The sequence below is a fragment of the Salmo trutta genome, chromosome 17 (assembly GCF_901001165.1).
Source record: "Salmo trutta chromosome 17, fSalTru1.1, whole genome shotgun sequence".
Lineage (NCBI taxonomy): Eukaryota > Metazoa > Chordata > Actinopteri > Salmoniformes > Salmonidae > Salmo > Salmo trutta.
Genome location: NC_042973.1, coordinates 52,295,346 through 52,412,714, shown reverse-complemented (window position 1 = coordinate 52,412,714; position 117,369 = coordinate 52,295,346). Strand labels below are relative to the sequence as shown.

General features: G+C 42.8%; 3 protein-coding genes across 4 annotated transcripts; 1 reads left to right on the top strand and 2 right to left on the bottom strand.

Annotated features, from left to right (window-relative positions):
- The first annotated feature begins 21,881 nt into the window (after positions 1 to 21,881).
- LOC115151328 (unique cartilage matrix-associated protein) lies at positions 21,882 to 27,217 on the top strand. The gene is made up of 5 exons (XM_029695256.1): positions 21,882 to 21,946; positions 22,194 to 22,262; positions 22,533 to 22,628; positions 25,231 to 25,329; positions 26,780 to 27,217. Exons 1-5 carry the CDS (start codon positions 21,895 to 21,897, stop codon positions 26,875 to 26,877), a joined length of 414 nt encoding a protein of 137 aa, XP_029551116.1. The 5' UTR covers positions 21,882 to 21,894; the 3' UTR covers positions 26,878 to 27,217.
- Positions 27,218 to 29,539: 2,322 nt separating this feature from the next.
- On the bottom strand, positions 29,540 to 77,996 carry LOC115152394 (calcium/calmodulin-dependent protein kinase type 1D). 2 transcript variants are annotated; one of them, XM_029697231.1, is made up of 11 exons: positions 77,359 to 77,901; positions 46,027 to 46,158; positions 39,052 to 39,126; positions 38,087 to 38,225; positions 37,886 to 38,012; positions 36,824 to 36,899; positions 35,621 to 35,733; positions 35,033 to 35,111; positions 33,337 to 33,424; positions 32,899 to 33,064; positions 29,540 to 32,685 (listed from the first exon to the last, which is right to left on the bottom strand). In XM_029697231.1, the coding sequence occupies exons 1-11, from the start codon at positions 77,454 to 77,456 to the stop codon at positions 32,513 to 32,515; spliced, it is 1,266 nt and encodes a 421-aa protein (XP_029553091.1). In that variant the 5' UTR covers positions 77,457 to 77,901; the 3' UTR covers positions 29,540 to 32,512. The 2 variants fall into 2 exon arrangements, with proteins under 2 accessions (XP_029553091.1, XP_029553093.1); XM_029697233.1 differs by lacking the exon at positions 46,027 to 46,158 and having other exon boundaries at positions 77,359 to 77,996.
- Positions 77,997 to 88,435: 10,439 nt separating this feature from the next.
- On the bottom strand, positions 88,436 to 115,674 carry LOC115152393 (probable 2-oxoglutarate dehydrogenase E1 component DHKTD1, mitochondrial). The gene is made up of 18 exons (XM_029697230.1): positions 115,381 to 115,674; positions 113,096 to 113,248; positions 98,021 to 98,232; positions 97,497 to 97,691; positions 96,914 to 97,183; positions 94,370 to 94,541; positions 94,046 to 94,244; positions 93,602 to 93,761; positions 93,191 to 93,343; positions 92,796 to 92,880; positions 92,351 to 92,490; positions 91,963 to 92,113; positions 91,461 to 91,567; positions 91,058 to 91,222; positions 90,673 to 90,755; positions 90,253 to 90,419; positions 89,693 to 89,778; positions 88,436 to 88,881 (listed from the first exon to the last, which is right to left on the bottom strand). Exons 1-18 carry the CDS (start codon positions 115,556 to 115,558, stop codon positions 88,777 to 88,779), a joined length of 2,781 nt encoding a protein of 926 aa, XP_029553090.1. The 5' UTR covers positions 115,559 to 115,674; the 3' UTR covers positions 88,436 to 88,776.
- Positions 115,675 to 117,369: the final 1,695 nt, after the last annotated feature.

Genomic DNA, 117,369 nt, shown 5'->3' with positions numbered 1-117,369 from the left:
TCTCCCCAGACCTGACTGCCCTTAACCAACACAAAAATATCCTGTGGGGTTCTGCATTAGCATCGAACTGCCCCCGTGATATGCAACTTTTTAGGGAAGTTAGAAACCAATACACACAGGCAGTTAGAAACGCCAAGGCTAGCTTTTTCAAACAAAAATTTGCTTCGTGCAACTCCAACTCTAAAAAGTTCTGGGACATTGTAAAGTCCATGGAGAATAAGAACACCTCCTCCCAACTGCCCACTGCACTGAGGATAGGAAACTCTGTCACCACCGATAAGCCCACTATAATTGAGAATTTCAATAAGCATTTTTCTACGGCTGGCCATGCTTTCCACCTAACTACCCCTACTGCATTCAACAGCACTGCACCCCCCACAGCTACTCGCCCAAACCTCCCCCATTTCTCCTTCTCCCAAATCCATTCAGCTGATGTTCTGAAAGAGCTGCAAAATCTGGACCCCTACAAATCAGCTGGGCTTGACAATCTGGACCCTTTCTTTCTAAAATTATCTGCCGAAATTATTGCAACCCCTATTACTAGCCTGTTCAACCTCTCTTTCGTGTCGTCTGAGATTCCCATAGATTGGAAAGCAGCTGCTGTCATCCCCCTCTTCAAAGGAGGTGACACTCTTGACCCAAATTGCTACAGACCTATATCCATCCTACCCTGCCTTTCTAAGGTCTTCGAAAGCCAAGTCAACAAACAGATTACCGACTATTTCGAATCCCACCGCACCCTCTCCGCTATGCAATCTGGTTTCAGAGCTGGTCATGGGTGCACCTCAGCCACGCTCAAGGTCCTAAACGACATCGTAACCGCCATCGATAAGAAACAATACTGGGCTGCCGTATTCATTGACCTGGCCAAAGCTTTTGACTCTGTTAATCACCACATCCTCATCGGCAGACTTAGTAGCCTTGGTTTCTCAAACAATTGCGTCGCCTGGTTCACCAACTACTTCTCTGACAGAGTTCAGTGTGTCAAATCGGAGGGCCTACTGTCTGGACCTCTGGCAGTCTCTATGGGGGTACCACAGGGTTCAATTCTTGGGCCAACTCTTTTCTCTGTATACATAAATGATGTCGCTCTTGCTGCTGGTGAATCTCTGATCCACCTCTACGCAGACGACACCATTCTGTATACTTCTGGCCCTTCTTTGGACACTGTGTTAACAACCCTCCAGACGAGCTTCAATGCCATTCAACTCTCCTTCCGTGGCCTCCAACTGCTCCTAAACACAAGTAAAACTAAATGCATACTCTTCAACCGATCGCTGCCTGCACCTGCCCGCCCATCCAGCATAACTTCTCTGGACGGTTCTAACTTAGAATTTGTGGACAACTACAAATACCTAGGTGTCTGGTTAGACTGTAAACTCTCCTTCCAGACTCACATCAATCATCTCCAATACAAAGTGAAATCTAGAATTGGCTTCCTATTTCGCAACAAAGCATCCTTCACTCATGCTGCCAAACATACCCTCGTAAAACTGACCATCCTACCAATCCTCGACTTCGGCGATGTCATTTACAAAATAGCCTCCAATACCCTACTCAACAAGCTGGATGCAGTCTATCACAGTGCCATCCGTTTTGTCACCAAAGCCCCATATACAACCCACCACTGCGATCTGTATGCTCTCGTTGGCTGGCCTTCACTTCATAATCGTCGCCAAACACATTGGCTCCAGGTCATCTACAAGACCCTGCTAGGTAAAGTCCCCCCTTATCTCCGCTCACTGGTCACCATAGCAGCACCCACCTGTAGCACGCGCTCCAGCAGGTATATCTCTCTGGTCACCCCTAAAGCCAACTCCTCCTTTGGTCGTCTCTCCTTCCAGTTCTCTGCTGCCAACGACTGGAACGAACTACAAAAATCTCTGAAATTGGAAACACTTATCTCCCTCACTAGCTTTAAGCACCAGCTGTCAGAGCAGCTCACAGATCACTGCACCTGTACATAGCCCATCTATAATTTAGCCCAAACTACTACCTCTTCCCCTACTGTATTTATTTATTTTGCTCCTTTGCACCATATTATTTATATTTGAACTTTGAACTTTCTTCAAACTACAAATCTACCATTCCATTGTTTTTCTTGCTATACTTTATTTATTTTGCCACCATGGCATTTTTTTTTTTTTTTGCTCTTACCTCCCTTATCTCACATCATTTGCTCACATTGTATATAGTCTTTTTTTTTTTTCTACTGTATTATTGACTGTATGTTGTTTACTCCATGTGTAACTCTGTGTTGTTGTATGTTGTCGAACTGCTTTGCTTTATCTTGGCCAGGTCGCAATTGTAAATGAGAACTTGTTCTCAACTTGCCTACCTGGTTAAATAAAGGTGAAATAAAAAAAAAATAAAAAAAAAATTGCCATCATACAAACTGAGGCAGCAGACTTTGTGAAAATTAATATTTGTGTCATTCTCAAAACTTTTGGCCACGACTGTACATTATGATTTGCCTCTGAACTAAACCCCTCCGCAATCTACTGCCACTAACCATTAAAAACTAGGACTTCATCTAGGCTGTCCCTATGCTATTTGCTCTCTTTTTCTCTTTTAAACTGCTAGCACAAAGCCTACGTGAAAATGTGTTTTTTTTTACAAAAGATGCTGAAAAAATATATAAACTGTCCCAAATCAGCTCTACATAATTCAGCAGGGAGGTGTGCAACTTCTACACATTATACCCACTATACCAGTGTAGAAACTACGTCACCTACATAGGTATTACCATATCCCTTTCAATTCACATTCCTTGCAAAAATAACTATTAGCAAATCTTTTAAAACATCCAGAAAGACAGTGGTCTTAGAAGGGTATTTATACTTTAAAATACCTATTTTATGTGAATGGGTGTGGATGAAAGAATTCTGCCAGTGTTTTAATGTCCTAGTTTCATGTTTTTTCTTTACCTCCAACTCTATATATCAAAGTGAGCATATGAGGACCTTGGGGATCAGATTTACCATTATACCCATTCATCAACTGCTCAAAAGGAGTTGTTTGTGATATCTACATTCAGTTGCCACTTTATTAGGTTCACCACCCTATTCACGAAAATAAATTGATTCTTCATATACCAAGTCCAGAGGTCTTGGCTTGCTAGACACTAAAGCATGCAAAGAAGTATTCAGGTATTCTGTTACAGTTTGTTTGAACTTTAGAATGTGCAAAATGACAGCACAGTCTGTGATGGTCTTTTGTAATTCAGAAAAGTTTCAAAACTGTTTTTTAATAATTCCAACACTCAGCTTGTACTGACAGTAATAAACTCCAACTTGACTTAAAAACTTGAACAGTCTATCTCCTTTCCCAGTTTCATCAACAGTTTTGAATTCACGCTGTTCCAGATGCAAAGGAGGTTGTACCTAATAAATAAATGTCTTTTGGCGAATGTCTGATGAATGTCTGATGAATGTCGGTTGAATGTCTGTTGAATGTTCGAATGTGTGAATATAAAACCAACTTTACCTCGGTCAGTTTTCTCACAAAAACTGTTGCGTTAAATAACAAATGTGCCTACTCTGGTCTTGGCACCTGCGCTCTAGTCTACATGATAAGATTATCATGGAAGATAATATTTTTATTTGTCAGCAAGTGGCTGATATTTATTGGAATGGAGCATCAAGTTCAACGTGCGCTTTCACCACCCTGTGAAGTTCATCATGTTATTTTATCTGTAGCCTAATAATCTGTATGGTTTCCTGAGTCGTAGTGGGAGGACCACACACCATATCATCTCATGACTCCAAGTTAACTTCAATAAATTGGTTATTGTTTTGTAGCAAATGCAGGGGATAGCCCCGACCGGGACTCAAACCCAGATCCAGCGACTGTCAAACCAACACCTTTAGCGTTATGCCAAGAAGTCCAAATCTTTTGACGAGGTCACTATGTGTTGGGTTAAGGTCGCAACGATATCAATATTTGCGCTTAAAGAAGTTTCCACCGCCATAATTCATTTTAGACACAAAAAGATTCCACCAACAAATTATCTGTAGGCATTTATAAAATGTGTCCCAAAACTTCCTATTTCCATCACAGCTGTGGTGATTTTTTGATATGGTATGACTACTTGCATAAAAACTGTGGATGGAAACAGGGTTATATAGGCAGTAGTTTATTATCTCTCTAGATCTACGAGTTGATGCTAATCCGTCATCAGTATTGTGGAGTAATGTTAAAGTGAGATTTGAATGTTGAAAGCTGATGTAACGATCACCTGAAAGAGGGGACCAAGATGCAGCGTGGTAAGTGCTCATATTAACTTTAATGAATCACTTTAAATTACACAAGAAAACAAAAGTCAACAGCTCTGCCAGGTGAACACACAAGACAGAAAACAACTACCCACAACACCCCAAAGGAAAACAAGCTGCCTAAGTATGGCTCCAATCAGCGACAACGATGTACAGCTGTCCCTGATTGAGAGTCATACCAGGCCAAAACAAAGAAAAACCAAAACATAGAAAAAAGGACATATAATGCCAACCCAAATCACACCCTGACCAAACCTAAATAGAGACATAAAAAGGCTCTCTCAGGCCAGGGCGTGACAGCTGATCCGAGAGCAGCGCTGCTTTTATTTCCAGCATATAAGTATCGACACTGACAGTGACAAACATATAAAAAAAACAATATTTTGTTTTTGGGGGGGGGGGGGGGGGGATCTCAGTAGGGATCTCAATTTGGGGTAATTTGGGGTTAAACGCCCCCTTCCTGTAATTCTCATAGAAACCCCTTTATGTCGAAAGCGTTATGTGGGGCTCCCGAGAAGCACAGCAGTCTAAGGCATTGCATCTCAGTGCAAGAGGTGTCACTACAGTCCCTGGTATGAATCCAGGCTGTATCACATCTGGCTGTGATTGGGAGTCCCATAGGGCGGTGCACAATTGGCCCAGAGTCGTCCAGGGTAGGCCGTACTTTGACTTGCCTAGTTAAATTACTTTTTTTTTATGATGCCAAGAGTGTCCAAAGCTGTCATCAAGGCAAAGGGTGGCTACTTTGAAGAATCTCAAATATAACATATATTTTGATTTGTTTAACACTTTTTTTTGGTTAATACATGATTTCTATTTCATCATTTTGATGTCTTCACTATTATTCTACAATACATTCTACAATGTAGTCAAAATCAAGAAAAAACCTTGAATGAGGAGGTGTGTCCAAACTTTTGACTGGTACTGTATGTATATAATCTAATGAAGTTAGCCCTATAAACTTGTTTATATATACCATTATACCAGAACATTTCAAACCACTTTTTAACAAAGTAGTACAATTTCAAGTGACTATGTTTACAGTTGTTTCTGATTAATAAACAATGACATGCTAGCTAGTGGGTGGTAACATTCAAATAAAACCCAGCCCTGAAACAAAACGTTTGACTGAAAAGAATATCATAAGAAAAAACACAATATTCACACAGATTTGCACGAAGTGGGCAGTTTGGATTTGTCACTTCAAGGCCAAATATATCATACTTTGACTAAATCTATGACTTACTGACTTAAATAGTTGTGGAAAATCATGGGTAAGCTCTAGCCATCGTCTTTCAGCTCGAAAATTTGGATTTCTACTAGTGTGGGCGTTTAATGTTACACAGAAATTATTTGATATTGAGATAAAAATGTCTGAATTGTACCTTAAAAACTGCAAAGATTTCTCTCCACCCAATGGAAAAACGGGTAGAATTGCAGGAAAGTAGCTGTAAAACTGAAAAAAACATGTATATTCCAAATGCTAAAATCAGAAATGAAATTTGTCGTAAAATTGCTCATTTCTCATTTGAAAGACTTTTGTCTTTTGCTTTTGAAAGACAGTAGAAATGCAGTTTGCCATTTACAGCAGCACGTCCCCTGAAGGAAAACGAAGAGGTAGGTGAGAAGCCTGACTGAGAAGGTGATGAAGCGCACTTCATGAGGTGTAACCGAAAAACAATGGTTCATGAGGTGTAACCGAAAAACAATGGTTCATGAGGTGTAACCGGAAAACAATGGTTCATGAGGTGTAACCGAAATGAAGTAACGTTATCTTGCTTGCTGGATCGAATTATCCGTTAGTTAGCCAGAGAAATGTTGAGCAACATTAGCAAACTTAACTGATCAAATAATTGAGTTCGTGGTGTGAAAACGAGTTGGCTAATAAAGTCAGACAGCTAACTTTAGCTAGCTAACGTTACAACATCAGATGAGCTAACATTAGTAACTTAACCAATTCGCTATAGTATTAACTGGTATAACGTTACTACTCATTGCCGTTCCTCAAGTTATAACACGTTAACGTTAGTTGCTTACTGGACCCTGGCAATCTGTGTGAAATGTTGACTAGTTAACTAGCTAACGAACTAACTATTATCAGTGAACTAATGTTTACCCTCTACAATATGTGGTTCATTTTCCGAATGAGAGAATTAGGTGAAAATGAGGCATTGCTTGTGGATTCTGGGATCAAGTGTCGCAGGAGTTGGGCCTGGCTTAAGATGGATGCCACAATATAGTTGAAAGGAACTCCACACACTTTCCCTCTTTCTCACTTTTTCAATACAGCGGATAAAAGGTGTTCTCTGCCTGAAAGAGATCAATTATGCCAACAAAGGGTCTCATACTATGCTGCTGGCACAATGTACAACTGATGTCAACAGGCAGAAATTGTACAATGTAATAACCTGCAGTGTAGCCCCAAAATATTACTTTTGCTGTATTGAACTTGACAGTACCACTTGTGTGTGAGTGAGGGGGGGGGGGGGGGGGGGGGGATTGTAATTGTTTTTACTTGGTGAACATTATTTTTGTGGACTTGATCGATGTCTACTATAGTGGCCACTATAATAGAGCAAAAATAGAAGGCCTGTTTGTTTCATTCTATTTCTACTTTAAGATGTTTTTTTCCCCAAGTGCAATATTTAGATGTGTGTGTGGTCACAAGCGTTCTATTATAACGGCTGTCATGGATAACTGAAATATTAGTGTATTGTTTTTTTCTCAAGACTTGAGTGTCATTTGCTGTAAAGTTTAGGCAACAAATAACATTGGTTTGCTTTCTTTCATTTTTTTTTACGTGAATTAGGTTCACATTAACCACTTTTTATTTTGCACACAGACTGTGCATGTAAACTCAGCAAAAAAAGAAACGTCCTCTCACTGTCAACAGCGTTTATTTTCAGCAAACTTAACATGTGTAAATATTTGTATGAACATAACAAGATTCAACAACTGAGACAAACTGAACAAGTTCCACAGACATGTGACTGACAGAAATTGAATAATGTGTCCCTGAACAAAGGGGGGGGGTCAAAATCAAAAGTAACAGTCAGTATTTGGTGTGGCCACCAGCAGCATTAAGTACTGCAGTGCATCTCCTCCTCATGGACTGCACCAAATTTGTCAGTTCTTGCTGTGAGATGTTACCCCATTCTTCCACCAAGGCACCTGTAAGTTCCCGGACATTTCTGGGGGTAATGGCCCTAGCCCTCACCCTTCGATCCAACAGGTCCCAAAGGTGCTCAATGGGATTGAGATCCGGGCTCTTCACTGGTCATGGCAGAACACTGACATTCCTGTCTTGCAGGAAATCACGCACAGAACGAGCAGTATGGCTGGTGGCATTGTCATGCTGGAGGGTCATGTCAGGATGAGCCTGCAGGAAGGGTACCACATGAGGGAGGGGGATGTCTTCCCTGTAACACAGTGTTGAGATTGCCTGCAATGACAAGCTCAGTCCGATGATGCTGTGACACACCGCCCCAGACCATGACGGACCCTCCACCTCCAAATCGATCCCGCTCCAGAGTACAAGCCTCGGTGTAACGCTCATTCCTTCGACTATAAAGGCGAATCTGACCATCACCTCTGGTGAGACAAAACCGCAACTCGTCAGTGAAGAGCACTTTTTGCCAGTCCAGTCTGGTCCAGCGACGGTGGGTTTGTGCCCATAAGTGACGTTGTTGCCGGTGATGTCTGGTGAGGACCTGCCTTACAACAGGCCTACCTCTTCGTTTTCCAACAGGCCGATCAGCTCTCCGTCCTGTCTCCCTGTAGCACTGTCTTAGGCGTCTCACAGTACGGACATTGCAATTTATTGCCCTGGCCACATCTGCAGTCCTCATGCCTCCTTGTAGCATGCCTAAGGCATGTTCACGCCTGATGAGCAGGGACCCTGGGCATCTTTCTTTTGGTGTTTTTCAGAGTCAGTAGAAAGGCCTTTTTAGTGTGCTAAGTTTTTATAACTGTGACCTTAATTGCCTACCGTCTGTAAGCTGTTAGTGTCTTAACGACTGTTCCACAGGTGCATGTTCATTAATTGTTTATGGTTCATTGAACAAGCATGGGAAACAGTGTTTAAACCCTTTACAATGAAGATCTGTGAAGTTATTTGGATTTTTACAAATTATCTTTGAAAGACAGGGTCCTGAAAAAGATTGTTTCTTTTTTGCTGAGTTTAGATCACTTTCTTTGTTATTTAATTAGTTAAAACCTGCATTTCCCCCTAGCAGGGATTTTTTTGCATGTTTCGGTGCAAACAAAAGTGTCACCTTTTGGGCCCTCACCAGTTTGCATCCCTTTACATGTCCCTTGTGAATTAGCTGTGAATCATAATCTCTGATTGGTTATGTTAAACTGTGTATTTACTGTTGGCTTCCATGATTGTATGGTGACAGTCTTTCTCTCCCACCCTCTCTTTCTCTGTGGTAGGAGCTGGGTTAGATCTGTAAGTCAGGCTCCTTCATGACCAGTATCTGTGATGAGAGGAGCCTGGAGCTGATCTACTGGCACTGGCAAACACCTCAGAAGGGACAAATGGGATTACTAATAAGAGAGGTCATCACAAGTGTTTAGTAATATCAGAATGATTTAGTAATATCTGAATCAGAATCACCTTTTTTTGCCAAATACATTTGCATATACAGGAAAACAGTGCTGCCACAATAAGCAGAATTTGCAGACGGACAAAAACTAAATATAAGGACAAGATAACACCACCCTTTCAATACATGTTTCACTCATCAACTCCTGAATTGGGAAAGACCTTCTACTCAGCATAAAAATGATAAGAAACACATTATTAATGTTTATTGTATTTTGTTATTATTAAATCGAATGGTACTATCAATGGGGGGGGGGACACATACCCTACAGGAAGGTATGACGACTGATATATTCGGCAAGGTAGCCCTAGCACCACCAGACAAAATGTTGATACAGCAGGTACAGTATCTGTATCGGCTGTTAATGACAATAGAAGATGAAAGACAAGAGTAATATTTGCACGTTGTTATATTAGCACACTGCTTCTACAGTAGTAGTATGTGAAGGATGGTTTATTCTTCATGGAACTGTTATACTTGAAAGTTATCAAAACACTTTGTTTAGACTATCTACGTATGTTCAGCAACTGCATTCTTCTGATATTACTCTGTAGGCTACTCAGTATGAGAATATTGCCATCCTACTGCATCTCACATCTGCCTGTAGTTATTGAACTCATGGACCCATGAGGCCCATGTTATGAGCTCCACCGAGTCCACCTCTCCTTGTGCCACCTGACTGCATGTGTCCATGACCAGTAATCAGAGTGCAAATGACAGGGGGGCCAGAGGGGTCTCAGACACAATGAATGAGACATGAGTCCCCCTAAATGCAACAAAGTCCAACTTTTGGGGGGGGGGTCTCTAAATAATGATATTTTCACCATTCTCCTATTTGTTTAAAATGCCATTTCAACTGCTACTGTGGTAAATATTACAATAATTTTATAAACACCTCCACCTCTGTGTCATGGGGCAGTCCCGTAACCATCACACTACCACCACCGTGTTTGACCGTTGGTATGAGGTTCTTACTGTGGAGTGCAGAGTTTGGTTTTCACCAGACATAATGGGACCATGTCATCCAAAAAGTTGACTCAAGTTTGCCAAAAAAGCACCTGGATGATCATCGAGACTCTTGGAAGAATGTTCTATGGACATGATTTGAAAGTATAACTTTTTGGACGACATGGATCCAATTATGCCTGGTGAAAATCAAACACTGCATTCCCCAGTAAGAACTTCATGCCAACAGTCAAGCACGGTGGTGGTAGTGGGATGGTTTTAGGATGCTTTGCTGCCTCAGGACCTGAACAACTTACCTTAATACAAGGAACCATGAATTCTGCTCTGTATCAGAGAATTCTACAGGAGAATGTCAGGCCAGTCCGTCGGTGAGCTGAAGCTGAAGTGCAGCTGGGTCATGCAGCAAGACAATGATCCAAAACACAGAATCAAGTCTACATGAAAATGGCTAAAAAGCAATACATTTCAAGTTTTGGCATGGTCTAGTCGAAGTCCAGACCTAATCCCTATTGAGATGTGCTTGTAACGAGCAGTTCATGCTTGAAAACCCACAAATGTTGCTGAGTTACAGCAGTTCTGCATAGAAGAGAGGGCCAAAATTCCTCCACAGCGACATGAGAGACTGATCAACAACTACAGGAAGTGTTTGGTTGGAGTCATTGCAGCTAAAGGTGGCACAACCAGTTATTGACTATAGGGGGCAATTACATTTCACACAGTAGCATTGAGTGTTGTATATCTTTGTTAATGAAACAAGTGTGTAATTGTTGTTATTTGTTCACTCAGGTTCCCTTTATCTAATATTAGGCTTTGGTTGAAGATCTGATCTGACATTCAGTATCAAAAATATGCAAAATTAGAAAGGGAGCAAATACTTTTTCACGGCACTGTATACAGTGCCTTCAGAAAGCATTCTCACCCCTTGACTTTTTCCACATTTTGTTGTGTTACAGCCTGAATTAAAATTGAGATTTTTGGTCTCTGGCCTACACACAATACCCCATAATGTTAAAGTGGAATTACACTACCGTTCAAAAGTTTGGGGTCACTTAGAAATGTCCTTGTTTTTTAAAAGCAAATGTTTTGTCCATTAAAATAACATCAAATTGATCAGAAATACAGTGTAGACATTGTTAATGTTGTAAATGACTATTGTAGCTGGAAACAGCTGACTTTTAATAGGGTATCTACATATGCGTACAGAGGCCCATTATCAGCAACCATCACTCCTGTGTTCCAATGGCACGTTGGGTTAGCTAATCCAAGTTTATTATTTTAAAAGGCTCATTGATCATTAGAAAACCCTTTTGCAATTATGTTAGAACAGCTGAAAACGGTTGTGCTGATTAAAGAAGCAATACAACTGGCCTTTAGACTAGTTGAGTATTTGGAGCATCAGCATTTGTGGGTTCGATTACAGGCTCAAAATGGCCAGAAACAAAGAACTTTGTTCTGAAACTCGTCAGTCTATTCTTGTTCTGAGAAATGAAGGCTATTCCATGCGACAAATTGCCAAGAAACTGAAGATCTCGTACAACACTGTGTACTACTCCCTTCACAGAACAGCGCAAACTAGCTCTAACCAGAATAGAAAGAGGAGTGGGAGGCCCCGGTGCACAACTGAGCAAGAGGACATGTACATTAGAGTGTCTAGTTTGAGAAACAGACACCTCACAAGTCCTCAAATGGCAGCTTCATTAAATAGTACCCACAAAACACCAGTCTCCACGTCAACAGTGAAGAGGCGACTCCGGGATGCTGGCCTTCTAGGCAGAGTTGCAAAGAAAAAGACATATCTCAGACTGGCTAATAAAAAGTAAAGTTTAAGATGGGCAAAAGCACACAGACACTGGACAGAGGAAGATTGGAAAAAGGTGCTATCAAATCTAAGTTTGAGGTGTTCGGATCACAAAGAAGAACATTCGTGAGACGCAGAAAAAATGAAAATATGCTGGAGGAGTGCTTGACGCAATCTGTCAAGCATGGTGGAGGCAATGTGATGGTCTGGGGGTGCTTTGGTGGTGGTAAAGTGGGAGATTTGTACAGGGTAAAAGGGATCTTGAAGAAGGAAGGCTATCACTCCATTTTTCAATGCCATGCCATACCCTGTGGACAGTGCTTAATTGGAGCCAATTTCCTCCTATAACAGGACAATGACCCAAAGCACAGCTCCAAACTATGCAATAACTATTTAGGGAAGAAGCAGTCAGCTGGTATTCTGTCTATAATGGAGTGGCCAGCACAGTCACCGGATCTCGACCCTATTGAGCTGTTGTGGGAGCAGCTTGACCGTATGGTACGTAAGAAGTGCCCATCAAGCCAATCCAATTTGTGGAAGGTGCTTCAGGAAGCATGGGGTGAAATCTCTTCAGATTACCTCAACAAATTGACAACTAGAATGCCAAAGGTCTTCAAGGCTGTAATTACTGCAAATGGAGGATTCTTTGACGAAGCAAAGTTTGAAGGACACAATTATTATTTCAATAAAAAAATCATTATTTATAACCTTGTCAACATCTTGACTGTATTTCCTATTCATTTTGCAACTCATTTCATGTATGTTTTCATGGAAAACAAGGACATTTCGAAGTGACCCCAAACTTTTGAACAGTAGTGCATTTTTTTGTTATTGTTACAAATTACAAAAATATGAAAAGCTGAAATGTCTTGAGTCAATAAGTATTCAACCCCTTTGTTATGGAAAGCCTAAATAAGTTCAGGAGTAAACATTTGCTTAAGTCACATAAGTTGCAGAGACTCGCTCTGTGTGGAATAATAGTGTTTAACATGACTTTTTAATGACTACCTCATCTCTGTACCCCACACATACAATTATCTGTGAGGTCCTTCAGTCAAGCAGTGAATTTCAAACACAGATTCAACCACAATGACCAGGGAGGTTTTCCAATGCCTTGCAAATAAGGGCACCTATTGGTAGAAAGGTAAAAATAAGACAATGATATTAATAATTGAATATCTCTTTGAGCATGGTAAAGTTATAAATTACACTTTGGTTGGTGTATCAATACACCTAGTCACTACAAAGATAAAGGCGTCCTTCCTAACTCAGTTGCCGGAGAGGACGGAAACCGCTCAGGGATTTCCCCATGAGGCCAATGGTGACTTTAAAACATTTACAAAGTTTAATGGCTGTGATAAGAGAAAACTGAGGATGTTTTTTTTTGTTCACCCTTATTTAACCAGGTAGGCCAGTTGAGAACATGTTCTCATTTACAACTGTGACCTGGCCAAGATAAAGCAAAGCAGTGCGACACAAACAACACAGAGTTACGCATGGGATAAGCAAACGTACAGTCAATAATACAATAGAAAAATATATATACAGTGTGTGCAAATGTAGTAAGATTAGGGAGGTAAGGCAGTAAATAGGCCATAGTGGCGAAATAATTACAATATAGCATTAACACTCGAGTGATAGATGTGCAGAAGACGAATGTGCAAGTAGAGATACTGGGGTGCAAATGAGCAAAAAAATAAATAACAATATGGGGATGAGGTAGTTAGGTGGGCTATTTACAGATGGGCTGTGTACAAGTGCAATGGTCGGTAAGCTGCTCTGACAGCTGATGCTTAAAGTTAGTGAGGGAGATATAAGACTCCAGCTTCAGTGATTTTTGCAATTCGTTCCAGTAATTGGCAGCAGAGAACTGGAAGGAAAGGCGGCCAAAGGCTTTAGGGATGACCAGTGAAATATACCTGCTGGAGCGTGTGCTACGGGTGGGTGCTGCTATGGTGACCAGTGAGCTGAGATAAGGCGAGGCTTTACCTAGCAAAGACTTACAGATGACCTGGAGCCAGTGGGTTTGGCAACAAAAAATTAAGTGAGGGCCAGCCATTGAGAGCATACAGGTCACAGTGGTGGGTAGTATATGGGGCTTTGGTGACAAAAAGGATAGCACTGTGATAGACTACATCCAATTTGCTGTGTAGAGTGTTGGAGGTTATTTTTTAATGACATCACTGAAGTCAAGGATCGGTAGGATAGTCAGTTTTACAAGGGTATGTTAGGCAGCATGAGTGAAGGATGCTTTGTTGCGAAATAGGAAGCCGATTCTAGATTTAATTTTGGATTGGAGATGCTTAATGTGAGTCTGGAAGGAGAGTTTACAGTCTAACCAGACACCTAGGTATTTGTAGTTGTCCACATATTCTAAGTCAGAACCGTCCAGAGTAGTGATGCTAGACGGGCGGGTGGGTGCGGGCAGCGATCGGTTGAAGAGCATGCATTTAGTTTTACTTGCATTTAAGAGCAGTTGGAGGCCACGGAAGGAGAGTTGTATGGCATTGAAGCTCGTCTGGAGGTTTGTTAACAAAGTGTCCAAGCAAGGGCCAGAAGTATACAGAATGGTGTCGTCTGCATAGAGGTGGATCAGCGAATCACCAGCAGCAAGAGCAACATCATTGATGTATACAGAGAAAAGAGTCAGCCCGAGAATTGAACCCTGTGTCACCCCCATAGAGACTGCCAGAGTTCCGGACAACAGGCCCTCCGATTTGACACACTGAACTCCGTCTGCGAAGTAGTTGGTGAACCAGGCAAGGCAGTCATTTGAGAAACCAAGGCTATTGAGTCGAAAGCCTTGGCCAGGTCGATGAAGACGGCTGCACAATATTGTCTTTTATCAATGACGGTTATGATATCGTTTAGGACCTTGAGCGTGGCTGAGGTGCACCCATGACCAGCTCGGAAACCAGATTGCATAGCGGAGAAGGTACGGTGGTATTCGAAATGGTTGGTGATCTGTTTGTTAACTTTGCTTTCGAAGACTTTAGAAAGGCAGGGTAGGATAGATATAGGTCTGTAACAGTTTGCATCTAAAGTGTCTCCCCCTTTGAAGAGGGGGATGACCGCGGCAGCTTTCCAATCTTTAGGGATCTCAGACGATACGAAAGAGAGGTTGAACAGGCTAGTAATAGGGGTTGCAACAATTGCGGTGAATAATTTTAGAAAGAGAGGGTCCAGGTTGTCTAGCTCAGCTGATTTGTAGAGGTCCAGATTTTTCAGATGTTTCCGAACATCAGCGGTCTGGATTTGGGTGATGGAGAAGTGGGGGAGGCTTGGGCAAGTTGCTGTGGGGGGAGCAGAGCTGTTGACCGGGGTAGGGGTAGCCAGGTGGAAAGCTTGGCCAGCCGTAGAAAAATGCTTATTGAAATTCTCGATTATAATGGATTTATCGGTGGTGACAGTGTTTCCTAGCCTCAGTCACGTAGACAGCTGGGAGGAGGTGCTCTTATTCTCCATGGACTTTACAATGTCCCAGAACTTTTTTGACTTTGTGCTACAGGATCCACATTTCTGTTAGGAAAGCAAAGGCTAGCTTTTTCAAACTGCCTGTGTATATTGGTTATTAACGTCCCTGAAAAGTTGCATATCGCGTGGGCTATATGATGCTAATGCAATACGCCACAGGATATTTTTGTGCTGGTCAAGGGCAGTCAGGTCTGGAGTGAACCAAGGGCTATATCTGTTCCTGGTTCTACATTTTTTGAATGGGGCATGCTTATTTTAGATGTTGAGGAAAGCACTTTTAAAGAATAACCAGGCATCTTATACTGATGGAATGAGGTCAATATCCTTCCAGGATACCCGGACCAGGTCGATTAGAAAGGCCTGCTCGCTGAAGTGGTTTAGGGAGAGTTTGACAGTGATGAGGGGTGGTTATTGGACCGCAAACCCATTACAGACGCAGGCAATGAGGCAGTGATCGCTGAGATCCTGGTTGAAGACATCAGAGGTGTATTTAGAGGGCAGGTTGGTCAGGATAATATCTATGAGAGTGCCCGTGTTTATGTATCAACAACATTGTAGTTACTCCAAAATACTAACCTAATTGACAGAGTAAGAAGCCTGTACAGAGTACAAAAACTGGGAGATGAATTCAACCCTTTTTGGGGCTATATAGGTCATTATCAATAAAACATCACGATAAGGTGCAGAGCCTTGGATTTGCCTGCTGTGGGGCAAGGAGACCCCCAGCTCCTCTAAAACCATTGACAACTATGTGCCATTTCCAATGGATTGTTAAATAAATGGTAACTATTTGGTTGTAATATCATCACCTCTTGATGAGCATAGTCAGAACTATAAATGTCCAATTATTCCATGCAAAACAATTGCGCATTTTTAACTCTATTATCAGAGTAACTGCATGTTTTTAATGATCAGTAAACATCAACTGATGATGTAATTTCAGATACGTGAGGATAGCCGACTGTCACGCCCTGACCATAGAGAGCCCTTGGTTCTCTGTGGTATAGTAGGTCAGGGCATGACTGGGGGTGTTCTATGTTGTTTATTTCTATGTTGGTGTGCTTGGTATGGTTCCCAATAAGAGGGAGCTGTTTAGTGTTGTCTCTGATTGGGGATCATATTTAGGCAGCCATTTCCCCACTGTGTTTTGTGGGATCTTGTTTTTGTGTAGGTGCCTATTTGCACTTCACTGTCTTCACGGTTCGTTTTATCATTTATAGTTTTTTTGTATTTTGCTGAAGTTTCACGTTATAATAAAGATGTGGAACACTACTCACGCTGCGGCTTGGTCCAATCATTACGTCGAACGTGACACCGACACACAATATATCTCAATATTGGCCAATATAAATTGGATATTTGAGTGATATAAAATAAAAGTGAACGATATCTCAGAAGTATGAGTGGTTTAGGTTAATTTCCCATCCTTTGTGGGCTATGCCTGTCAAGAAGCCAAAGGGCGCATTTGCTGATGTACAAGCTGATAATGTTTACTTAGCAAGATACCGGTAGAAACTTTATACAGTTGACTAAACATAGTGGTAAGCAGACCTAATGTACTTTTTTCTCCAACTAACGTAGGCATACCTTGCTAAGCTAGCTAATGTTATCCCCTTTTCAAAATTGTTTTAAGAGTCTTTAATCACGATTTCTGCTGTCAGACATGATAGGCTACATTGATTGATTGAGTAACAAGTTATGTCAAATTGGCTAGCTGGCTAATAACAGATCACGTCAATATGGCTAGTTAACAAGTTAACTTTCAGGGGATAAACAAATATTATTTGATCTGCTTGCCATCTATAGTGGTGATGACTAGTGCCTGTAATCTGTTTCAGGTTATTAAACTGCAGCTGGCCCAGAACAGAGCGGCACGTCTTCCTCGTCATTGTAACCAGAGGGCTAATGTAAATACTATGCATGCCAGTCTCTTTTGGCTCAGAGTTGAGGAGAGACTGACTTTATCACTTTTTCTTTTATAAGAAACATTCATTTGTTGAAAATTCCAAATTGTTTACATAGTCAATTTACACACAGCTCTGACACACACACTTACCCCACCAGACATGCCACCAGGGGTCTTTTCACAGTCCCCAAATCCATAAGAAATTTAAGAAAGCGTAAAGTATTATATAGAGACATTATTTCATGAAACTCCCTTCCAGCTGATATTGCTCAAGTGAACAGCAGACCTGGTTTCATAAAACAGATAAAGCAACATCTCATGGCACAACGCCTCTCACCTATTTGACCTAGATATGTTGTTTGTATGTATTGATATGTAAGCTAATTGTGCTGTTTTTATTTATGTAGTTCTGAGCTGTTCTTGTTTATTAAATGTCTGTATTATGTCAAGTTTTATGTTTTGCGTGGACCCCAGGAAGAGTAGCTCGTGCTTTCGCAACAGCTAATGCGTTCCTAATAAAATATCAAATACCAATGACAGTTGTCTGACTGAAAACTTTACCAGGATGAGGACTTGCCAATGTCAAACTCTTCCAAAAGCTAAATGACATATCGTTTGTTTAGCTAGCTTCATGCCATATACCAAATGGATAGGCTACTGTCGCTTATCTGAAAATAAATTATAAATTGATGTTTAATGATCATGAAAAGCATGCAGTTAGTTCCTGTATAACTCTGATAGGGATAAATATGTGCAAGTGTTTTGCATGTAATAATCAGACATTTGTAGTTCTGACTATACTCTTCAAGAGCTGATGATATAAGTATTCAGACCCCTTGTCTTTTTCCACATTTTGTTACATTACAGCCTTATTCTAAAATTTATTAAATAAAACATTTTCCTCATCAATCCACACACAATACCCATAATGACAATGTGAAAACAGGTTTAACATTTTTTGCAAATGTATTAAAAATAAAAAACAGATATCTTAACATCTGCTATCAGACTCAAAATTGAGCTCTGGTGCATCCTGTTTCCATTGATCATCCTTGAGATGTTTCTACAACTTGGAGTCCACCTGTGATAAATTCAATTGATTGGATATGATTTGGAAAGGCACACACCTGTCTATATAAGGTCCCACAGTTGAGAGTGCATGTCAGTGCATGTCAGAGCAACAACCAAGCAATGGGGTTGAAGGAATTGTCGGAATTCTCAGAGACAGGATAGTCTCAAAGCACAGATCTGGTGAAGGGTACCAAAACATTTCTGCAGCATTGAAGGTCCCCAAGAACACAATGGCCTCAATGAACACAAAACCAACAAGACTCTTCCTATAGCTGGCTTCCCGGACAAACTGAGCAATCGGAGGAGAAGGGCCTTGGTCAGGGAGATGACCAAGAATCCTCTGACAGAGCTCCAGAGTTCCTCTGTGGAGATGGGAGAACCTTCCAGAAGGGCAACCATCTCTGCAGCATTCCACCACGGTAGAGTGGCCAGACGGAAGCAACTCCTCAGTAAAAGGCACATGACAGCCTGCTTGGAGTTTGCCAAAAGGCACTTAAAGGATTCTCAGACCATGATAAACAAGATTCTCTGGTCTGAAGAAACCAAGATGGAACTCTTTGGCCTGAATGCCAAGTGTCAAGTCAGGAGGAATTCTGGCACCATCCCTACGGTGAAGCATGGTGGTGGCCGCATCATTAGTCCATAGAAATGCAATGAATAACAGATTCATACATGGAAAAACAGATGGTAAAAATAAATAAAAAATATGTTTGCTTTGAAGTGTCTGTCCTATATCTGAGAGATCTAAGAAAGATCAGAAAATTATTTATATATATTTTTTTACACATATTTAACCGCTCTTTTAAGGCACTAAACTACTTCCATACAGTATATACCATTTTTTTTTAATTGGTACCGGACTACCTTCAGACGAGTCTTGTGTGGCTTGTGGGCTTCCTAGAGCCAAACAACCGACATGTACAGTACGTGTTCGTGAGAGTCTTAGTGAGTAGCCCAAACTGTTTGGACGCTACAGACAAGTTGGCAGCTCGGTGGTACCGACATCGACGGATTCAGACAGAGCCCATGAAAAAAAATCCAGATATCTCTAGTTTAAACAGACAGATTTCTATGAAGATTTTTGTAGTACGCTAACTTGATTTCCACAGAGGCGCGGACATTGATTCTGGTTGGTTTATTAACACATTAAATCAGGTGTGCTAGCTCTGGAACGGCTGAAGGTCCCCTGAGGAGAGAATTAAAAACCACTGACTGATTTAGTCAAACATTCTCAAATGACTCAAGGCCATATGTGAGTCTTTCACAATACACCGTCACTGGCCACAGTCATATGTAACATGTAACAGCATAACACAACAGATTAGATCAACTGGAATGACTCTCTGACTCACGGTTGCAAAAAAAGAGCTGTGCGAAACCACGCCCCCAGAATATGCTCATGAGCCACTGCCCTTCCATTTTAATTATCACTAGAAGAGGAAAGAACCCTTTTTTGAACTGCAAAGAGCCGTTGAAGTGCTCAAATGGTTCTTTGGGTCAATATGGTTCACACATAGAAGCATCACCCTTCTCAAAGAACCCTTGAGGAACCTCATTCTTTTGTGTGCATAGAGACGATATGGAGTTGTGTTTACTCAGCTAATGTGATATAATCCTAGCCACTAACATAATACCCACTAGTTTGATTTACTGGTTTTTCATCTCTATTTATTTGGACAATATTTATTTATTCTATCTATTTGGCACAACGTCTATTTGGGGCTTTCTTGATAAGCTTTAGAGTATAAGCAGAGTATTGGGCACATGCTTTTCCTTATAAATCCCAACTTTGTAGGAAAATAGCAGTCCATCTGTGTGTGAGATAGAGAGGGATGTTTTTTGTGCTCTATGTTGATGTACAGTAAGTCTGTACACCAGAATCTCCTTACCACTAGGTTGCTGTTATTCTCACCCCAGAAAATACACACACACACACACACACACACACACACAGCTTTATTTTCATGACATTTCAGGACTTTTTAGGGAGTAAAAATGTTTGACCATTAAAAATGACTAACCCTGACCCCAAAACCTTTAAGATTCAAATTGCATTTGAACAAATTCAGGACATTAAAAAAGTCCAGACTTTTCCAAAAAGTTCTTGTTTCAAACCTTGTCAGGACATTTAGGTGAATTGTTAGGACACTGGAGTCCTGATATGGTAGGACAACAACTACACACACACACACACACACACACACACACACACACACACACACACACACACACACACACACACACACACACACACACACACACACACACACAATATCCTTCCTCCCTTTCCTCCAACTTACTTTGGACCCCTGGGAGATAATCCATAAAGTCCCTCCACCCTGCATTGCCTAGCATACTTCTCTCTCTCAAAAATGTACACATTCACTCCGACCTGTGTCGAGCCAGCTATTCCGTGGAAAAACTCAAGCAAACAAAAGTCTGCATACTTTCCTGATGGAGTTTCTGCTGAGCAAAGAGGGCGGCCTTGTTAAAGGGGCCAGCTCTGTTCCATCTGGATGGAGAGATCTGGCAGTGTGTTTGTGTGTCAAATCAGATTATTTGTCAAATGCTTCATAATCAACCGGTGTAGACTAACAGTGAAATGCTTACTTACGGGCCCTTTCAAACAATGCAGACAGAATTTCTTTTTTAAATAATAGAAAGATAACACGAGGAATAAATACACAATGAGGTACGATAACTTGGTTATGTACACAGGGTACCAGTACCAAGTCGATGTGCAGGGGTACGAGGTAATTGAGGTAGATATATATTGTACATATGGTTCTGTCTGGATGGAGAGATTTGGCAGGAGGCAACACAAGCAAGTCAGTGCCCTCAAAATCAGTTTTGTCATTGCTTTCCAGGACTGGGAATTGCCGTGTTGTAGTAGTTGCAAGTCATCCATTCCTTTCCTGTCTGATAGGCGTAAACATACAAAATATACTCTAAATGTCGGTAAATCTCTGGTGTACAGCTGTATCCTCCAGTCCTGCCCAGCAATGAGCCTCCACACATGGCAGTTATGACAAAATTACACATTTGTCAACGTCAAACCCAATCAAAGCTTTACAGCTCTCCCTTAAATATGTTATGGAGCATTATGTTGAGTGGAATGATGTACAGCACAACCTCGGGTAAGACTTTGCTGCAGGTATACATTATGAAGCTGTAATATTGCAACGTAATACCTGTGGCATGAATGACCTCTCATTGAGTCCTTCCCATTTGAAATCTCTAAATGATGTCACAGGCAACTAAAAGGAGCCCCCAGAGCATGTGCTCATGAGCCTGTGCCATCTGAGACAAGGTGAAAGGTCATCTGGACCATTACCATATATTGTGTAAGTCCAGCTCCAAAGGTTAAGGGTCGGGGGTATATTACTTTTGAGGGTTTTCAGATCAAACTGTTTAATTACTTGAAAAACTGAAATGATGTGGCTTATGTGAGGAAACCTTGATGTTTTTGTGGCGCTGCTTCGATGGTTGCCATGGATCCTCTTCCCCTCCCTGACCAACGGTTTGTCAAAGCCTCTGAAATTCCATCCAGCTGATCTTCTCCCAGGCCCCCAGCCCCCCATCCAGAGTGCCATCTGCTCTCTTTTAACCTCTGTTTCTTTCTCTCTCTCTTTCTCTCTGACTCACCTTCTTCCTCTCTCTCTCTCTCTCTCTCTTACTCACCTCCTTCGTCTCTCTCTCTCTATTTCTCTCTTACTCGCCTCCCCCCACCCTCTCTCTCTCTCTCTAACCTCACTCACCTCTCTCCTATCCCTCAACGGCTCAGACACAGCTCTCAAGATGTCCTGGTCGCATGCAACCTTCCTTGTCTCTGTGCTCCTGTCACTGTCCTGTGAGTGAGTCTGCCTGCAGGGGGACTGTATTGTCAGGAAATAACATATATTTACGAGATGTGAATGAATACTTGAGGAGGATGGTGCATGTCATATTTTCTGTGATATCGCTAGAGAAACTTAGAGTGCAGTCTGAGGGCAGAGTGACTCTGTTACTAGTGATAGTGGTATGGGAACACTGTGATAGAGAGCTCAACGCTGATCTGATGTTTTGTCCTATCATCATGTACCTCTGAACCCCTGCAGTATCTCAGGAGGTAGACAATGCAGCTGTCCCCGATGATAAGGGCACTACCAAGGCAACCGACCCGAGAGGTAAGCAGCACGACCTTCACTGAACCCTCTTAATCTTCTGCAGCACATACACCCTCATTTGTTGGCGCTGGCTGGGACTTCTAACCTTACTGAACTCCCTCTTTTTTTGCCTGCTGTTAAATCTACCCTCCTCTCATCTTTTATGCGATTGTAACAGAATGGAAATGTTTTGTTGTCTTTGTTTTCCCCGATCTGGGAGCAAACTCACCCCCCTCTGCATACCAACACAACGGCTCTCAACTCAGTCTTTTCTTTATCTTTTCTTCTCAGGTGCACTGAGGGAGATCTTCATACCCGAGGCCAATGCAGCAAACTTCTTCAGACGCCGCAGCAGAAGAGCTGCCAAGTCTCAGGACGAAATTGACGGTGATTGAAGCTTTCTCTGTTTGGATCTCTTCTAGGATCTCCTTTATGTTGCTTGAATGTTTTTGGGGTTGTTTTTCCACCAATGGTCAGTGGTGAACTGGCAATGGATGGTGTGGTGTTGCGTGCTTCTGTCTGTGGATGCCTGAACGAAGCATAGCTTGTGTGTGTAGCATAGATGGATGGTTTGGTCCCACATCTCTAGATCGATCAATACATTTTAAGGTCAGCTGAACGTTTTGGTTGCAGAGGTAGTCTACTACTGCATTATGCCAGAGTTTATATTACTGGATGGAGTTTATATTGCTGCAATTGAATACAGCAATGGCTTAAGTCCCAGTGTTTTATCTGTCTTTGCAATGATTCGGTCCGGCGTGGCTCAGTTGGTAGAGCAACACCAGGGTTGTGGGTTTGATTCCCATGTGGGACCAGTATGAACAAATATGAAAATGTATACACTCACTACTGTAAGTTGCTCTGGATAAAAATGTAAAATGATTCAGCTGAATAGGTAATGTTATGACACTGAGTGAATACTGTTATGGCTGGACTGAGCTGGAGAATAGTATTTTTACTGTGAGAAGGCTGGCCGGCGACTGGCAGCTGCAAAGCCTAGAGCCCTGGACACCTCAGGTGCTATACCCTTGCCAGACCGCCTCAGACCAGAGTTGTGTTCAGTAGGGCACACTGTAGCAAAATGTTTTGCAACAGAAAACCAACCCCAGTGTTCTCATTGGGCAAGTTTAGATATGGTACCTCTCCGTTTCAAAAGTTTTCTCCCCACTGAACATGACCCAGCTATAAACGGTAGCATATTGGAGGCTGCCGCAGGAGCCACAGGGTAGCATGGAGCATTTAGCTTCTCTCCCCCTTTTATCCTACTCAGCTAAAACTGAGGAGTAGACAAAAATCTCCACTTTCACAAAGTACATGTATTATGTAGGGAAAGGTGATACTTACTGTAGCCAGTTGCAAAACTGAATGCATTTTCCGCAACACCCTCAATCAGAGAGGTGCGGGAAACTGCCTTAATTGACATCATCAAGGTCGGGGGAGAAGTTGTTCAAGGGCAGAACGGCTAGGGATTTGAACAAGCAACCTTTCAGTTACGGTCCCAACGCTCTAACCATTACGACACGAGAGGAGACCTTGTGAAAGTTCCCATAAGTGAGACGTTTCCATAAGTGATTGTTCCAAAGTTCCCATAAGTGATTGTTCTCTTTAACTACTCAGTTGACGGCCAGGGGAGAGTTTGGCTGGAGAGAAAGAGAGAGCCGTTGAGAGGCGAGTTACTTAATACATAAACCCAAGACAAGTTGAAGTGTTAGCTGAAAAAAAAGTTTGAGCTAGAGAAGAGAAAGAGTGAGATGGAGTGATGTTTGTATCCAGTCTGGGTATGGAGAGAGCAGTTAGAAGTTAAGTGTGGAATGTGCCAACACACAGGCACAGTAGAGGGAGGGGGGGGTCAGAGAGATGGACAGAGTGAGAGGAAAATGTGTACTTTTTGAAAGCCACTTTGGCAGCCACATGTTGACATTACTAAGTCATATGAGAAAATGTGGATAAACCTATAGTGTGTGTGTGTGTGTGTGTGTACATCTACATTGCTTGCTGTTTGTGGTTTTAGGCTTGTGTTTCTGTATAAGCACATCTTTATACATTTATTTGATTGTATGTGTGTGTGTGTGTGTGTGTGTGTTTGGTTTTACTATCCTTGTGGGGATCAGAATTCCCCACAAGGATAGTAAAACTAGGAAAATACAGTCAAGCGCGGACATTTCATCGGTCCCCACAAGGAAAAAGGCTGTTTTAAGCTTCGGGGTTAGGGTTAGAGGTTAGGTTAGGAGTTAAGGTCAGGGAAATTAGGATTTGTAATGGGAATCAATTGTTTGGTCCCCACAAGGATAGTATAACAAATGTGTGTGTGTGTGAGTTTGTGTCACCTGTGTGACCACTGAGTGGTTACAGTGAGGTTAAGCTCTGTTTCCAGGTAGGTATAATCAACATCAGTGTGACCTTCACCTTTATTCAAATGGTTGAACCTGGTTGACTTTGGGCTTTTAGGTGGCGAGGTTATGCCAGGTAGAAGTGAGTGGGCGGGTCAAATACTTTATGACAGGAGTTAGGAGCATGTCACTCATGTGCCCTGTCACGTTATCCTCTCGATGTGTAAATAAGTGACTTGCATACAGTGCAGTATCCCAATGATTGACATAACCCTCGGTTGATGATATTGGTGGTCACCTTTTGAGTTTTATTTACACTGGGTCATTAGCTCGCTGACCACCGACCTGCGAAGGAACGCTGCAAGCTTTACCATTTCAACTCTCCATCTGATTGCTTTTCCATTTAGTTGTTATTTACCTGACTGACCTGAATTCCCAAAATAAAATTCCAAAGGGAGTCGTTATGCAGGCAAAGACCTGTCCCATGGAACAACAATGAAGAAAAGGTCAGAGGTTAGGTGTCAGGACTAGGAGAGGATTCCATGGCCCAAACCCAGCGTCTGCCTGTACTCTGCAGAGATCCAATCCTACGTAATGTTGTTGGTGCAGTTTGACCGCAAGTGATACAATTGAATTGACCTTTTTCTCCTCCCCTATAGCTGAACAGAGGCAGGTGCTGGCTGCAGATAAGCGGAAGAGAGAGAACCATGAGGAACAGAGGAATGAGTTTGAGAACTACGCTGAGGAGGAGCATGACGGTATAATAATACAGTGTTCAAAACATTAGGAACACCTGTCCTTTCCCATAATAATAATTTATTCAATTTCTGTATAGCGCTTTTCAAAATCTCAAAGCGCGTCATACAAAAACAAGCAATACATCATCATGAGTAGCCTAACTATAGTTAGGTTAACCCAATATAGGCCAGGTCTTTTGAGTTCATGCATCCTCCAAAGATAGAGAGGGACAGTTCATCATGGCTTGAGAAGAGGAATGTGGTCAGGGAGATGGTTGGTGAAGAAGGGTCTAGTGACGATCTTATAGAGGGTTGCTCTGGGAACCAGCATGATTCATGTAGCTACTGGACTTCTCCTCCTTCATAATGTATGTCACCCACTTGAGTGATGCCTCGGCAGCCAGAAAGCTCAGCACTCAGAGTAGTAGCCAGTTGTCCTCACTATGAGCCCTCTGCCTCAGCACTGCATTCCTCTACTGCATCTCCCATTCCTCTCAAGCTTTAGGTGACTCCTCAATTGATGCGTTCAAAAGATCAGGAACCAGCAGCCAAGTGAAACAAAAAAAGCTGATAGTGTCCAGATGCATCATTCGAACAATTAGCCAGCTAGTTAGCTAGCCAAGCCAAAAAGAGTTGACCTGCCAGTCCACCTGCAAATCTGTGGATCAAAACCACCACAAATATGCAATAAAAATCTGTTTTCAAAAACATAACAGCTGATAAAAAACCAGTACATATTTACAGGAACTCTTTGCTTAGGCTGCTACTAGGGTGCCATGGCAACTACCATGACATAGACTGACCAGGTGAATCCATGTGAAAGCTATGATCCCTTATTGTTGAATCCACTTCAATCAGTGTAGATGAGGGGGGGGAGGTTAAAGAAGGATTTTTAAGCCTTGAGACAGTTGAGACATGGATTGTGTATGTGTGCCATTCAGAGGGTGAATGGGAAAGACAAAATATTTAAGTGCCTTTGAACGGGGTATGGTAGTAGGTGCCAGGAGCACCGGTTTGACTATGTCAAGAACTGCGGCGCTGCTGGGTTTTTCCACGCTCAACAGTTTCCTGTGTACCAAGAATGGTCCACAACCCAAAGGACATCCAGCCAATTTGACACAACTGTGGGAAGCATTGGAGTCAACATCCTTGTGGAACGCAGTAGAGTCCATGCCCCGACGAACTGAGGCTATTCTGAGGGGGAAAGGGGGTGCAACTCAATATTAGGAAGATGTTCCTAATGTTTTGTACACAGTGTATAGTACCCTAATATACACTATAAACAATAACAGGTTATTTTGTATTCTACTCCTGTAAGAGTTTCTCTTTATTGTTGGTGTATAATCAGAGCACAGTATGGCAGTAGGAAGGTAGCCTATGTGTATCAGTGAATTGATCCAATAACACTTCTTCCAGTAGCATGATCTGTCTACCCTCTTCATCCCCTCCCATAACTTACCTCTGACCTTAGAGCAAGACGAGAGGACACGGGAGAGCACCGAGCAGTGGCGAGAGTTCCACTATGACGGCCTGCATCCCCCCCAGGAGTACAACCGCCAGTCTACCTGAGACATCACCACCCTACTGGAGAACAGTGGTATTACAGCAGGCAGGACACAGAGGGCTACGCCCCCTACTATAGACACACCTCTACCTGTAAAATGTAACTTTTTATAATGTAATGTACGCTTCCAAAAATACTTTGGAAAGACTTTAGGTAGGTGTTCTCTTTTAGATCTGCCTTATAAATAATATTTTTAAAGAAACAAATGAATGTTATTCTTCTGTACTGGTTTGAACGTTTGCATGCGTGTTGCATTTTCACATGCTGTGTGACTATACAATGATGTAGATTTGAACATGTTTATACTTATATACAGTTGAAGTCGGAAGTTTACATACACTTAGGTTGGAGTCATTAAAACTAGTTTTTCAACCACTCCACAAATTTCTTGTTAACAAACTATAGTTTTGGCAAGTTGGTTAGGATGTCTACTTTGAGCATGACACAAGTGATTTTTCCAACAATTGTTTACAGACAGATTATTTCACTTAATCACAATTCCAGTGGGTCAGAAGTTTACATACACTAAGTTGACTGTGCCTTTAACAGCTTGGAAAATTCCAGAAAATGATGTCATGGCTTTAGAAGCTTCTGATTGACTCAAATGATGTCAATTGGCCTATTGGAGGTGTACCTGTGGATGTATTTCAAGGCCTACCATCAAACTCATTGCCTCTTTGCTTGACATCATGGGAAAATCAAAATAAATCAGCCAAGACCTCAGAAAAAGAATTGTAGACCTCCACAAGTCTGGTTCATCCTTGGGAAAAATGTCCAAACGCCTGAAGGTACCACGTTCATCTGTACAAACAATAGTACGCAAGTATAAACACCATGGGACCACACAGCCGCCATACCGCTCAGAAAGGAGACGCCTTCTGTCTCCTAGAAATGAACGTACTTTGGTGCGAAAAGTGCAAATCATCCCAGAACAAAAGCCAAGGACCTTGTGAAGATGCTGGAGGAAACAGGAACAAAAGTATGTATATCCACAGTAAAACGAGTCCTATATCGACATAACCTGAAAGGCCACTCAGCAAGGAAGAAGCCACTGCTCCAAAACCACCATAAGAGGCAGACTACAGTTTGCAACTGCACATGGGGACAAAGATCATCTTTTTTTGAGAAATGTCCTCTGGTCTGATGAAAGAAAAATAGAACTGTTTGGCCATAATGACCATCGTTATGTTTGGAGGAAAAAGGGGGATGCTTGCAAGCCGAAGAACACCATCCCAACCGTGAAGCACGGGGGTGGCAGCATCATGTTGTGGGGTTGCTTTGCTGCAGGAGGGACTGGTGCACTTCACAAAATAGATGGCATCATGAAGAGGGAAATTATGTGGATATATTGAAGCAACATCTCCAGACATCAGTCAGGAAGTTAAAGCTTGATCGCAAATGAGTTTTCCAAATGGACAATGACCCCAAGCATACTTCCAAAGTTGTGGCAAAATGGCTTAAGGACAACAAAGTCAAGGTATTGGAGTGGCCATCACAAAGCCCTGACCTCAATCCTATAGAAAATTTGTGGGCAGACCTGAAAAAGTGTGTGCGAGCAAGGAGGCCTACAAACCTGACTCAGTTACACCAGCTCTGTCAGGAGGAATGGGCCAAAATTCACCCAACTTATTGTGAGAAGCTTGTGGAAGGCTACCCAAAACGTTTGACCCAAGTTAAACAATTTAAAGGCAATGCTACCAAATACTAATTGAGTGTATGTAAACTTCTGATCCACTGGGAATGTGATCAAAGAAATAAAAAACTGAAATAAATTATTCTCTCAACTATTATTCTGACATGTCACATTCTTTCAATAAAGTGATCCTAACTGACGTAAGACAGGGAATTTTTACTAGGATTAAATGTCAGGAATTGTGAAAAACTGAGTTTAAATGTATTTGGCTAAGGTGTATGTAAACTTCTGACTTCAACTGTGTTTGGCCTAAGCAAGTCGTCTTATTGGTGTCCATTAGTAGTGAGAATGCAAAGAGCGTGCAAAGCTGTCCTCAAGGCAAAGGGTGGCTACTTTGAAGAATCTCAAATATAAAATAAATGTTGATTTGTATAACACTTTTTTGGTTACTACATGATTCTATATGTGATTCATAGTTTTGATGTCTTCACTATTATTCTACAATGTAGAAAATAGTAAAAAAAAAAGAAAAACCCTTGAATGAGTAGGTGTCCAAACTTTGGACTGTACACACACACACACACACACACACACACACACACACACACACACACACACACACACACACACACACACACACACACACACACACACACACACACACACACACACACACACACACGTTGTAAAACACCAACACATTCAAGGGTTTTTCTTTATTTTCAACATTGTAGAATAGTGATGAGATCACTATGAAATAACACATATGGAATCATGTAGTAACCAAAAAAGTGTTAAACAAATCCAAATATATTTGGAATATAACACTTTTTTGGTTACTACATGATTCCATGTGTTATTTCATAGTGTTGATGTCTTCACTACTATTCTACAATGTAGAAAACAGTAAAAAAGAAAAGAAAAACCCTTGAATGAGTAGGTGTTCTAAAACGTTTGACTAGTAGTGTATATACAGGTGTAATATTTCTGTTTTATAGTCACTCCTTTGCAATAGCACTCCACAGTAAGCCTCCTGGAGTTAAGTATATTCTCAGTTTTTATTTTTATTTTATTCAAGAATTAGTCATTTTGTAGTCCAATTTGTCACAACCTATATACAGTATATCTCAAACAAAGTGCTTTTCATACATACTTTGTAAAGCTTTATATTTCGTGCTTTGTATCATGCTGTTTTTGAAGAGAACATACAGTATTTGGAACGTAGAAAATCAATAAACACTACAATCCAAGCAAATATGGTTACTGAGATTTATATCTAAAAAGGACAAGAGGATCTACATCTTCATGAACATATCTATACTCATAGTTTACTGCCCCTGAGAAGTAGTTTTTCAAGTCCTTTACATCAACATTGCACATTGAGATCTACAATCCAAAGTGACATTGTGCTCAACATCGAAACTGACTAATTTCAAGCTTTTAAATTGCATCCAGGGGTGGGGTCAATACCATTTAAATAAAGTCAATTCAGAAAGTAAACTGAAACTCTTATGGTCCTGAATTGAAATTGACATCAACCCTGGCTCCATCCATGTTGAACAGTGAAATATTAAGCAGTGGTATCACAGGTAAAACACTTGCTAGACAGATTTCCCTTCCTCCTTGCAGTGTGAACACCATTCGTTTTGGGAGAGAGGAGCGAAGACAGAGAGTGAGGACAGTGAGAGAGACAGCAACTGGATGCTAAATTCAAAGGACGGGTATGAAAGTACACTGACCAAACATTGTGTGAGCACTTCTGGGAACAGCCAGCGCCTGGGGGGGAAGCAAAGCAGCACAGCTAACTAAAGTTGGCTATACTACACAGGCTTCTACAAAATGATTCTGCAATGGCGCACTGATTATCAAATTACTTCAATCTTTATTTCTTAGTTTGTCATATGTGTTTAAATGTAACTCTATTGCAGTGGTCATTGTTATAATACGCATTATTTCAGTCTCATCCCAATTTGTCTTTAAACAACGCCCCAAAAATGGGATATATCAAACTGACCATTCCATGTAAGGTTCATCCCACAAAAAAAATTGAACTATGAGCTGAACTGTCCTGATGGCACGTAAGAATATGCAAAGCTTCCTTTAGTCAATACATGCATCATCATAAACTTGAACCTCAGCATCATAACTGGGGTTTCATTTCCTCAAATTGTCAAAGTATCTCCCTGAGAACAGGTCACAAAGCGATGTTATACACTGCATCCTTATGCTGAGGATGGCGTCACAGTTACGTCACAATTATTCATAAGTAACAACTATACATTTTAACCTATTATTGACAACATATTGTACCGTTTATACATTACAGCGTAAAAGTCTAGTGCACATTTACAATTTTTTTTGTAAGTAAAGTTCTTACAAGAGTCAGAATAAGAAAATAAATAATTCAATACCTTTCAAAACAGGAAAAGTGTACAATGAATGCATAACTGTCACAACCATCACAACTGAACGTCAAAACTGCTCTTGCCGGTTGTCTCACACGACTAAAGCACTTCATTCACAGGTGTGTGCATGATTCTGCAGATAGATGTGTTTCTCGGACATTTTATATCCAGAAAACATAAAGCAAATATACATAACCGCTATGTCCTACAGTTGGGAATAATGAACCAGTGATTTAATCAACCTTAAATGCAGCTAAAAATTAAAACTAGAAATTAGGATAATAAGTCATCACTATTTTAGCCTTGAATGCTGTTTCAGTTTCATAAAACTAACTCCACACAATGGTTTCCCACAGTTTCAGGGTGCAATTTTGAACACAAGGCATAGAGGGCGTGATGCCCCTGACACTCACAGTCTCAGAATTACAGCAGTCTCAATAACAAAGACTACTAAAAACATGGTGAGTTCCCATAGTGTCGAGGTCCCAAAAACAAAAAACGGAGGATAAGAAAACGTAATAATTCCATGCGGCAGCATTCAAAAATAAACACATTCATTGAACCAGCGCTGTTGCTGATTTTACAGGAGATAAGCATCGAAAACGTGATCAGCGGTTGGGAAATCAAGTAGTAAAGTGTCTGTAGCTCATTTTGAGAAAAAAACAACGTTTCAACGAATAGAATGACAGTAAAACAGTTAGGCTATTTGTTTGCTGAGTAGTTAACAGAAATTCTCTACGATTGTGTTTATTTTCCACTTTGATGGCAAACTTTCTGTACCGCTAACATTCACATCCAGTCATTTTCGCTCCAGCGCTGGTCCAATGAATTTGTTTATATTCGAACGCATCTGCATGGAATTATTACGTTGTCTTAACCTTCTCAATCTTCAACCTAGCATAGTGTGGCCTCATAACGCCACCAATGTCCCATACAAAACAGGTCTTCTTGTCTTCTGGAGGACAGTCTTACAACACGGCAGTGCTTGAAGTGGAATGACAAAGATGCCGGTATTCATTTCAGGAACCAGGCTCATTTTAATTTTACAGTACAATATTTTAATGTCCGTGTTCATATTTTAGAGTGAACATTCTATAAGCGGTGAACATTTTGTGTTGCAATTACGCCGTACCGAGTGCACCAACCCAATTTAAACACTGGGAAACTGGCCCGAAAAAAATGAAACCCTATGGTCAGTAGACAGAGAGAGAGAGAGAGAGAGAGAGAGAGACAGTGGTCCTCCTCATCTCTTCACCACCAGACCTGTGGTCCATTAGGAAGTAGAATGTTCAAATAGGAATGTATCATGTAGAACAGATATGATTGTCTGTTTGATAGAATAGGAACTTTGAGCCCTCTTCATTTTATTTCACATCTCTGAATACACTTACTGTGGCTGGGTACAGACAGAGTGCTACCCTGAGAATGCAGTAAGTGCTGAGCCATGGTAAATAGAAGGGGTCCTCAAGTCCTCTATCCCAACAGCTGATAATGGGCGGGATGGGCAGACTAGGAGAGAAATTCTGGAATTCTGAGGGGCTGAATTAGAATCCCAACTCAAAGCTCTGTGGTCTCCCAACTGACCTCCCGCGGAACCTGACGTCATTTAGTCCCCATGTGGATGGTGGTGACTGTGGAGGGGCGTGGCCGGGGTGGCTCCACTGCTGCAGCTGGAGCCACAACCTGTAGTTCTGCCTGTGGTTCCACTCTGATGCTGCCAGGGGCACTGCAGGCTGCAGTGGAGAGAGGCAGAGTGGGCAGAGGTTGTGGAGGACCTGAGGGGAGAAGAGCACTAGAATCACTGAAGCCTACAGTTTATAGAAAACAATTACTGAAACAGAATTGGGAGTAAATTAGCCTTCCTGAATATGGAATTGCACTACAATATAAGTCAATGGGAACCAATCGATTAAAAAGTTAGACAGGCTTGGTAGATCCAAAGTACCAGACTAAGCCGGTAAAGTAACGTAAAGGCATCATTCAGTCACCGTCTTTGCGTGAGAGGGTGGCACAGTCTACAGACATGCTCTTGGCCAGCATAGAGTTCGGTCCCTGTTGGTCAAAGCTCATACTGCTGCCAAAGCTACTGTTCAGACTACTGCCCAGCTGCAAGCGCCTCATATGACGAATCACTGCCGTGGCGTTAAACGCTTGCTGTGGAGGAAACGGAGAGAGAGAGAAGGAGGGAGAGGAGGCAGGTAAGGAGAGATAGCGAGAACAGGCATGCAAAATAGGAAGGATAACTCAATTACAGTAAACATGTTTATGTTGGACACAATTTAAAATGTGTAAATTGGTACTTTTTGCATGCTTGGGTGTTTAATATCAATGTGTTATTTAATACATTTCATGTGGGATGGGCCACAGGGGGTGACAGAACCCCCCCCCCCCCAAAAAAAAGAGAGAAGAGTAAATTGTGTACCCACCCTCCATTTGCTTTTGGCAAAATTTTTCCTCATCTGCCGACTGACTGATTCATGGATGTTCTTGCAGAGAGCCGTGTCCCCAGCAATCCTGAAATACAAAATCTGTTTATTGGTTAAAAAGTATTGATAATGAACATGTAGTGTGCAAATGTTTTTCTTTTAACATGGTTAAAATTCCTGGCCTGGGTACCTATCCAGCTTGGAGCTGGTGATAGGATGTATACTGACCAGTCTCACGTTACATAATACCCACCTGTTACAATCACCCTTTGTGAGTTTATATAAACTCTATCAAGCCACCTGCCCAAGCCACAATAGGCCCAAAGACGCAATGGCTCGATTGCAACGGACAGGCATAATTTAACCTGCTCCTGCAGGTTACCACTGCATTTCTTAAAATGCAACTAACATGAGATGACATGCACCTGCGGGCTAAACTAAGCTTGATTGCAACAAAAAACCCACAAGGATAAACCAGCAGATCAGTTGATCTCTCGTTGTTTACCGTATGAAGTGATTATGATACCAGACAGCTAGTCTAGATTCTCTATTTCAAATATCGACCTATCAGGAGCATTGGAATATGTAAGGCTGATGAATGTAAAAATACTTGTAGTAGGCCTATATTTCATTCAAACATTTCACCTTAAATGGCAAAACAATATAATATATGCCAATCGAATTAACTTTAGACTACATTTTCCTTTGAATTTTTTTATTTTTTTATTTACTTGATTTAGTTACACATTTCAAATAAGGACTGTCCAGGGATATTTTACCCCCAATCTTGATAGGAAATGACCATACCAGACAATTTTATTTTAAAGACAGTTGTACTTAAATGGACTATATAAATTGGAAACAAATAAAATAATGAGTAGGCTGCACCGTCAACATTCGTTTTCCGTTTCGTACACAGTGTCGGGTCAACTGCCATAGTAGATTTGCCGTGGTAAAGGAGGAAATGCTTTATTTCAGTTGTACCGAATGATTGTCAAATATAGAAATCATCCTTAGTCTGCTCATAAAGTAGGACTAAGTTGTTCCAATGATAATACCAAACAGAGGGCAAAATTGTCTTGGAAATGTAGTCATGACTAAAAGAGAACGTCGACATCCCCGTTAGGGAGAGGTAAATCGCCGGCCAATGTTGGTTGCAGTTGAGATCAGCTGTGTGCGCGATTTTAGCACGTATTGATGGGTTTAATGAGACATCTGCTGGTAATAAGCTGGTGGCTTTCGATGGTTGCAATTTTGGATATTTTGCATCCGTGGGTCTCTGCCCCCCCCCCCCCAGTCTCAGACCAGCAGAGGAGAGCGTTTAGGAGGCGGGGAGGGAGTCAGGGTGACGGATGACAGTGGGAGGACACGCATGGCACTGCTCTAAGTAACACCTGCATCATCCAGACATCCTCCATCTGCGTCAGCTTTCACCACGGTGCATTGTTCCCTTTGATTGTTCGGTCCCAATTCGCTTACCACCCCTTCCCATTTTTCCTGACACTTTGATGTTCACACATCGGTAAGGTGGAAGAGATACGAGGAGGCTTTATCACTACATGGACTCTACCTACCCAGACCCTTCAGATCTGCGAACATCAAAAGGGTTAGGGCCAAGAGAAGGGGGGATGGAGTAAATTGGGACCGGCAGCTGTATGACGGCGCTCAGTCAGTATGGTGGCAATCAGACGCTCACCAGGGGTGGACTAGAGCCTGGTCACAGGTGAATCTCTTCTCTGGATCTTTCTCCATCAGAGAGCTGATGAACTCTTTGGCTGTGTGTGGAAGAGAGGAAGATACAAACAATCTCACTCATGGGACTGTATACCATGTGCCATTAATTCAAGATAGCATTACACACAAACAATTGTATACGTGCACACATATACATATACAAGCCCGGCTATGTCTTACTAGACTTGTGTAGACTTTTTGGGGACCAACAATTGATTCCCATTCAAAATCTTATTTTCCCTAACCCCTTAACCTAGTCCTTACCCTAACCCCTAAACCTAACTGTAAAATCTCCATTTTACAAGTGTCCTCACTTCACTGAATTTGAGTTGGTTTACTATTCTTGTGAAGACGTTTGGTACTGGATCCCGTGTGGCTCAGTTGGTAGAGCGCGGTCCCTGCAATACCAATGTGGTGGGTTCAATTCCCACAGGGGACAAGTATGAAAACGTATGCACTCACTACTTTAAGTAGCTCTGGGTAAGAGCGTCGGCAAAATGACTAAAATGTAAAATGTGCACGCGTACGGATGCAAACACACACAGCTCACCTGAATCCGATATATCGTCCCAATAGGGGGCATCAAACTCATAGTCTGCCTTGAGTATCTGCTCAAACAACTTCGAGTCATTCTCGTCATAGAATGGAGGGTAACCACACAACCTTGGGGACAGATAACATATCAATATACATCGTCTACAGAAATTATTCATACCCTTGACTTATTCCACATTGTGTTGTGTTACAGCCCGAATTCAAAATTGATCAAATATTTATTTCTTTACATTTACATAAGTATTCACACCTTGTAGCCAATACATGTTAGAATCACCTTTGGCAACGAATACAGCTGTGAGTCTTTCTGGGTGAGTCTCTAAGAGCTTTGAACACCTGGATTGTACAATATTTGCACATTATTCTTAAAAAAATTCTTCAAGCTCTGTCAAGTTGATTGTTAATCATTGCTAGACAGCCATTTTGAAGTCATGCCATATATTTTCAAGCCGATTTAGGTCAAAACTGTAACTAAGCCACTCAGGAACATTCACTGTCTTCTTGGTAAGCAACTCCAGTGTAGGTTTGGTCTTGTGTTTTAGGTTATTGTCCTGTTGAAAGGTGAAGTTGACTCCCAGTGTCTGTTAAAGAGTGGTACTCAGTGATGTGTTTTGTTGGATTCACCCCAAACATAACGCTTTGTATTCAGGACATGAAGTTAATTTCTTTGCTGCAGTTTTACTTTAATGCTTTATTGCAAACAGGATGCATGTTTTGGACTATTTGTTATTCTGTACAGGCTTCCTTCTTTTTCACTGTAATTTAGGTTAGTATTGTGAAGTAACTTCAATGTTGTTGATCCATCCTCAGTTCTCTACTATCACAGCCATTCAACTCTGTAATTGTTTTACCTCTCTGGTCTTTGTGGTTGAATCAGTGTCTGAAATTCACTGCACGACCTTACAGATAATTGTATGTGTGGGGTACAGAGATGAGGTAGTCATTCATAAATCATGTTAAACACTATTATTGCATACAGAGTGAGTCCATGCAACTTATTATGTGACTTATTAAACACATTTTTACTCCTGAACATATTTAGGCTTGCCTTAACAAAGGGGTTAAAGACATTTCAGCTTTTCATTTTTTTAATTAATTTGTAAAAATATCTAAAAACACATCATTTCACTTTGACATTATGGGGTATTGTGTCTAAGCCAGTGACACAAAAGAAAATAAGTTTTTATGAGGTACTTACAGAATGTAAGCGATGACTCCGATAGACCAGCAGTCCACTGCTTTGCTGTAGGGCTTCTGAGCCAGAACCTCTGGGGCTGTGGAGAACATCATAAGGTTCAGAGGGAGATTTAGAACATTGAGGCCTCGCCTTTACAATCCCTGTGTTGAGCTTGAACTGACACTAGCATAGTGTGTTCCGAACATACTTGTGTGGATAGGAAATAAGGCTTCTTCCACATGAACCCCTAAGTAAACAAGGACACAGGGAGAACCAAAGCTCTGTTGCCGTATGTTCTTATGGAGTGTTTTCCAGAAACCATCCACTACTTCACCACTGTATATACTAAACTCATATTCATTTTGTTTGGGTGAGGTTTCCTCCGATCAAATTAGGCAAATTCTGTTTAGGTTAACTCAGAAGTCGAGATATGTTTAGATTATGTCACTACGGCAGACTTCCTTATGTCATGTCTTCCTTCCATTTTACCTAATGAAACCCATAGCAGGTTGTACTGTCACACGTTGCACTATATCTCAAGTAACCCGTTAAGGGCGATAAACTGTAACAAGGCTCAAGATTCAAGTCCTGGTCATTTCATGTTCATGAATGCTGCATTTTACCTAATGAAACCCATTGTGGGTGGTAACCGTAAAAAATAAAAAGTCTATACTTTACTCCAGCATACCCATTACGGGCGGTAACTATAGAAACAAGGTAGCTTTATTCTCATCAGGGGAATTCAGCAAAACACGGTTGCTATATTCACGTCAGGGGAATTTAGTGAAGTGTCATCCTATTTGCAACACACCTGTTATTGTTTTTGCATTTCCACTTCCTTTTGTGTGTGTTGCACTTGAATTCAGTAGTGTCTACGAATCACATGATTATGAAGGCATAAATGAAAGCATGTATACTTTCTGTTGCATTTCCGTAGTTTTGTCTTTGTGATGCACTTGTCTATTCACATGATGTATTAGGTCAAGTTTCATGTTTGGTGTGGACCCCAGGAAGAGTAGCTGCTGCTTTGGCAGTAGCTAATATGGATCCTAACAGCCCAGAGGGTAGAGAGAACAGCCTCACCCACATATCCTGGTGTCCCACAGGCAGTGGCCATCACGTCTCCTGTCCCCTCCATCTTAGACAGACCAAAGTCACTGATCATGATCTTGGCCTCATCACGGGGGTTGTAGTAAAGCAGGTTCTCTGGCTGAGAAAAGAAACAATCAGTATTGGGGGAATAAGAGATTTGAGCTCCGTGTATGTGTGCGTCTCACTCAGTACCTTGAGGTCTCTGTGTACGATGCCCATAGCGTGGAGGTAGTTGACAGCGTCAAGCACCTGTTTAATGAGCCTGCTGGCGTCCATCTCTGTGTAGAAACCCTTCTCTACGATGCGGTCAAACAACTCACCACCAGACACCCTGAGACAGAGACAGAGGTTTAGTCAATCTAACCCAAGCGTAACCCTAGCTTCATGTCTATATCCGGGTTCAACTTCAACCCTAACCTTAACCCTGGCTTCATGTCCAGCTCCTGGTTCAACCCTAGCCTCAACCACAACACTAACCCTTCACGATGCAGTCAAACACCTTCCGTCCAGATACTCGGAGGAGATTGAGGACTGAATTAACCTAACCCTCACTTAGGGCTGTTTTCCCCAGATACTTAAAACACATGTAACCCTAATGAAGCTTCGTGTCGAAATGTTGGGGAATAAATTATTGCGTCGGAGCTAGCGTGCAGCTTTATCTTTTCTTTCAAAGTTTTCAGAGACACTTCATCTTAGTCCTGAATTAAAAGGCTATTTCAATAGAGATTCTCCATTGATCATGCCTTTTTTAAAATCAGTCAAGGCTAAATCCATGTCTGGGAAAATGACCCTAGAGACTCTTTTTTTAATGAGTCTTTCGCCAGACTGTGTTCGCTACAGTGTTACAACCACGACACAAAAAGAAACATAGAAGCAACTCTTTGGGAATGCTTACATCCATACAGGTTGCTTTTGTATAGCCAAGGCCAAAAACGCACCTCGATAGCCCTTGAACGCTTTACATGATACGCTATCACAGTGATTGATTTGGACCAGTGGCTCACACGGATACAGAGTACCGGCACTTCCTGTTTTCTACTGCGCAAGTACAGACACCTCTTCTAGAAATATGAACTCCGGTCCTGCATTATCAGAAAGACAGACGGACATATACGAGATGCAGACAGACAAAATGGTGGTTGAGGTACTGTACTCACAACTGCATGATGAGGTATAGGTGGTTGGAGCTCTCGTAGATGTCCTCCAAAGCCACAATGTTCTCATGTTTTATCCTGAAGAGGGGAAACAGTATATTTAATTGACTTACCGTTCTGCTAACCTCTGACCATTTCAATGCACAGCACAATAATGCCCAATTTCCTCACCAAATAGTTTTATTCATTACAACAAAGCAATGTCAGTCCCAAACAGCACCATATTCCCTACAGTGCACTACTTTTAACCAGTCCCATTTGAAACGCAGCTCTTTTCATGTTAAATTGCTTTGAATCATCAAGTGTTTTCAATATTCTTTCTGTTCTCAATAGGCCATAGAAAAAAATCTGTGTGTGAGCGTGGGTGAAAAGTGTGTGTGTGTGTGTGTGTGTGTGTGTGTGTGTGTGTGTGGTTGTGTGTCTGGTGACAAGGCAGACAATGAACTTGTTGAAACCTCTACTTCAGTGTTTCACCAGCAGCAAGGAGAAATGTCTGAATCCCAAATTGCACCCTATTCCCCATATTGTGCCCTACTTTTGACCAGAGCCCATTGAGCTACATAGGGAATAGGGTGCTATTTGAGACACACAGAAAGAAAGTCCCTCTGCTCAGAGTTCTAACTAATCATAGGGTGTCCACCCGCTCTGCCCATAGTGGGTAAAAAATGGACTTGGCGATGAAATTTCACTTCCTTACGTTATAAAACACACTTTACCAAGACAAATATGATAATTCATGTTCTGAATCGTTGAGTGGGGTCTTTCTCTGACATATAATAAACATTTTATCCAAAAAGTCAGATTTCGTAACCTAATACATCCCATAATAAGCAACGAGCTCTGTTGATAGCGGTGCAGGTTTCTCGTAACAACTTCAGTCAATTTTACATTTTGTGGTCGTTGTCTTTAAATTTGTTTCCACGGGTCGCAAAAGGCAAAATCTGTGTGACACGAGCTGAAGTCAATGTAAAAGGCTTTGAAAATAGAAAGCTTAGTATGCGCTCAGAAATGTTAGAAAAACAGGAATTTTAAATCATTCTGAAAAGTGCATACAGTACTAAAATATGAAAACACTACATGTCATGTCTCAAAAATCGATATCCATCTTACCTCTAAATTGTTTTATGTCCTACAGATTCGAGAAGAAATATGAGAAGTTTATTTAAAATCACTCAAAATTATGGCAAAGCATATTCTGTAGGAGGGGTTAATATGAATTTCTAATATTTCACAAGATTTATATGAATCGAGTCATGAACATATAGACTTTGAAATTAACATTTGGTTGCTCCCTTCCTATAGGCAGAAACTCAAACAGGAAGTACCCGTGCTAAGACTATTCAACGCTGGTCTGACCAATCGGAATCCACTCTTCAAGAAAGTTTTGATCACGCGGACTGGGATATGTTCCGTGTAGCCTCCGAGAACAACATTGACAAATATACTGATATGGTGACTGAGTTGATCAGGAAGTGTATAGGAGATGTTGTACCCACTGTGACTATTAAAACCGTGACCATCCTAACCAGAAACCGTGGATATATGGCAGCATTCGCGAAAAACTGAAAGCGCGAACCACCGCATTTAACCATGGCAAGGTGACTGGGAATATGGCCGAATACAAACGGTGTAGTTATTCCCTCCGTAAGGCAATCAAACAGGCAAAATGTCAGTATAGAGACAAAGTAGTCGCAATTCAACGGCTCAGATATGAGACGTATATGGCAGAGTCTACAGATAGTAACGAAATACAAAAGGAAAACCAGCCACGTCACGGACACTGACGTCTTGCTTCCAGACAAGTTAAACACCTTCTTCGCCCACTGTAAGGATAACACAGTGCCACAGACGCGGCCTGCTACCAAGGACTGTGGGCTCTCCTCCTTCATGGCTGATGTGAGCAAGACATTTAAGTGTGTTAACCCTCGCAAGGCTGCCGGCCCAGACGGCATCCCTAGTCGCTTCCTCAGAGCATGCGCAGACCAGCTGGCAGGAGTGTTTACGGACATATTCAATCTCTCCCTATCCCAGTCTGCTGTCCCCACATGCTTCAAGATGTCCACCATTGTTCCTGTTCCCAAAAAAGCAAAGGCAACTGAACTAAATGACTATTGCCCCGTAGCATTCACTTCTGTCATCATGAAGTGCTTTGAGAGGCTTGTCAAGGATCATATCACCTCTACCTTACCTGACACCCTAGACCCATTTCAATTTGCTTACCACCCCAATAGATCCACAGATGATGCGATCACCATCACACTGCACAGTGCCCTATCCCATCTGTACAAGAGGAATACCTATGTAAGAATGCTGTTCATTGACAATAGCTCAGCATTCAACACCATAGTAAGTACCCTCCAAGCTCATTTAGCTTGAGGCCCTGGGTCTGAACTCCACCCTGTGCAACTGGGTCCTGGACTTCCTGACAGGCTACCCTCAGGAGGTGAAAGTAGGAAACAAACCTCCACTTCGCTGATTCTCAACACTGGGGCCCCACAAGGGTGCGTGCTCAGCCCCCTCCTGTACTCCTTGTTCACCCATGACTGCGTGGCCACGCAAGCCTTCAACTCATTTATCAAGTTTGCGGACGACAACAATAGGCCTTATTACCAACAATAACGAGACAGGCTACAGGGAGGAGGTGAGGGCTCTGGGAGTGTGGTGCCAGTAAAATAACCTTTCACTCAACATCACCAAAACAAAGGAGCTGATCGTGGACTTCAGGAAACAGCAGAGGGAACACCCCCTATTGCCATCGACGGGACCGCAGTGGAGAAGGTGGAAAGCTTCAGCGGCGTACACATCACTGACACATTGAAATGGTCCACTCACACAGACAGTGTAGTGAAGAAGGCGCAACTCAGGAGGCTGAAGAAATTTGTCATAGCACCTTAAACCCTCATAGATGTACAATTGAGAGCATCCTGTCAGGCTTTATCACCTCCTGGTACGGCAACTGCACTGCCCGCAACCGCAGTGCTCTCCAGACACATCACCGGGAGAAAACTACCTGCCCTCCAGGACACCTACAGCACCTGATGTCACAAGAAGGGCAAAAAAGATAATTAAGGACATTAACCACCCGAGCCACTGCCTGTTCACCCCACTATCATCCAGAAGGTGAGGTCAGTACAGGTTGGGACCGAGAGACTGAAAAACAGCTTCTATCTCAAGGCCATCAGACCGTTAAATAGCCATTACTAGCACAGAGGCTGCTGCCCTAAATACATACACTTGAAATCACTGGCCACTTTAATAATGGAACACTAGTCACTTTAATAATGTTTACATATTTTGCATTACTCATCTCATTTGTATATACTGTATCTTAGTCTATGCCGCTCTGACATTGCTTGTCCAAATATTTATATATTCTTAGTTCCATTCTTTTAGATTTGTGTGTATTGTTGTGTATTGTTAGATATTTCTTGTTAGATATTACTGCACTGTTGGAGCTAGACACACAAGCATTTCACTACACCCGCAATAACACCTGTTTAACACGTGTATGTGACCAATACAATTTGGATTTGATTTATAGGATATTCCCTCCATCGCGACACTGCTGCCCAGTTGAAGAGCTTGTGATCTCCATGCAGCACCACAGCACCATTCGCCTTCAGAAAAGCCCCCCTCAGCCTCAGAAGATGCCCTTCTGGAGGCATGCATTCATTGTCATTATACCCCAATATAGGCCTATTTGCCTACTAGCCAAATAAAGCGCAAAACATGCATGATGCGTGCAACTCGTCAATTCAACATCTAATTAATCCTTCATTCAGTTCAGTCAGTCAGTCAGTATGTCATTTGTTTGAGTTGCAATAGGAACTAAATCAAAGAGAATAGAACATTCTCACCAGTTTGTTTATTGAAAAGTTCTTTAGCCCATTACTTTAATAATTCAACGTTTGATTTAGGCATATCCAAATCAAAAAAATTGGCCTTCAACTTGTAGGCATTGCAATTTAGGCTATCATTTTGGGTACTGGTGTCTTGCAGAATAATTTTAGAACTCTATTTGTGTTTTCTAACCGTTTTTATTATATGGCTCGCGTTAAAAAAGAGACCCTAGCTCACAGGTTTCTAAATACATCCTCTAAATGTTAAACAAAATTGTTGAAGAAGCACATGCTGTGGCTGATCGGGAAAACAGATCTGGCAATAAGAATAAGCTATAGATGGTCTTGACCATTTGGGACCCCTTGGCTATTTCGCTCAGGACAGGTTACAGCCAAGACTTAATCAATATTTTGTTTTGTCTCATTTATTGAAATGGATACATGGCCTCTGCGCGATGGGGCTGTGCAATGAAAATGGCTATAACAAGCCTACATACAGAGTGGAATTCATTAAAAAAACAATCAAATGCCTAATACAAGGCCTAGAGTCCGTTCTCCCAAATACATGAAAAAGTGCGATTCATTAGGTCACATGATCACCATAATAGCTCCACGCGGCTATAAAAACAAATGATGCAATTATATGGCCATTAAATAACACAACAGCATGGTATATTTAGATAGTAAATATGATTTAGGCTTACTCTGCTATCTATTTTGCAGTGCAGGTGGTTATTCTAGACAAGGCTCTTCTGTGTCTTTACCATTCTCACACAAGTCATTTGCTGAAGGCCCAAGCCTATACTACGCCATCTACTGGTGTAACGTAGTTATTGAATGCAGTTCTAAAACAAGCTCTAGACTTTTCATTTGCAAATTAAACCGGAAGCTGCAAAGCAACTCTAATGTCTGGGCAAGAGTTGCTTGATTAACTAGTTAACTTCGACTAGCTACGTTCAGTTCATGTCCTTTGCAGATGGCACATTACTGAATAAAGTTTGTCCGCATAAAAAAGATCTGTCACCGAGTAAAGGGAGAAGTAAAGTAAGAATTGAACGTGTAAATATTCATTAATAGTTGTAACATAGATCTGTAAACGTACAAAACCCTATTTCAAAGTTTACGTTTTATGTTTCTTGCATGGTTTTTCTCACGATCCTAATGATATGTACGTTCAACCTTTTGACAGGTATTTCGCTCCATACCTACAGCTGAAGTCGGAAGTTTACATACACCTTAGTCAAATACATTTAACTCAGTTTTTCACAATTCCTGACATTTAATCCTAGTAAAAATTCCCTGTCTTAGGCCAGTTAGGATAACCACTTTATTTTAAGAATGTGAAATGTCAGAATAATAGTTGAGAGAATGATTTTTCAGCTTTTATTTCTTTCATCACATTCCTAGTAGGTCAGAAGTTTACATACACTCAATTAGTATTTGTTGGCATCGCCTTTAAATTGTTTAACTTGGGTCAAACGTTTTGGGTAGCCTTCCACAAGCTTCCCACAATAAGTTGGGTGAATTCTGGCCCATTCCTCCTGACAGAGCTGGTGTAACTGAGTCAGGTTTTTAGGCCTCCTTGCTCGCACACACTTTTTCAGTTCTGCCAATACATTTTCTGTAGGATTGAGGTCAGGGCTTTGTGATGGCCACTCCAATACCTTGACTTTGTTGTCCTTAAGCCATTTTGCCACAACTTTGGAAGTATGCTTGGGGTCATTGTCCATTTGGAAGACCCATTTGCGACCAAGCTTCAACTTCCTGACTGATGTCTTGAGATGTTGCTTCAATATATCCACATAATGTTCCTACCTCATGATGACATCTATTTTGTGAAGTGCACTAGTCCCTCCTGCAGCAAAGCACCCTCACAACATGATGCTGCCACCCGTGTGCTTCACGGTTGGGATGGTGTTCTTCGGCTTGCAAGCCTCCCCCTTTTTCCTCCAAACATAACGATGGTCATTATGGCCAAACAGTTCTATTTTTCTTTCATCAGACCAGAGGACATTTCTCCAAAAAGTACGATCTTTGTCTCCATGTGCAGTTGCAAACCGTAGTCTGGTGTTTTTATGGTGGTTTTGGAGCAGTGGCTTCTTCCTTGCTGAGAGGCCTTTCAGGTTATGTCGATATAGGACTCGTTTTACTGTGGATATAGATACTTTTGTACCCGTTTCCTCCAGCATCTTCACAAGGTCCTTTGCTGTTGTTCTGGGATTGATTTGCACTTTTCGTACCAAAGTACGTTAATCTCTAGGAAACAAAACGCGTCTCCTTCCTGTGAGGTATGACGGCTGCGTGGTCCCATGGTGTTTATACTTGCGTACTATTGTTTGTACAGATGAATGTGGTACATTCAGGCATTTGGAAAGTGTATGTAACCTTTCGACTTCAACTGTATACTATGTACCTGGTTTAGAGTAGCTAGTGAGGTAACTTTGGTCAACTCCGGATAACCGAGTGGGGAAAAAGGTGCTTATGCATTGATAAACACATTAAAGGTGGCATCAACAATAAGTAACACCATTGCCTGCTGAATTTGTATTTTGATGTTGGCACAAATGATAACTGAATCGCCCATGGATTGGTGTTTCAGTATTGTCTCAATGAAGAGTCCGGCATTCAACATGCACACGCAGTTACAAGCCTGCGAGAGAGTGGCAGGCGGATGAGCAATATCCACCGTCGTAATATGGATGAATCCTGAGCTAGAATGTGAAGCTAACTGAAGCTGGTTTGCTTAAGAAAACCCTGAGTAAATCTAGCTTGCATTGTAGTATACCACTCTGGTGTCCAAGCAACAAGGTGTGGGTCATCAGAACACTAAAACACCATGGAAAAGAGATAAAATGAGGGGCCTCCTTCAGAGAGACAGGTGGGTGAATGACGGGCCTCCTTCAGAGAGACAGGTGGGTGAATGACAAGCAGGAGGAGTGTATGTGTGCTGACGTCGGTGACCTGAACAGTGAAACCTGTTAAACTACACTGCTGCTTCAGGGTCATTAGATAAAGGACCAAGAGAAACAAGCACTGGCGAGAAGGAAGAGAGAAAGCCAGGATGGCAGAGTCGAAGGATGGCAACCGTAACCAAGCAACTACTCCCCCCTTGATCCCCCTCAGGGCGCCCGGTACCTACTTCCTAAGCACGGCGATTTCATTCTCAATGCTGGTCTCTTTTCCCTTCAGTGCTTTCTTTGGGATGCACTTCACTGCAACCATCTTCCCTGTGGCCTTCTCCCTGGCCATGATCACCTCAGAGAACGCACCACTGTGGAAACAAAGGGAAAGGGAGATAAAGATAGGGGGGGGGGGGAGAGAGAGGGGTAGTGTTAAAATGGCGCCGGAAGAAATGGCAGCAGTTTTACGGGCACCCAACCAATTGTGCTGTTATGCGTTTTTTTTCTCTTCACGCTATTTGTAACTTATTTTGTACATAACGTCTCTGCAACTGTATCTTACGGCAAAAAAAGAGCTTCTGGATATCAGGACAGCGATCACTCACCTCGGATTAGACAAAATATTTTTTCTTCAACAAGGAGGAAGCACAGGACATTCTCCAAACACCTGACAGGGCCAACATCCCCGTTATTTGCAATAGGAGGAGACGCAGGTATAGAGGACACGGAGCGGGACGCCTGGTGAGGTCCCGCAGGAGGCGAGTGGGAAAGCTGCCGTTACCGTCAATATTACTCGCCAACGCGCAATCATTGGACAATAAACTAGATGAGGTACGATCACGAATATCCTACCAACGGGACATCAAAAACTGTAATATCCTATGTTTCACAGAATCGTGGCTGAATGACGACATGGATATTCAGCTAGCGGGATATACGCTGCACCAGCAAGATAGAACAGCACACTCCGGTAAGACGAGGGGGGGCGGGGGGGGAGGGGGGGGGGGGTGGTGGTCTGTGCATATTTGTAAACAACAGCTGATGCACGAAATCTAAGGAAGTGTGTAGATTTTGCTCACCTCAAGTAGAGTATATTGTGATAAATTGCAGGCCACACTACTTGCCTAGAGAGTTCTCAGCTATACTTTTTGTGGCTGTTTATTTGCCACCACAATCAGATGCCGGCACTAAGACCGCACTCAGTCAGCATGTACTCTGTATAAGGAAATAAGCAAACAGGAAATCACTCACCCAGAGGCGGCGCTCCTAGTGGCCAGAGACTTTAATGCAGGGAAACAAATCAGTTCTACCAAATTTCTATCACCCTGTTAAATGTGCAACCAGAGGGGGAATAAAAATTCTAGATCACCTGTACTCCACACACAGAGATGCGTACAGGCAACATTCGCACTGAGCTAAAGGGTAGAGCTGCCGCTTTTAAGGTGCGGGACTCTAACCCGGAAGCTTACAAGAAATCCTGCTATGCCCTGCGACGAATCATCAAACAGGAAAAGCATCAATACAGGGATAAGATTGAATCATACTACACCGGCTCCGATGCTTGTCTTATGTGGCAGGGCTTGCAAACTATTAGAGATTATAAAGGGAAGCACAGCCGCGAGCTGCCCAGTGACACGAGCCTACCAGACGAGCTAAATCACTTCTATGCTCACTTCGAGGCAAGCAACACTGGGGCATGCATGAGAGCATCAGCTGTTCCGGACGACTGTGTGATCACGCTCTCCGTAGCTGACGTGAGTAAGATGTTTAAACAGGTCAACATACACAAGGCTGCGGGGCCAGACGGATTACAAGGACGTGTGCTCTGGGCATGTGCTGACCAACTGGCAGGTGTCTTCACTGACATTTCAACCTGTCCCTTATTGAGTCTGTAATCCCAACATGTTTCAAGCAGACCACCATAGTCCCTGTGCCCAAAAACACAAAGGCAACCTGCCTAAACGACTAGACCCACAGCACTCACGTCTGTAGCCACGAAGTGCTTTGAAAGGCGGGTAATGGCTCACATCAACACCATTATCCCAGAAACCCTAGACCCACTCCAATTTGAATACCGCCCAAACAGATCCACAGATGATGCAATCTCTATTGCACTCCACACTGCCCTTTCCCACCTGGACAAAAGGAACACTTACGTGAGAATGCTATTCATTGACTACAGCTCAGCGTTCAACACCATAGCTTAGTGATGAGCTTTGAGGGTACTAAGGATCCTGGGACTAAACACCTCCCTCTGCAACTGGATCCTGGACTTCCTGACGGGTGGTGAGGGTAGGTAGCAACACATCTGCCACGCTGATCCTCAACACTGGAGCCCCCCATGGGTGCGTGCTCAGTCCCCTGCTGTACTCCCTGTTCACCCACGACTGCATGGCCAGGTACGACTCCAACACCATCATTAAATTTGCAGATGACACAACAGTGGTAGGCCTGATCACCGACAACGACGAGACAGCCTAAAGGGAGGAGGTCAGAGACCTGTCCGGGAGGTGCCAGAATAACAACCTATCCCTCAACGTAACCAAGACTAAGGAGATGATTGTGGACTACAGGAAAAGAAGGACCATTCTCATCGACGGGTCTGGAGTGGAGCAGGTTGAGAGTGGAGCAGGTTGAGAGCTTCAAGTTCCTTGGCGTCCACATCACCAACAAATTAGAATGGTTCAAACACACCAAGACGGTCATGAAGAGGCCACGACAAAGCCTATTTCCCCTCAGGAAACTAAAAAGATTTGGCATGGGTCCTGAGATCCTCAAAAGGTTCTACAGCTGCAACATCGAGAGCATCCTGACTGTTTGCATCACTGCCTGGTACAGCAATTGCTCGGCCTCCGACCGCAAGGCACTACAGAGGGTAGTGCGTACGGCCCAGTACATCACTGGGGCTAAGCTGCCTGCCATCCAGGACCTCTACACCAGGCGGTGTCAGAGGAAGGCCCTAAATATTGTCAAAGACCCCAGCCATAGACTGTTCTCTCTACTACCGCATGGCAAGCGGTACCGGAGTGCCAAGTCTAGGACAAAAAGGCTTCTCAACAGTTTTTACCCCCAAGCCATAAGACTCCTGAACAGGTAATCAAATGGCTACCCGGACTATTTGCAAATTGTGCCCCCCCAACCCCTTTTTTACGCTGCTGCTACTCTCTATCATATATGAATAGTCACTTTAACCATACAACCATGTAGATACTACCTCAATTGGCCCGACCAACCAGTGCTCCGGCACATTAGCTAACCAGGCTATCTGCATTGTGTCCCGCCACCCACCACCCCCTCTTTTACGCTACTGCTACTCTCTGTTCATCATATATGCATAGTCACTTTAACCATATCTACATACTACCTCAATCAGCCTGACTAACCGGTGTCTGTATGTAGCCTCGCTACTTTTATAGCCTCGCTACTGTATATAGCCTCGCTACTGTTATTTTTCACTGTTGTTTTTATTTCTTTACTTACCTATTGTTCACCTAATACCTTTTTTTGCACTATTGGATAGAGCCTGTAAGTAAGCATTTCAGTGTAAGGTCTACACCTGTTGTATTCGGCACACGTGACAAATGAACTTTGATTTGATTTGAGAGAGACGGAGGCGGTAGAGAGAGGAAATGAAAGAGAGAGTACCTAGGTCAACTTGGACTGTTCTGAAGGATCATGCCATTGCCCCGACTCCCCAATTACCCTCTGGACATCCCACATCTCCTGCCAAGTCACCACACCTTAACTCCCTCTGATAATCACCGTTCCTCTGGTATAAAGTAGCTTGTGTTTCCGTAGTGTTTGTTCAGTGTGTGGTGGCATGGGGCGGCCCAAGTCCCTTGTTGGGCGTCCCTCACTCTTAGGTAAGTGCCCTTTATGTGTATGGAGAATTGTACAATGCTAACGTTCTAGCCTGTATGTTTATTGCCAATCAGACCGTTTATGATGCTATACTTTCCTTAGAATACTTCCTATGTTGTCTTGTATATCCTGTTCCATAGGTATTGCAAAATGTCCTTTGTTTGGTTAGCATGCAACCTCCTATCATAATTTGTATCACAAACTTACCTACCAGCCTTACAAGCCATGTCCTTGTGCTGTGCCTTCTAAAGCTAGTTAATAAAAACCCTGAATTGATCGTGTAGCCAGCTTCCTCCATTATCTCTCCTCCCCACTCTGGCTAGCCCTTTCTCCTGCCTATACTCGTGCTTACTCACTATATTCCCTTTACTTTTGTGTCATTTTCTTCTGTGTTCCCTGCTCTTTAACCACACAACACAAATAAGTGCCTGAATGGTTAGTCATTATCATACACAGATACACCCCTATCCACCACCATCCCTTCACACACACAGAGCAACCTCCGTGGCACTGCTGTTTTTAAAGCCTTGGCTCCTGTCGAGGGTCTATTATAGGGACGGACCACTGGCTGTAGGCCAGCGGCTCAATACCTCCCCACCCCACCGCAAAAAGACGGGGTCTCAGCTTATTGAGAGTAGAATTGTAGAATACACCAGGAGCAATGTGGAAATGTGCATCAGCAGTTTATTTTATGTCAGTCACTGAGTCACTCAATTAGCCCACGTCAGCATTTTTTACATTTTATTATTGGAAAGTCTAGCCAGCTATCTAAACTTGTAATCATGGTCGAATTAGCAACCGTGGGGCTCCCATTGATTTTGCTACTCACACTCACTAAGATATGTTTAAAAACGGCAAGCATTCCTCTCCACCCTGTGGAGAAATGTGTGTAGAATGGCAGGAAATTCGTTAGAAAAACAGCTATTTCTTTTCTCCGCCTCATGGCAAAATCAAATCAAATGTATTTATATAGCCCTTCTTACATCAGCTGATATCTCAAAGTGCTGTACAGAAACCCAGCCTAAAACAGCAAGCAATGTAGGTGTAGAAGCACGAGTATAATTGCATCAAACCTGCTTTAAAACTGCAACATTTTCTCTATGCCCCATGGCAAAATATGTAGAATTGCAGGAAAGTAATTAGAAAACTTTAACTGTCAAGAGGAGGGCTACTAAAATGTTTTGATCGCAAGGTGTGTGTGTGTGTGTGTGTGGGGGGGGGCACCCAAAAGGCAAGAGCTGACTCTGACATGTGTGGGTATGTGTGGGTATGAATGTGCGTATGCAGACCTGCGAGCCACTGTGTGTGTGTGTGTGTGTGTGTGTGTGTGTGTGTAAATCGGCTCCTTTCAGCAGGCTCTAAACTCAGCTGTAGTCGGCCTGCTAAACCTCCCCTGGTCATCAAATCCACGCTAATCCTGCTCTCCCCTACACACTCCATAGATCATAGATACAGTAACACCCACACACACACACACACTCCACAGCAACAGGCTGGCCTCTACAACCATCCAATAACCCTTCTATAACCCTCTACCATCTTCTCTCTGCTGCAGCACTGAGACTTTAGTGAGAAAGAACTTCTGACTCATACGCAGCTGAGTGAATGTAATGTGTGTGTGTGTGTGTGTGTAAGGTGTTTCGTGCATGTCTTTACCAGAGCATTGTATAGTTTGCACTATGCTACAGTCAGAGTGAAAGGAACACAATGATTAAAACCACAGGAAGCTTGGAGGGGATGTTACAACGCACAGAAGCAGGCGTTCACCACACACACACACACACACACACACACACAGTTAGAAAACGGTTGCTGCAGTGCATTCTACCTTCACCTCACACAGGGTGAGCCAGCATCATTTCCTGCTGGTAACTGCACGGCAGAACGCCGCAGAGACTTTTGTCTCTCTGCCACTACATGACACACACACACGGTACATGATACACAATAGGGGCTCCCACAGTATAGGCAACTCATTATGGGTGGAAGTTGGGACGCATCTTTTCTTGCGGTTAAAAGAAAACATTTGTGCGTACACACAGTCAGAGGAGAGAGCGACTACGTTTAAAAAAATAAATAAATTACTTGACACCTTATGTGACCTACTCTAACCCGTTAGACTATAATCCAAGGTGTGAGCTGGAACGTAAGCGCAGCATTAATTGAGGAGAAAAGCTTCATCTAAATTTGGCTTGAGTAAAACTCCTTTCAATCCATTAGTGGATTTAAAAATGACAGCGTGGCTCCACGAACTGGCTTTGACCCAGTGTCACAATCTCGTGTGTTATCAGTGTGTGTATGTCGTAGACTAGTTTGCTTTCACCTTGAGCGCTTTACTGCCATGAATACACTGACTCTCTTTAGCTCTGCTTTCGTGGAATAAGTAGCTGATTAGCTCCTAGTCGGTTACCTCAAAAAGGTCCTTCCTTTTGAATAGGCACTTCCCTCTGTGAGCCACACTTGCGGGATAAGAAATCCTGTCTGAGACCTGAAGACTTATGTTGGCTTCCCGAGCTAATGCCTAGGCTTTAGCGGAGTGGCCTAACCCAGTCTTGTGACACACGAGATCCCGTTTCAAACCCCAGTTGGGTCACATCGCTGTGTACGACTTGAGACCAGGCTAAGATGCTAGCTAAGCTGGCTAATGGGCATTCCTTCTCTGTGAAACCCATTCCACAGCTGCTGCTGTATGCAATAAGCCTGTAACAAGACACCCAACCCATCCAGTACTCTGAGGCTCAGGGCACTCAAAGATGAAAAGCACTTGCACTTTCTAAGGTTCTTTTAGCGAGGAAATGTTTAAAATGTAACTTTAGAGAAAGAAAAACCTGAGACGGGTGCAGTGTGATGGTTTTTATTTTCTCTAAAGAGCACGGGGGCACTAGCATAATAAACCATTGGCAATTATGTGAATATAGAGTGAGTTGATGTAAATGTTAAAAAGTGCGGAGTGGTTTTGGGGGTCACGGGGGTCGAGCTAGGCTAGAGTTGGTGTGTGTGTGTGTGTGTGTGTGTGTGAGTGAGAGAGCGCGTGCCCTCGTCATGGCCTGTGCCGCTGCTGTAGATTCTGAGTCAGAGTAAATCACAGAGAATCATGTTGTGTAAGACGCATTACTGCTCCGCTTATATCATCTATTGGATGGAAAGTCACTGCTAGCTAGGCTAGATAATCCAGACGGGGTAGAGCATGTACTGGTCTAATGGAATTAGAATTCCCTTTAGGGGTTGAGTTCATGGTCATCGTTCAGCTGCAGAACAGCCGACGGACCACAACCTTGCTTGAGTACCGTCACTGGCGTCCTTGTCCCGTCAGGACTATTCCGTTACCAATACACAGTGTCCTATGCCAACATTCACCAAAACAAGCGACGTCTAAGGCGCATAATATGTCATGTCTCTCCGGTAGAAAATGACAAACCGACTCAAAGCGGCTGTAATTTAGTCAGGATCACAAGGAGACGATAACGATATTATAAGCGGACATGCATGCTTATGACAGGTCTTACAATGTATTATAACTGAATCATAATAGCTGCAGGCTAAAGTGTTGCCAAAATTCCCTCAAAGTGGTGATTACTGCCATACCGTCTTGCAGCTACATCGATACTAGAGGAATGTCAAAGTTGGAATCCATTGCGGTGAAACTGCCATGTCCGTTTGCGATATTACATCAACAGACAATACTTCAAGCAACGAACACTTTTATTCCCTTGGACAGTACTGCGCGTGCGTCACAACAGCAGAGTATGTACTATGATTTGAACATTTTATTTTACTACGTCGCTAGATGCTCATCTCCTTCTCAAAAACAATAACAAAATGCGCCTGGGGCAACCAGTGGCACCTACGTGTTGGTGTACATGCTGTGATGAGCTCTCATGAATTGAACCCAACACCGTAGGCTACACTACAGTGTTATGCCAACATTCACCAAGACAAGCAAAAGGCCCCATCTGATCATAAGACAGCTGATTGACTTTGTATTTACAGAAAACAGAGAGTACTTGAGACTGGCAATGTGACATAGGTTTTCATAAGCGTGTCAATATACGACGTGAATCAGATTATGATCACTTTAAAACAGGCATTATACATACTGTACAGCAAATTCTGTTTCGCAAAATGTTGCCTCTATAAATCCTGAGAATAAAGTAACATTCTCTCATACTGATAATTACTAACACAACTTCTGTCCAGTGTCTGCTACTGCATCAACACGGACGTTAGGCCTGCATGTTGTTGTTATGAGCACTGGCTAGGGCCTGGGGTTGCTTTCCTGGAATGTAAGCTCTGTGCTCGGCTCGCCAGACTCTTGATTAAATGAGGGAAATAATCATTCTAATCTTTCTTTCCTGGAGGTTAGTTCGGGGGGGGGGGGGGGGGGGGAAGAGAGAGAGAGAGAGAGAGAGAGAGAGAGAGAGAGAGAGAGAGAGAGAAAGAGAGAGGGGGCGGGCGAGAGGGGGCGTGCGAGAGAGAGGGAGGGGCGGGCGAGAGATGAGGGACGGGAGGAGGGAGTGGAGAGAGAGGTAAGGAGGGCGGGTGTGCTAGGAGAGAGAGAGGGAGGGAGGGTGTGCGAAGAGAGAGAGGGAGGGAGGGTGTGCGAGAGAGAGAGGGAGGGGAGGTGAGTGACGACGAGAGAGAGGGAGGGAGGGAGGGTGTGCGAGAGAGAGAGGGAGGGAGGGAGGGTGTGCGAGAGAGAGAGGGAGGGAGGGAGGGGGTGCGAGAGAGAGAGAGAGGGAGGGAGGGTGTGCGCGGAGAGAGAGGAGACAGAGGGAGGGGAGGGGAGGGTGTGTGCGAGGAGAGATGAGGACGAGGAGAGAGGTAGTGAGAGAGAGCGAGAGAGATGATGCGAGGAGAGAGAGAGAGATGAGAGAGAGAGAGGGAGGACTTGCTGGCATAACTGGGGGCGGGTTGGCGAGAGAGAGAGAGAGAGGGAGGGGGGGTGGTGTGCGAGGAGAGAGAAGAGAAGGGAGGGAGGAGGCCGTGTGCGAGAGAGAGAGAGACGGAGGGGAGTGCGGAGAGGAGAGGAAGGGAGGGTGGGCGAGAGAGAGAGGAAGGGAGGGTGGGCGAGCGAGGGAGGGTGGGCGAGCGAGGAGAGAGGAGGGAGGGAGGGAGGGTGGGCGAGAGAGAGAGGAAGGGAGGGTGGGCGAACGGAGACTGAGGAAGGAGGCCCGTGGGCGAGAGGAGAGCGAGGACGCGAGGGTGGGCGAGGCTGGCGAGGGGCGAGGGGGGGGGGGGGAGCGAGGAGAGAGAGCGAGAGAGAGAGCGGGAGGGCAAGGAGAGACAGAGAGACGGGGGCGAGAGAGCGGGCAAGAAAGAGAGACTGAAACTCACCAAAATCTATTCTAAAGATTGCGGCTAAGCCTGAAATTCCATGTAAGTGTCCGACTGTTACTGTTTTGATACGGGCAATTACTGCCCACTCTCCTCTCTCCACAGATAGATAACTGTCCCTCTGCTCTCTCCACAGATAGATAACTGTCCCTCTGCTCTCTCCACAGAAAGATAACTGTCCCTCTGCTCTCTCCACAGATAACTGTCCCTCTGCTCTCTCCACAGATAACTGTCCCTCTCCTCTCTCCACAGATAACTGTCCCTCTGCTCTCTCCACAGATAACTGTCCCTCTGCTCTCTCCACAGATAGATAACTGTCCCTCTGCTCTCTCTGGCACACGCCAACCCCCTGCAGCTGTACTGGGGCTTTAGAGGGCTCTGTGGGGCTGTGGTGAAGACAAATGGGCAGTCTTCAATAATGGCTATGTACTGAAGGATACATTTTAAATGTGATTTGAATGGTTTGTCATTACAATAAATAACCTATTAAATAGCGTATTAACCTTTCAATATGATAAACTAACATTTGTTGCATAAACTCATTCATTTTCCATTCTAAATTCAAATCTGCTGCTGATGGATCTGTCTGAGCTGGATCTGTCTGAGCTGGGCCTCTCTGAGCTGGGCCTCTCTGAGCTGGGCCTCTCTGAGCTGGGCCTCTCTGAGCTGGGCCTCTCTGAGCTGGGCCTCTCTGAGCTGGGCCTCTCTGAGCTGGGCCTCTCTGAGCTGGGCCTCTCTGAGCTGTGTGTGTGTACAGTGCATTGGGAAAGTATTCAGACCCCTTGACTTATTTCACATTGTTACGTTACAGCCTTAATCTAAAATAGATTAAATAGTTTTTCCCCCCTCATCAATCTACACGCAATACCCCATAATGACGAAGCAAAAACAGGTTTTTAGATTGAAAATAAAAAACAGAAATGTCACATTGACATAAGTATTCAGACCCTTTACTCAGTGCTTTGTTGAAGCAACTTTGGCAGCGATTACAGCCTCGAGTCTTCTTGGGTATGACGCTACAAGCTTGGCACACCTGTATTTGGGGAGTTTCTCCCATTCTTCTCTGTCATGTGCCTTTTACTGGGGAGTGGCTTCCGGCTGGTCACTCTACCATAAAAGGCCTGATTGGTGAAGTGCTGCAGAGATGGTTGTCCTTCTGGAAGGTTCTCCCATCGCCACAGAGGAACTCTGGAGCTCTGAGCTCACCTCCCTGACCAAGGCCCTTCTCCAGTTTGGCCAGGCGGCCAGCTCTAGGAAGAGTCTTGGTGGTTTCAACCTTCTTCCACTTAAGAATGATGGAGGCCACTGTGCTCTTGGGACCTGTCATGGAAAATTGCAAGATTATGTTATAATGGTTGTTTTATTCGACAGAATAGAGTATTCTGTTAACTATTGTGTGTGTTAACTCTACTGAGGATGGGCCTCTATGAGATAACACTGACGGAAGATTTATGATGTCTTTGGGTGATAAAACCTAAAGAGCATTTGAGAGAACATGAGCTAATGGTTCTGTTCTATACCGTACCAGGAACGAGATTAGAACCTCGTCTTAGGGACCAAACTGAACGGTAATTTATAGCGAATGCTATCTGGCTAAGGGATACTCCTTTCTCAATTATGAAGTCCCTTTGTGAACTGTTCCTAAGATCTGTGGTTTGTCATGTAAGTTGAGAGGGGTGTATCTTGGCTATAAAAGATCTTTGTACTTTTCTGTTGTCACTTTTCAATGGAGCATCATTGAAAGTCAAGTGCTTTTGCAAAGCTCTTATTATTAAAGATGTAGTTTAAGTATAACTCTGACTGGTTTTGTGAAGTTTGTAACTCTCCTCATTTGGTAATGCAGAAATTAGCCACCACAGACCTTCAATGCTGCAGAACTTTTTGGTAACCTTCACCAGATCTGTGCCTTGGCCCAATCCTGTCTCGGCGCGCTACGGACAATTCCTTTGACCTCATGGCTTGGTTTTTGCTCTGACATGCACTGTCAACTGTGGGACCTTATATAGACAGGTATGTGCCTTTCCAAATCATGTCCAATCAATTGAATTTACCACAGGGAGACTCCAATCAAATTGTAGAAACATCTCAAGGATGATCTATGGAAACAAGATGCACCTGAGCTGCATTTCAAGTCTCATAGCAAAGGGTCTGAATACTTATGTAAATAATGTATTTGTTTTTATTTTTATACATTTGCAAAAATGTCTAAAAACCTGTTTTTGCTTTGTCATTATGGGGTATTGTGTGTAGATTGATGAGGAAAAAAAACAATAATCAATTTTAGAGTAAGTCTGTAACATAAAATGTGACTCATTTCAGGAAACTAGGCGTATGTCACAAGTCTACTTCACAGAGAGCCATTTGAACACTTTTTTAAAATAAAATAATTTTGGGGGGCAGAAATGCCCCCAAAAACTGGAACATGTGAATTCTGGAACATGTGAATTTTCATGTGTCTTAATAACAAACTTGTATGCCATCTGTAAATACAAATATAATTATTAAATTACGAACCTTGTTGGTTTAGTCACGGAAAAAAACAGCTACCTTCCCGGTAGCCATGATTGGCTGAGATAATGAGTGGGCTGGACATGCCAAGAGATTAATTCGGATCGGTCTGCCATGTAGCATGCTTCTATTTATAATGAGCTGGTCAGTATGTGTATGTAATCCTTTATAACACAGCTTTTTTTTAAAGATATGATGTAGTAGAAATGCATAAGTGTTGCTCTCCACTTTCTGGAGGACCGAGTTTTGAAATCAGTGGAATTAGAGTATGATAGCTAAAGTGAGTCGAAAAGAGAACAGACAGAAGGCTGGTGTTGTATAAAACACCTGTCTCCGGATTACATCTTCAAACTAAGGGCAACCATAGCATCCGTGACAGAGGGAGAAGCGTCCATACATGTGTACGGTAAGAGAGTCTAGCAATGCATTGCAATACATTCAGATTGACTTTCTGACAAAATTAGAAATGTCTTTCTCATTTCAAGTTAAAGTTTACTGTTAGCTAGCTAGTTAAGGTTAGCTAGCTATCCAGCCAGCTAACGTTAAGTGTATGATCTGCGTAGTAACATTTTTTATCTCAGGGTCCATTTGCATTGCTAGTTATAGCCTAATGTTAGCTAGTTTACATTGAACCTGGTTGGTTAGCTACCTGCAGATTCATGCAAGGTAGTAACGAGTTGGGGTGATGCTTCATTGTTTAGGTAGCTACATGTCTTAAAAGACTCCACTATGCAAGTAACTATTTCAATAGAATGTTTGTGTTGTCACTGTGACAGTTGTTGCTAGACGTAGCTGGTAAATTCGCTTTGGTTATCTACTCCGATTTCAGAGCACTTGTCTTTGTGTGCCAGAGCGCAGAATAACTGACAAATTTACAAATGCTCAACACCCTTTGAATATGGCCGGTGTCAGTAAACGTTGGCAAAAAAGCGTAATTAAATTTGCCAGCAGCACAGTTGCAGTCAGCAACGCTTTGGATAACATGAAAACACCCTAACCAGCTCTGCTAGGATGAGTAAAATGGTCAGATTGAACTGTTCTCTCATTTGTGTCTGGAAGAAGCTAGCAAGCTAGCCAATGTTAGCCAGTTAGCTTGACTGCTGCTGTTAGGTCAGAACGCTCGGATCAACGCTACTCCTTGGCCAGAGCGTCAAGTGTGCTCTATGAGCGCGGAACACTCGGAATTCACCAAAGGCAAATCTGACAAACGCTCTGAGTTTACGAACACCCAGAACACACTCTGGCACTCCAGATTAAATTTACGAACACACCCGTAGTATATACCAGACTTTAGGTCTTGAAATCTTTGGTTGCTTAGTACATAGCCTCACATGTGAATCCTTAAAGAGATGGGTGGGGTTAAAGCGTAAGAGGGTGTGAATGATGCAGAATGGGTGTAGACAAAGAAGAACTCTCCAGTAGGTACCAAAACACTCAAGGGTCATTTTCTCAAAAGTGAGGTTACAGGTTTATCAACTTTCAAAGCAGAATTACTATCCCCATTGTTCCCCAACTGTAGTGTATGATATACCATTTTCTAGCAGTCTTTACTTTTATCCATTGTAAAAAACATTGGATATTTTGCCTCAAGACCGAATCGAGACGGTCGGTCACAAATGTGGAAAAAGTCAAGGGGTCTGAATACTTTCCGAATGTACTGTAAATGATGTGTATGTATTATGCAGGCATCTGATCTGAGCCATAAGGGAGACTAAGCATCTACAATATCAGATTGGGGGGCTGCAATGTAGCCTATTTGAAAATCACCATCATGTTTAGAAATCACCATCACCCACTAATAAAACGTGTCATTTTTGCAGATTAAGTGTTTGAGCTAGTCATTTATCAATATTTATCGTTTACGAATTAGGTATGACATAGCCAATGAATATGTAGCACAAGTTTGGATTTCACCCTTCTCAAAATGAAAAAATTGTGACCTTATTTTCTTCTTCCACATTGGCCATGCAGTGCGCCACGTAAAAGTGATTCTGCATTATGAATTTATCAAAATTACCCCGTATATCTAAAAATGACAATATAGACTGATTGTTTAAAGCAAAACTACCAAAACTGATGGTGAATCTTAACAATTGAAATAAAATCTATTGGAAACACTGTTCAGCAAGTATAGCCAAATGAGAGTTGTTTCTGGTAGCTTACTTTTATTCCGGGAAAACAATTTTCAACAGCCCATAGATACCAATAACCTAGCAAATTACATAGTGTCTTCAGAAAGTATTCATACCCCTTGACTTATTCCATATAATATTGTTGTGTTACAGCCTGAATTCAAAATGGATTAAATATATATTTTTCCCTCGCCTATCTACACACAATACCCCATAATGACAGTGAAAACGTATTTTTAGAAATGTTTGCAAATTTACTGAAAATGAAATACAGAAAACTAATTTACGAGTCAATATATGTTACAATCCCCCTTGGCAGCGATTACAGCTGTGTGTAACTAGGCCACTCAGGAACATTAAATGTTGTACAGTATATACCAGGTTTTTCCTCTGGGGCTTTGCCTGTGCTTAGCTCTTTTCCATTTATTTTCATCCTAAAAGAACTCCCTAGTCCTTGCCGATGACAAGGATACCCATAACGTGATGCAGCCACTGTCATTTAGGTTAGTATTGTGGAGTAACTACAATGTTGTTGATCCATCCTCAGTTGTTTTCTGCCATCACAGCCATTAAACTTTGTAAGTGTTTTAAAGTCACCATTGACCTCATGGGGAAATCCCTGAGCGGTTTCCTTCTACTCCGGCAACGAAGTTAGGAAGGATGCCTGTATCTTTGAAGTGACTGGGTGTATTGATACACCATCCAAAGTGTAATTATAAATTCATCATGCTCAAAGGGATATTAAATGTCAGCTTTTTGGGGTTTTTACTCATCTACCAATAGGTGCTCTTTTTTGCGAGGCATTGAAAAACCTCTCGTCTTTGTTGTTGAATCGGTGTCTGAAATCCCCTGCTTAACTGAGGGACCTTACAGATAATTGTACCTGTGGGGTATAGAGGTAGTCATTCAAAAATCATGTTAAACACTATTATTGCACCCAGAGTGCATGCAACGTATGTGACTTAAGCAAACGTTCACTCCTGAACTTATTTAGGCTTTCCATAACAAAAAGGGTTGAATAACTTGACTCAAGACATTCCAGCTATTTACTTTGAATTCATTTGTTGAACATTTCTAAAAACACAATTACACTTTGACTTTATGGTATATTGTGTGCAGGCCAGTGAAACAAAATCCCAATTTAACACAAAATGTGAAGAATATAAAAGTCATGGGGCGTGAATACTTTCTGAAGGCACTTTAGGTTGTGAACTAATACAGCCTAATATCACACAAACCATTTTAGCATTCGAATGCTGAACGTGTTGCTCAGATGAGCAAGATCAGGAACAGGCCACCGACCACACATTGGTCAGTACGCGAAGCTGGCACAGTACGCAGTTTTGACTAGGTTACTGATATTTCCCAGGTGGTTGGGCATGACTGTCAAGACAGTTACATTCTTAGTTTGACCATGAAGGAGAGGACACATCAGTTGTACAAAAAAATGATATTTGTGGAAGGTAGAAACAAAGAAATGGGAGCAAAACATTTGTGAATGTGTGTATCGTAACGTTTGAATACATTTTCTGCTACATTTGGATCCGTTTGGGGTCCGCGGACCGATGCAGTCATATCTTAAACATTTGAATCGTATGGGTGAATCGTTACATCCCTACTTTTAACTAGACCCATGTTTCCAGACCCAAACCAGCTCCCCTTACTATATCCTGTACTACAATCACGTCTGGGCGTAGTTATAAAGCGTCTCAGAGCAGGAGTGCTGATCTAGGATCAGGTGAAGAAGTCCTATGAATACAGGACCTGATTCAAGTAATCAGGGATTCAACGAATGCATAAGGAGGCAGAGACACTTCTGCACCCACATACAGACACACACACACACTTACAACACCCACAGACACATCTAAAGGGTCCCCATCATCATACCAATTTCCTAGCTGCAGCTCAACTCAATCCTCTCACCCCCAAGAGCCAGCCACTCGTTTGAGGACCGACTGTGCACACACACACACACACACACACACACACACACACACACACACACACACACACACACACACACACACACACACACTACTCCACAGAACCCTTTTACTCCACAATCCCTCAGTGCCTGGCTGAAAGGAGACTAGCTACACTACAGCACTTTCCCTGAAAATAGGACTGGCTAAAGGAACGCAGTAAGAGAAACCCCTTTAAAGTGGTCTTAATGCTACAGAGCAGCCCAGTTACAGTGAATACGGTTATGGTGATCTAATTGTCCTGCACAGCTGTGATAAGTAAGAGAGGAAGGCACTGTATAATTATTTGTTTGTTTTTGGTATTAAATGCATCTCTGACATCATCATTGAGAGCATCATCATTGAGCGAGAGCGAGATGCCGGCCAGGCAGCAGTGGATCTGACTGACTGATGTCAACAGGATCAGTGCGTGGGTAAAATCACTGGGGAAGCCAAGCCAGAACAAAAGCCTTATTACAACCCATGTGTTCTATAACAACCTGTGTATTCTTATTACAACCTATGTGTTCATTTGTTCTATAACCTGTTAGTTTATATACCTTGCCACTGTGATATATAGGCCTAAGGTAGAGACAATAATACACAGCGGCATAATAAATTCAACCACACCTTTGTTTCATCATAAAACCGTCCACAACGCATATTGGATGTAAAAAAACAGTTACATAACCTACAGCATAATCAAGCAAGTTAGTGTTTCCGACATTTTCGGACCACTAAACAACCATTGATTTAGAACCACAGAGTTACAGCAAGTTGCAAAGAAAACAGGAGCTGCCTCCACTATTCCAGCAACATTTCAACATCATCAAATCACCTCTGCCTAGTCTAATTGTTTTTAGTATCTTTCAGTTGTCACTTTATTAGTAAAGTGACAACTAAAAAGATAGGAAAAACAGTTTATTCCAATCAACGTAAGTTAAATATCATGTGGCTGTCCATGGTTCGGATTTCGTGTGCGCACGTGCGCGTTCATGCAAGTATAAAAAAACATGTTTACTCAGCCTACTTGTAGAGAAACGCCAATGCCAACCTCTATTTCATGTTGACGAAACGGTCTATAGACTGTCATACAGTACACGCTTTTAGTTGTTGTTGTCCGAGGCTACCTGGCTAAAATGCTTGCTCACGAGCCTGACTTCCTTTCATGGGCAACAAAGAGCCAGCTAGTTAACATTAGCCTACTACATCTAGCTACATGTTGAACTTCCATCCTCTCAGCCCAGGGGCACAATGTATGAATTTATGGTTGGATCAGAATCATTGGCCAGTACGGAGAATTAAGTAGAAACACAAATCAGTCTCTCCATCCATGGCTAATTTGGGAAAGGGACAATTTTAGCTAGCTAGCTAGCCACCAGAGAACAACGACAATGAGATGCAACAACTCAAGTTTTTTCTGTGTATGGCGTTTTGCTTTTGATGTGATTGGTGTGAAGCCAAATCCAAACAGGACCATTCACAGTTGCACTCACTCAGTTAAGCTCAATGCTGATTGGCTATTATTTTATACTTTATCAAGGGAGGCCAAATGCTCGCTGGCTTCCTTTGCATTCAATGCTACGGGCGGAAACAATGTCACTCTTTTTGACCAGACACCATCAGGTAGATGGGCTACATATACACAGACAAAGGGGTGCTGTTTACTCGCTTGGATACTTTCTCCGGTGAGATACATTCAGTTTCTTGCGAACTGAAGGAAAATTGTAAATTTTTTGGGCACGCGTGGTGTCCCTTGGCATCCATGAATAAACGCCACTGGATGTTGATAGAGATGGACTAGGCTACAGTGACAAAGCAGACCTCATTAGGCAACAACCTGGGTGACTAACAGCATGACCGCAACACCATTCCAGGGGTAGATACGGGCTGCGTCCCAAATAGCACCCTACATCAAGGGTCTCCAACCTTTTCTTGATCAAAAGGAGTTGAGAAATTAAGTTAATTCGAAAGGAGATACTCTTTTCTACTGTAGGTATGTAATTAAAAATGAATTTATTCTGTTGTTGCTAGTGATGAACATTGTTCACACACACGGTACAAAAAAATAAATGCAACAATTTCAAAGATTTTACTGAGTTAAGGAAATCAATTGAAATAAATGAATTAGGCTCTAATCTATGGATTTCACATGAGTAGAGATATGCATCTACCTTGAAAAAAAAGATATCTTAAAAAAAAGTAGGGGAGTGGATCAGAAAACGAATCAGTATCTTGTGCGACCACAATTTGCCTCATGCAGCGCAACACATCTCATTCGCATAGAGTTGATCAGACTGTTGATTGTGGCCTGTGGAATGTTGTCCCATTGTGCGAAGTTTCAGGATATTGGTGGGAACTGGAACACACCGTTGTACATGTCGATCCAGAGCATCCCAAACATGCTCAACGGGTGACATGTCTGGTAAGTATGCAGGCCATGGAAGAACTGGGACATTTTCAGCTTCCAGGAATGTGTACAGATCCTTTCGACATGGGGCAGTGCATTATCATGCTGAAACACGAGGTGATGGCGGCAGATGAATGGCCATCGATAAAATGCAATTGTGTTTGTTGTCCGTAGCTTATGCCTGCCCATACCATGACCCACCCACAAACATGGGGCACTGTTAACAATGTTGACATCAGCAAACCGCACGCCCATACACGCTGTCTGCCACCTGCCCGGTACAGCTGTGTGATCACACTCTCCGTAGCCGATGTGAGTAAGACCTTTAAACAGGTCAACATTCACAAGGCCAGACAGATTACCAGGACGTGTGCTCCGAGCATGCGCTGACCAACTGGCAAGTGTCTTCACTGACATTTTCAACCTGTCCCTGACTGAGTCTAATACCAACATGTTTCAAGCAGATCACCATAGTCCCTGTGCCCAAGAACACAAAGGTGACCTGCCTAAATGACTACAGACCCGTAGCACTCACGTCTGTAGCCATGAAGTGCTTTGAAAGGCTGGCCATGGCTCACATCAACACCATTATCGCAGAAACCCTAGACCCACTCCAATTTGCATACTGCCCCAACAGATCCACAGATGATGCAATCTCTATTGAACTCCACACTGCCCTTTCCCACATGGACAAAAGGAACACTTAAGTGAGAATGCTATTCATTGACTACATCTCAGTGTTCAACACCATAGTACCCTCAAAGCTCATCGCTAAGCTAAGGATCCTGGGACTAAACACCTCCCTCTGCAACTGGATCCTGGACTTCCTGACGGGCTGCCCCCAGGTGGTAAGGTTAGGGAACAACATCCGCCACGCTGATCCTCAACACGGGGGGCCCCTCAGGGGTGCGTGCTCAGTCCCCTCCTGTACTCCCTGTTCACTCATGACTGCATGGCCAGGCACAACTCCAACACCATCATCAAGTTTGCCGATGACACAAGTGGTAGGCCTGATCACCGACAACGATGCGACAGCCTATAGGGAGGTCAGAGACCTGGTCGTGTGGTGCCAGGACAACAACTTCTCCCTCAACATGATCAAGACAAAGGAGATGATGGTGGACTATAGGAAAAGGAGGACCGAGCACACCGCCATTCTCATCGATGGGGCTGTAGTGGAACAGGTTGAGAGCTTCAAGTTCCTTGGTGTCAGCATCACCAACAAACTATCATGGTCCAAACACACAGACCGTTGTGAATAGGGCACAACAAAATCTATTCCCCCTCAGGAGACTGAAAATAGAGATCCTCAAATGTTTCTACAGCTGCACCGTCGAGAGCATCCTGACTGGTTGTATCACCGCCTGGTATGGCAACTGCTCGGCCTCCGACCGCAAGGCACTACAGAGGGTAGTGCATAAGGCCCAGTACATCACTGGGGCGAAGCGTCCTGCCATCCAGGACCTCTATATCAGGCGGCGTCAGAGGAAGGCCCCAAGACTCCAGGCACCCTAGTCATAGACTGTTCTCTCTGCTACCGCATGGCAAGCGGTACCGGAGCACCAAGTCGAGGTCCAAAAGGCTTAACAGCTTCAATCCCCAAGCCATAATACTCCTGAACAGCTAATCAAAGGGCTACCCAGACCCCTCTTTATCACTGCTGCTACTACTCTGTTTATAATCTATGCAGTCACTTTAACTCTACCGACATGTACATTATTACCTTAACTAACCGGTGCCCTCGCACATTGACTCTGTACCGGTACCCCCGTATATAGCCTCACTTGTTATTTTACTGCTGCTGTTTAATTATGTTACTTTTTTAAAAACTTTTTTTTACTTTTTTCTTAACTTCTTAAAGCATGGTTGGTTAAGGGCTTGTAAGTATTTGGCCGCATGTGACAAATACAATTTGATTTGATACCTGGAATTCATCCATGGGCACACTTCCCCAGAATGCCAGTGACCATCGAAGGTGAGCATTTGCCCACTGAAGTCGGTTACTGCAGTCAGGTTAAGACCCTGGTGACGATGATGAGCAAACACACATTTTCATCAGCTGTCCGGGTGGCTGGTCTCAGATGATCCTGCAGGTGAAGAAGCCCGGATGTGGAGGTCCTGGGCTGGCGTGGATATACATGGTCTGCGTTTGTGAGGCCGGTTGGACGTACTGACAAATTCTCTAAAACGACGTTGGACGCAGCTTATGGTAGAGAAATAAAACATTCAATTATCTGGCAATAGCTCTGGTGGGCATTCCTGCAGTCAGCATGCCAATTGCACACTCCCACAAAATTGAGCCATCTGTAGCATTGTGTTGTGTGACAAAACTGCACATTTTTGGGAGGCCTTTTGTCCCCAGCACAAGGTGCACATGTGTAATGAACATGCCATTTAATCAGCTTCTTGATATGCCACACCTGTCAGGAGGATTAATCATATTGTCAAAGTAGAAATTCTCTAACAAGGATGTAAACAAATTTGTGCACAACATTTGAGAGAAGCTTTTTGTACATATGGAACATTTCTGGGATATTTTATTTCAGCTCATGAAACATGGGACCAATACTTTACATGTTACACTTATTTTTGTTCAGTAATAAATAAATAAATAAATATATATATATATATATATCTCTCATTCAAAGAGCATACATCAGATGTTTGTTTAACACAACTTTGATTCTATTGAATTCAAATCTATGCTTAACCATCCTTCTGCTTGTATTGAGAAACAAAATGGATTACACCTGCCTGCCAAACATTCTATTGCGCTTTAGTAAAGGAATAATATTAAAGTAAAATGTCAGGGGCCGTGGATCAATATCAGAATCTCCCTCTCATAGCTATGCATTGTTGAAGGGTAACAGGTAAAGACTATGGCCTCATCCAGAAGCAACCCTATAACCCATAAGGACTTCACCTCGATTCGTAAAGGGTTGAATAGGTATAAGCAATATGGTGGTAGTTCCACAATTCCCTCTGGTAGGCTAGTTGGAATTTCTGGGGAAGCCTGAAATGAAGGAGGGGAAGGAAGAGGGGTAAGAGAAGAGAATCTGAGTCTCTTCCTGTCCCTCACTCCTTTGATCAGTCTATTCTTAATTCCCAAGCAAAGGGTCTAGGCTGAATGAGGGATTGGGAAGAGGAGAAGAGAAGACAGCGCTGTGTATGTGGGTGCTATAGCTGCAAGGGCTTGCTCACCCCGAGTGACCCGCCTACGACACGAGCTCAGCAGGCAGCTAGCTGACTGAACACACCACACCGCACACCTGCTGTCTCTGCTTATACACAACACAGCAGGAGCCCCAACCAAGGCCTCTGCTGTGTTGGCATGGGAATGTGTGCGTGGGTGTGGAAAAAAAAAAGTTTTACAGAACAAAACTGAGCACGACCGAGCTACTGCAGATATAGGTGGGCAGACAGGCAGAGGCATGGCGAGCTGTTATGTAGAGATGACTGGTTTTCAACCTATCGACTGTTTAGACAGCGACTCATCGCGACGACATTCACAGGTAACAATAAAAAGAACAGATGAGGGCATCGTAACCTCCTGCCGTTACGATCGCTCACTCCGTGAATACACCGGGAGCCTGTTCAACTGTACTTACATGACTGTGAAACATTACTTTTTAACTGTATACTAAATTGTGTGTCTTATGTGCTCCTGGAAGCACAACGAGTTTCCCTGCCAGGACAATATAGTTGGATGGAACGGAGTGAATGACGTACGGTCTCTCGGTGCGACCCAATCAATGCGACTGAGCATTGATGGTTTTCAATAGTGACAACTAGGCCTTTCCTTTCTTTTTCCAAGCTTGCACCCCATCTCATAGCTCTGCATTGTTGAAGGGCAACAGGTGGAGGTTATGGCCTCATCCAGAAGCAACCCTACGCCTTTCACCTAGATCTTAAAATATTGAATAGGCATGAGCAATATTGTTTCAATTTAACTAGGCAAGTCAGTTAAGAATTTGTTCTTGTGCTAATATAGTGCTAGTTCCACATTTACCTCTGATTTGCTAGTTGGAATTTCTGCCATATTGCTTATACCTAATAACCAATCCAATCCGTTCTGATGTAAATGTGTCTATGGGCTAGTGGGTAAATTCTAGGGTCGGGGGAAGGGGTTTAAGGTTATTCAGTCTGGGAGACCTAAAGTGAATGAGTGAGAAGAGATGATCCCTATTGGACACTGATGGGAAAGCCCGAAGTGGAGGAAGGGAAGGAAGAAGAGGAGAAGAGATAATCTACATCTCTCTGTCCCTGTCACCTCCCTATATGAGTCTATTCTTAATCCCCAAGCAAAGTGTCTAGGCTGGGCGCTGAACAAGGGGTCGGGAGGAGGAGGGGAAAAGACAGCGCTGTGTGTATGTGTGTGTGCTAAACCTGCCAGGGTTGGCTCACCCCGAGTGACCCGCCTGCTGTCAGCCTGTGACAGCAGCTCAGCAGGCAGCAAGCTCACTGAATACAACACACCACACACACACCTGCTGTCTCTGCTTATACACAACACAGCAGGAGCCCCAACCAGGGCCTCTGCTGTGCTGACATGGGACAGTGTGTGTGTGTGTGTGTGTGTGTGTGTAGAAAAAAAGTTCTACAACAGAACAAAACTGAGCACGACCGAGCTACTGCAGACATTGGTGGGCAGACAGGCAGAGGCATTTATTTTAACCTTTTAAAAAAAAATTATATAGGCACTTTTGGCTACTGGCCTAACACTCTAACCACAAGGCTACCTGCAACCCCCAGGCATGGTGGGCTGTTATGTCGAGATGACTGGTTTTCAACCTACAGACTGTTTAGACAGTGACTCATTTAAAAAATATATATATTTCCCCTTTATTTAACCAGGTAGGCCAGTTGAGAACAAGTTCTCATTTACAACTGCGACCTGGCCAAGATAAAGCAAAGCAGTGCGACAAAAACAAGAGTTAAACAAATGTACAGTCAATAACAAAATAAAAATTGAAAAATCTATGTACAGCGTGTGCAAATGTAGAAGAGTAGGGAGGTAGGCAATATATATGCCATGGAGGCGAAAATAATTACAATCCAGCATTAATACTGGAGTGATAGATGTGCAGATGATGATGTGCAAGTAGAGATACTGGGGTGCAAAAGAGCAAGAGGGTAAGTAATAATATGGGGATGAGATAGTTGGGTGTGCTATTTACAGATTGGCTGTGTACAGGTACAGTGATCGGTAAGCTGCTCTGACAGCTGATGCTTAAAGTTAGAGAGGGAGATATAAGACTCCAGCTTCAGAGATTTTTGCAATTCGTGAGAACTGGAAGGAAAGGCGGCCAAATGAAGTGTTGGCTTTGGGGATGACCAGTAAAATATACCTGCTGGAGTGCGTGCTACGTGTGGGTGTTAAGGTGACCAGTGAGCTGAGATAAGGCGGGGCTTTACCTAGCAAAGACTTATAGATGACCTGGAGCCAGTGGGTTTGGCGACTAATATGTAGCGAGGGCCAGCCAACGAGAGCATACAGGTCGCAGTGGTGGGTAGTATATGGGGCTTTGGTGACAAAACGGATGGCACCGTGATAGACTGCAGCCAATTTTTGAGTAGAGTGTTGGAGGCTATTTTGTAAATGACATCGCTGAAGTCAAGGATCGGTAGGATAGTCAGTTTTACAAGGGTATGTTTGGCAGCATGAGTGAAGGAGGCTTTGTTGCGAAATAGGAAGCCGAATCTAGATTTAATTTTGGATTGGAGATGCTTAATGTGAGTCTGGAAGGAGAGTCTAACCAGACACCTAGGTATTTGTAGTTGTCCACATATTCTAAGTCGGAACCGTCCAAAGTAGTGATGCTAATCGGGCGGGCGGGTGCTGGCAGCAATCAGTTGAAGGGCATGCATTTAGTTTTACTTGCATTTAAAAGCAGTTGGAGGCCACGGAAGGAGTGTTGTATGGCATTGAAGCTCGTTTTGAGGTTAGTTAACAGTGTCCAAAGAAGAGCCAGATGTATACAGAATGGTGTCGTCTGCGTAGAGGTGGATCAGAGAATCACCAGCAGCAAGAGGGACATCATTGATATACACAGAGAAAAGAGTCGGCCCGAGAATTGAACCCTGTGGCACCCCCATAGAGACTGCCAGAGGTCCTGACAACAGGCCCTCCAATTGACACACTAAACTCTGAGAAGTCGTTGGTGAACCAGGCTAGGCAGTCATTTGAGAAACCAAGGCTATTGAGTCTGCCGATAAGAATGCGGTGATTGACAGAGTCGAAAGCCTTGGCCAGGTTGATGAAGACGGCTGCACAATAATGTCTCTTATCGATGGCAGTTATATCGTTTTGGACCTTGAGCGTGGCTGAGGTGCACCCATGACCAGCTCGGAAACCAGATTGCATAGCGGAGAAGGTACATGGGATTTGAAATGGTCGGTGATCTGTTTGTTAACTTTGCTTTCGAAGACTTTAGAAAGGCAGGGTAGGCTAGATATGTCTGTAAACAGTTTGGGTTCAGAGTGTCTCCCCCTTTCAAGAGGGGGATGACCGCGGCAGCTTTCCAATCTTTAGGGATCTCAGATGATACGAAAGGGGTTGAACAGGCTAGCAATAGGGGTTGCAACAATTTTGGCGGATAATTTTAGAAAGAGAGGAAGCAGATCGACTAGCCCAGTTGATTTGTAGGGATCCAGATTTTGCAGCTCTTTCAGAACATCAGCTGTCTGGATGTGGGTGAAGGAGAAGCGGGCGGGGGGGGCAGCCAGGTGGAAAGCATGGCCAGCCGTAGAAAAATGCTTATTGAAATGCTCGATTATCGTAGATTTATCGGTGGTGACAGTGTATCCTAGCCTCAGTGCAGTGGGCAGCTGGGAGGTGGTCTTATTCTCCATGGACTTTACAGTGTCCCAAGACTTGTTGGAATTTGTGCCACAAGATGCAAGTTTCTGTTTGTAAAATCTAGCCTTAGCTTTCCTAACTGACTGTGAATATTGGTTCCTAAACTCACGACGACATTCACAGGTAACAATAAAAGAACAGATGAGGGCATCGTAACCTCCTGCCGTTACGATCGCCCACTCCTTGAATACAACGGGAGCCTGCAAGGAAATATAGTTGAATGGAATGGAGTGAATTACGTAAGGTCTCTTAGTGTGACCCAAGTCGGGGGTTACAATCACACTAAAGCCATGTGTTCAAATCAAGAGGCTGATGGGAACATTGATCTCTCCTCCCGTATGGTAATGAGAGGCACAGCCTGTACCTCAGGAGGACAGGGTCGAACACGGATCCATGAGGGGACATGAAGGGCTTTCACGCTGCATGTTCTTTCTTAGCCCTGGGCTAAGCCAAAAAGTGTGCAGACTGAATGGGACTTAGCCTAAGAGATGTAGCATATTGAGAATGATCTTAAGACTCTCAACAACCAATAGGCTATGCCGTGATGAAGGGATTGCTGTGTGTGTCATCACTCCAAATAGAAAGGAAGTAAACAGATTCCAATTCCATTTTTATTTCAGTTTATTTCCTGAATTGACTGAATCAAAGTGGAATTGACCCCAATCCTGATCCCCATATTGTCCAAGTTTACACAGCTGAATGGAAACCAGCATTGCCAGTTTACTGAAGCTAAGAGTGGCCTACTTTTCCAGCTTGACACTGTTCTCCAAGGGACTGGCCAAAAACAAAAACATTCCCTTCTCTGACACAGGCTTCCTACAATACCCGATCAAATTACATTCTCCCCAAAAGAAGGAGTGCTGATGTCTGTGTCGCTGCTTACATTGAAGGAATTAAATAGAAGGAAAAAAAACATCTGAAGGTCAAAGGACTTAGCTTATCAATTCAACCTCTATCAAACATGTTGACAGATTTTTACTTAAAGTTCAAAACGCACAAAAAAAACTAGTTAGTCATTGGACAGGGAGCCGAACCAAATCAAGCTTTATTTATACAGCACATTTCAGGCATGAAATGCAACGCAATGTGCTTTACAGCAAAAATGTAAATAAAAGCTGAAATATTTAATACACAAACAAAAGATAAAACAAAAAGAATGGCAAACTACTAATGAGCACCCTAAGGAAAAACAAATCTAAAAAGAGGTTTTAAGTTATTTTTTAAATATGTTCACAGTTTCAGCCCCCTCGGGTTATTTGGCAGGTTATTCCAGAAGCTGAGGGCATAATTCCTAAAGGCTGCCTCTCCATGCATCTTGGTCCTAGGCTTTGGGATAGTTAAAAGACAGGTGCCAGAGGACCTGAGGCACCCACTGGGTGCATAACTTAAAAACATGTCTGACATGTGTTGGATTGCACAATCTTGGATTGATTTGAAAACCAATACAAGAATCTTAAAATGAATTCTAAACTCAGCCAGTGCAGAGACCTTCAAACCAGTGAAATATTTGTTCTCCGTCTGGTCTTGGTCAGTACCCGTGCTGCAGCATTCTGTATGTTTTGCAGTTGAACAATGGCTTTCCTGGGTAGGCCAGACAGGAGAGCATTACAGTAGTCAAGCCTGTTTGTAATAAACGCATGGATGAGTTTCTGTATCAGCCTGAGAGAGAAACGGCCGTACCTTGGCAAAGTTCCTCAGGTGGTAAAAAGCTATTTTGATCACATTCCTAATGTGCGATTCGAAATTTAGTTCAGAATCTAAAATAACACCTAGATTTTATACCTGGTGTTTTATCTTTGCCTGTGAATTAAAAAGTGTGGCTAGATTATCACTCTGTGCTTTGGCTCCAACAACAAGAAACACCTACAGTATGCATGTAACACCCAGGCCATTGATGACAATCTTGAAGAGGGAGAGAATCTTTTGAAGAACTGTCTTCCAGTCTTCCATTTGGGGAATATGCCCTTCAAAGTGAGTACTAACATGCTCCGTGTGTGCATCATAACTCATCCACAGCAGAGCAGGCATCAAGTCAAGCAGCACTAACTGTAGGGCAGAAATAAACTCTGGTAGAATGTGTCTGCACTGAAAAAGTATAGTAGTTCAAGCATGAGAGAATATGTTGTGAGAATAACAGAACTGTGAGCAGAACTTTTGTCCCAAGTACAACAAACAGTACTAATGGGATGAAACCCATCCCCATATGTGTGTCTTTTTCATTTCCCAGTTCAAAGGTCAGTCTAGCTTTAATAAAAGCCTCTTCAGCACCTCCAATGTTTCGAGCTTTTGTAGACTTCTGACCTGTGTGACAGTAATGAGTGATTTACATTGAGGAGTAAAATAGGCATTTTTTTGGTTGCTTGTAAATTTTTATTTAGACCTTTTTTGGAAATACATAACGGACATAAATGAAGATTTTTGCTGAGCAAAACTTCATAATTAGTGAGTAATAAGTATTTTGACATAACGCTTGCAAAGCTGTCTAATGGGAGTTTGAATCGGAGCTTCCTGGGCGTTAGAGAGGAGACGCGTCATACTCATCTTCGACATCCTGAACACACAGATTCCGGGGAACTGAACACCAGAGATCTGAAGTGATAATGAAAATGGTCCATACTCCCAGAGTGATCTTAAAATCGGCAGGTAACTTAGACGATAGATGAAGTGATAGCAGTGCATTCATGACTGCTGATGAAGAGGATAACATTACATGCATTGATTGACATTAACGGTTGACTTATTGCCCGGGGGAAGTGACCTGCGCACTGAGCAGTCTCACAAGTTGTGCCTGTTCTAAAGTTGCCCCATTCTGGGGGAGGTAATAATTCTTTACTGACAAACAAAATGTAAATAATTCCAGTAGTCTGGTCCAGAACTGGCACCAGGATAAGGGGGCAGCGGAAAGGGGACAAACATTTTCAGGGTTCTTACATTCGAATGACATTGGATTCTGCATATATCAAGCTATACCACAAACATAAAAGTTCAAATGGCAAGACTCGGAGATCATCGAGTGCTTTTGAAGTGACAGGTTGGCGCGAAATCTGTAGCCTATCTCCACTGCGCTGTATCAGCGTAAAATAGGGTCCTTCTAGCAGTCGTAAGGAGAACGATTCAGCAGGAGGCAGGCAGATGTGCAAATGAGTGTTGGATTTATTTACGCAGAGCTGGTATTTAAATATCACCATCATATTTGAAAGTATGTGAACACCCCTTCAAATTAGTGGATTTGGCCATTTCAGCCACACTCGTTGCTGACAGTTGTATAAGATCTAGCACACAGCCATGCAATCTCCACAGACAAACATTGGCAGTAGAATGGCCTTAATGAAAAGCTCAGTGACTTTCAACGTGGCAGTCATAGGATGCCACCTTTCCAACAAGTCAGTTCATCCAAATTTCTGCCCTGCTAGAGCTGCACCAGTCAACTGTAAGTGCTGTTATTGTGAAAGGGAAACGTCTAGGAGCAACAACGGCTCAGCTGTGAAGTGGTAGGCCACAGAACGGGACAGCTGAAGAGCGTAGTGCCCTGTGCACAAAGCGAGGTCTATATAGAAATTAATGGTTTGTCGAGATTGTGTGGAAGAACTTCACTGGCCTGCAGAGCAACCCCATCAAACACCTTTGGGATGAATTGGCACGCCGGCTGCGAGCCAGGCCTAATCTCCCAACATCAGTGCCCGACCTCACTAATGACCTTGTGGCTGAATGGAAGCAAGTCCCTGCAGCAATGTTCCAACATCTAGTGGAAAGCCTTTCCAGAAGGATGTAGGCTGTTATAGCAGCAAAGGGGGGGACCATATTAATGCCTAGGATTTTGGAATGAGATGTTCGACGAGCAAGACTTATATATAATATAATATAATAATAATATATATATATATATATATACACACACACACACACACACACACACACACACACACACACACACATACATACATACATACAAGGTTCTGACTTAAGAATGTCAGCATTCAAAAGAAAAAGCCTTTCATTAGGCAAAACCTGTCTTAACCAATAAGCACAGGTGGGTGGCTCAGATACAGCCTCCCTTTGAGGTACCCAAAGGTGAACTAACTAGAACATCCCCAAACACTTAAATACATTTGGCAACACCTATTCTTGGCACCCAGGCCAGGTATATGTATGCATGCTACAGTGCGTGCATTCACACAACATTAAACATGGGGAAACCAGACACATGCTCCCCAAACAAAGACTAAGAAGAAATTGACAGTAAACTGGTAAATGTAATTAAATTAACAAGTTCATCACAATTGTTGCGCAGTTTTGAGCTCTCCAAAAAATGTTTCCACTCGGAGAATGAAAATGGTAGGAATGTACTATATTTAATGATCAAAACGACCATAAGCCAACAATTGACACAAACAAATAGCGCGCACGAATTGGAGTGAGTTCGAATAAAGTGGAGAGAGATGTGCCTATAGCGCATCTTCGCCACACAACCCCTACCCTTATTCTGATCGACATTTTAAATTGTTTGAAACAACTTCCTCACACATAAGCAGTAACCTCATACATTGTCAGGACGTATGAGTGGTCATTTTCCCCCTTCAACTGAAATCATTACGGTTCAGTATTTCTAACCGCCCCCCCTTAGAAACGAACACTACCCAAACTAATGGACATGTGACAGCAAGGCAGAATGGCACATTCCAAATGAGCACTGGGTATCATCATCATACATATTGACCAACATGGTATGTTCATTTGGTGAATGTAGATTGGTGGAGCAAATAAAGTATCACAGCATTTTCCCCAGGGCAGATGAAGACTTTGCCCAGGCCCTAAACACTGTCCACTAACCTTTTGGCTATGCGGGGGCATAAACATACCTGCTTCAACAAAGGCCCATGCAGGGAAGGGAACATTCTCTGCCTAATGATGCACAGTGGACACGGGATGTCTCCAGAGCCCCCAGCAGTGACAACTTCCATGCCACACCCAGGAACATTTTGCTGTACAGTTATTTTCTCTCCAAGCCCGGGAAAAGGGTCAGAGCACACAGCTCGGTCATAATCAATGCAGTGTCAGTCAGTAACTAGGTTTCCATCCAAATTGGCCACAGATTTTCATGCGAATATTCAAAAATCTCCATAAAATCAGTGTGATGACTGAGTGCACAAAATGCACTTTTTTTTCTTACGTTTTTATGTACCTAATAAAAAGTTGTTTCCATTACATTTTCAACTTTGATAGTTTGTCACCAAAATTGTTGCGTTAAAATACCGACCAGCTCAATTCAGTCTTATGTAGCAAAATTGGAAATTGTTATTTATGCTTTTTGTTACATTGGATAAAAGTATATCATACACTACAGTTGAGGAACAATGGGAAAGTAATTCTGCTTTGAAAGTCAATATAGATAGATTTTTTTGGGAGCCAACCTGTCAATCATTTGACCTTTTATTATATAGGGACAAACTAAAACTGAAGGGGGCACAGGTTTGAACTGAGGGTGCTAAGCCCCCTTCAACCCCCTCTTGAAGCCGGGTACAGTCTGGTCTTTCCCCTGCATGTAGGTGAAATTAGCCAAGTGATCATAATCTTCTGGCAACTAAAAATAATAGCCCTGACTTGCCCAATGGGCAAGTGCCTTTCGTGCCCAATGGGCAAGTGCCTTTCGTGCACAGGAGGCTGCTAAGGGAAGAATGGCTCATAATAATGGCCGGAACGGAACCAATGGAATGGCATCAAACACCTCATCAAGCCACTTCTCCCCAATTAAGGTCCCACTAACCTCCTGTGCTTTCGTGTTATCATAAATGAAATACAGCATAGACATGATCATAAATCAGCACAAGTATTACAATCTTCTGCATATATTCAATGTTATCCAGTCTGACCAGACAAGAACTTACGTCAATGCATTTAATAAACAGGTGCTGCCATATTTCGGTTTATAGACTCAATTTGATGTACACGAATAAAGAAAAGCTCAAGAGAATCTATTCTGTAATCCAGGTGCATTGAGTTGAGGCACCACCTTGGGCAAGCGCCATAACCTACCAGAACTAATCTCTGACCAAAATAACCTTCCATGCTATGGGAGATAAATTGAGATAACGTCGTATTATATAGGGTCGTCTCCGATTATCCATCAAACACCTGCCACCATAGAATAGACCGATTATTGACCGTTTTCGCACGTGCTGTCGAATTGTTGCGTCCAGAAAGTAACTTTCGATTTCAGAAACATTTGTAGGAAATCATAAAGCGTTAATTAACATTTGTAAAAAAAAATTGCAGGTAGGCTGGCTATTGGTTATCACAGGCCATATCGTTTATACGTTGTTGACAACAGTGGAAATCCGACTAGTTCATCTAAAATGTGCAACGGAACACGATGACAATTGCATTTCCGCTACCGTTACATTGTATCATTGTCTTGTCTGTCAAGTAAACCGAGTCGAAGACAAAAAGTTTAAGTGTGAACACCCTCGGTTCTAGAACGGAGTAGGATAAACCACATTACTCACGTCCCAAGGACTTCTTTGAACTCGAATACATGCTTGATATCATCGACGTTCTTCTTCCAAGATCCATCCCCGCCCGACTCTCCGTTCTCCCTCGCCATGTCGCCACCGGGGAAGACCGAAGTGATCAGATTCACCGTTTCCCCACCTCCTTGTGCTGACCCAGTGAGGAAATACGGCCCCGACTTAAATTCGTGACTGATATCACAGAGTTTCTGTCTGAGTGTCGCCCAATTCTACCGCGCACCGCTCAGCCAATCCATACAACAGGTCTCCTACGGTAGCCCTACCACCAAATCACACGTAGCAGTCCACCTGCACGTTATCAGACTAGAGTCATCTCTTTGACGGAATTCAACGGGAGCTTCCTCGTTGTTCTGTCTCCTTTTGGTTTGGAACAATTCATTCTACCTCTTCATATTTTGTTTAGGCAATGCTACTTGATCGAAAGATGACTCCGGTCGGCGGAGTTGATCGGTGCGTGTGTGTGAGCTGAACCGCTATTCTAGTGAGTCACGCTGCCTGCTGACCGCCCCCCCCTTGTTATACCAATAAGGGGGAGTGGGAGGCTGCTCTCCTCTATTGTCCATGTAGCCGACAGAGTGCGTGGGGATGAGGATAGGTAGGCTACGAGTGAACGATTGGTGTTCGCATTGCACCAAATCCATGACCCACTGACTTGCCTAGTTAAATAAAAGATGAAATAAAACATAAAAAATAGTACGTAATGGGTATAGTTGACATGCAAGTGGGCTTTTCCATGAATACAAATATGGTGACAGTGAACTATGTGAAATCCTTCTAACAACAACATGATTACTCTGATCCAACCTACATTGCCTCAACTAAGCCAAAAGGTGTGTACGTTTTCTGCATGTACACTATATGCATGTGCCTGGTCTATGTTATCACATTCAGCAGTCATCCTTCTCTACTATATCATTATGAGACAGATACTTTTTATTTCCCCAAAGCAAAAAGGGACATCGCCATTGCTGTTAGCTTAGATGATTATATAGAAAACCAGTTAAATCTGTTAATGAAAGTGTCAGAGATTCTGAAGGAAGTGCAATTGGTCTTCTGGTCATTACAATGTGTTAATGAGATGGTGGAGCCTCACCGGTCTGTCTCACTGGGACAGACTGGTTCATCTCAGAGCAGAGCACTGAAGATCACATCCTTAAGCTTTAGGCCTGACCGCTGCACACAGTTTAATAGCCAAACAGAGAGATCAGGATGGCCGAATAAGGCTACCACAAAAAAGCTTATTTCTCTCAATTTTTGCACAAATGTATTTACATCCCTGTTAGTGAGCGTTTCTCCTTTCCCAAGATATTCCATTCACATTACATGTGTGGCATATCAAGAAGCTGATTAAACAGCATGATCAGGTGTACCTTGTGCTGGGGACAAAGGCCAAGCTAAAATGTGCAGTTTTGTCATAACACAATGCCACAGATGTCTTAAGTTGAGGGAGTGAGCAATTGGCATGCTGACTGCAGGAATGTCCAGCAGAGCTGTTGCCAGAAAATGTAATGTTCATTTTTAGGGATGCACGATATAACGGAATCGGCTGATATTAGCTAAAAATTGCAACATCGGCTCAATGTCTAGTTTAGCGCCGACGTGCATACCTGTATAACGTAGGTAGATGACGTAATGACGGCACGAAAAATACAGCGCTGCACGTGCAAAACACAGCATTCCTAACCTAGCCCACAATGTCTGCAGTGTGGATATATTTAAGTTTCAAAAGGAAGATAACAAAAAGGCCATATGCAAAGTTGTTCTGCTATTATTTCCCGAGGGGAGAAAGTGAAATCTTTCAACACCACAAACCTAATTACTAATTTGAAAGTGCATCACCGCCAGACGTTCAGCAACTACTTAGAACAAAAGCAGAAAAAAAACCTAAGCGCACACTTCCAACAACTACACAAGTTCAAGTCGAGCAGTCATTTGAAAGAAAAATGCAATTTCAGCGAGACACCTCAAAGGCGAAATCCATTAACGCCAAGATAATGGAATTCATTGCCCTTGACAATCAACTGTTCTCTGTCGTGGAGGATGTTGGCTTTCGCCGACTGGTCGAGTACCTCAAGCCCCTGTACACACTACCAAGTAGGCTCTATTTTTCAGATGTTACCCGACAGAAGTTACACAGTATAGTTGAAACGCACATCCATGAGCTACTTGCTATGGGAGTCACTGCTATTAGCTTCACGACTGACATTTGGACCAGCGAACAGCCCCATGAGCATGCAGAGTCTGACAGCACAGTGGGTCGACAAGGATTTCGTACTGAGGAACGCTGTATTGCATGCTCAAGAATGTGCTGGTTCTCATACCGCTGCTGCCATTTCAATGGCATTTGAGAACATGTTTGAAACTGGGAAAATCCCCAAGAACAAAGTACATGCTGTGCTACGTGATAATGCACGTAACATGACAAAGGCTTTGGAAAAATGCGGACTCGTCAATTTGCCATGCATGGCACACACGCTGCAAATGGCTGTGAACGAAGGTGTTTTGGCCCCAACGTAGCATATCTGACACAGTGGCAACAGGTAGGAAGATAGTGGGTCATTTTAAACACTCACAGCTAGCATACAGCCACCTGCAAGCAATACAGGAGCAGCTTGGAGTGAAAAGGAAAAGGCTTAAGCAAGACGTTTCCACCAGATGGAACATTACTTTTTACATGATGGAGAGCCTGCTGGAACAAAAACGAGTGCTTGGCGTGTACGCTGCTGACTAGGAGTTATCTGCAACAATCGGTACAAACCAGTGGACTCTCATTGAAAACATGAACACACCCCTAGCTCCAACTGACTCAAGAAACTGACTCAACTGCGTCTGCAGCAGACGTGATACCCTCTGTCAAGACATTGAAACGCCAGCTCAACAAAACTGCCGACAGACCGTGGGGTTAAAACTTGCAAAAGAACTCCACTAGAGGATTCGTTGGCAGTCTCTCTGAGCCTCTTTACAGTGTCGCCACCATGCTCGATGCTAGGTACAAGGACCACTACTTCGACGCAGACAAGAAATGTTAGATGTTTACGTGAAATGTTAGACAGCTGGACAAGATGGAAAACGGACACACTGGCAGTGCGCAACGAGGAAGAAAGGCCACGGACAGACAGAGCTGAAACTTCACTGCTTGACGTGTATGATGAAATCCTGGTTGAGAAAGAACAGCACAGCAAGTAAGTGAAAGAAATAGGTTGATTATGCTTTACTGGTAATGGGGACATACATAAATGCCAACAAAATAACTTTTTGGTCTGTATGTACAGTTGAAGTCGGAAGTTTACATAAACGAGTTTTAATGACTCCAACCTAAGTGTTTCAACCACTCCACAAATTTCTTGTTAACAAACTATAGTTTTGGCAAGTCGGTTAGGACATCTACTTTGTGCATGACAAGTAATTTTACCAACAATTGTTTACAGAGAGATTATTTCAGTTATAATTCACTGTATGAAACTACCCAGTTCTTCCATGGACTTCATACTGGTAGGTTATAAATATCAGAGTAAGAAATTGACAGACACTATGAAAGCTCCAACCAAGTTTATTCACCCATTGGGTCAACACAGCTGCATAAGACAAAAACTATTTCCACCAGTGGTAATAAACTCAACAAAAAAAAAGAAACGGCCCTTTTTCAGGACCCTGTCTTTCAAAGAGAATTCGTAAAAATCCAAATAACTTCACAGATCTTCATTGTAAAGGGTTTAAACACTGTTTCCCATACTTGTTCAATGAACCATAAACAATTAATGAACATGCACCTGTGGAACGGTCGTTAAGACACTAACAGCTTACGGTAGGCAATTAAGGTCACAGTTATGAAAACTTAGCACACTAAAGAGGCCTTTCTACTGACTCTGAAAAACACCATAAGAAAGATGCCCAGGGTCCCTGCTCATCTGCGTGAACGTGCCTTAGGCATGCTGCAAGGAGGCATGAGGACTGCAGATGTGGCCAGGGCAATAAATTGCAATGTCCGTACTGTGAGACGCCTAAGACAGCACTACAGGGAGACAGAACAGACAGCTGATCGTCCTCACAGTGGCAGACCACGTGTAACAACACCTGCACAGGATCGGTACATCCGAACATAACATCTGCGGGACAGGTACAGGATGGCAACAACTGCCCGAGTTACACCAGGAACGCACAATCCCTCCATCAGTGCTCAGACTGTCCACAATAGGCTGAGAGAGGCTGGACTGAGGGCTTGTAGGCCTGTTGTAAGGCAGGTCCTCACCAGACATCACCATCAACAACGTCGCCTATGGGCACAAACCCACCGTCGCTGGACCAGACAGGACTGGCAAAAAGTGCTCTTCACTGACAAGTCACGGTTTTGTCTCAGCAGGGGTGATGGTCGGATTTGCGTTTATCGTCAAAGGAATGAGCGTTACACCGAGGCCTGTACTCTGGAGCGGGATCGATTTGGAGGTGGAGGGTCCGTCATGGTCTGGGGCGGTGTGTCACAGCATCATCGGACTGAGCTTGTTGTCATTGCAGGTAATCTCAACGCTGTGCTTTACAGGGAAGACATCCTCCTCCCTTATGTGTTACCCTTCCTGCAGGCTCATACTGGCATGATCCTTCAGCATGACAATGCCACCAGCCATACTGCTCATTCTGTGTGTGATTTCCTGAAAGACAGGAATGTCAGTATTCTGCCATGGCCAGCGAAGAGCCCAGATCTCAACTCCATTGAGCACGTCTGGGACCTGTTGGATCGGAGGGTGAGGGCTAGGGACATTCCCCACAGAAATGTCCGGGAACTTGAAAGTGCCTTGGTGGAAGAATGGGGTAACACCTCACAGCAAGAACTGGCAAATCTGATGCAGTCCATGAGGAGGAGATGCACTGCAGTACTAAATGCAGCTGGTGGCCACACCAGATACTGACTGTTACTTTTGACCCCCCCCCCCCCCAATTGTTCTGGGACACATTATTCCATTTCTGTTAGTCACATGTCTGTGGAACTTGTTCAGTTTGTGTTTCAGTTGTTGAATCTTATGTTCATACAAATATTTACACATTAAGTTGGCTGAAAATAAACACATTTGACAGCGAGATAACATTTTTTTGCTGAGTTTATACATCTCCTCCTCTCTAAACATTACATCTTTATTGCTAGGCAGGAACTTAAGCGATACGGGCAATAAACTGTTCCTTCTCCCTTAATGTGACCTGACCTCAACCCCCGTTTCCTCACTAATCCACAGCTCTCCACCCTTATCGGTGCCTGCCAACATGTGATCGTCTTCCCTGCGCTCAGTACATTCCAAGCTTAATTGCTTCTACCGTATACATTCCTCCTACAGATACCCATTAACTTCTGGTGTATAAACCAGACTATGGCACTCCTCATGTCTCTAGTATAAAGATTAACAATATTTCAAGTTTAGAAATCCAAACCCATCAATACTCACCAGACATGTCATCCATTGAGCTTGTTTGGGATGCTCTGGGTTGACGGCATTTTCCAGTTCCCGCCAATATCCAGAAACTTCGCAAAGCCATTGAAGAGGAGTGGGACAACATTCCACAGGTCACAATCAACAGCCTGATCAACTCTATGCAAAGGAGATGTCGCACTGCATGAGGCAAATATTGGTCACACCAAATACTGACTGGTTTTCTGATCCACACCCCACTTTCTTTTTCTTTTTTTTCTTTTTTACAGGTACCTGTGACCCAGTCACGTGAAATCCATAGCTTTGGGCCCAATTAATTTATTTAAATTGACTGATTTCCTTATATGAACTGTAACTCAGTAAAATCTTTGAAATTGCTGCCTTTATATTTTTGTTCAGTTTATATGAAAAGGAGATGCGCTATGCAGGTGTGAATGGCTTTAAAGTCAAACAAAATGGTGAAAATATAGTTTATTTATTTGAGAAGATTGAATGTTGCCATTTCATTATACTGTTGTACAGTGCATTCAGAAAGTATTCAAACCCCTTGACTTTCCACATTTTGCTACGTTACAGCCTTATTCTAAAATGGATGAAAAAATATTACCCTCAATCTAGACACACAATATGGCATAATGACAAAACAAAAACAAGTTGACATTTTTACAAATGTATTAAAAATAAAAAAAACTGATGACATTTATATAAGTATTCAGACCCTTTACTCAGTACTTTGTTTAAACACCTTTGGCAGCGATTACAGCCTTGAGTCTTCTTGGGTATGACGCTACAAGCATGGCAAACCTGAATTTGGGGAGTCCCCATTTTTCTGAGCAGATCCTCTCAAGCTTTGTCAGGTTGGATGGGGACTATTTTCAGGTCTCTCCAGAGATGTTCGATCAGGTTCAAGTCTGGGCCACTCAAGGACATTCAGAGTCTTTTCCCGAAACCACTCCTGCATTATCTTGGCTGTGTGCTTAGGGTTGTTGTCCTGTTGGAAATCAAATTGTATTGGTCACATACACATGGTTAGCAGATGTTTTTGCGAGTGTAGCGAAATGCATGTGCTTCTAGTTCCGACAGTGCAGCAATATCTAACATGTAATCTAACAATTCCAAACAACTACCTAATACACGCAAATCTAAGTAAAGAAATGGGATAAGAATATATATATAAATATATGGATGAGCAATGACAGAGCGGCATAGGCAAGATGCAATAGATGGTATAAAATACAGAATATACATATGAGATGAGTAATGCAAGATATGGTGAACCTTCGCCGCAGTCTGAGGTCCTGAGTGCTCTGGAGCAGGTTCTTATCAAGGATCTCTGTACTTTGCTCCGTTCATCTTTCCACGATCCTGACTAGTCTCCGAGTCCCTGCTGCTGAAAAATATCCCTGCAGCATGATGCTGCCACCACTATTCTTCACCGTAGGGATGGTGCCAGGTTTCCTCCAGAAGTGACACTTGGCATTCAGGCCAAAGAGTTCAATCTTGGTTTCATGAGACCAGATAATCTTGTTTCCTATGGTCTGAGTGAACTTTCAGTGCCTTTTCGCAAACTCCAAGCGGGCTGTCATGTGCCTTTTACTGATCAGTGGCTTCCGTATGGCCACTCTACCATAAAGGCCTGATTGGTGGAGCGCTGCAGAGATGGTTGTCCTTCTGGAAGATTCTCCCATCACCAGAGGAACTCTGGAGCTCTGTCAGAGTGACCATCGGCTTCTTGGTTACCTCCCTGACCAAGACCCTTCTCCCCCGATTGCTCAGTTTGGCCAGGCAGCCAGCTCTAGGAAGAGTCTTGGTGATTCCAAACTTCTTTGATTTAAGAATGATGGAGGCCACTGTGTTCTTGGGACCTTTAATGTTTTGGTACCCATTCCCAGACCTGTGCCTTGACACAATCCTGTCTCGGAGCGCTACGGACAATTCCTTCGACCTCATGGCTTGGTTTTTCCTCTGACATGCATGGTCAACTGTGGGACCTTTATATAGACCGATGTGTGCCTTTCCAAATCATGTCCAATCAATTGAATTTACCACAGGTGGACTCCAATCAAGTTGTAGAAACATGTCATGGATGATCAATGGAAACAGGATGCACCTGAGCTCAATTTCAAGTCTCATAGCAAAGGGTCTGAATACTTATGTAAATTAGGTATTTCTAAAAACCAGTTTTCGCTCTGTCATTTTGGGGTATTGTGTGCAGATTAATGAGGCATTATTAACAATATTTGGACTGATGTTGAGGATGAAAATTAAACAGTAAAACTATAGCACATCATGAAGAGAACACTAAAGAATTCCTCAGCCCCCAACCTGAGCCAATCTTCTACTTTGAAGAAAAAAGATGATAAACTAGATGATAGGTCATTGAAATGAAATCATAATACTCTGATGTGTGGCTACATATGAGCAACTAAAAGTGCCTTCATAATACGATCATGTTATAAACTTAGTGTCTAAGGCAGGGGTGTCAAACTCATTTTGTGCCGGGGTCCGCATTTGGTCCTCAATGAGGTCTGGAGGGCCACACTGAAAATGTATTACATTCAGCGATGTCGTGGTAACAAAACAAAAAGTTGGTGGTTAAACTCTGTTCGCCAGTCACGGTGAAGGAAGTAAGGCTCCCAACACGTTCAATGCATTTTTCCGCAAAAGGTGGGTATGCCGATAATAATTTCTACAGTTTTGATTTGGTTTTAGTCATTTGAAAGAATATTGAGTTCATCTTCGTCCCCCCCCCTAAAACTGATATATACAGTGGGGAGAACAAGTATTTGATACACTGCCGATTATGCAGGTTTTCCTACTTACAAAGCATGTAGAGGTCTGTAATTTTTATCATAGGTACACTTCAACTGTGAGAGACGGAATCTAAAACAAAAATCCAGAAAATCACATTGTATGATTTTTAAGTAATTAATTTGCATTTTATTGCATGACATAAGTATTTGATCACCTACCAACCAGTAAGAATTCCGTCTCTCACAGACCTGTTAGTTTTTCTTTAAGAAGCCCTCCTGTTCTCCACTCATTACCTCTATTAACTGCACCTGTTTGAACTCGTTACCTGTATAAAAGGACACCTGTCCACACACTCAATCAAACAGGCAAGCAGCTTGGTGAGAAGGCAACAACTGTTGGCGCAATTATTAGAAAATGGAAGAAGTTCAAGATGACGGTCAATCACCCTCGGTCTGGGGCTCCATGCAAGATCTCACCTCGTGGGGCATCAATGATCATGAGGAAGGTGAGGGATCAGCCCAGAACTACACGGCAGGACCTGGTCAATGACCCGAAGAGAGCTGGGACCACAGTCTCAAAGAAAACCATTAGTAACACACTACGCCGTCATGGATTAAAATCCTGCAGCGCACGCAATGGCCCCCTGCTCAAGCCAGCGCATGTCCTGGCCCGTCTGAAGTTTGCCAATGACTATCTGGATGATCCAGAGAAGGAATGGGAGAAGGTCATGTGGTCTGATGAGACAAAAATAGAGCTTTTTGGTCTAAACTCCACTCGCCATGTTTGGAGGAAGAAGAAGGATGAGTACAACCCCAAGAACACCATCCCAACCGTGAAGCATGGAGGTGGAAACATCATTCTTTGGGGATGCTTTTCTGCAAAGGGGACAGGACGACTGCACCGTATTGAGGGGAGGATGGATGGGGCCATGTATCGCGAGATCTTGGCCAACAACCTCCTTCCCTCAGTAAGAGCATTGAAGATGGGTCGTGGCTGGGTCTTCCAGCATGACAACGACCAGAAACACACAGCCAGGGCAACTAAGGAGTGGCTCCGTAAGAAGCATCTCAAGGTCCTGGAGTGGCCTAGCCAGTCTCCAGACCAGAACCCAATAGAAAATCTTTGGAGGGAGCTGAAAGTCCGTATTGCCCAGCGACAGCCCCGAAACCTGAAGGATCTGGAGAAGGTCTGTATGGAGGAGTGGGCCAAAATCCCTGCTGCAGTGTGTGCAAACCTGGTCAAGAACTACAGGAAACGTATGATCTCTGTAATTGCAAACAAAGGTTTCTGTACCAAATATTAAGTTCTGCTTTTCTGATGTATCAAATTCTTATGCCATGCAATAAAATGCAAATTATTTACTTAAAAAAAAAAAATCATACAATGTGATTTACTGGATTTTTGTTTTAGATTCTGTCTCTCACAGTTGAAGTGTACCTATGATAAAAATTACAGACCTCTACATGCTTTGTAAGTAGGAAAACCTGCATAATCGGCAGTGTATCAAATACTTGTTCTCCCCACTGTATGATTTAGTCATTTTTTTGTATTCTTTTACTCAAACCACCCACGGGCCATATGTTTGACACCCCTGGCCTTGATTTAAACTTAAACATATTTTGGTTGCGCTCTTTCTCAATACCCTGATAAGGCCCCATATCTACACTGAACAAAAAAGACCCCCGAAATTTTCCATACACACAAAAAGCTTATTTTGCTCAAATGTTGTACACAAATATGTTTACTTCCCTGTTAGTGAGTGTTTCTCCTTTGACAAGATATTCCACACCTGTCAAGAGGGATGGATTATCAAGAAGCTGACTAAACAGCATGATCATTACACAGATCCACCTTGTGCTGGGGACAATAAAAAAGCCACTCAAAAATGTGCAGTTTTGTTACATAACACAATGCCACAGATGTATCAAGTTGAGGGAGCGTGCAATTGGAATGCTATCTGCAGGAATGTCCATCATAGCTGTTGCCAGAATTGAGTGTTAATTTCTCTACCATAACCCTACGTCGTTTTAGAGAATTTGGCATTACGTCCAAACTGCCTCACAACCACTTGTATGGTATCGTGTGGGAGAGCCGTTTGCTGATGTGAACAAAGTGCCCCATGGTGTCTGTGGGGTTTTGGTATGGGCAGGCATAAGCTACGGACAACAAACACAATTGCATTTTATCGATGGCAATTAGAATGCAGAGATGGTGACGAGATCCTGAGGCCCATTGTTGTGCCATTCATCTGCCGCCATCACCTCATGTTTCAGCATGATAATGCACGGCCCCATGTCGCAAGGATCTCTACACAATTCCTGGAAGCTGAAAATGTCCCAGTTGTTCCATGACCTGCATGTCAACCATTGAGCATGTTTGGGATGCTCTAGATCGACGTGTACACCAGTGTGTTCCAGTTCCCGCCAATATCCAGCAACTTCGCACAGCCATTGAAGAGGAGTGGGACAACATTCCACAGGCCTGATCAACTCTATGTGAAGGAGATGTCGCGCTGCATGAGGCACATGGAGGTCACAACAGATAATGACTGGTTCTCTGTCCCACGCCCCTACTTTTTTTTAAGGTATTTGTGACCAACAGCTGCATATCATATTCCCAGTCATATGAAATCCATAGATTAGGGCCTAATGAATTTATTTCAATTGACTGATTTCCTTATACGAACTGTAACTCTGTAAAATCTTTGAAATTCTTGCATGGTGCGTTTATATTTTTGTTTCAGTATAGTAAATTGAATGCAATCATATTGCATGTGAAATTAACTTTTGCATAAAGTTAAAAATTCAATATTACAATAGAAATGAACACTCAGGGCAACATTGAGTTGCTTTACGATGCAATCTCAGACCATTTACATCACATTGTTTTTAGACAGCTACAGCTCCATTTAATAATGCTCGATAAAACAGCCCTTCCAAACCATCAAACAGTCTTGTTCCACTCAGTACCTGAAGCCCCCTGCACAATGAAGAAGCAGCCTTTAGCACCTGTGTTTTTGAGAACATTTAAACATACAGGAAGAAAAGAGATCTTGGACTCACTATTGTTTCATCTCACCAATTCATAGAAAGTTGAGTGAAACAGAGATAAATTCAGCCTGGAGGTCCAGGCTAGAGAAGAGATGTAATCTGGTTTTACTGGAGCAGGGAGGGTCCATCCATTTTGGGGCCCTGCGGGAGCAGCCATCTTGGGGCCCAGTGGCTCAAGAGGAGAAGGTGGCAGTGAGGATGGCCTCGTTCTGCTGGTGGTGGAGCGTTCCGATGCCCACAGCCGGGGCGGGCAGAGTAGGCCGACTCACCAACCGGAGCTGGAGGTAGAGTAGATGGAGAAAGAAGGTGGAATGGTAAATGAAAATGGTCGGTTAATTATTATTATTATTATATATATTTTTTAAATCAAACCCAGTCAAATATACACAGAGTACAAAATATTTGGAACACCTTCCAAATATTGAGTTGCACCCCCTTTTGCCCTCAGAACAGCCTCAATTCGTCAGAGAATGGACTCTACATGGTGTCGAAAGCTATCCACAGGGATGCTGACCCATGTTGACTCCAATGCTTCCCACAGTTGGGTCAAGTTGGCTGGATGTTCTTTGGGTGGTGGATCATTCTTGATACAGACGGTAAACTGTTGAGCGTGAAAAACCCAGCTGTGTTGCAGTTCTTAACACACTCAAACAGGTGCGCCTGGTACCTACTACTATGCCCCGTTCAAAGGCACTTGCCCATTCACCCTCAATGGCACACATACACAAATCATGTGTCAATTGTTAAAAATCCTTCTTTAACCGGTCTCTTCCCCTTCATGTACACGGATTGAAGTGGATTTAACAGTTGACATCAATAAGCACTCATAGCTTTCACCTGGATTCACCTAGTCAGTCTGTCATGGAAAGAGCATGTTTTGCACACTTAGTTTTTGTGCATGTTTGAGATCCACTACATTGATGTCGGACTGTGCAGAATCACTGACCTACAAATCACCTTGCATTCCAAATAACTACTCATTATCTGATCAAAATGAGCAATTCTGAGCATCGCCTTGCTTGCTCAAACTGATCCCCTCAAACACATAAACAGTATTTCTCTGATCATTCAGACAGGGGCAGGACTCACCTTGCACCCCAGCTGCTTCTCAAACCTAGGGGCCACGAAGGACCAGGGGCCCATGTTCTGGGGCTCCTCCTGGCTCCAGACGAACTCTGTATGGGACACAAACACATGAAGATTACATTAAAAAATGATCTTGAAGATGTCAAAATACTAGGGATGGGGACAGTTAATCAAATATCTGACAAAATGTAATGATATTATTCGAATAGTAAAATCATTTCAAATGCCCATCCCTACCAAATACAGTTCACAAAATGATTTATTGATCCGATGCTGCGGCACAATCTCTGGTAAGCAGTGTTGAACAGTAAGAGCCTAATCCTGGAATAAAAAGCATGCTAAATGGAGAATCTCCAATGAAATAGCTTTTTAAACCAGGGTTAATGTATGTCTGGGAAACAGGCATATAGTGTCTGTGGTAAGAAGTGAAGACCAGTGCAGGCCAGGCCAGGGGTCACTTATATACATTTGTTGTTGGTGTTCTTGGATAAAAGCGACTGCAAAGTGGCATTTTAGATATTAGATGTTTGAGGAAAATAGTGGCCAGGTCAGGTATAGCCTACCTTTGGCGTTGGTATACTTGGTGAGCTCCTGCTGCAGGGCTTCCAGAGGGAAGGGACACAGCTCCTCCAGTCTGATCAGTGCTGTGGTCTGAGTGGCTGCGGATGCCTCCCTCTGCTTCAACAGGGCATAGTAGTGTTTCCCTGAACACAGCACCACCCGCTGGACACTACAAGGATAGCAGGAAAGGGCAGTTATTAAAGCAGTTGGGTACATACTGTAATGGGTTGGGTCGATTGCATTTGAATCCAGCCAACCCTGGAAGGTGCAACGTGTACAGATGTATTTACACTTTACTATTTGATCTCGTAAATAAAGTCCAAGAAAGTGACACCGTAACACAAATAACAACATTTTTAAATGAGATACACTTATCAACCGGAAGCAGAAGAGAGGGTGTAATGTTGTGGATACTTCTTTACCTGGCTGGAGTGACTGAGGTGTCACCAATCACAGGTTTGAAAGAGGTTCCAGGAGCCATGTCAGCCAAACTGGATGTTGCCCCCTACAGGTAGAGACAGGAACTCATCAACTCAAGTCACCAAATATCACCATAAAACATGTTCACAGTATCCTCGTTTGAATACCTTAAAATTAACCCTTTCTTTCCTTGAGGAAATCATTGATATGACATGGTAAGATTGGTGGAAGCAATGCAGTGAAAACAATGCCTTCACCTAACCACTCACTCACCTACAGATCAGTGATTACCTGAAGAGGGGGAGGAAGGATGCATTTTAAAAGGTATTCAAAACAAGCCCATTTAACTCTAACGGCTTGTATTAGATGTGTTATTGAGTAGCTCACAGAGAATCGGAGCAGAGTCTTGGGCCCAGCAACGATGAGTGGCTTGCGGAAGTTGCGTATCATCTGTCGTCTCAGCAGGTGGAAGTACTGTGCTGGAGTCGTAGGGTTGACCATGCCCATGTTGACATTGTCACCATCCACCCCCTCCTCCTTACTGTCACACAGCTGGGAGAAAGAGGAGGAGATTTAGACACAGATACAATAAATATTACAAGAGACAGTGAGAGAGTAGACAGCGGTATACAGTAGCTATAACAGAGGTAATTCTATCTGGTATTTGTTTCCAAAGAGTTCTTAAAAAAGTCTGTTCTCATTTCTCACTGCCACAAAATGCAGAGGAGAAGATCAGAGGTTCACCGCTCCTTTAAAATTGTTGCCATGTGATTTGTGTTCCCCTATTCACCTGTAGGAACCTCTCCATGCGGCAGGAGGAGTGTTCCGGTCCTGCTCCGTCGTAACCATGGGGAAGCAGGATCACCATTCCACACTGCAGCAGCCACTTAGCCTCGCCTGGGAGAGACACATTTCAAATCAACACCTAGCGGAACCAGAATGTGGCGTCTAACGTTTATGAAGGCTTTATGAATGCTCCATAGAGCTTTTATATTAAAGTGTAGATTGTGTTCTACTGGGACCCATGATTTACTGATCATGTTGACCAAATAACCAGTTTAATCTTAAATGTATACTAAACAAAAGTGTTGGCTCCATTCCATGTATCCCCTTCCCCCTAGCCCTTGTTAACCTGTGTTCACAGAACTGAAAGGACTTGATAGGTGTTCGCCAGGGGCTAGAAGGAAACTGGTTTATGATATTCAACTATCTGCAACCTCAAAGGAGGTGACCTAAAAATAGCCCTTGGCTGACTTCAGAAAGTTATTGACCAGAGTGTCGGCATTCATTACCTCCAGAGAGGAAGGTGTCGAATATGATTTGAGCTCCGTTGAAGAAGTCTCCAAACTGAGCCTCCCAGATAGGCAGTAGTTTAGGCTGGGCGATGGCCATGCCATACTCAAAGCCCAGCACGGCCTCCTCAGACAGGGCACTGTTGCACACCTAGAACACACACACACACAGAAGAGTGCACGGCGTATCACAGGTGGGTGTCCAAGACACTCTTATACAACTTAGAAGTACAGCAAGTAAACAAGTCATGAGGTCCAAGTCTCCAGTGAGTAAAAAGGTTTGAATCTCAAGTCCCAAGGGTTGAATCTCAAGTGCAAGTCGAGTCCCAAGTTATTTTGTATCAAGTCTCATTGTTTTTTTCTCTCGTTGCAATAAGTCATTATTTACCTCCATGAATCCTTTCTGTTCAGGGTCTATGTGATTGAGGGGGATGTACATGTCATCTGTGTCTTGGCAAACTATCATGGCATGTCTCTGACTGAAGGTGCCCCTACCAACATCCTGTCCACTGATACGAATGTTGAACCCTGCAAAACAAATGAAAAACAAAACACATTCTTACAGCCAGAGACATGAGAATGACATATAGAAATTACTATACATTTGTAAGTATTGACATAGTATGGTAATAACAGGCCTGGAAAACACAAATCTAACAAGCAATTTCTGTAAAAAAATGTTATCTATGAAGATCAATCCTTTTTCACATTACCATGCAAACCCTTACCAAATTGTGCTGCCTAGGATACTCCAGCAACTAAAGTGGATGCAGAACCAGGCCAGCTCAGTACAGCTTGGTTTGGCTCAGTATTGTAAAAAGCCGTTGACTGACCTTGGCAGAGCAGAGAGCCAAACGCCATGGCCTCCGCAGTGGACCAATCCAGATTAGTTCCATTCTCCACCTTCGCACGGCGACCCTGAGAGAACACAACAGATCTGTTTTCAATGAGCTTCAGAGAGTCTTTAAAACAAGGGGGAAAACAACAAAGCCCTTTATCCCTTTTCCCCCCAGAGTCAGATGAACTTGTGGATACCATTGTCTCTGAAATCTCGAACTATCCCTTTAACTCAACACCTAGCAAACTTGTAGAGGTTGAGATCTGTTGGCGTAATGGCTAATGTGTTGGGTTGACAGTCGGTGGACCTGGGTCCCCCCCCCCCGAATTAGCTACACACATATACACATATATACATACATACACATATATCTCCTGTAATTGTTATTACCGCCACATGCATCTTCCCAAGGTGGCTGTGTAGCTGGACCTCGTCGGGTATCTCCACAGACTTAGCCCCTACATACTGCAGCAGGGCGACAGGCACCCCCGTGTCCCAGTGGGTGACTCTGGCCTGGGGCTCCTCCAGACCTCCCCAGCGCCCCTGTAACAACAACAACAACTTTATAAGTCCATTTGTTACAGCAAAGAATGGAAATCTGCCTTCTGTTAGTTTCTCAACACACCAAAAAGCACTCCTCACCAGACCTGGGAACAAACATTTTGAGCGTTCGCTTTAGTCTGCCTGTAGTGCCAGATGGGTGGGGTTTGCACTTTTGCGACTATTAAAGTTGATTCCATTGTGCCAGGTAAACTCAATCAAGCCCAGCTAAAGTATGTGAAATGAGTGCACATCCCAGACCTGCAGGTTGGTGGGTGGTGGGCTGTATAGGGTCATGTTGGCCAGCTTGTCGTTCAGCATGCCGTAGTGGGCTGTCCTGATGGCACCACACTCCTCCTCGGTCATCAGGCCCTCTGAGATCAGCTGGTCAGCGTAGGAGTCTGGGATGCTCTTCCTGGAGCTGGGGGGGGGGGGGGGTGAGAAGTGGGTAGGATGTCATGGTTAGTTTTTTGTTGTTATTTCGGCATTGTTCTGTAATCAAGGGTATATCAACGGCAAATAAATGTAAAGCAAATATACAATTGTAGGTAAACAATGTATGCTTTTGTTCATGGTTGTGGGGAAGTGTTCCCCATTCAATACAATTGAGGTAGTTTCTGGACAATATTTCTGTCCATTTAGTGGACCCATTTTGGCTCAAGATCAGCCAGAGCGGGAAGAGTATAGCAAATATACCGAACTCACCGGATAATCTTGTACATGGCAGGGTTGGTGAAACCAGGTTCGTCCAGCTCGTTGTGTCCCCACCGTCTGTAGCAGAGCAGGTCCAGGATGACATCCTTCCTGAAGCGTCTCTGATACTCTACCGCCAAACGTGTGGCACGCACCACCTCCTCCGTATCCTCACCATTCACATGGACCACCGCACAGCCCACCATCTTACCTGGAGAGGGGAGAACACACACACGTGGTGAGATGGAGGAGTATTGAAATTCCCATAAAAAAATGGATTGGTGATTATAATTCCCATAAAGATCTATTATAGATAAAGCGATAGATTTCACATACCAACATCACTGCAGTATAAAGACGATCTCCCTCTCGCAGATGGAGTGGTATAACCCACTTGGTTGTTTACAATGAGGTGGATGCTCCCACCGACTCTGAAGTGGGGGAGTAGTGAAATGGTGAATGTCTCTGGAACAATCCCTTGACCAGAGAATGAGGCATCCCCATGGACCTGAGAAAAGTAAGGAGAGTTTCCACAATGATCACCAGGCTTGAAATTCAGAAAATATCTTGACATCAACAATGGATAATGCCCTTATGACCCTATAAACTGTACTTCAGCGTAATAATCCCTTCCTACTATCCCTCTCTTTTACATATTGTAATACACGTACAAGACAAATTCACGAGAGGGCAATTAACCTGTTGAGGTGTAGGGGGCAGTATTTTCACAGCCGGATGAAAAACGTACCCAAATTAAACTGGTTACTACTCTGGCCCAGAAACTAGAATATGCATATTATTGGATAGAAAACACTCTGAAGTTTCTAAAACTGTTTGAATGGTGTCTGGGAGTCTAACAGAACTCATATGGCAGGCAAAAACCTGAGAAAAATCCAACAAGGAAGTGGAAAGTCTGAGAATTGTAGTTCTTCTTTTGATTCTCTATCAAAACTACAGTGTCTGTGGGGTCACGTTGCACTTCCTAAGGCTTCCATTGGCTGTCAACAGCCTTCAGAAAGTTCTTTCAGCATTCTCCTGTCACTGGGCAGAATATAGGAGCTCAGTCACTGAGTGGACTGCCTGGAAGCAAAGAGATTGGATATGCACGATCCTGCGAGCGCGCCGTTCCTTTTTTTTCTTCTTGAATGAATACGCTATTGTCCGGTTGGAATAATATCGCAATTTTACGTTAGAAATACCATAAAGATTGATTTTAAACAGCGTTTGACATGCTTCTAAGTACGGTAATGGAACATTGACTTTTCGTCTCTGGTACCGCGCTCGCGCGTTATGCCTTTGGATAGTGCTCTGTACGCACAAACAAAACGGAGGTATTTGGACATAAATATGGATTATTTCGAACAAAAACAACATTTCTTGTGGAAGTAGCAGTCCTGGGAGTGCTTCTGACGAAGATCAGCAAAGGTAAGAGAATATTTATAATAGTAATTCTAAGTTTAGGTGACCCCGAACTTGGCGGGTGTCTGTATAGCTTGCTGTGATTGCGAGCTATGTACTCAGAAAATTGAAAAATGTGCTTTCTCCGTAAAGCTATTTTAAAATCTGACACAGCAGTTGCATCCAGGAGTAGTCTATCTATAATTCTTTAAATAATTGTTAAATATTTTGTCAACGTTTATGATGAGTATTTTTGTAAATTGATGTGCACATTCACCGGCAGTTTTGGTGGGAATAGATTTTCTGAACATCACGCGCCAATGTAAAATGCTGTTTTTGGATATAAATATGAACTTTATCGAACAAAACATACATGTATTGTGTAACATAATGTCTTAGGAGTGTCATCTGATGAAGATCGTCAAAGGTTAGTGCTTCATTTAGCTGTGTTTTGGGTTTTTGTGACACATGTCCTTGCTTGGAAAATGGCTGTGTGATTATTTTTGTCTATGTACTCTCCTAACATAATCTAATGTTTTGCTTTCGCTGTAAAGCCTTTTTGAAATCGGACAATGTGGTTACATCAAGGAGAAGTGCATCTTTAAAATGGTGTAAAATAGTTGTATGTTTGAGAAATTTGAATTATGACATTTTGTTGTTTTGAATTTGCCACCCTGATATTTCACTGGCTGTGTCCCGCAGGTGGGACGCTAGCGTCCCACGTAGCCCATAGAAGTTAAGTATACTATTCTATAGCAGTGTTACTCAGTGAATGTGTTTCTAGTTCAGGGGTGTCAAACACATTGGCCTGAGGGCCAAGGTGCGAATTATGAGGGAAGCAGGGGGGGGGCTCAGCTCCCCTAAATGAGACGTTAGCTCCCCTAAATGCAACAGCAGCTTAATTAAATAGTACCCACCAAACACCAGTCTCAACGTCAACAGTGAAGAGGCGACTCCGGGACGCTGGCCTTCTAGGCAGAATTCCTCCGTCTAGTGTCTGTGCTCTTTCGCCCATCTTAATCTTTTTTTATTTTTTATTGGCCAGTCTGAGAAATGGCTTTTTCTTTGCAAATCTGCCTAGAAGGCCAGCATCCCGGAGTCGCCTCTTCACTGTTGACGTTGAGACTGGTGTTTTGCGGGTACTATATAACGAAGCTGCCAGTTGAGGACTTGTGAGGTGTCAGTTTCTCAAACTACACACTCTAATGTACTTGTCCTCTTGCTCAGTTGTGCACCAGGTCCTCCCACTCGTCTTTCTATTCTGGTTAGAGCCACAACTGGCCCAGCGTTGTCTGGGTTAGGGGAGGGTTTGGCCGTCATTGTAAACTAAGAATTTGTTCTTAACTGAGTTGCCTAGATATAAATAAACTATATATATATATATATATATATATATATATATATATATATATATATATATATATATAGTTTATTTATATCTATCTATATATCTATATCTATACACACACACACACACAATACCTGGAGACATACGACTTTATTCCCAGGCTGTGCGTTCTCGTCTGGTGAGTAGTCTCCCTCCTGTTTGAGCTGCTGCCGGGCCCTGGTCTTCCCTTGGGTGACTGGGTTGATGGCCTCCAGGTGGGAGGGGTTGGGCAGCATGGTCACTTTGAGGAGGTGGGCAGCACCGAAATCCAGCTCTACAGAGGTGGTGAGGTGGGAGAGGACGTCACCGATGGAGGGAGAGTCCGCTGGGAACTCACTGAGGCCACACATCTTACGGAACATCAGCTGGAGGTGGGGGAAGAGAGGCACATGAAACAAATAAATGTTATACTGGGGTTCCATATTTCACCTCTCCCAAAACCTGTTCACCTCAGTAAGAAAAACAACAAAATTCAAGGTCATCATCCACAGAAACTTTTTACGGTCACTTTCTGATAAGAGAGAATCCAGGGTTACCTTATCTTCACACTGCATAGCGCATTGCAGCTGACAATTACATGGAGTTTATTGGTAATCCCCAGTTAAGTGTGGTTCATTCAGGTAAACATTACAGCCATGAATTTGACCTGGAAGTGATCGATAGTGTCTGAACCCTGACCTCTGGTGGGAACTGCAGCAGCCCCGTGAGGAGGTTGAGTCGCCCGCGATGAGGCATCCCCATGACAATGTCCGTCACCCCACTGTGGGCCAACATTCGGAACATCTCATAGAACACTCCCATCATGCTCTCTGCTCCCTCACCACCGTAACGCTTCACTGTGGAAAACTTGTTTGCCAGGAAATTGTCAAACTCCTGAGGTAACAAGATGAAACCGGTCATTTCAGGTTATTGTAAAAAGAGAATGTGTTCTCAATGACTTATCTGGTTAAATAAAAGCAAAATACATAAATAATTAAGCAAGATCAGTCGTTCTTGGAAATAGGAAAAAAAAATGTAATTAACATTGATAAAACCAATACCATCACATTCTCGCTGATAAGATAATGACTTTATTCCCACAGAAAAATGTTAAACAAGATGCCAATTACTGTTAGATAAGATACACATTTTCATTAATTAGGCTATGAAAAGGTAATTCGGCTGTAATACTGTGTGACGACGTCGACCTTTGACCCACCCACCTGTGACTCCAGCATGAGTTTGGCCAACTTCTTCCTTTCCTCCGCCGTAAATGTCTCCTTCTTCAACTCCTCGAAGCGGTCGGCGAACCACTCCCTTTCCTCCAGACTGGTCAACTGACTGGTCTCTATGGAAATGCGGCCACAGTAGGCCTCCTCCAGGTAGGCAAGCACCTCCTCCACTGACGCCTCAGCCTTACCAAAGTGACGCAGTCCTGGAGAAGAAAGGAATTTATTTAGGAGAGTGTGAATTTCAGGTCAGTTGAAAAATAGCACGTTTGTTTAGGAGGACCTGGTTGGTTGCAAATGCATTGCAGTATGGGACCTGCTAGTCTGCCTGCAGGACAAAAAAGACGTGTGAATAATTATTTATCTCCATGAACACAGACTAAAGACCAAGAGCTCTGATAGTCTGACAGGATGAGGCGTGTGTGTGTGGGACATAATTCCTTATCTCCATGAATGGGTATCATAGGAACCCTCAATCAATCAAATGTATTTTTCACATCAGCAGTCACAAAGTGCTTTTACCATTAAATCATATCCACCAAGTCACATGTACTTTCATTTGATTGATCTACTCATTTGTGAGTGATGATAGTAATGACTGAGGTATGAGATACTGTTGACTGTCATTGAAAATGCCTCATCCCTGGAGACACCATCCACCCTAACCGAGTGCCTGTGTTAAACGCATGTGCTGTGAGTGAGTCACCACACAAATTAGCAGTTTGGGGCATTTAAAGGCAATTATTTCCTTAAAACCTTTATTGGTGCCATACCATTGCAATGGGTGGTTTAGCAATTCAAATGTTGGGTGATGGGTTTTACATTGACTTAAAAGGGTAGGAGGCATGAGTTTTTACTCACCAAAGTAACACAGTGTGGTCAAAGACTTAGTAATTTGTAGTCACATTCTGGTTACCTATAACTACAAAAATTGTTATGTTTTGGGGTTTTTACATATTTATTCACTTATTTCCGGATATCTTCTAAACTACCCATAGCGCACTATTTCTTAACGTCATATGGAGAATTGTACTCTGCGTTAGTTATCTTGAGCTGGCTAACGTTAGCCACTAGCCATGCAAACAGAGTGCTGGCAGTGGTGAGCTAAAAGAATTGTCCACCACACGGTTCAGTTGTCAGAGAATTGAGCGCTAAATGCATCTGGGCATTGCATGCATATACAGGGCCTTCAGAAAGTATTCACACCCTTTGACTTATTGCAATTTTTTTGTGTTACAGCCTGAACTCATTTTCCTCACCCATCTACACACAACACCCCATAATGACAAAGTGAAAACTTGTTTAGATATTTTTGCTAAATTATTAAAAATGAAATAAAGAAATATCTGATTTACATTAAAAAAATAAACTTATTTCACCTTTATTTACCAGGTAGGCTAGTTGAGAACAAGTTCTCATTTACAACTGCGACCTGGCCAAGGTAATGCAAAGAGTTCGACACATACAACAACACAGAGTTACACATGGACTAAACAAACATACAGTCAATAATACAGTAGAAAAAGTCTATATACAGTGTATGCAAATGAGGTAGGATAAGCGAGGTAAGGCAACAAATAGGCCATGGTGGCGAAGTAACTACAATATAGCAATTAAAGACTGGAATGGTAGATGTGCAGAAGATGAGTGTGCAAGTAGAGATACTGGAGTGCAAAGGAGCAAGATAAATAAATAAATACAGTATGGGGATGAGGTAGTTGGATGGGCTATTTACGGATTGGCTATGTACAGGTGCAGTGATCTGTGAGCTGCTCTGACAGCTGGTGCTTAAAGCTAGTGAGGGAGAAGATTTTTGCAGTTCGTTCCAGTCATTGGCAGCAGAGAACTGGAAGGAAAGGCGGCCAAAGGAAGAATTGGCTTTGGGGGTGACCAGTGAGATATACCTGCTGGATGGCGTGCTACGGGTGGGTGCTGCTATGGTGACCAGTGAGCTGAGATATGGCGGGGATTTACCTAGCAGAGACTTGTAGATGACCTGGAGCCAGTGGGTTTGGTGACGAGTATGAAGCAAGGGCCAGCCAACGAGAGCATACAGGTCGCAGTGGTGGGTAGTATATGGGGCTTTGGTGACAAAACGGATGGCACTGTGATAGACTGCATCCAATTTTTGAGTAGAGTGTTGTAGGCTATTTTGTAAATGACATCGCTGAATTCGAGGATCAGTAGGATGGTCAGTTTTACGAGGGTATATTTGGCAGCATGAGTGAAGGAGGCTTTGTTGTGAAATAGGAAGCGAATTCTAGGTTTAATTTTGGATTGGAGATGCTTAATTTGAGTCTGGAAGGAGAGGTTACAGTCTAACCAGACACCTAGGTATTTGTAGTTGTCCACATATTCTAAGTCAGAACCATCCAGAGTAGTGATGCTGGACGGGAGGGCAGGTGCGGGCAGCGATCGGTTGAAGAGCATGCATTTAGTTTTACTTGCATTTAAGAGCAGTTGGAGGCAATGGAAGGAGAGTTGTATGGCATTGAAGCTCGTCTGGAGGGCAGTTAACAGTGTCCAAAGAAGGGCCAGAAGTATACAGAATAGTGTCGTCTGCGTAGAGGTGGATCAGAGTAGAGGTCGACCGATTAATCGGAATGGCCGATTAATTAGGGCCGATTTCAAGTTTTAATAACGATCGATATTTTTGGCCACCGATTTGCCGATTTTTTAAAAATATATTTTTTACATTTACATTTTTTTTAATTTACACCTTTATTTAACTAGACAAGTCAGATTAAGAACACATTCTTATTTACAATGACGGCCTAGAAACGGGGGTTAACTGCCTTGTTCAGGGGGGATTCGTTTTTGCAACCTTCGGTTACCAGTCCAACGCTCTACCCACCTGCCTTACTTTGCACTCCACAAGGATTAACAGGCTGACTACCTGTAATGCGAGGGCAGCAAGAAGCAAGGTAAGTTGCTAGCTAGCATTAGACTTATAAAAAACGATCAATCTTAACATAATCACTAGTTAACTACAGATGGTTGATGATATTACTAGTTTATCTAACGTGTCCTGCGTTGCATATGATCGATGCGGTGCCTGTTAATTTTACATCGAATCACAGCCTACTTCGCCAAACGGGTGTTGATTTAACAAGCGCATTTGCGAAAAAAGTACTGCCGTTGCACCAATGTACCTAACCATAAACATCAATGCCTAACAGGAATATTTAGACTTAGTCACCCGTTAGATAAAATACGGATGTCACTGAAAGAAAAAAACTTTTGTTTTCGAGATGATAGTTTACAGATTCGACTATATTAATGACCAAAGGCTCGTATTTCTGTGTGTTTATTATATTATAATTAAGTCTATGATTTGATAGAGCAGTCTGACTGAGTAGTGGTAGGAAGCAACAGGCTCGTAAGCATTCATTCATACAGCACTTTTGTGCATTTTTCCAGCAGCCCTTTGCTGTGCTTCAAGCATTGCGCTGTTTATGACTTCAACCGGGGTGGGTATAATTTGTGAAACGTTCCAACAGGAATCTATTCCAAAAACTTAGTAAATAACAAGGTTTCCAAAAAAACAACGCATACAAAGTTGTATAGCGGCAGAATAAGATACCGGGTAGGGAGTGGTTTTTCACTCATCACGTTTATTCCAAAAAATGTCTGTCCTCACATGTCTGTTTGCCTATGGACAAACATTAAGAATAATCTACGTGGTGAGTTGATGCCTATTCGGCAGCTAGTTAGCTAGGTTTGTATGCGTTGCTACTTTGTATGCGTTGTTGGTTGGCAACCTTTTACTTTACTTTTTTTGGAACGTTCCACCCCTTCAAGCCTATCAACTCCCAAGATTAGGCTGGTGTAACCGATGTGAAATGGCTAGCTAGTTAGCCGGGTGCACGCTAACAGCGTTTGAAACGTCACTCGCTCAGACTTGGACTAGTTTTTTCCCTTCCTCTGCATGGGTAACGCTGCTTCGAGGGTGGCTGTTGTCGATGTGTTCCTGGTAAGAGCCCAGGTAGGAGCGAGGAGAGGGACGGAAGCTATACTGTTACACTGGCAATACTAAAGTGCCTATAAGAACAACCAATAGTCAAAGGTCTATGAAATACAAATCGTATAGAGAGAAAGTCCTATAATAATATAATAACTACAACCTAAAACTTCTTACCTGGGAATATTGAAGACTCATGTTAAAAAGGAACCACTAGCTTTCATATGTTCCCATGTTCTGAGCAAGGCACTTAAACATTAGCTTTCTTACATGGCACATATTGCACTTTTACTTTCTTCTCCAACACTTTGTTTTGCATTATTTAAACCAAATTGAACATGTTTCATTATTTATTTGAGGCTAAATTGATTTTATTGAAGTATTATATTAAGTTAAAATAAGTGTTCATTCAGTATTGTTGTAATTGTCATTATAAAAAAAAAGGAAATAATCGGCCGATTAATCGGTATCGGCTTTTTTTGGGTCCTCCAATAATCGGTATCGGCGTTGAAAAATCATAATCGGTCGACCTCTAGATCAGAGAATCACCAGCAGCAAGAGCAACATCATTGATGTATACAGAGAAAAGAGTCGGCCCGAGAATTGAACCCTGTGTCACCCCCATAGAGACTGCCAGAGGTCCGGACAACAGGCCGGACCTCTGGTTTGACACACTGAACTCCGTCTGCGAAGTAGTTGGTGAACCAGGCAAGGCAGTCATTTGAGAAACCAAGCCTGTTGAGTCGAAAGCCTTGGCCAGGTCGATGAAGACGGCTGCACAGTAATGTCTCTTATCGATGGCGGTTATGATATCGTTTAGGACCTTGAGCGGGGCTGAGGTGCACCCATGACCAGCTCGGAAACCAGATTGCATAGCGGAGAAGGTAGGGTGGTGTTTGAAATGGTCGGTAATCTGTTAGTTAACTTGGCTTTCGAAGACCTTAGAAAGGCACAGTAGGATAGATATAGGTCTGTAGCAGTTTGGATCTAGAGTGTCTCCCCCTTTGAAGAGGGGGATGACCGCGGCAGCTTTCCAATCTTTGGGAATCTCAGATGATACAAAAGAGGTTGAACAGGCTAGTAATAGGGGTTGCAACAATTTTGGCAGATAATTTTAGAAAGAGAGGGTCCAGATTGTCTACCCCAGCTGATTTGTAGGGGGTCCATATTTTGCAGCTCTTTCAGAACGTCAGCTATCTGGATTTGGGTGAAGGAGAAATGGGGGAGGCTTAGGCGAGTTGCTGTGGGGTGTGAAGGGCTGTTGACCGGGGTAGGGGTGGCCAGGTGGAAAGCATGGCCAGCCGTAGAAAAATGCTTATTGAAATTCTCAATTATAGTGGATTTATCGGTGGTGACAGTGTTTCCTAGCCTCAGTGCAGTGGGAGGAGGTGCTCTTATTCTCCATGGACTTTAGTGTCCCAGAACGTTTTTGACTTTGTGCTACAGGATGCAAATTTCTGTTAGGAAAGCTAAGGCTAGCTTTTTCAAACTGCCTGTGTATATTTGTTCCTAACTTCCCTGAAAAGTTGCAAATCACGAGGACTATTCGATGCTAATGCAGAACGCCACATGATGTTTTTGTGCTGGTCAAGGGCAGTCACGTCTGGAGAGAACCAAAAGCTATATCTGTTCCTGGTTCAATTTTTTTTTAATGGGGCATGCTTATTTAAAATGGTGAGGAAAGCACTTTTAAAGAATAACCAGGCATCCTTTACTGACAGGATGAGGTCAATATCCTTCCAGGATACCCGGGCCAGGTTGATTAGAAAGGCCTGCTCGCTGAAGTGTTTTAGAGAGAGTTTGACAGTGATGAGGGGTGGTCGTTTGACCGCAGACCCATTACAGATGCAGGCAATGAGGTAGTGATCGCTGAGATCTTGGTTGAAAACAGCAGAGGTGTATTTGGAGGGCAAGTTGGTTAAGACGATATCTATGAGGGTGCCCGTGTTGACGGATGTTGTTGTTGTACCTGGTGGGTTCATTGATCATTTGAGTGAGATTGAGGGCATCAAGCTTAGATTGTAGGATGACCTGGGTGTTAAGCATGTCCCGGTTTAAGTCACCTAGCAGCACGAGCTCTGAAGATAGATGGGCAATCAATTCACATATGGTGTCCAGGGCACAGCTGGGGGCAGAGAGTGGTCTATAGCAAGTGGCAATGGTGAGTGACTTGTTTCTGGAAAGGTGGATTTTTAAAAGTAGAAGCTCGATTTTCTGGGTACAGACCTGGATAGTAAGACAGAACTCTCCAGGCTCTCTCTTCAGTAGATTGCAACACCGCCCCCTTTGGCAGTTCTATCTTGTCGGAAAATGTTATTGTTAGGGATGGAAATTTCAGGATTTTTGGTGGCCTTCCTAAACCAGGATTCAGACACGGCTAGGACATCCGGGTTGGCAGAGTGTGCTAAAGCAGTGAATAATACAAACTTAGAGAGGAGGCTTCTAATGTTAACATGCATGAAACTAAAGCTTTTATGGTTACAGAAGTCAACAAATGAAAGCACCTGGGGAATAGGAGTGGAGCTAGGCACTTCAGGGCCTGGATTAACCTCTACATCACCAGAGGAACAAAGGAGGATTAGGATAAGGGTACGGCTATAAGAACTGGTCGTCTAGTACGTTCGGAACAGAGTGTAAAAGGAGCAGGTTTCTGGGTGCAATAGAATAGATCCAAGGCATAATGAACAGACAAAAGATATGGTAGGATGTGAGTACATTGGAGGTAAACCTAGGCATTGAGTAATGATGAGAGATATTGTCTCTACTGACATTTAAACCAGGTGATGTCACGGCTTATGTGGGAGGTGGAACTAAATGGTTGGTTAAGGCATATTGAGCAGGGCTAGAGGCTCTACAGTGAAATAAGACAAATCACTAACCAGGACAGTAATGGACAAGGCATATTGATATTAGGGAGAGGCATGCGTAGCCAAGTGATTATAGGGGTCCAGTGAGTGGTTGGGCTGGCTGGAGACACGGCGATTCAGACAGCTAGCAGGTCGCGGCTAGCAAGCTAGCAGAAGGGCCTTAAGGAGGGACGTCGCGATGGAGGAAAGTCTGTTTTAGCCTCCACGTGCGGTTATGTCGATATCCATCATGACTGGTCTTAGTAGGGTTCCGAGTAGCAGAGGGGTCCAAGTCCAATTGGCAAAAATAGGTATAGTGGCCCAAGAAATTGGCCGATGGATCTATTCAGCTAACAGTCCAATATGCTCTTGACAGCTAGCGGGCCGCGGCTAGCAGCTGGGCATTCAGGGACGTCGCAACGGAGGGACCTGTTGGAAAAAACCCTCGGGCAGGTTACATCGGTTGTCCAGTCGTGATGGATAAGCAGAGCTTCGTTGAGTAAAAGGGGCCCAGGCCAATTGGCAAAATAGTTATAGTGGCCCGAGAAATTGGCCAATGGGCCTATTAGCTAACAGTCCAATATGCTCTAGACAGCTAGCGGGCCGCGGATAGCAGGCTAGCAGATGGACATTCAGGGGATGTCGCGAAGTAGGAGCCAGTTGAGTAACCCCTCGAGCAGATTACATCGGTAGTCCAGTCATGAAGGATCTGCAGGGTTCCGTGCTCCATACTAGCAGTAGAAGGGGTCCGGGTATTGTAGCCCAGGAATGGCTGATGGGCCTCTTCAGCTAGCCGGGAGATGGGTCTAGCTCCAGGCTAATTGGTGCTTGCGTCTGGCCAGAGACGTTAGCCAGGAGTAGTCACGCGGATTGCAGCTAGCTAGCTGCAATGATCCAGGTGAAAAGGTTCAGAGCTTGCGGTAGGAATCCGGGGATATGGAGAGAAAATAGGTCCGTATGCTCTGGTTTGAATCGCATTGTACAAACTGGCGAGAGCTTTCCGAGCTAACGGTTAGCTGATGACCGCTAGCAGTGGTTAGCTGACTACTAGCTAGTGAGCTGGCTAGCTTGTGTTGGGGGATTCCGGTTCCGAGGTAAATAAAAAATACTTTAGAAAAAAACTGATCCACACCACATTGGGTGAGGCGGGTTGCAGGAGAGTATTTTAAAGTTGAGGTTTAGAAAAATATTTTAAAAAGATACGAAGAAAAAGATATATACATGAGACACGACGAAGGCCAAAGACACCTGACAGGTACGCCATCTTGGATTGAAGAATTGAATTATTCACACACCCGAGTCAAAACATGTTAGAATCACCCATTACAGCTGCGAGTTGTTCTGGGTAAGTCTCGAAGAGCTTTTCACACAAGGACTGTACAATATTTGCACATTATTCTTTCTAAAATTCTTCAAGCTCTGTCAAGTTGGTTGTTGATCATTGCTAGACAGCCATTTTCAAGACCTGCCATAGATTTTTCAAGCCGATTTATGTCAAAACTGTAACTTGGCCACTCAGGAACATTCACTGTCTTCTTGGTAAGCAACTCCAGCGCAGCTGTAGAACTTTGAGAATCTGAAGGCCCATGCCAAATCTTTTCAGTCTCCTGAGGGGGAATAGGTATTGTCGTGCCCTCTTCACGACTGCATTAGTGTGTGAGGACCACGAAAATTCCTTAGTGACTTTGACACCGAGGAAATTGAAGTTCTGTACCCGTTCCACCACAGCTCTGTCGATGTGGGCGTACTCGGGCCTCCGTTTCCTGTAGTCCATGATCAGCTCGTTTGTCTTGCTGACATTGAGAGGTTGTTGTCCTGGAGCCACACTGCCAGGGCACTGACCTCATCCCTATAGGCTGTCTCATCGTCGTCAGTGATCAGGCCAACCACTGTAGTGTTGTCAGCCAACTTGATGGTGATGTTGGAGTCATGCGCTGCCACACAGTCGTGGGTGAACAGGGAGTACAGGAGGGGATTAAGCACGCACCTCTAAAGGGCCCCTGTGTTGAGGATCAGTGTGGCGGATGTGTTGTTGCCTAGACTCACCACCTGGGGGCGGACTGTCAGGAAGTCCAGGATCCAGTTGCAGAGGGAGGTGTTTAGTCCCAGGGTCCTGAGCTTAGTGATTAGCTTTGTGGGTACTATGGTGTTGAACGCTGAGCTGTCGTCAATGAATAGCATTCTTACATAGGTGTTCATCTTGTCCAGGTGGGAGAGGGCAGTGTGGAGTGTAATAGAGATTGCGTAATTTGTGGATCTGTTGGGGCGCTATGCAAATTGGAGTGGATCCAGGGTATCTGGGATGATGGTGTTGATGTGAGCCATGACCAGCCTTTCAAAGCATTTCATGGCTACAGATTTGAATGCTATGGGGTGACAGTTATTTAAACAGGTCAACTTGCCGTTACTGGGTACAGGGACTATTGTGGTCTACTTGAAACATGTAGGTATTACAGACTGGGTCAGTGAGAAAATGAAAACATCACTGAAGACACTTGCCAGCTGGTCTGCAAATGCTCCAAGAATGCGTCCTGGTAATCAGTCTGGCCCCGCGGCCTTGTCAACGTTAACCTGTTTAAAGGTCTTAGTCACATACATTAGCTACAGAGAGTGAGATTACACAGTCGTCCGGAACATCTTGTGCTCTTATGCATAGTTCAGTGTTGCTTTCCTCGAAGCGAGCATAGAATGAATTTAGCTTATCTGGTAGGCTCGTGTCACTGGGTTCCCTTTGTAATCCGTGATAGTTTGCAAGTCCTGCCACATCCGACTAGTGTCACTGCCGGCGTAGTAGGATTCAACCCTAGTCCTGTATTGACGTCTTTACTGTTTGATGGCTCGTCTGAGGTTGTAGCAGGGTTTCATAAGCGTCCGGATTAGTGTCCTGCTCCTTCAAACTGGCAGCTCTAGCCTTTGGGTCAGTGCGGATGGCATCTGGTTTGGACATGTACTTATGGTCACTGTGGGGATGACATCGTTGATGCACTTACTGTATTAATGAAGCCGGTGATTGATGTGGTAAACTCCTCAATCGGATTAATCACAGAACATATTCCAGTCTGTGCTAGCGAAACAGTCCTGTAGCTTAGCACCCGCTTCACCGGACCACATCCACAGGTACTTCCTGTTTGAGCTTTTGCTTGTAAGCAGGAATCAGGAGGATAGAGTTATGATCAGATTTGACTAATGGAGGGCAAGTGAGAGCTTTGTATGTGTCTCTGTGTGTGGAGTAAAGGTGATCTAAAGTTGTCACCTCTAGTTACACAGGTGACATGGTGGTAAAAATGAGGCAAGATGGATTTCAGTTTCCCTGCATTAAAATCAACGGCCGCGTCCAGATGTGCATTTCCTTGCTTGCACGGCGTGTTGAGTGTGGTCTCACTGCCAGCATCGGTTTGTGGTGGTAAATATACAGCTATGAAAAATATAAACTATACTGAACAAAAATATAAAAATGTAACGTGCATTTCAAAGATTTTACTGTTACAGTTCATATAAGGAAATCCGTCAATTTACATTAATTCATTAGGCCCTAATCTATGAATTTCACATGACTGGGAATACAAATATGCATCTGTTGGTCACAGATATCTTCAAAAAAAGGTAGGGGCGTGGATCAGAAAACCAGTCAGTATCTGGTGTGACCACCATTTGCCTCATGCAGCACGACACATTTCCTTTGCATAGAGTTGATCAGGCTGTTGATTGCGGCCTTTGAAATACTGTCCCACTCCTCTTCAATGTCTGTGCAAAGTTGCTGGATATTGGCGGGAATTGGAACACGCTGTCGTACACGTCAATCCAGAGCATCCCAAACGTGCTCAATGGCTGACATGTCTGGCGAGTATGCAGAACTAGGACATTTTCAGCTTCCAGGAATTGTGTACAGATCCTTGCGACATGGGGCTGTGCATTATCATGCTGAAACATGAGGATCTCGTCACAGTATCTCTGTGCATTCAAATTGCCACCGATAAAATGCAATTGTGTTAACTAAGCTTTTTTTGCGAATGGAAAATTTGGGACCAATACTTGACATGTTGCGTTCAAATTTTTGTTCAGTATAGTCCACAGCTTATCATGAAGTAGTCTAACAGAGATTGCACACCAGCTGTTGTTACCAAAGAGAGACACACCTACCCCCTTAACATTACCCAGCTAGTACCAGTCAAAAGTTTGGACACCTACTCATTCAAGGGTTTCTCTTTATTTTTACTATTTTCTACATTGTAAAATAATAATGAAGACATCAAAATGATGAAATAACACATATGGAATCATGTAGTAACCAAAAAGTGTTAAAGAAATCAAAATATATATTATATTTGAGATTCTTCAAAGTAGACACCCTTTGCCTTAATGACAGCTTTGCATGCTCTTGGCATTCTCTCAAACAGCTTCATGAGGTAGTCACCTGGAATGCACTTAAATTAACAGGTCTGCCTTTTTAAAAGTTATTTTGTGGAATTTCTTTCCTAAGAATTTTTGTGGCTGTACTATCTTTATAAAGTTGTTTGAAGCGTCTATGATGAACAGAGACCGGATGACAAGGAAGAGAAGTTGACCTCCCTGGGATGTCGTCACTTCATTATTGCCCGCACCTGCGCAATCATTTGAGTTCGTGTCAGGCGAGACATTTTTCAAAAACGTTTTTCAAGACACAGGAGAGGTCGGGTTGAAACATTACTGATGTTTCACGTAAAAAATGGCTCTAAAGATTGATGCTAAACAACGTTTGACATGTTTGAACGAACGTAAATAGATTATTTTTTTTACTTTACGTTGTGACTTCCCACCCCCCCGCCCTACTTTTTAGTAGCCTACCGAAGCGCTAACAACTTGGAGTTATTTGGACATCAATTATGAACTTTGTCGAAAGAAACCACATTTGTTGTGGACCTGGGATCCCTGGAAGTGCCTTCTGATGGAGATAATCAAAGGTAAGGGGATATTAACAATTTCATTATCGATATTAGATGATGCTAACTGTATAGCCTAGCCTATTGTTCTTAGCATTGTACCCCGTTTATTGCAAAATGTGATTTCCCAGTAAAGTTATTTTGAGATCTGGCAATGCGGTAGCATTTACGAGATGATAATATATTATTCTTTGAATGACAATATTATAATTTACCAATGTTTTCGAATAGTAATTTTGTAAATTGTAACGCTGAATTCAAGGAAGCATTTGAGGCGAAAAAAATTCAGAATTTCACCGCGACTGTAAATGCTGTTTTTGGATATAAATATGAACTTGATGGAACAAAAAATGCATGTATTGTATAACATAATGTCCTAGGAGTGTCATCTGATGGAGATTGTCAAAGGTTAGTGCATAATTTTAGCTGGTTTCTGCTTTTGGTGACGCCTGACCTTGAATTGAAAATGGATGTTTGTACTTTTTTGGCTATGTACTGTCCTAACATAATCTAACTTTATGCTTTTGCCGTAAAGCCTCTTTGAAAATCGAACAATGTGGTTAGATTAAGGAGATGTTTATCTTTTACAGTTTTAGAAAATTCAGAGTTTTCTATCCAAATCTGGTAATAATATGCATATCCTAGCTTCTGAGTTGGTGTAGGAGGCAGTTAAAAATGGGCACATATTTGTTTTCAAAATTCTCAATACTGCCCCCTAGCCCCAACAGGTTAATGCGTTTGAGCCAATCAGTTATGTTGTGACAAGGTACAGTAGGGGTGGTATACATAAGATAGCCCTATTTGGTAAAAGACCAAGTACATATTATGGCAAGAACAGCTCAAATATGCAGAGAGAAACGACAGTCCATCATTACCTTAAGACATGAAGGTCAGTCAATACGGAAAACTTCAAGAACTTTGAACATTTCTTCAAGTGCAGTCGCAAAAACCATAAAGCGGCTATGTTAATGGTGCCGGAGGGGATGGCTGCTCTTTTACAGGCTCCTAATCAAGTGTGCTAACAAAGTACTAGCGAATTCTCAATGTGTACGCTAGCTAAATGCTAACAAGTGCAAGGAACAAACAAATCTCAAGGACAGACACCCCAGATCATGAAGTCATACAACTATCTCAAAAGGTTTGCTTCAAGCACAAAACAGACAGCAAGGATATTGATCCAGGAGTGGATTGATTGTCTCTGCTGTAACCAAGAAGATTGCTCTTGCAAGCTAGCCACTTAGCAAACCAAATGCATAGCTAGAATTTATTTTGGCACATCTTAGATAATTAAACTTCTAAGATAATAACCTTGCAAACATTAGTAGTGAATTTCAAGTGTAAATTGATCCCCCCCTCTTGTGATGCACAATAGTGGGTTGTCAAGCCACAAAAGCTTTCGTTTTCTCTGTGTGCTCTTTGTAAACAAAGAAACGTTACTGGCTCAATCAGCTTTGGGGAACGGCTTCATAATGAAAAAATTATGCAACAGGCGAAATAAAGAACGTGATCTGCTTTATTAACCTAGTGCACAAACATATTTATTTGAAAAACAAGCTAAAATAGTTTGGTATTGACGTTATTAAAAAGTATTGACGGTATTGAAAATCATACTGTGGGTATTTCTAAATGTGACTAGTTTCAGGAAACTAGGCGTATGTCGCTTGTCACTACTTTACAGGAGAGGCATTTGAACATTTATTTTTTTTTATCAGAAAATGCATTTTGGCAGAAATGCCTTCTGGAACATCTGACCCTTTCATGTGCCTTAATAACAAACTTGTTGGCCTCCCGAGTGGCGCAGTGGTCTAAGACCACTAGAGACCCTGGGTCGAGTCCAGGCTCTGTCGCAGCCGGCCGCGACCAGGAGACCCATGGGGCGGCGCACAATTGGCCCAGCGTCATCGGGGTTAGGGGAGGGTTTGGCCGGCCGGCCGGGGTGTCCTTGTCCCATCACGCTCTAGCGACTCCTGTGGCGGGCCGGTCATGTGCACGCTGGCACGATCGCCAGGTATACAGTGTTTCCTCCGACACATTTTTATAAAGAAATAAAGAAATTGTACTCCATCTGAAAATACAATTGTTAAATTACGAGCCTAGTTGGTTTAGCCACGGAAAAGGACAGGAACCTTCCCGCTAGTCATGATTGGCTGAGATAATAGATGGGCTGGACATACCGAGAGAAGAGTTTGAATTGGTCTACCATGTAGCATGCTTCTGTCTATAACATGACATGCTCAGTATGTGTAGGTAATCCTTTCTCACAATATCACGAAGAACTGCAAAAGTGTTGCTAATGCACACCACTTTCTGGAGGACCGAGTTTTGAAATCAATGGAATGCCCGGTGGAAGCAGAGTATGATAGCTAAGGAGATGGAGTAAAATCTAGTGTTTGATTGCAAATAGTCGAAGAGAGAACACACCAGAAGGCTGTTGTATAAAACCCCTGTCTCCGGATTACATCTTCAAACTAAGGGCAACCATGGCATTCATGACAGAGAGGGAAAAGCGTTCATCCATGTATACGGGTAAGAGAGTCTACCTAGCTACATTTTCAGATATTATACATTTGTAATTTTGTCAGAAAGTCATTTTCATTGCAAGTTAAAGCATACTGTTAGGTACATAGCAACGTTGGCTGGCTGACTCGCTAGCTAACGTTACATGTATGACGTGTGTAGTAATATTATTTGCATCTTAGAAAGCCATTTGCTTTGCTAGTTATAGCCTAATTTTAGCTAGCTAGCTAACTAACATAGAATATAGTTAGTTATCTTTAGCTACCTGCAGATTCATGCATGGTAGTTAAGTTATGAGTTGGGATTTTGGTTCATTGTTTAGCCAGCTAGCTAAATGTCTAAACAAAAGACTCCACTATGCAAGTACCGTTTACAACTTTTGTATCCTGTGCATGTGACAAATAAACATTGATTTTATTTTATATAGTGTGCGTTTACCAGAGATGGTAATGTGAAGAACAACATGACCTGCACCAAAATCAAATTAGGATATAACGCTAGGACAACGAGTGTCCAAGTCCTAAAATTCTCCGGTAGAATGCCCTGCTTTTATTTCATCACTCACACAACCATAAGCTATTTTCTGTAATTAGCCCGCCATTAACTTTGCCAGCTAACTTAACATATCTTTAGTATTATGCCCATTAAAAACAGGTTTGTGCACAGGAGGTTCCGCGCTCCCTGTAAAAAAAAAAAAAAATGTTCAGCTGTGCGCTTCTTTATTGCCAAATTTGTTATATGCAACGTTTTTGAAACACATTCTAAGGAACATTATTGAGAATAATACCATCCTCATATGAATCTCCCAATAGACCACATAGCCTACCAGATGTGTTGAGGGGTCCTTGTACAGCCCCAGTCAACATGTTGATCTCTGGCACAGTGTCCTCCACAGGGTCCTCTGGCAGTAGAGGGTTAATTTTAGCAGCCTTGTGTCCATGTGCTCGGTATGCCTCCACCAGGCGCATGAGACCATGATCTGTGTAAACAGAACAGCCTTTTTAATGTCAAATTGATGTGAAAACTGATGTATTTAAATGAATTAATCTATTATTATTGTAAAATGTGGGGAAAAAGTCAATAAAGATTCAAAAATAACATTAAAATAAGACATGGGGTAGGAGGATATACCTCTAGGCTATGACAAACGTTAGTCTACAGTTAAATGCAAATTAAAGCAAGTAGTAAAAGTGTACGATATGCAGTGACAATAAGGAATATAAGAACAACTCAACACTTAATCTCTTCTGCAATTACAATAGGTGAATTGATAGGCCTACAATCAATTATAAATGTAGAATTCACTTTGTGCAAAGGATGCTTAGTTGTTAATAGTCTTAAGTCTTGCTTAGTTGTTTTCCCCATTGAGAAAGACAATGATTTGAGTTTAATGTTCATTATCTGCAAAACATGAGCTGTGTTCAAATACCCATACTAACATACTACATACTATTACTTAATTTTAGTATACAGTAAACGAACGGTATCGTTTCAGTTGAGCATACTAGAGCTTTGATTGTCTACTGGAAGTTGATGTTGTTGTTATGCAACCTCTTGCTAACTTGTTTGCATAACAAATGACTAGCTAAAAATTGTACGATTTTGTGTGTGTTCATCAATTCAATCTGGAGTGCCAGATTGCACTCTGGGCGTTCGTATATCCAGAGCATGATCAGATTGTCTGCTCGTAAATTCAGAGCGTGAGTAGGGTTGATCCGAGCATTCAACGGCAGTCAAGCACCCAAACTAACTGGCTAACGTTTTGCTAGCTACTTCCAGAAACAAATGAGAGAACATGTCATAATTAGTAAAAGTAATGAATTTGTATCCTCTCGTCGGACTTCGGCTGCATATTTTCCACCATTTTCTTCCAATTTGAAAAGTTATGAAGCCACGCCCATTTTCTGAAGAACGTATTACATGGAACCCAAACCGGCTGCGCGGGTGCGCCATCGTGCGTAACTGTATTTTGTCCCCCTACACCAAACGCGATCACAACACGCAGGTTAAAATATCAAAACAAACTCTGAACCAATTGCATTAATTTGGGGACAGGTCGAAAAGCATTGAACATTTATGCCAATTTAGCTAGCTAGCTTTCACTTGCTAGCTAATTTGTCCTGGGATATAAACATTAAGTTGTTATTTTACCTGAAATGCACAAGGTCCTCTACTACGACAATTAATCCACACATAAAACGGTCAATCAAATTGTTTCTAGTCATCTCTCCTCCTTCAGGGCTTTTTCTTTTCTTGACTTAATATTGCAGTTGGCAACTTTCATAAATTAGGTGCATTACCGCCACTGACCTTGTTTGTCTTTCAGTCACCCACATGGGTATAACCAATGAGGAGATGGCACATGCTTACCTGCTTCTATAAACCAATGAGGAGATGGGAGAGGCAGGAGTTGCAGAACTGACATCTATTTTAGCCCTTAGCAACGCAGAGCAGTGTGGGTGCAATAATTGAATAATATAGATTTCGAAATTTATTTTGCAACGCTCGCGTCGCGTAGTCAGCCTGTTATGGGTCCTAAAAGCAAGGAAACAGCGTCCACTGCATGTATTTTTATTTTTTATTAAACAATAACATGCAAAACACAAAAAACAGAACATCCAGAGGAATTACCAAGAAATAAGGAAGAGATCAACAAATAAATTATACAAATCCACATTATATCAAGACAAAGACATGTAGCGAATAAATGTTTGACATTTTGCTTTATAAACGTTAATGCTTCTAAATAGTTTTCCAAATCAGAAACATTTTCACAAAGGGGTCTTTTTCTTCATAAATTTTGATTTGTTTATGAAAAATTTTCCAAATAAGAAGAGATTTATGACATACTGACAGTCAATTCTGGAATCAGTGTAGTAAAATAATATGTACAACTTGGATATTTCAATGGTGGTGTGTATTTTGTTGCAAATATTTTGTTTTACATCAGTCCACTTCATGAATACTTCGTATTTTGGCGAATTTAGTACGATATCAGGTAACTTTTGGCATACTAACTATATCATACTATGCCCAATTAGCATACTATATCCTCAATTCACGTCACAAATAGTACGGTTAGTATGAGTATTTGAACACAGCTCTACTGACCTTGATTGAGTGTAGCGATATGGTCGCTCTGCAACTTCGGGTCCCCCTCGATTTGTTTAGGTCGGTAACCGTAGACTCCTTTTTCGGTGTGATATAGACAATCGACGACCGGGCGCGCGACACTCATTGGAACTTTGCTGACGTAGTGCAAGTTTTTCAAGAATAGTAGCACTGACATGATTTAAAATGAATGAAACAGGTCAACACTAGTTAGAAGCTTACACACTACAGAACGTCAGCCATACTGCTTGACAAAGATGGGAGGTGACACCCCACTGCAAGCTGATTGGTTGAGCCGTTGGAGTACCTCATTATGCCTATTCTGTTGCAAAACGTGTCTTGAACGGAAGCTAACGGAGCGAAAAGGGGAGGGAACTACCCGCATTTGTCCAATAGGAGCTCTCGTTTTCGTTGCAAAACGAAACTGTTTGGACTGATAATTAGGCCCACGGCATGGTTTTGAAACTGTGGCATGGTCGTGCAGCAAACGGATGGCATTATCCATCCAAAGTACATGAAGGGAGTTCGATTAGAATGGACTGGGATAAAACCGGTCTATTGCCATGTTCAAGTGATAATCGGAACTACGAAACTGACATTTCCGACTTGCTATCGGGTTGTGATTATACACGTCCCGCGTTACCAGTTAGCACGTCGGACATTTCAATGACCTAGTTCTGACTAGCACAAGAACGTGTCATATGGCCCGGCACGTCACCGGGCAAGAACCTGGCTCAAATCGAGCATATGTCAACAAAACAGTGTGATGACTCTTTAAGAAACCCAAGGCATGTATTTTCTATAAACTATAATATAATAATATATTATGTTACAATGTTCAAAGTAGCTATATGCGTTTTTATAATAATAAAGAAAAGCAAACACTTTTACATGTTAAAACACTTAAATGACCTTCGCTTGAAAAACGAGAAAAAAAGCTGTAATTTTACAAGCTAAACTAAGATAACTCAAGAAATCTGTTAACGGTTTTGACGTTTTTGCCGAGGAGATATTAGTCACGCAATTTTAAATCTAAGATGTTTGGTGCAGTAGCTTTCTCAATAAAAATAAATGTGCATGAAAACGAGTCATCTCGTTTAATGACAACAAATACTTTATTTAAGAATCCCTACTGTTGACCAATCACCGACGAAAGGGCGTAGACTTCCGCTACTTACTTCCGCTTGCCTCGAGAAAAAATGTCGTGTGCCCGAATGGCCGAAAAAAAACTAACAATAAAGTCACAAAATGTCGACATATGAACGAACTCTTTCTTCTGGGAAGCATGCGACGCCAATACCCGCAGTTTTCATGCAAAATTGGGCTTCTTTGGAAACGATGTCGCAGGTGAAAATGTATTGGTTTCGTTTTTTTTAGGCTATTTCTAAATTGCACCGCGCACGCCATGGCATTTCTATAAACAAATATAGATATATTTCACTGTGGCCTGCTGCTAACTGTCAGGCAGTGAGGAAAGATGTTGAGGAGTAAGCGAGTGAGAAGAAAAATATAACTTTTTACCAGTTGTAGGAAGGTTATTTAGATAGGTGTCTCCATAATGTCCATTTCCAAACTTTTTTCATAAAACATATTAATACGCTGGAACTGATGCATATCAAGAAAACGCTATGGAAAACAACTATGTGCTCACTGGAGCGTACACAATTGTCATACTTAAGTAAAAGTAAAGACACCTTAATAGAAAATGACTCAAGTAAAAGTGAAAGTCACCCAGTAAAATACTACTTAAGTAAAAGTATTTGGTTTTAAATATACTTAACTAACTTAAGTACTTTTGGGTGCCAGGGAAAATGTATGTAGTAAAAAGTGCATTATTTTCTATAGGAATGTAGTGAAGTAAAGGTTGTCGAAAAAATAAATAGTAAAGTAAGGTACAGATACCCCCAAAAACTACTTAAGTAGTACTTGAAAGTATTTTTACTTAAATACTTTACCCCACTGTATATATATATATATTATTAATATTTA

Bases quoted from the DNA above. Each gene is read 5' to 3' on its own strand.
- LOC115151328 (XM_029695256.1), top strand. From the start codon at position 21,895: ATGTCCTGGTCGCATGCAACCTTCCTTGTCTCTGTGCTCCTGTCACTG. The intron at 21,947-22,193 runs GTGAGTGAGTCT...GAACCCCTGCAG, and splicing joins TGTGCTCCTGTCACTGTCCT to TATCTCAGGAGGTAGACAAT. The intron at 22,629-25,230 runs GTGATTGAAGCT...CCTCCCCTATAG, and splicing joins GTCTCAGGACGAAATTGACG to CTGAACAGAGGCAGGTGCTG.
- LOC115152394 (XM_029697231.1), bottom strand. From the start codon at position 77,456: ATGGCGAGGGAGAACGGAGAGTCGGGCGGGGATGGATCTTGGAAGAAG. The intron at 38,013-38,086 runs GTACTGAGTGAG...TTCTTTTCTCAG, and splicing joins TCGTACACAGAGACCTCAAG to CCAGAGAACCTGCTTTACTA. The intron at 35,112-35,620 runs GTGAGCTGTGTG...TTCCACACACAG, and splicing joins GGACGATATATCGGATTCAG to CCAAAGAGTTCATCAGCTCT.
- LOC115152393 (XM_029697230.1), bottom strand. From the start codon at position 115,558: ATGTCAGTGCTACTATTCTTGAAAAACTTGCACTACGTCAGCAAAGTT. The intron at 97,184-97,496 runs GTCAGGGTTCAG...CCCCACCTCCAG, and splicing joins TGCTGCAGTTCCCACCAGAG to CTGATGTTCCGTAAGATGTG. The intron at 92,881-93,190 runs GTAATAACAATT...GTGTTCTCTCAG, and splicing joins TTGGGAAGATGCATGTGGCG to GGTCGCCGTGCGAAGGTGGA.